Source organism: Tyto alba, unplaced genomic scaffold (genome assembly GCF_018691265.1).
Source record: "Tyto alba isolate M040663 unplaced genomic scaffold, T.alba_DEE_v4.0 Super-Scaffold_32, whole genome shotgun sequence".
Classification (NCBI taxonomy): domain Eukaryota; kingdom Metazoa; phylum Chordata; class Aves; order Strigiformes; family Tytonidae; genus Tyto; species Tyto alba.
The window spans coordinates 7046475-7159793 of record NW_024881307.1 but is presented as its reverse complement, the minus strand read 5'-3'; the positions used below and the strand labels follow the sequence as shown (position 1 = coordinate 7159793).

The 113319-nt window shown below is 51.7% G+C and overlaps 8 protein-coding genes across 18 annotated transcripts; 2 read left to right on the top strand and 6 right to left on the bottom strand.

The window, feature by feature from the left end:
• The first annotated feature begins 7452 nt into the window (after positions 1-7452).
• MCAM (melanoma cell adhesion molecule) lies at positions 7453-18941 on the top strand. 5 transcript variants are annotated; one of them, XM_042800659.1, is made up of 16 exons: positions 7453-7571; positions 12286-12410; positions 12521-12731; positions 12840-12910; positions 13022-13109; positions 13296-13475; positions 13573-13700; positions 13864-14026; positions 14116-14237; positions 14558-14696; positions 14811-14932; positions 15032-15167; positions 15301-15318; positions 15911-16052; positions 16498-16615; positions 17480-18941. In XM_042800659.1, the coding sequence occupies exons 1-16, from the start codon at positions 7502-7504 to the stop codon at positions 17507-17509; spliced, it is 1863 nt and encodes a 620-aa protein (XP_042656593.1). In that variant the 5' UTR covers positions 7453-7501; the 3' UTR covers positions 17510-18941. The 5 variants fall into 5 exon arrangements, with proteins under 5 accessions (XP_042656593.1, XP_042656595.1, XP_032854099.2 ...); XM_032998208.2 differs by having other exon boundaries at positions 7476-7571; positions 12283-12410; XM_042800661.1 differs by lacking the exon at positions 16498-16615 and having other exon boundaries at positions 7474-7571; positions 12283-12410.
• A 4414-nt stretch (positions 18942-23355) lies between these two features.
• On the bottom strand, positions 23356-67852 carry CBL (Cbl proto-oncogene). Its single transcript, XM_042800529.1, has 16 exons — positions 67466-67852; positions 59436-59683; positions 43214-43360; positions 41716-41872; positions 40089-40210; positions 38921-39058; positions 38014-38101; positions 37347-37478; positions 36713-36916; positions 35047-35178; positions 33538-33915; positions 32495-32589; positions 31816-31971; positions 31243-31346; positions 30589-30771; positions 23356-27999 (listed from the first exon to the last, which is right to left on the bottom strand). Exons 1-16 carry the CDS (start codon positions 67610-67612, stop codon positions 27719-27721), a joined length of 2712 nt encoding a protein of 903 aa, XP_042656463.1. The 5' UTR covers positions 67613-67852; the 3' UTR covers positions 23356-27718.
• Positions 67853-70572: 2720 nt separating this feature from the next.
• CCDC153 (coiled-coil domain containing 153) lies at positions 70573-74109 on the top strand. Its single transcript, XM_042800392.1, has 6 exons — positions 70573-70633; positions 71747-71803; positions 72426-72545; positions 73186-73278; positions 73641-73771; positions 73848-74109. The coding sequence occupies exons 1-6, from the start codon at positions 70573-70575 to the stop codon at positions 73974-73976; spliced, it is 591 nt and encodes a 196-aa protein (XP_042656326.1). The 3' UTR covers positions 73977-74109.
• A 57-nt stretch (positions 74110-74166) lies between these two features.
• On the bottom strand, positions 74167-78936 carry PDZD3 (PDZ domain containing 3; the record flags this gene model as incomplete). Its single annotated transcript, XM_032998222.2, has 10 exons — positions 74167-74875; positions 75131-75301; positions 75476-75672; positions 75861-76065; positions 76142-76278; positions 76368-76554; positions 76712-76923; positions 77137-77201; positions 77541-77568; positions 78837-78936. Coding segments are annotated over 10 exons (1347 nt in total), but the record flags the coding sequence as incomplete, so codon positions are not given.
• NLRX1 (NLR family member X1) lies at positions 78677-86495 on the bottom strand. 6 transcript variants are annotated; one of them, XM_032998245.2, is made up of 9 exons: positions 86477-86495; positions 84314-84441; positions 84040-84100; positions 83516-83613; positions 82692-83308; positions 80812-82226; positions 79881-79967; positions 79519-79770; positions 78677-79366 (listed from the first exon to the last, which is right to left on the bottom strand). In XM_032998245.2, the coding sequence occupies exons 2-9, from the start codon at positions 84432-84434 to the stop codon at positions 79048-79050; spliced, it is 2970 nt and encodes a 989-aa protein (XP_032854136.1). In that variant the 5' UTR covers positions 84435-84441; positions 86477-86495; the 3' UTR covers positions 78677-79047. The 6 variants fall into 6 exon arrangements, with proteins under 6 accessions (XP_032854136.1, XP_032854137.1, XP_032854138.1 ...); XM_032998246.2 differs by lacking the exon at positions 86477-86495 and adding an exon at positions 85947-86213; XM_032998247.2 differs by lacking the exon at positions 86477-86495 and adding an exon at positions 85960-86104.
• A 676-nt stretch (positions 86496-87171) lies between these two features.
• Positions 87172-101340, bottom strand: ABCG4 (ATP binding cassette subfamily G member 4). 2 transcript variants are annotated; one of them, XM_032998223.2, is made up of 15 exons: positions 101170-101340; positions 99268-99505; positions 96653-96770; positions 96437-96569; positions 96128-96178; positions 95798-95943; positions 95343-95466; positions 94979-95093; positions 94535-94674; positions 94100-94198; positions 93738-93906; positions 93073-93173; positions 92718-92876; positions 92429-92547; positions 87172-92317 (listed from the first exon to the last, which is right to left on the bottom strand). In XM_032998223.2, the coding sequence occupies exons 2-15, from the start codon at positions 99494-99496 to the stop codon at positions 92092-92094; spliced, it is 1929 nt and encodes a 642-aa protein (XP_032854114.1). In that variant the 5' UTR covers positions 99497-99505; positions 101170-101340; the 3' UTR covers positions 87172-92091. The 2 variants fall into 2 exon arrangements, with proteins under 2 accessions (XP_032854114.1, XP_032854115.1); XM_032998224.2 differs by lacking the exon at positions 101170-101340 and adding an exon at positions 100923-101063.
• A 3085-nt stretch (positions 101341-104425) lies between these two features.
• Positions 104426-105573, bottom strand: LOC122154119 (complement receptor type 1-like). The gene is made up of 4 exons (XM_042800391.1): positions 105403-105573; positions 104939-105106; positions 104566-104769; positions 104426-104439 (listed from the first exon to the last, which is right to left on the bottom strand). Exons 1-4 carry the CDS (start codon positions 105545-105547, stop codon positions 104426-104428), a joined length of 531 nt encoding a protein of 176 aa, XP_042656325.1. The 5' UTR covers positions 105548-105573.
• A 1880-nt stretch (positions 105574-107453) lies between these two features.
• Positions 107454-112798, bottom strand: LOC104365139 (histone H4 transcription factor). Its single transcript, XM_032998252.2, has 9 exons — positions 112469-112798; positions 112018-112244; positions 111695-111806; positions 111051-111203; positions 110372-110449; positions 110161-110281; positions 109908-110046; positions 109484-109608; positions 107454-108774 (listed from the first exon to the last, which is right to left on the bottom strand). The coding sequence occupies exons 1-9, from the start codon at positions 112629-112631 to the stop codon at positions 108252-108254; spliced, it is 1641 nt and encodes a 546-aa protein (XP_032854143.1). The 5' UTR covers positions 112632-112798; the 3' UTR covers positions 107454-108251.
• Between the last annotated feature and the right edge of the window lie 521 nt (positions 112799-113319).

Sequence of the window (113319 nt, the reverse complement as noted above, 5' to 3'; positions counted from 1 at the left end):
CTCCCCCAGCTGTCCCTGCACTTGCTGCAGGTCTGGGCACAACGCCACTGTGCTCCCAGCTGTGCCTGTGGCAGCTGCCAGCAGCAGGACAGGATGGGCCCCACTTGTGAGCTCCCTCCCCCCATCAGCCTCTCAGTGATCATTTGGCACAGGGCAGACAAGGCTCTGCCATAAACCGGGCTGTGCTGGTGCTAACTGGGGCAACCATAGCCCACCCTGAGGGTGCAGGAGCCAGGGATGTGTGTGCACCACTGCCTGCCTGCCCTGCAGGCAGCCCTGCCTGGACACCCGCTGCCGGCCAGGGGCTGTCCAGTGCACCGGCTGCTCTGGCACCCAGCCTGGCCACTGGGTTGTTGCTGCATCATGCCTCTGAGCTGTCTTCCCGGTGCTGAGCTCACCGCAGCTGGGCAGCTGCCCCACATTTCAGGGAAATTGAGCAGCTAGAAGAAGCCAGCTGTAGGGCTGCCTCAGCCGTCATAGCTGCTGTGTCCTTGCAGCTTTTAGCTGGAAGCAGAGGGAAGGAGGGAGCAAGCCTGGGGCCAGGTGTCATGTTGCTTGAGGAGCTCTCTGGAGCTCAACGTGCTTGGGGGGGATCAGGACCCTGTGCTCTGGGGCCCAGGCTATGCAGAGCCTGGAGCCACGCTAGCAGTGCTGGGACTGCCTTGCATTGCACCCTGGGCAGGTCCCAGCAGGCTGGCTGGGAACAGGCTGTGGGTGTCAGAGGAATGGGAAAAATGAGGCAGATAAAGGACTGGCAGCACAGCCTGCAGCAGCGGAACTGGGAGACAGTGCTGGGGACCACCACAGCTCCCTCCAGGCCTGCCTCTACAGAGGGACATAGAGCTTCCCCAGCCCTAGCATCTTCCCCTGCCTCCCTAGGCCCTTGCTGCACGGGCACATCCTACCCTGCCACTGCCCTGAGGCAGGAAGGGTGTTTCTGGATGTGGGTCCTGCTGGCATCATGCCAGTTCTTCCAGCACATTCAGGGCTGGCAGGGCAACTGGGACTATCCCCAGGGTACCCTCTCCTGCAGACCCCCGTCCATGCAGCAGCCCTAACACCTGGGAAAAGCCAGCCAGCACAGTACTCCTGAGTGCTGCCAGCAGCCTTACCTCAGGTCCCCTCAAGATGCCCTTACCAGGGGCTGGGCAGATGCCTCAGCGTGGCGGCGGGCGCCTGCAGCCCCGTGCTCACAGGCCAGGCTGGAACAATAGCTCATTCCGGTGCATCTGCTCCAGGAAAGTTTCCCGTCCTCACGCAGGCTCAGCTCCAGGATGGCGTGGCTCCCTCTTCCTCTGGCCTTCGCCTAGCCTTGGAGGTAAAGGTGATGGTTTCCCCCACCGTATGCGTCCCTGCCAGCAGGGAATGACAGCCAGCATCCGCCCCGCATGCCTCACAGCTGAGGCTGCTGGGGAGAGCTCGGCAGCTGGAGGGTGCCCATCTCCCCTGGTGTCCCCGGCAGCAGGCACCTTCCCAACCTTCATTTGCCCTGCAGACTGGTGGAAGAGCGGGAGCACAAGGGCTGCCTACTGTGTTTCTGCAGGGCTGTGTGGCTCCCCACGAAGGGAGCTGGGATATCTCTCTCCCCCTGGAGCCCAGCCAGATGTCCCTGGGAAAAACAAGTCCTCTTCCATGGGAAAGTCTTGCAAGGAGAAATCCCTGTTCAACCTGGCCAGCCCCACAGTTCCCCTGAGCCCTGGTGCTCCATCGTGTCCCTGATGCTGTGGGGCTGAGCAGGGCGCAGGGCCAGTGGTGCGGGGAGGTGGCATAGGGACTGCACCCTGCTCGCTGCTTTCTCCCAGGCAGCCCTCATCTGTCCTCATCCCTACTCCATGTGCCCTCACAGCAGCAGAGAGCCTTCTCCAAAGCCCTCCAAAGGGATCCTCCACAGCCCATGGGTGTGAGAGGGGCTCCCCCAAAGCTAGGGCTGGCCTCACCACCTGCCTGGGACTAATCTCTCATTATACTCTCTTGCAGTTGCACCTAATGAGCTGTCCTGGAGGACTCCCAAGCCCTGCAGACAAAACCAGGATGAAGACTTCACTGCCTGGGGCAGCAGGCAAGTACAAGGGGTGAATCCGGGCCCTCTTGCTGGCTTCTCCTCTCTTCCTTGGTAGTGGGGAGCATGCAGCTCAGCAACACCGCAGCAAGCTGATAAAGCTGGGTGACACAAAGCGCAGGGCAGAGGCGTTCCCTCTCCCCGTTCCTCTGGGAAGCTGTGGTGCAAGACCTGTGGCATTAGCAGGGGTGAGTAATGAGTGTGGCCGGGACCCCCGCCCGCCTCCCTCTCAGCCCTGCAGCCAATGCCGCGGGGTTGCTGCGTGGGCGCTGATGGCAGCTGCTCCTCCTGGGCGTCCCGCTGCCGGACCCCCGCCGGCTGGGCACATAATCCACCCCATTGTGTGGGTGAGCGCCCGGCCCCGGTCCATCTGGTGCCAAGACAATGGGGCCTTTTTCCGGCTGGTTGCTGGGGGGAGATGAACTCGGAAGTCTTCCGAAGGAAAAGGGCGGTTTATAAATAGCCATCCCGGGGCTCCCAGCTTTCCCCTGCTGCCATCAGCCCCCATTCCACCCAGCTCCAGCCCCAGAGCCTGCTGTTCGCACCAGGAAGGCAGCACGCCGCGGCTGGGAGAGGAGCTTGGGGCACATACGTGACCAGCCAGCCTGGCTGTGCATGTGCGAGCGAGAGGGCAGTATGTGGCTGTCCCAGGGCTGCACCTGCTCTGGGCCGTGGGGAGCCTGTACCCCCGGGATGTCAAGTGACAGGCCTGCCCCGGGCAGAGGGCTCCTTCCCCCTGTGCCTAGGCAGTGGCTGCCAGCTGGCTAAGGTTTCCCCAGGACCACTCCCTCCCCCAGCTGTCCTTGTCCCTCCGTCCCGCACACAGCACAGGTCAGGCCCCTGGGGGAGGGTGTGCAGGGAGGGCTGCACGGCTCCACAGCCTTCCTTGCCACCCCTCCACTGCTCCCTGTGGATTGTGGCCAAGCCCATGTCACTTGCATGCCACAAGCCAGCCCTTGCAGGGGAGCTGGAGCCCTGGGGCTCCTCTGACAGCAGCACCATCACCGGTGCAGATGCTGTGGGCTGCGCTTTGGATGTTGTGGGGCTGGGTGACACTCTCCAGCTTGGCTCCTCTTTGGGACTTTGCCGCCGCTCTGCATCCGCCAAGCCCCTGGCCGTCTCCACACAGCTGCCCTGGGAGAGTGTGCTCCTCCGGCGCAGAAATCCAGATGTCACCTTCCTTCCCCCCTTCTGCTCACATCCTTCCTTCCTCCACCCGCCCAGCCCCTCACCCTGCTCCTGCTCCCAGCCCCTCCTAAACAAAGGCCCTGTAGCCATGGTTAATAATCCCCACATAAAGGCCCTGCAGAAGGGGAGAGGAAGGAGAGGGGAGACACAAAGAAGTCGCTGGGAACCTAGCCGAGGAAGGGGGAGGGGGGGGTGGAAGAAGGCGTTTTCCTGAGCTGTAGGACAGGGGCATCAAAGAGGGCTCCAGGAGGTGGACGGAGATGGGGTGGAGGTACCCCAAGGCAGCTTTGCCCTCATGGCACATCTGATAGCCCATCCCTCATGGTTTTCCACCCAGAGAATGGGGAGCCAGAGGTCAGACAGCCCAGGCAGGTCCCTGTACTTACCCCAGACCGCAGTGCATTGCATGAGCCCTAAAGCAGCCCCAAATGCAGCACCAGAGGCTGGCGGGGAGGTACCCCTGGGGTTTCTGCCTGGAGGTAGTGAGCCTTAGCACTGCCGTGCCTCAGCGGCAGGGAAGTGGTGGTCTGTTCCTGGGCGGTGTGGGAAAGCACATCGCTGGCCTGCGTCCCATCCCTTCCCAAGGGAGCGGGGCCCCTCTCGGCCCTGACAGTGTTGTGTGAAGAGGTGCAGGCCCGGGCGGATGCGGCAGCTGCCTTCCGCCCTGCACGTCTGCCTTTCATCGACCCTGGAGCCACACAGGAAGCCAGCGCCAGCCGACAGCTCATCACTCACCGGCACTGGCAGGGGGCTCGCTGGGAGGCAGGCGGCACACAGAGCACCCCAGGCACCTCACAGACCCCTGCTGAGCCAGCTGGGATGTTCTGGGCCCCATCAACATGGTCAGGGGCTGCAGGGGCTGGGGAAGGCATGGGGCCCCCGTCCGCACCTGGGGCATGCCAAGCAGCATGTCAGAGCACGCATAGCGGGAGAACAGTGCTGCTTGCCTGCACAGCCTGCACCAGGGCCAGCTTCCTCTGGCAGCATTGGCAGGACCCAGATAAGCCCCAGGGGTCTTGCTGGGAAGGCTGGGAAAGGTGAAAGGAGCTGACGTGCATGCTAGGATGCAGCTTGTGCTCAGCCCCAGGCCCGATGCCTGGCTCTGCACACTGGCCATCGCTCCTCTCCCGCTGCAGAGAGCCAGGCTCAGCAGGAGCCAGAGAAGAAAGGCAAATGCAATTACACGCTTCCAAATTGTGCCTGCAACCTTCAGTGCTCAGATAATGCCAGGATAATCAGCCCTGCTCAGGCAGGCTGTGCCCACGAGCTGTCCTGTGGTCCCCAGGTTTCCCAGCAGAGAGGAGCGGCTGTCCAACTGCGCTGCCAGGGGCCAGCAAGTCCCACAGCTTCAGGGCCAGAGACACCTGCCCAGGCGCAGCCTCTCACCCAAGAGGTGTCAACAGGGTGGGAGAAGCACAGCGCTGAGGGCCATGGGGGTCCGGACACCCATATTCCCTTGGCTGCTGGAGAGTGAAAGCTGCTCCGTGCCTCAGCTGGGGCCAGACCCGTGGGCCCTGACCTTCCCACCCCAGGCTGCGCGCGTGGGACTGCGACACGGGAGCTTAATCCACACTGTTTGTTTGCACAACGGTGAATGGGAGGCTGAAGCCAAATGCATTAGGGATGCAAATAAATAAAAAGGCGTGAGATAAGGCGGCAGAGAGGGAAGATGAAGGTGGCCAGCCTGCTGCGGTCCCCACACAGAGACCCCGAGCCCACCGGGTGCCACACACAGTGTGGTGGGGCGATTTCATGCCAGCTGTGAGGGCAGCAGAGCCTTGCTTTCAAATCCTGCCCATCTTCCCCAGAACCATTAGTTCATTAGGGAAAAAAAAATGTTTTCTTCAAAGTTAAATGGTCCGAAAAGCAGAAGCCTGACCAACTGGAGGCATGGCTGTGGCAGTAACAGTGGAAGGCTGTTTCAGGGTGGCATAGTCCCTGCTGCAGTGGTTGGCCAGCCTCTTTTCTCCAGGGAGCGGCATTGCCCTTTCCAACTGCTGGGAATTTTATGCAGAGGTTTTATTAGCAACATTTCGCTTTATTTTTAACACAGAATGAATGTTAGCACCAGCAGTGTGTCATCTGTGGTGTCACGCTTGTTTGTTTGACTTGGTGGATGCTTTCCCGCGGGAAAGCAGGACCCCTTGGGCCCTCTTCCCTTGTAGGGTGGCATTTGCGAGGCTTAAATAGTGATATTTTGTGCAAAATGGAACATACCTTTCCCTCCTCCAAGGGGAGCAGAGCCTGAGGCTCCTCTGGTGCTGCCAGAGGAGGGAGAGGAAAGTGCCTTTTGTAGGGAGAGGAAAGTGTGAGCACATTGTTAGGGGGCCCCCAAGGCCTGTGCACCGGCTTGGGGGGTGGCTGTTCCCAGGGAGCTCCTGCCACTGTCGGCTGTGAGAGCATCCTCACATTGCAGCCATGGGGCCGGAGAGCAGCTCGTGAGCAGCCCGTGCATGATGGCACAGCTCCCTTGCACTTGTTCCTCCCGGTGAACACGCTAGCTGGGAGGAGGCCTCTCCTCTGCACCAGCAATGCAAGGGCTATAAGCCTTATCACTGCCCAGCATTGCCATTTTAAGCAACTAATCTCGTGGGGAAAAAATTTAATCATTTCCGATGAATCATCAAGCCTATTTGGCTGGGAAAGTGTTGGGGGGGGCTGGCCTGGCACGCAGACAAGGCAGGAGGAGGGCATGGGAAGGGCCGCTGCATGGCACCGGTGGGGGAGCAGGGCTGGGGCTGGGGGCCAGTACAGGGTTGCTGGAGGGGCTGGCAGTATGAGAGGCACTTGAGGATTCCCAAGAGGAATGCTGTGGCCCAGGGGAACCTGCAGCCTGGCCCCAGAGTGGCTCAGGGTGGTTAGAGAGATGCAGCCCATGCTGCCCAGGGCCTGGAGCACAGCTTACGCTGCCGGAAAAGCAAGTGGAGGAGAGAAGAGGATATGCAAAGGTTCAGAGCTCCTGGGTCGATAGCTGGAGGAGAGCGCTCTCGATGCTTCTGGGAGATGCTGGGGCTGCCCTGGGCCTCTCCTCAGGTGGGGTGAATGTGAGTCAGTGAGCTTTGGGACTCCTGTGTGAATAGGGAGCAAGAGTGTGGCAGGCAGAAGGGGTTTGAAGAAGAAAACCCAGTGCTTTGTCCTCCAACAAAGCCACTCTGGCTCTGATTGACATGAGAGGAAACTGAGGCATAAAGACAGGCTGCCATGGAGCAGGGGCACTGGAACCGAGCGTCCTGCATGTTTGGCTGTGGGCAACTCGCAGCACTTGAGGAGGTTTGTTGAGGAGGTTTCTCCAACCTGGGGAGTTGTTTGAGCTGCAGGAGGGGCAGGGCTGTGTTTGGACAGGGTGCTTAGCCCTGGATAATAGCAGCCTTGTGCAACCCTGAGAGCCCCCCCCTGGGCCGGCCCCTTGCCAGGCGTGCTGCCCCGTCCACCGCAGCTACCAGCTTTCCCACGGCTGTGCCCAACAGCTGTATGGGGACTCAGGCCGCGTCTCGCTGCGCCCCACGGAGCAGGGCCGTGCCTCGGGGTCAGGGATGGGGCTTTGCCGAGGGGCTGGGGGCACCGTGTGTATGGAGACTGAGGCAGAGGAGGGCCTGGGGTGCCGACCCTGCAGACCTCAGTGACCTGCCTGGGACGGCACCACCCTCGTGTCCCTGCTGCTCCCCCAGGTCCCTGCTGTCCCCAGGTGTCCAGATGTCTCTCAGAGCCCAGGCAATGAGGAAGAGCGGTTTGATCCCCCTATTTTTGAGTCCGCATGCGTGGGTTCAAAGGCAACCCAGAAGCTGTGGCTGGGCTTCGGGGCAGTGCAGGGCTGAGCTATGGAGCAGGTCAACCCAGCCCCGAAGCACTGCTAGCCGGATCCACGGACGCCTGGACGTGGGACTCTCGGGCACTGGCCCCCTCTCGGGCATTGTCCCTGTGGAAACCGGCCCGACCCCCCACCTCTGCCCGCGATTCCCACCTCCAGCGCCCGCCAGTCTGCTCCGATCAGCCCGCGCAAGCCTGGGCAGGCAGGAGGGGCCGGGCTGCGGGTCTGCAAGCGAGCGGGAGCCAGCCCCCCCCCCCGCAGGGCTAGAAACGCCTGAAAACAGCCCGTGCCGAGACGGGAGGGGCGTGGAGGGTGGGGATCGGCTCGGGGGGGCGCTGCCGCGGGCGGTGGGCAGGCACCGCGCCTTCCTCCTCCTCCTGCCCCCCTCCTCCTCCTCCTGACGTCAGCCCGCAGCCCCGCTCAGTCGAGGGCGGCCGGCGGCGGGCATGGCTGGGGGGCGGCGGGCGGCGGGGCTCGCCCTGGGCTGGGGGTGCTGCTGCCTCTTGCTCTGCTGCGGTGAGTGGGGCCGGGGGGCGGGAGGGGGCACCTGCGGGGTGGGCGGCGGCCGCGGTTGCCCCTTGGCCCCGCACTGCCGCCGGCCCCGCTCTCGCCGCTGCCCGGGGGGGGCGCCGGGCTGCAGCCGCCGCTCCGGTGCGGGGGTCTGCCGGCCCCTGCCCGGCGCGAAGAGGGGGCGAGGGGCGGCAGCCGATGGGGCGGGGGTCTTCCCCGCAGAGCCGCACCGGGGCCAGCCCCGGCAGCCGGCAGAGCTGACGCCCTTCGGGCGCTGCCTGACTTGGGGCCAGGAATGCCAAAATCGTGGTAGCCTAGGTGGGAGCAGCCCCCGCGGGGCTACGACCTCGCCTGCCCGTCCCCGGGCTCCGCGGCGGCGGCGGGGGTGGGTCTGGGCGTGGGGCGAGCCGGGAGTGCCCGGTTCCGTTCTCGGGACCCCTCTGCAGCCTCCCGCAAGGCAGGGCAGAGCGAGGGGTGGTCTCTGCGTCCCGGGGGGCAGCGGCCAGGGAAAGGTGGCCGGTGCAAGGCAGCCTCCCGGGGCCGTGCTCTGTGGGGCAGGGTGCCGGGGTGTGCCCCACGTGTGTTCAGTGTGCAGCAGGGTGAATTGGTCGAGTTATTAGGAAGCATCCACCCCTTTCCTTCTAAGGAGTTTTTTCCCTGAGCACTGTGTTTCTCTTGGCTTTTTTCACACTTTCTTTTTTTAACCTCTTTCCAGTCCATTTTCACCCTCGGGGGGGCGGCAGGGAAGGGCTGCATTTCCTGCCCTGCCCTGCTCCCCGCTTCGTGCTCTCCCCTCGCCGGGGGCCAGGGAGCGGTGCCGGTGCGCTGGCTGCTCCCTGCCGCCTTCTCGCCTTGTCCCTGCCCAGCCACGCTGCGGAGGTGGCCCCAGGCGCCGGGGAAGCTGCTCTGGCCAAGGCGTTGGCTCCGCGGGAGAGCCCGAGCCAAAGGCAGGCTGCTGCCACCCCCGGCCCGTGCTGGGATCCCCTTCCTCACAACACATGTGCCGAGCGGGGCGTTTACTGGTTGGCGGCATCGGTGTGTTTGCAAGCCCAGCCACGGCAAAAGGCTCGATGCATCCCAGAAGCATGAGGGGCTACCGCCAAGCCATTCACAGGCGGGCCGGGGGGGCCTCACCTCACTGCCAGCGCGGGGGGCTGAGCCCACCCGGGGGCTGCCAGTACCACCCTGGCCCCTTCTGCACTGCAATCTCCGGCTGTTAGGTCTCTGTGAGTGCTGTCACCTGGCTGCAGGGCTGGGGTTGTGAGCCTTCCCGTTCCTGGGGCACATGCCTGGGTCCTCACAGGGTGGTGTGGTTTTTGTCTGGGGGTGCAAGGTGCTGGTCCCTGCTGCAGCAGAGCCTTGGTTCCAGCCCTGGCACAGTGAGGGCTGGGCTGGGGCAGAGGCTGTTGAGCGCTGGTGCTGCTTGCTGCAGGGCTGGAGCTCTGCACCCTGTTTTTTCTCTCTAGGAGGAAGAAGGGGTGCAGGTGATCCTGCTCCGCAGGAGCTGGGGCACCCAGGTGCAGGGGTCTGTGCGGGAAGGACAGCCTTGCCAGGGCAGAGGAGGGCAGCACGTGTGCATGTGCTGGGAGCAGAAGGGATCTGGCCACAGCTGGTTTCCCCAAGAGGGGAGCAGAAATCCGTGGAAACCTCAGGCATCTCGTGTGCGGCTCCAGACCCCGGTAGTGCCCCTCCTCTCGCTGCTCTGTGGCGGGGGCTCAGCGCGGGGGCTCTGGCGCCGCCAACGCAGCCGCGCTGTTCCCCCCACACACACCTCGGCTCCGCAGGAGGTTGGCGGAGGCGTTGTGCTACTCCCCACCCCCTTCCCCGTCTCTAAAAGCAAATCTTTGTTCTTGCGGAGCCCTGGCTGCCGGCCGGCTGTCCGCCAGCCAGATGGAAAGGCACGGGGGTTCTCCTCCCTTCTCTGCTTTGCTGCAGACATCCTTTCCAGATCTCTAGGTCTCCTTCTGGAGCTGTGCCAGGTGCTTGGGGTGGACGGTGCAGGCTGGAGCTCAGCTCTGCTGCTGGGCTGCTCCCTGCGTGGCCAGTGGGTCTCCAGCCCTGCCCAGGTTGCCTCACCAAAGCGGTGTTTGCAGCCGTGCAGGGCGCAAGGGAGGATCTGGCCATGTACCCAGACCCTGCTATGCCCGGATGCCTGTGCCCAGTGCCTCTCCAGCCTGCCCACGCGCCTGGCAGAGCTGCAGGAGGAAGCCTTGTGTCCCCGGGGTTGTGGGGGGCCTTGTGTCCCCCAGCTGGCTCCACTTGCAGTGTTGCTGGGTGCTCCTTCCAGCCCGAGGGAGGTCTGGTATCCAGCCTGCCCTGGAGGAGGTGGGGAGCAGTGAAACCTTGTTCCAGGCAGAGTGGGGGCTGCAGCGTCCATGTCCACCTCCTCAAGGGCAGTGGATGGGTGGGAGGGACGTGTGCCTCATGCCAGCCCCAGATGCCAGCCATTCTCCAGCTCTGAGCTCATGGTTTCTGCTGTTTCGCTGCTTGCATGAGGGCTCTCATGCCGAGCAGGTCATCGGAGCGGGCCAGCAGCCCTCCCTCTCCAGGGGCTGGCTCTGCCCAGGGACCATGCTGAAAGTCTAAAAATGTTGGGGGGGTTTGGCAAAGCCTGGCTTGGCTGCCTGCAGACCGAAGTGTCGGGGCTCAAGGGGGGGTGCAGCAGGGCAGCTGGGGTGCACCCCAGCCCCAGGCTTGCCCAAGTCTGCAGGTGCCTGGCAGCACCAGACAGCCAAGTCATGGCCGTGCAGGTGGGCAGGTGCCTCCGGTTCAAAGTTATCTTTTCCTGTGTGTTCTCGGTCCAGTTTCCTGACCCCAGTGCATGCTTATCTCTGGGGCTTTTACCTGTTTTTCTAGCACCTCCTTTCCTGTGCAGTGCTTTGCTCGCCCCTCTTTGCTTAGTGCCAACTGTGCTGTGCAGATGGGATGAGTGAGGACCAAGAGTTGGCTGTTGGGGTGTCCTGAGGTGGCTAGTCCTGTGAGCCAGGGCCTTTGCTGTGGCAGGAGGGCTCCTGGCTGCATTCTGAGGCTCTGCCACCACATGCCCACTCCAGACAAAGAGTATTTTGTGGGCACAGCATTGCCCTTTGAAGTTGCCTTGCTTGTGAGGCTCTGTGGCTGTTACTGAGCGGCACTATCAAGGGAGCTGTTGACACAGCTGGCTTCCTCCAGCCTCTTGTCCCCATCTCCCATACCTGGACTGGGCCGTGGGTGTCAATCCGGCTGGCCCTGTTGCTGCAGGGCAGTGTGCCAGCCCCGGGGCATGCAGACTCCCCCATGCTTTGGCACCCGCATAGCCGGTGGCGATCGCAGTCCCACCCTTGCTGTGACGCAGCCCTCATATCTGCTGTGCCCAGCTGGGACCGCTCTACTCCCAGCCCCTCGGGAAGCTGCTCTGTTCCCTGTCCTGGATCGATAGCCATTACCTTCCCCTGCCGCTCTGGAGTGTGGCCAAGAACTCCATTACTGCTGCAGGCAAGCAGGCAGCTGGGCTGGGCAGGAAGGTGGGATGCCAGGGTAGGCAGGCTCTGTTCACTGGGGGTGGGGTTCCCTGGTGCCACCCGTGCTGTGGGCAGGCAGTGCAGGGTTTGCTTTATGGGCAGGGAGCAGAGGAGCAGTGAGGAGCTCACCCTGGGTGTGCTGCAAGATTGGATGCTCCGACTGCTGGGTTCTGGGTTCTTGCCTGGGTGGCAGGATCAGAGCTTGGGGAGGGACCTGCGAGTCCTGGCTGTGCCACAGCCGTGTTGGTTGGGGGCGTGCTGCCTCCCTGACGGTCCCTGTTGCCTTGGAGGGGGAAAGGGAGCAGCAGGCAGCCGCAGCTGGCTGGGGCACCCTTCCTGAGCTGCTTCTCTGTGTGCCCTATCCCACTGACGAGGAACACAGCGCCTCATTCATGCCCTAGCTCACGGGGCTGCTGCGGGGGCCATGCAGGTTGACGTCAGGGTTCTGGTCCTGGGCTGCAGGAAGGTGCAGCCTTTGTGCTGCCAGACTCACTCACCAGTACCTGGCCTTTTCCCCTGCTTTTGCTAACCTCCACTAACTTCCTGACACCTCCTTGCCTGGCCCTTGGGGCCAGTAAGGCATGGTGGGTGCTGGTCTGGGATGCTGGCTCATGCTGGGAGGGGTAGTTGCATTCTCTGGGATGTGAGGGGGATCGACGCTGCCCCAGACTCAGATTAAGGCAGCTGGCAAGGCGATCCACTTGCTTGCGGACTGTGGAGATGCAGCCCCTTCCCATACCCATTCCTGGATAGGGTGCAGATGCTCCCTGCCTTGGTGGTATATATGGGGGGGGCAGGGGGTTGAGGGTTCAGAGGTCCTGCTGCCCACTTCAGCAAGGCTGGGATGCTGTGGGGAGGGCAGGTCTGGCAGGGTCTGCAACAGCAGTGGGGTGTGTGATTATCTCCGTGTGTCTTGGGGTGACTGGTGGTGTGAGCACAGCATGCCTCGTCCCCTCTCTGGGACCGGGGTTGGTGGTCTGAGCTCGTGGGCTCTGTGGACGCAGAAGGCAGCGTGGTGGTGGGAGTGGGGCCATGCTCCTGACTGGCACTCCCCCTGGGCTGGGACACTCTGCCTGGGGGATGCTAGCACAGGTCATGGCTCTGCCCCACGCCCTCTGAGGGATGGAAATGGGGACAGGCCTGGGCTCAGCTCCCTCGCTGGCTCAGAGTTGGGGACTTCCCTGTGCTTCCCACCCCTGACGGGCTCTGTCCTGCAGCAGCAGCTAGCAAGCTGGAGGTCTCCATGCCAGCAGTGGTTGAAGTGGAGAGCGGGGGCACGGCCAGGATCGAGTGCAACTTCTACGTCCCTGGAAATGGTTCCTATGCCTACATCAACTGGTTCTATGTGAGTGCTGGCCTGGGTGAGGAGCAGTGGGCGGTGGGCTGGGGTGGCAGCTAGTCTGGGGCTTTTTCCCAGGCTCCCCATCAGCTCAGCCTCGACTCCTCACCTTGCAGATCGAACGCAACAACCGGGTGAGGCTGTGCCATATCATGGGCAGCGAGATCGTGGAGGAGAACATGGACTACAAGGGGCGTCTGTCAGTGGGGGAGGACAAGGCCCTCTCCATCAGCAGGGTGACGGTGCAGGACACCAGGACCTTCGTTTGCCAGGTCGGGGCAGGCAGCCATGGCGTGGGCGAGAACCAGACAGAGCTCCGCGTCTACAGTGAGTGGTGGAGCAGGAGGGCAGCACAGCTGTGCATCTGCACTGCGGGGCTGGCAGGGGATCCTGTCCCGTTCCTCCTAATACGCATGGGGTGGCTTCTCTTTCCAGAGGTCCCTGAGGCCCCTGAGATCACAGCTAATTCAGGAGGAGTCTCTGTGCAGAGCATTGAGATCCCACAGGTGAGGAGAGGCCCCCCCATGGAGGACGGGGAGGGTCCCAGCCATGCCAGACTCCTCGCTCCCCTCTCCCCATGGGGCACCCTGTGCTCAAGGCTCTCTCTGCTGCTGCAGATTGCCCAGTGTGTGAGCAGGAACAGCTTCCCGCTCCCCAACATCACGTGGCACAAGGATGGGGAGCAGCTGCAGCCAAAGGAGAAGAGTGAGTAGGATGGGAATGGGGAACGGCGCCTGCCTGCTCAGGAGAGGGGCCAGGGCACTTGTGTTATCCAGGACCTCACTGGCTGGGGTTTAGTAGCCACCCAAAGGAGCCCTGTGCTCCCAAGGGAGCCCTCCTCTCTCTCGTGGCCTCCCTGCGGGCTGGGTACAGTGGCTGTGTCCCCTGTAGAGGTGAAGATCCTGGCCACGCTGACCCGTGAGTCGAGTGGGCTGTACACAGTGGTCAGCACCCTCTTTGCCCGCGTCACCCGGGCGGACCGCAACTCCCTCTACCACTGCACCGTGCTCTACTGGCTGCGGGGACAGAGCCATGCCGTGGAGTCACGGCAAGTCAAGGTCAACGTTTTCTGTGAGTCGGGGGCTGGGGCTGGGGGTCATGCCTGCTGCCTGGTGCCACATGGCAGGGCTCCACACTGACCTTCTCTGCTCCCTCCTCCCTCCCCCAGATCCTGCGCAGCATGTGAAGCTGCAGGTCATGCCATCCTCTGCCCTGGTGAAGGAAGGGGATGATGTGAAGCTGGTCTGTGAGGCTGATGGGAACCCAGCGCCTGTCTTCAGCTTCTATAAGATAGAGGTGGGGCCAGAGGGGACCTGGGCACCTCTCCCTTGACAGACATCTCATGTCCTGGCTGCTTTTTGTCCTCTGCCCAAAGGGCCCTGGGGAGTGGGATGCAGCAGCTGGGGTGGAAGGTGCCTGTGTGGTGCTAAGGGCTCTGTTCTCTCCTCACTGCCTGCAGCTGGATGACAGCTGGCAGGACTTGTCTTCGCTGGCAGACTCCAACAGTGGGGTGCTGAACTTGCACAATGTCACTAAGAGCAGCAGCGGCCTATACAGATGCCAGACCCTAGACTTGGATGATATGAAGCAGCTAGAGAAGGATGTGGAGCTTGTTGTGAACTGTAAGGCAGGGGGATGGGACCCTGCGGACCTCGTGGTGGGTGCCTCATCCCTCCTGCTCACCTTGCCCTGGTCTTCATCCCTCTCCTAGATATTGAAGGGGTCAATGTGAAGATGGAGCCGTCCTCACCCCTTCAGGAAGGGGATAGTGTGAGGCTGAGCTGTGATGCCCACAGCCCTGTGGCCCTGGACTACCAGTGGAGGGATGAGAAGGTGAGCAGGTATTCGGGTACTGTCATGCTCAAGCTCGATGAGCCTGGGCTTTGCAGCAAACTGGGCAGGGCCAGGAGCTTGCTCCATCTCTCCTGAGAGAGGCCAGGGGTAGAATTCCCCCTTCCATGGACCTGCATTGCCCATCTCTACCTCTTCACCTACTGACCAGTACTGCAGCTAGGTCCTGTGCTTGTAGGCTCCCTCGCTGTGCATGAGAGAGGTGGCTGATGCCCTTTGGGACAGCTGCAGAGCCTGGGGAGCTGGGTGCAGAAGGGCCTGGTACTTGGGGCTCATTGCCTGGGGGCATCCCTTCCCAACAGGGCAGGAAGGTTGCTGATGGGAACCAGCTCTTCCTGAGCAACCTCACCTTTGAAACCTCCAGCAACTTCAGCTGCAAGGTGATTGCACCAAGTGTGCCGGGGCTGGAGCAGAGCAAGCAGGTGGCCGTGGCTGTTCATGGTAAGAACCAGCGTGTGTGAGGGCATGCCACCCTGTCAGAGTGAGCCCCGTCCCGCCCAGCATTGGCCCTGTTCCTCCCGAGAACCACGGGTGCCTGATGTGCCCTCCCCACAGGGAAGCCGCGAATCGTCGCCATCAGCTCCCCACTGTACGTGCGGCAGGACGAGGTGGTGAACTTGACCTGCAAGGCCATCGCTTTCCCCAGGCCTTCTCTCCGCTGGAATGTCAACGGGACAGTGAGTGCTGGGGAGGGTGCTGGGTCCAGGCCGTGGTCTATCAGAGGGGCCGCGCATTGCCTTGGGCACTGAATCCTTTGCTGCCTTTCCTCCTCACAGGCTCATGAGTATTTTGAAAATCAGCACATCGCCAGCAACCTAACAGTGCGTGTGAACCACGACCTGCTGCAGGCAGGAGCCATGTGCAGGGTCTTCAACGCACTGGGTGCCAGCGAGAAGCACATCCAGCTGCTGGGTGAGTCTCAGGCACTGCCCTCTGTCCCAGGACCCAAGAGAAGTTTTGGTCCCCCTCGCACAGGCGCCATGTGTGCCGTGCTGGTGCGGTGTGGCTGAGCACTGTCTCTTTCCCTCCCTTCCTGCTCTACCAGTGGAATCCGTGAGAAAAGGTCAGTCTCCGCACTGCACTGAGTGCACGCATCTGTCAGCTTGGGCTCTGGCCGGAGCATGCCACAGATGGGAGTCATGCTCACCTCTGGCCTGGGAAGGGAGCCTTGGCTGCTGGCTCTTGCACTGTATCTCTTGCTACTCCTCTCTCCCTGCCAAGCTGTGAGGGAAACAGAGGCTCCGTCTCTGCCTGTTTCTCAGCGGTGTGAAAACTGCCTGCTTGTCCTCAGCCTGTAGCCCAGTAAGGCCATCAAGTGCAGCTTCCTGCAGCCCATGGCTGCTGGGCGAGGAAGCAGAGGGATGGCCTGATGTCTTGCAGGAAACCCTGTAAGCCATCCTCCTTCAGCACCTGGGGGTGTGGCAGCCGGGAGCAGAATGCGAGGTGTATTCATACAGAAATTGCCTTAATGGAGCATTTTTCTACCGACATCTGCATCCTGCAGGGAGCTAGAGAAGCACCAGGAACTGGAGTCTCCATGGTGCTTTCTTGGGGAAGGGGTCCTTTCCTTGCCCCCAGTGGATTGCAGTAATGCAGAAGCTGGAGAGCATCAGGGTGGGACAGTCATTAACTTCTTCCTCTCTCACTGTGTTTAGCTGAAAAGACACCAGAGAGCAAAGGGGTGATCATTGTGGCGATCATCGTCTGCATCCTCGTGGTGGCTGTGCTGGGGTCTGTCATCTACTTCCTGCACAAGAAAGGCAAGATCCCATGTGGCCGTGCTGGAAAACAGGACATGTAAGCACTGCTGCCTGCCCTCCCAGGGAGCCCTTGGGGCCAGAGGTGCTTGCCATCACTCATGCTTCCCATCTTATTGCACCAGCCGCTCCCTGCCCATCACGGGGGGAGGCAATAGTGCAGCCTTGGGGGCACCACGCTGGGGTCTCAGCAGCGCTTCCAGCTTCCCACAGCCTGGGCTCCGCACTGCTTGCCCCGTCTGCACAGGGAGGCAATGAGGACAGCAGAGTGGTAGAGCAGCCAAGGGAACCCTCCCCAGGGAGGGGCTGGGTAGCCCAAATTTTTCTGTGAGCCGGAGTCTCTTTCAGCCCTGGCTTTCTTCTGCCCCAGCTCTGCTCCAGAGCATCCCCTGAGATGGAGCCCCAGGGCTTGGCTTTGCTCAGTCGGCCACGTACCCTCTTTGGTATCGCAAACATGTCTCAAAATTGTCACCTCCCTCCCCTAGCACAAAGCCAGAGGCTCGTAAAGACAAGATTGTAGTTGAAGTTAAGTCAGATAAACTTTCCGAAGAGGCGGGGCTCCTGCAGGGTGCCAACGGCGAGAAGAGACCTGCCGCTGACCAGGTAGGACAGAGCGTCGTGCACTGCCCTTCCCCAGGGCCAGGGCTGCTCCCAGGGCTGGTAACAGAGGTGAGGAGTCTATGGGGGTGCATTGAGGTAATGCTTTTCTCCTCTCTGCAAGCTCATCTCCCAGCACTCTGCACCCTGCATGGGCCTCCATCATCCATCATCAGCGCTCGAGAGGGGCTGTGGGAGGGAGGGGAGGTGACAAAGCCCTGGTTCTCTGCTCCAGGGATGTGGGAGCAGCCCTCCCCTGCGCACGCGCTCCGTGCCAGCCCCTGCTACCTCCTGGGAGCACACTGCCCACTGCCCAGCCTGCTTGGCTCTGCCTCCTTCTGTGCTCCCGGGAGCAGGAGCTGGGCTTCCCCGGGGTATCTGGGAGAAGGAACTGCATAAACATCTCTGGCTAGGGGGGGAAACTGCAGAACTGGGCCCTGCTCTGGCATCTCTGAGCCAGAGCTCCCAGTGCGGGGTGAGATGAATCTCCTGGGCCACATGCTCTCAGCTGGGTTCGAGCTGGGCTTGAGCAGCTATTCATGGTACTGGTGCCTGACTATCACCATGCTAAGGCTTGCATGTCCTGAGGAGTCTTAGGATGCAGCACCTGAGCTTGCTGTGGTTTTATTTGCCTTAGGCCAGGATAACCCCACCCTGGTCCTGCTGCTCACTCAGCTCCTGTTCACTGCCCCTTGCCCTGGGGCTGATGCTCCGCCACCATGGGGTGGCCGGGGCTGGTGGCTCTCCCCCATTGCATTGCTGTCTGTCACACAGACACGTACAGTAGAGGACCTGGTTTTGTGTTCATCCCTAACTGATTGATTTTTTTTTTTTTTTTTTTATACCTCTTTCTGTTTTGGTGGACTGAAGAGCGAGAAATACATCGATCTGAGAAACTAGAGACGGAATCTACTAAGTGCTTTCTTCTTTCAAACTTTTCCTGCTCTTGGATTGCCTTGTCCCACCCCTGCTCCAGTACCTGGGGAGCATGGCCAGAGACAATTACTGCATTGCAGTGCTGAGCCCCAACACACGGGGGCTCACGCCCCCTTGATTCGCCTGTCCATTACCTCAACCGTGGGCTTGCAGGTTGTCGACTTAGCAGCAGCAAAGCTGGACTTGCTTACTACTACAGAGAAGCCAACAACAATATTATAAAGAAATATCCCATTAAGCTACCTGGTGGAAGGATTTGAGGCTTTTTCAGGAAATCTGTCCTGCATGTGTGTGGGAAGGTTTTGATATGTTTTACTCCAAGCTTGCTGAGAAAAGCTGGTGAAATTTTACTTTTACTTTTGGGATGTCCCAGGTACCTTAGATGTAGCAGTGTGCAGGTTAGATGAGCGAAGAATGGAAGTGGTGTGTTAGAGCAGTGTTTGCCAGCTGCTGGGGAGGTGTTAGTGCTTTGCTTTTCCTTTGAACTCTTCTTGTCTTGTTGGTTTAGCCCAGCATGTCCAGGCGGTGCTGCACAGGTCGGGATCTGCACGACAGGTAGCTGTGATCCTAAGGGAGGGAAGTACCTGGCAGAGCAAGGACAGGGGGTGCCCATCTCTCCAGCACATGCCAGACCAAGGGCTTGGGTTCTCTGGTTTGTAGCGTAGCCTTGCTGACACGAGGTGAGAGGGCTTCCCTCTCCCCAGTCCCCAGGGAATTGGATTGCTTTTAGGGGGGCTGCACGGCTGCTAGCTACAGCAGGTCCCAGAGCCCCACCTCCCCCAAAGTTAAAATTAGGCCAGGGCCAGTTGGCTATGTCTCAGGGGATTTTTTTTTTTTTTTTTTTTTTTTTGTGCTGAATGATTACCAGCCCCAGGTGGAACCAGTTTATTTCCGTGCTTTGGTGGCACCCCTGGCCCCACAGCCAGGCTGGTGCTACAGCAGCCCAGCAGTGGAGAGGGCAATGGGCGAGCGGTCTGCCTTTAGCTTCCGCTGCTGGGGCCTGTCCCAGCTCTCCGCCTGCAAACATGGCTCACTCTCCTGCCTCCTCCTAGAGAGATCAGCCCTTCCAAGTCATACTCGCAGCGCTGTGCTGTCCACAAGCCTATCTCCCCCCCAGCTCTTTGGCAAGGGGCTGAGGCTAACCCTGGGTAGCAGGAGAGGTGTCCCCTTGCGCACCCCCAGCATCCTCTGCCGGTAGCAGGGAGCCGTGCAGCAGCCCGGTGGCCAGCGCCCTAACAAGTGGTGAGCTGTACTCGTGAGCTACAAGTGTTGTTGAAGCAAAAGCTTTGGTTTATATATATTTTTGTTGGATTGTGTGTAAATTTCCAGAAGTTTTGTCTGATACTTGCAAGGTTTTTTTTAAATATGTGAAAATAAAGTACAAAGTTCAAAGCCAGATTTTGAGTTTGTTCTTGCTAGCAGTAGCTCCACCAGGGCAGCACATCTCTCCCATCCTCATTTTCAAGGTGCCCTTCCCCGGGAGCAGGTTGCCAAGGGCAGGTGGCACCATGCGTACTCCCAGCTTTAGGTTTACTTCCACAGCAGCAGGACTTTCACCTAGGAAACAGGCTTAAACCAGCAGATGAGTGTTGGCTCAAACCCCTCCTCCTGCTGACCCCTGGCACAGGGGACACCGCTGAAGGTCACAGTGGTCTGGTGGCTGCTGCCCTGGGGTCTCAGCTTGGCTGCTCTCAGCAAGGCATCTGCAGTGGTACACGCTGCTGTGGCGTGGCTTTTGCCAAAACCAGCCCTTTGCTTCACGGATGAAGCTAGCAGAATAGTGTTGGCTTAAGCTGCCTTTGCACCAGGGCCAGGGCAGGAAAATGTGTTCTGTTTGCTGGTGACAGGTGCTGTTACTGAGAGGTGGTGAACAAGGCTGGTACCAAATAGAAAGGGCTGGTAGCTGGTAATGACTAACAAGGTACAGGCTGCTCTTTGATGATAATCCTGTTGAGGTTCTAACAGAGGACACGTTTATACCCCTCGTAGCTGGTAACTGATAATTTTATAGATTCCAATAGGTAGGTACATTAACAGCCACTGCAGACACTAAGAACAACCAGTACTAACAAATCTACTAATGTATTCTAATAGATATTAGCAGTATGAGATTGTAATATATAATTATATAACGTGATGGTAGATACTAAAAGATAATACTGTCAGTAGAATTTAATAGATCCCAACAGTAGAGTCTACTAGATAGGTGTATTAGCTACTAATACAGATACCAATGACTAATCATAGATAAGTCTATCACTAGATTCTAATAGATAATGAGACATTATAGTAGGTAATTGTAATGATAGCTGCTATAGATACTAATAGTTATTAATGGAATTTTCCCTTAATTCTAATAGATTACAACTGTTACATACTAGGCAATAGATAATTCTTATTGATACATTCTAATACATTTTAATGGGTAGCTGTATTAAGAGCTACTGTAGATACTAAATACAATTAGGTAATTAATGTATTAGATGCCAATAGTAAAAATTTTTAATAAATAATTGCAGTAATACAAATACAGATATGAATAGATAATTCTGTTAAGATTCTCATAGATTATGAGACAAAATTGTATGGCTAGCTACAAAGTGTACTACTAATTTCATTCATGAATTCTAATAACTACGATTAATAATTCTATATTAGATTTATTAATGCAATTATCTAGGTAGATTCTGTGTTAGATTCTACTAGGATAGATTCTATAGTATTACTAGCTAATCTAGATAGTAATAACTACTTAATGAATAACAGCATTATTAGATACCAGTAGATTACATGAGAAAATATTACCAGCTATTGTAGATACTAATATTTCTATATATACATTCTGATAAATTATGATAGCTAATTTTAGGGCCAGCTACTGTAACTACTACTCATAGATAACTATTGTTAGATTCTAATAGATACTGTATAGGTTGGAATAGCTATTTGTATTACTCCCTACTATAGGCACCACCTAGTTCTATTGTTAGAATCTATAAGAAAACTTTGTTACTTGCTGCTGTAGATTCCAATAATTATTAGTAGACCATTGTTTTAACAGAATCAAGTCTAAAAATTGCATTACTTTAGTAACTAGTGTCTACAGTGGATGTTATATGTGATAATCATAACATTCTAATCTAATACAGTCAATAAACAGAATTATCTGTTAACAATAGCTGCTGTAAGCACTAATAATGCTAAAACCAGCTCTGACAGTGGATTCCAGTAACCTTAACCAATAACTCTTATATATTAGTAGATTCTGTAGATACTAATAATTACTCATCAATAATTGCAGCATTAGAATCTATCACATTCTAACAGAATTCCTTTACTGGCTTTGACAGGTACTAACCCTCTACTAATAAATAAAGCCCATGCTGTTGTCGCACTGTTACCTGATCCTGTAACGTAGCTATGCTAACACCAAGGGTAGATGGTAATAAACACTAGCTGACAACTCTGTCGCTACACAGACTTGTTAGAATGCTTAACTGTACTCGTGCCTTCATTAGGTGCCAATAACCACGGGTCTGGGACCAAGGCCTTGTTCCAATTACAGATGACACCTCAGGCCCCTGTGTGACCCATCTGATGTTTCTGACTCCATTTAACTAGGCCAAGAGGGCTGGACACCAGTAAACCCGCCATGCCCCCTCATTTGTGCCCAGTTCATATTATTTAGCACATCTTATCTGCCATTGCTGCCTGTGTCTTCAGTTGATCCTACAGCGACTTCTTGAGGGGCTCACTTGACCTCAGTTGACCCCTGTGTTCTCTGTTGAACCAAGATAACCTCATTTGACCCCATGGTGATATCCTTGAGGGGTTTGTTTGACCTCAAGTAACCCCATGTCCTCATTTGACCCCTGGAGGACATCTTTAAGGTGTTTGACCTCAAGTAACCCCGTATCCTCAGTTGACCCCCAGAGGACGTCTTTGAGGGCTTTGTTTGACCTCAAGTAACCCCTGTGACCTCAAGTAACCCCGTATCCTCATTTGACCCCCTGAAAACAACTTTGAGGAGTTTGACCTCAAGTAACCTCTGTGACCTCAAGTAACCCCATGTCCTCATTTGACCCCTGGAGGACATCTTTAAGGTGTTTGACCTCAAGTAACCCCCGTGTCCTCATTTGACCCCTGGAGGACGTCTTTGAGGGCTTCGTTTGACCCCAAGTAACCCCTGTGACCTCAAGTAACCCCGTATCCTCATTTGACCCCCTGAAAACAACTTTGAGGAGTTTGACCTCAAGTAACCTCTGTGACCTCAAGTAACCCCATGTCCTCATTTGACCCCTGGAGGACCTCTTTAAGGTGTTTGACCTCAAGTAACCCCGGTGTCCTCATTTGACCTCTGAAGGGCAACTTTGAGGGGTTGTTTGACCTCAAGTAACCCCTGTGACCTCGAGTAACCCCATGTCCTCATTTGACCCCTGGAGGACATCGTTGAGGGGTTCATTTGACCTCAAGTAACCCCCTTGTCCTCAGGTAACCCTGTGTCCTCAGTTGACCCCTTGAGGAGGAATTTGAGGGGCTTGTTTGACCTCAGGTAACCCACGTGTCCTCAGTTGACCCCAATTAACCTCATTTGACCCAATGGGGTGATATCTTTGACTGGTTAATTCAACCTCAGTTAACCCCATGTCCTCATTTGACCCCAAATAACCTCATTAACCCCACAGTGTTTGAGGGGTTCACTCAATCTCATTTGACCTGTGTCCTTATTTGACCCTAATCATCCTCATCTGACCCCACAGTGAAGTTTTGAGGGGTTCACGTGAGCTGAGTTGACACCCATGTCTCATTTGACCCCCACAGTGAAGGTCTGCACGGTTCTAGACTTCATCTGACCCCCAGGCGACGTTTCTTTGGGGGGGCTTCCCTCGACCCCATGCGACCTGTGTCCTTATTTGTCCCAACACGCTGGCGGTTGGCCCCCGCCTGGCCTGGGGCTCAGCTGGGCCGCTCCTCCCCATGAGTCCATCTCAGTTACCAGCTGGCATGCTGGAGGGCGAGGGAGCCGTGCCCCCGGCAGGCTCTCCCCGGGGCTCGGCCTCTGTCATGCACAGGCCCCCCCAGTCTCACAAACTCCAGCAGGGCGTGTTGGACTCCAACAGCCTCCAACAGATTGCGTAGCATCCATCAGACCACACAATATTAGAAGCGTGTAATACTATCTATGTCCATATAATTTTGGCTTTATTATATATCCTTTGTATTCCATAGTTGTGTAACACAATTCTAGAAGTGCCATGCAATGATTACCAAGGCCTGTCAGAGTCTATAGTGATGTACTAACAGAGTCTGTGAGAGGTGAATGGAGCCTAACAGACTCCAGCAGAGCGGGAGTGATGCTTCAGGATCTACCAGGCCCCAACAGACACTGCAGAACCCATCAGGCTCTATGGAGTCCGTAGGAGATTCCTCTGGACTCTGGAACAGACTCTGTTCACGCGTGGTAACAAACCCGTTAATGTCATTCTCAGACCCCACTAGGTCCTGATGGATTATAGACTCTATTAATCAATTCTATTAGCATACGTTAACTCTATCAGTAAACTCAGTAGTATGAAGTCCGTATGAATCTTTCCTGCCCTCTGTTAGTTAGTATCCATGACATGAGTTTGAGTTTAACAGGTAATCCTGGTAATAGTTACAGTAGCTACAAAGTCAGCCTCAGTCTGCAAGAGATCCAGGAGACTAATTGAACATCTCAGACTTGGGCAGCCTGAACAAGATGGCTGAGATGGGCTCGAGTAGGATATTCTTTTTCCAGGACTCACAGAACCAACACAACACAGACGATATGCTACAACAAAGGAAATTTTATTTAAAAATAAAACTTTGTTTTGTTTTCTTTTTACTGACACAGGTGAATGAAATCCCAAACAAAGAAGCTCTTAGTGGGCAGCATACAAGAATGGAAACCATTAATAAATAACATTAGTATAACCTCTAAACATTAACAATGCATTTGCAAACAAAATGAGGACTTTAAACCAAGTGAACCTTAAAGCTCAGCTACTCTCTGTAAGAATATTTACCTTCTGTTTCTCCTTATTCTTTACAGATCTGAAAGGATTAAATACTGCTATTATATTTTTATATTAATGACACTATTATACTTTTTTAAAATATTTTGTGAAAATCTCAACATTTTTAACACTGATATTATACAAATTGGTATTTGTCATTCAAGAGAAAGAACAACTGTTCCTCCCCCACTGGGAATTTCAAAAAAGATTTCTATCAGGAACTTGAAAAATAAGTGTCCTTATTCCCCACTAATTTTTAAAGTGGCACCTTTAAGAAAGTGCCCTGGGAGTTGCATTTTTTCTTGCTCAACTGAAAAACACATTTACAGTAACGACCCTGCCTCAGGATTAGCTACAGTAATGCAATCAGTCTAGTGCAGGAAGCAACATGCTGTACTCCGAGCCTGTCTGGCTCCCCCCAGGGTGAGGGCTCAGTGAAGGGCATGCAGAAAAGCTGTTCAGAGCGAAAGCGAGTCCACTGGTTCCCAGCAGAGACACCCCACGCCTCAAGATGCAGCACTTGCAGACACACAAGGGCAGTGCAGCAGACAAGTCCTACCACACCCCCGGCAGGAAATGTCTCATTTCAGTCTCCCCTTCAGCTACAGTGGCACTGAATACACGAAGTCAGCCAGAAACCCTGTTCAGAACAGATGGCACTTGCCTGCTTTCCACAGCCACCTGCTGCTCACTGCGCAAGACGCATACTGGTCCCACACGTTTTGTGCCCGACTCTAACTGTACAAAGTGTTTTCTGCTTGCTTTGTGTCCAGGGTTGACAGGTAGGGGGAAACCCAGCAGTTTTGCTGAGCAGAACTCGTATTTTGTTACAAGCAAAACCAATCCTGTCCTACAATTCTACTGTCTTCACATCAAGCTTAGTACAGCACCAGTCCAGACAAGTCACTGTTAGTAAGAGGTAAAGTAGGAAACCTCCACAGCTGAAATGCTACAGAACACAGTGTCGTAGCTGAAGTGACAATTGCCCATTATTCTTGCCCTTTCTTTTTACCCCTTTCAAAGCAGCCTCATGCTCAAAGGCATCTTTACAGCTTGTCTAGTTCTGGCTCTTTACTTTCACAGAGGGATGGACACTCAGATCCCGCCTAGCGATGCAGCATTCCCTTAAGAAAGGCACTAGACATTTGGGTTGCTTTTTTTTTCTTTCTAAAGTAGCGTCATACAGTTAACTTCTTAAGAAAAAAGACCAAGGAAGTGAAGGGAAAAAATAGAAATCAATCTTAAGCTTACCTTTCTGAAAGAACAACAAGAAAAATACACTGTACAGTGCCTGGATTGACTTCACAGAGCACCGCCATAAGACATGGTCAGGACTCTGCTGCACTTCAGTGGTACTAGCAAACACGTGTCTAAGGAAGAAAAGCCAAGACTTAAGTTTCTTAAATCAGTTTGAGACACAAACAGTGCACAGAAAGGACACATGCAGAAAAATTAGTGATACATGCCACAAAGATTGCTCTCTCTAGTCTCTACTACCTGGAATAATATCCAGAGGAACGTCTCTCGGCACATAAACCCAAGACAGGCCTGCAGTAGCTCTGCTAGGCATGATTTCATTTAACATTACAACAAGCCTGGACTAACGGGCTTGTACGGGACAGAGCATCACTACTCTGATCACACACACTGTGCAAGACAAGAGTTAAGGCTTTCTAGCTGGCTGGACTTGGCTCTTACACAGCCTTGGGCAGTGGCAAGAGTCACACGCCACACTTGAACACACTTGCACTGAGTTTACACAGCAAGTCAGAAACAAAGTGGCTCCAAACCCAACATGGAGCTAGTGGCAGGGAATGTGAAAAAGAGAGAAATAAAACCATAGTGCTCCCTCACAAAAGGGTTTTCACCTGGTTCTCCAGGACAAAGCCAGGAAATAACTCTCATAGGCTTGGACTGGTTTCTCAGGCTCACAAGTGCCTAACATGCAGATCTACTGAGAGAACCACCAGAGCTGCCCCACATTCCTGCCTCAGCAGCACCAGCACTGGGCTTGCTTCTCTAGAAGCTCCCACAGACACACTGACCAAAGCTGCCACGCATAACTGGCAGAGCACTTCACACAGAAAAACCAGGACTGGTTCACAATAGTGCTGATGGTTGCACGTGTGGGCAGAAGAAAAATAACAGCTCTTCTTTGCCGAGAGCAATATGCACTGGTATCTCCTTCTCTGCAGCTCAGCACCTTCACCAAGGCCAGACCCTGCTCTTGGCTGGGCTTGACCTCTCTCTGCACCCCTGCAGAGCACCACGCCCACTGACATAAACCTCATCAGTGTGCTGCATTTGCAAGTTTCGGCCCTGGCCCCAAAAGAGCAAGGGTGGTGTGATGGCCTGCAAGTGTTGCAGGAGATCTCCTCATGGTTTCAGAGAACATCTTCTTTACTACAGAAAGGAGGGGAGTAAAGAAAGAGTTCACGCTTCTAAACTGCCTGGAATCCACAGCATCGACTTATAAAGCAGTAGACCTAGAGAGAAACCCATACTCTACAGAAAACAAACTTTTTATGCTTAGTTCCCTTTGTTAGTACTTGTTAAGTCCTCTCTGCCAATTGCAAGCCTTTTCTCTGAGGTCTGGGCCCAGCTACTAGATTCTTTAAAAGGCTAAACTGCATCCAACTGCCACAATTGCTCCAACAATATTTCAAGTTGCAACCCCTTGCCCAGTGACTACTGCCCTTCGAGAGATGCAAATAATGCTGGACGTGCTTCAAAAGGCTAATAGCCTCTCAGCGTACACAGAGCACTTGTTCGTCTGTCACGCTGTGATCTGTGGATCCCTACCTGGTTCAAAGCGTCTCGAAAGGAACCCTACACTTCTCGCACATCAAGCATGTATGAACAGAGTTAAGTAACTGAGTATGCAAGTCAGTTTTTTTCAACGTAACAGCTGAGTACCAGATCTGTTTTACCACAAGCTCTGGCAACACCTTAGAGGAATGGAAATGGAAAGAAGAGCCCCCATGTTGTTTTGATAGCCATGCAGAGAACTGCTGCATTTCTTTTACTGCAAAGCAGGTAACATACCCACGAATACATCAGCTGCATCTACCAATTCCACAAAACAGCCTGGCACAAAGACAGCTGGCTCCTGCAAAAGCTCTCTGAAGGAGATGATGGAATGTGTGTGAAGGCCACTAGTCTGCAACAGCCACCATGCAATTAAGATAAATAAAACATTGTATTTACCAGGTGCAACATTCCTAGAGAAAGAGCGCATGGGAGTGTCCAGTGACTGCTGCTCAAGCCCAGCAGGGCCACAATCAAGTTGGAGCACTGAAGCACAAAATGCTCAAGGCTAAAAAAGCAGAAGCAGCAGCCAGTTCTTTGCCCTCTCACTCAAATTCTTCCCACCCTCTCCCACCCCTCAAAAACACGCAAAACTTTCAGCACATCTAGCTGCCTGGAATCTGGTGCTGCCAGCGCTGCCGGCAAGAGGACACATAGGAGAGAAATCCAACTCCCAGGACTGTCAAGATCAAAATGCCTGACAGAAGCTAGTCACGCTATCCTCAGGCAAAAAAGGGAGGGCTTGAATCATAAGCAGTAAATGCTATTATTACAGGCAAGAGGGAAACGCCATGGCAAGCAGGAAGCAATCAAAAGATTCTTCCAAGGTCTCCTATTTATTCCCAGCAGAAAGTGACCTCCCAGCTGCTCTAAAAAGCCTGAGCCAGACACATAGCAGCGAACAGATCCAAACCTAGTACCATGAACCACAGGACACACCACACTGACCTCGAGACTTTGTTTCTCAGAGCATTCACTTCAAATTCACAGCACGAAACACTCCCCCCAGCCTCCAGGGCATCAGCTCGGGGATCCCTTGTTGCGATACCTTTCTCTACCAACACCCTGGAAAGAAATCTGTTCTCTCAAACAAGAGGTAGGGGTAAAGGACTCCAAGACATACACTGTATAAAAGACCATTCTGCTCCATTTCATTCCACTGCTTTGAAATCTGGAACCACAAAAACCTGATAACTGATTCTCGTAAGAGGCAGGACTGACCTCAGCACGAAGTCTCTAAAGGAACCCCCTTCCCCTTTGGTGCGTAGCTGGGCTACGGCCGCCCAGGCGGTTGGTCCACAGAAGCTGTAGGTGTGGAGGTAATGTGCTATGTGGCTACATGCGCAGGGGAGGAAATGGAAACAAACTCCCGGAGAATATTCTTGGCCATTTCAATATTGTTATGTGCAATGACCAGTGCTTTCTGAATGTCCTGATATGAGTAGCCTTGGCTCATTAGATTCTCGATCTCACTGGAAAGTTGCAGTGACGCACTGGTCCCACTGCTGGCTCCGCCTGTTTGGCAGCTCCCTGCTTTCCGCTCAGAATTTATTCTCCGTGGTAGCGGCTTCGGCGGCCTTTCTGGAACTTGAGAGCCGTCTGAAAAACCTGGAAGGAGAAACGGACGCATCACTTCAAAAAAGGACATGTGATTCTTGCTCGCAACAAAGCAGGAATGACATTAGACTGGTAAATGGCACTTCAAAAACATGCCACTGAAAGCTACGCCACTTTCTCTAACCAGCCCTATCCTCTCACACAACACTATGGATTAGTTCAGCTTCCCCTCCTGTATGCAAAAATGGCTATGGGGATCTTTTTAATGAGGAGGCCACATCAGGCTCCTTTATTAAGATAAGACCATGTATACAGAAAAAAATGACCAGGGATTTATTTATGTGTGTGTGTGTAAGCAGAGCTCAGATATCAGCCTTAGAATAAGAAGCAGAGACCTGATGGGAAAAAATGACATAGAGAACGTGCAACTTGACAAAATATGCCATTTCCTTCCAGAATCAGACAGCAACCCCCAGTTTAACTGTCCAGATCTCTCCTCACAGAACTGTTGTCTGCATTGCAGCATGCTGACGGAGTGCATGCACAAAACCAGATCTATCAGTTACAACTCATTCACGACAATTGCTCCAGCAACTGAATTATGTTCTCTGCAGGGCCTGCTCCTCTTCCTCTGCCAGCCCACCAGCAGGCCAAGGCCATCTACAAGAGCCCCTGTTGAAGCTCACCCTATCTAACGGCTGGCAGCTATAGCAGGTCGGTAAGCTCAGTCTGTTCTGCCTCAGTCATTCAAATGTGTTACTTGTCAGTAGCCACATCGTGTACTACTCCTGGCAAGGAGAAGGAATAGTCAATAAACCAAACGAGATGCCAAATACTCCAAGGATTTAGCTAATGCCTCGCAGAGAAAACACATTGCTTAATGTGTTAATCCCACATCTGATAACTTTTGAGTTCTAACCTCCTGCTTCACTGCAGAAAGCATTTTTTCCTACTTTGAAAATCACAGGAAATTTTTCTGTGTGAATATTTGACATCAGCTTAAAAGAAAGTTTTATTTGTCTTCTGGAGAAATCCCTCAAGGTGCTCAAGATAGAGTTTTCTAGCACTAGAACTGATGTACAACACACAAAGCCGTAAGACTAAGAATGTCCAAACAATCCCTTTTTAAGAGTGGGCACTGCAGCACTGGTCAGAAAAGAAGCAGTCATTGTGGAGTCCTTCTGAAAAACTTGTCCTAAAAGCACTAAGATAGAGAAGGCTCTTCAGGAAACAAATTCATTGAAGCTTCCTCACCAACCACAATGCAGTTCGACTCCCTAAACTTCAAAGTACAGGCTTCTAACACATAAAAAGCTTTTTGTACGTTTGAGAAAAAGGACTACCCACTTCTCTCCCCCAAACTGCCTATTGAAATAGCTGTTTCAGTTTGAACTGGATCAAATTTCAGAGACCATGGGTCAATTTGAAAGGACAAGCACTAGAACAGTATTTTTGGTAAATGATTAAGAAACTAAACTGTAGGGCACAACACATGAGAACATAAATCTGCCAAAATGTACCCCATACTAGTCAGGATTAACACCAGGCTTCAGCAGTAGTCATTACCCAGTGTTTCAGAAAACTGCATATGCTTCCCAGGGCAGTAATAATCAGCATTTCTACCGCGTTTTCATTAGCAGATCTCCTAACACCACAAAGCAGGATGATAGCATTGTTATTTCAGGGCTGTAAAAACAGAGAAGTGTCAATGATTAAGCTCAGTACTTCATCTGGGAGGAGGATGTGAGCTCTCTCTGCCCCTTCTTATCCCTGTCAGCCACATTCTGCAGACATCGTGACAGACTTAAAAAGTGAGGCAGGGAGCAGGGAGGAGTGGCAAAAGTTAATAAACTTCTCTGCACTAGTAAACTCTTCTCTGCACTGAAGAAGGGTAAGCTCAGGGAAGATGAAGTGGTGAAGCAGGTGAACAGAAGACTCACTGGGGCAAGCGGTCCTAGAGGCCCCCACCCAACAAGAAGAGCTTCAGAGCTTTCCTTAGAGCTGCTGGGCAGTCATAGGGAGTAAGTCTAGGATTATTCAGAAAGGCTCTCGGAGCAGTGAGGCTTTAGCTTTTCCCTCGGAGAACGTGCCTTGCAGCCAGAGGACAAGATGTCCTTTACTCCCCAGAGACAAAAAAAGCTGACCTTCCTGAGCCACCAGGTCCCTGCTCAAAGGAACTGACAGCATCCAGCATTACACTTGGGCCATCTGCTGGCAGCGACGGCAGCCAAGACTGAGCCAGACAGAAGCTGTGCAAGGCCAGCCATCTCATCCTTCACTTGGAACAGTGATCAGCACTAGCATTCTGAAGTTGTGTTCCATGCTCTGGTATGCCCTGGTACAAAAGGTATGCCATGCCCTGTAGGAAACAGTGGCTTAAGGAACATCATTTCAGCTGAGGAGAGGTTTTCCTAACTGTGATTTAAATAGGATTTGCTAGCTCAGTGATTAAATGATCAATGTGGTGCATTTAAAGATGCAAACTAAACTGAACACCTAAGAACCAGTGTAATTCTGCCTTGAAACCGGATTTTACAGCTTACATACAAAATTTTGAGTGAGCGACAGAAGTTTCAAACATACACAGCAAGCCATCAGTACCCACTAAAACATGAAGAGTAAGAGTGTTCTCTATCTAACCTGTTACAGGGTCATTTTCCAAAGACATTCGGCTGAAGGCAGGCGTGGCATTGGAGATATCAGACAGTGTGCGACGAGCAATAGCAACTGGTAGCGGTGGTTTGGGGATATCATAGCCATCTTCTTCATTTTCTGACTCTTCAGGGCCATTGCTGGCAGTGGCTGCTGCCAGATCCCCTTCATCTAGAATAAGAGGCACGTTCTGAGCTCTGGGACTGAACAGAGCCTCTGGCTCTCAAGGCGGACTCTGCTCCCCTGTAGTCCCTGAACATTGACAGGACACACAACTAAGGTTTTGCTGCCAAACCCCCCACATTCTATGGAAGCCCTTTCCAGAAGGTAGTATTAGATTAAAAATACTTATGATAGATGTGGGCTCACAACTTCTGCCCCAAAAACCCCCATAATCTTCAAACCAGCAATTTTTTAAATTACTGTTGAGTAATTTTACAGTACATTCCAACTAGGCTTCTCAACAACAACCCCACATGCAGTCTGCCGTACACAGACCCAGATGTTTCCACATACATCCTAGCTATTTTAACAGCGAAAGCAAGTAACTTTCAATTTAGCCGAAAATGCTGTTCCAGCTGGGACTGGGACCAATTCATTGTACCCCAGTTTCTCAGTTGTTTTTTTAGCACATCCACTCACCAGAAGCGTTGACAGTCTCGAAAGTAGAGGATGCTGCTTGGGAATTAATGTTGTACATTGCTTCATACATACAGCCATCCGTCTGCTGGTCGCAGTCTACAACTCTGAGGGACAGAACATGTATTTCCCCTCAGACAAGTGGCAGTGGTCAACCACGGCCACCACCTAGTCTGTGTAACTAAGACTCTGCACAGATGCCTGCTTCAAAGTATTTGTTCTAGAAAATGCTCTAGCAATGTATATTGCAATACAGCGTATCAGCTTAAAAGAGTTTAATTGATACCATCAGAATACAAACTGTTAATAGAATTTTGAATTTCAGTTGCTGCTGCTCCCAAAAGGTTACCAGCAGAAACAGGGGCGAGTGGTTCTCTACCTCCTTTAACACTGTATACAGAATCTGCAAAAGAGCAGTAGTTGCATTTCATTTACAATTAGCTATGTTAGTCTAGATTTTGGTGAATATCCCTGGGGGTACACAGCAAATCAAACAAGCAAAACCTCTACCCTAGTAAACAAATATACTTTCCCAGAGCTGAGGAGGAAACACGGTACATACAAACAGAATCTTACCGTAAACTCTGAGTCATTTCCAAAGGCATTTTGATTTCTGTTTTTTGTACAGCAGGACCTGGAGGCACCACAGGCAGAGAGGATGGTGACATGTATTCAGTGTCTTCATCGCTTTCAGACTGTTCCCCAGGAGGCAGTTTTGGTACAGGCAGTGGTCTGCAGGCAGAATAAACAAGACAAAAACATCAGAAAAACGTTTACACCAAATCTAATTAATAGCAAAGTGGCCTTTAACATCCACAGCGGAAGTAACGAGCAGCCACCTTATAGTGATCCTGTCCAAAGAAATAACCTGGCTTTAAGGATTCTCAGCAGCCCAGCTCCAAAGTAACACTGGCGCAAAGTCATCGGGCAAAAAGAAGTTGACAATATCATACACATTATACATCACCCACTTCACATAAGGACCAACTCAGAAGTGAATTCATGAAAGAGCTGATGGCAACTGTAGCCTGTTTCCTACTGCCACAGTCAAAGGTAGCTACCAGCACTAACCACAGATCTTTGGGATGATGATTTCATCTACTTTCTCTGGACTGTGTATTTTGAATCTGTCAGAGATTAAAACTAAGGCTGACAGAGTTGTGTCAAATTCTGTCCCTGACACCAGCATGGAAAGCATCCTACGATTACCATTCTGTAAGTTATAAAAGAGCCCTTTTTCTAGAAAACAACAGACCTGGCAGCTAAGGAGTAGATCGCATTGGCAGACGAGGAGGGTTTAATCTTGGGGTGTTCACACTCTGAGGTTGTTGTTGGACCACTGTTCAAGATCTGTAAGAAAAAATTCCAAACCAGGAATCAGAAACACCACATATACCAGTGTAGTTGCAAGCTGTCAGCCAGTAATTCAACACATCCTATGGCGAAATGAAGCACCTTCATTTATTCCAAAGCATTTATGGACACCTTAGAAATTCAGTAGTGCTGTGACAGTTTTCCCTCAGTGAGGGCAGAAGCAGGGTTTTTCTCCTGTACCCAACTGCCTGTTTACACAAAAACGCCAGGAATTTTGTATCTTTTGAGACTCTAATGACTTTGGCAAATTCAGCTGAAAATAGGCAAAAAGGCCAAAATGGGGGAAAAGAGGAAAAGAATATAGACAAGCTCACACATATGGAGACAGAATGACAATTGTGCAAGTGTCATTTTCTTAAACAATTTGGCTAAAAATGTACTTGCTTTCAATTTTGGAAAGCTGGAGGTTTTAAAAAGAAAAATTAGGGGAATGGAATCAAAGAAAGCAAAACTGCCTGGGGTTTCATCTAGAGAACAATATGTTGACTATGAAATTGCACATCATGACATTGGTAATAGCTACAGATCCAAATTTAACTCAGATTTTACTGTGTTGAACTAATCATAGCTACTGTGTGTAGGTTTTACAGGACTGAAAACTGAGGAGAGTAAATTATGCTTTTTCAGCATACCAGCTCCCAATACAAAACATTCTCGGTTTTTCAAAATTTAAAAGTGAACAGTGATCATGAAATTGCGGCTCCCAACTGCTCAAACTGGGATTCCAGCCTCGCTCCCAAGAGACATAAAAGTACTTCCCTAAAGAAGTTCTCCCATTATTCTCCCTTGCCAGGCACTCACCGGTTCCTTTCCATCTCTCTCTTGGCACAAGATTACCCTAGTCAGATGTAAACTATGAGAAGAGGGCACCTTGGAAGACTTAGTTCCTCACAGATTCCATCCACCTCCAACAGGCCTACTCACCGCTGGGCTGTCCAGGCTGAGTGTGCTTCCAAGCCGATGGCTGTCAGCCCTGGAGTCAATCTGAGAGGGCAAGGAAAAGGGAAGCGAGTGCCTGTTTGACAGTTCTCTCCCAGCCCAAGGGTCACCAGGGCTAAGGGCTACAGATGGGGCTTTTGGAATCGGCCTGGACGGCCACAGATCTGCCTGACGGTTGGAGGGCACAGGGGGTGGTTTGTCTCTTGAAGGACAGTCTCCTGGCGTGCAGGGCAGGGGACGTCTCTGAGGTCGACCTTCAGTCCCAATGGAATGTGGCCTGTCCGGAGGCGGTGGTGGTGGGAGATCTCTGAGCGTGGGTGGGATCGGCAAAGGTTTATCCTTGTGAAGAGTACCAGGTGCAGCCTGGAAGGCAGAAGAATGTAAAACATTGCTTAACAAAGGTAGTCTAGTCACAAAACACAAAAAAAAGGGAGGCGGGTGGCAGAAGGGTGAGTTCTGGGTTACGTTTTATCTATTTTTACAAGAAATTATCTCAAAGGATGTGGAGATAACTCTCCACATCTCCACAAGTTAACCTTCCAGAGGCACCTTCTCTATAAGCTTGAAGAGATAGCACAGTAACTACGTGCAGCTACAGCTAGTTACTAAACACCCCAGATTCTTCTTGAAGAAAAAACCCAAAGTCTTAACGGCAGCATTAGATTAGACTCCAAACAAAGGATATGCATCATTAAAGAAAAAGATGAAATTGTGGGTTACTTATACAAGCTAACATCCATCAGTCAGCAATGAATAGGCATAGAAATGGATACTTTCTTCCGCCTGCATTTTCGAGCATAATTTCATGACTTCATCCAAACCAGCTGAAGAACCACTGCCATATCTCAACAGACAATGACCAAATGGCACCAAGATCACACTACTGCTTTCTGCTAGTCAATCATAAAACCAGTTAATCTCTCCCAGTCACACACACTTCATTCCTTCCTTAGTTTTTTAACCCAAAAAATGTTTGATGGAAAAATTTGTGAAGGAAAGTTGGGACAGGAATATGACACCTTCCCATATCCAGCCTGCTCGCTAGAACAAAACACAAGCCCATAAATGCTGCTCCAAAGGGCAGAGGCAGCAGTGGCTGAGGCTGGAAACCAGTGAAGATATTGGTAATAACAGTAACTTGGCAGTTCAGCAGGAGGACACCAGTCACCCTAAGTGAGCAAGTACTTCTGCTTAGGACCAGCTTCTTTCTAGCTATTGCATGGATGAACATGAAGAAAAGACAGGCCCTTTAAACAGCTAAAAGGCCCTCTCCTAGCACAGATTCTAGAAGGAAGCATCTGCTTTCAGGACAGGCCAGGGTCTCATGGGGAATGAAGAAATGTGGCCTGACAGGACTACAGAAAAGGAAGACGAAAAAGTCTTCTGTGAAAGTAATTAGGGATATCATAAGGAACATGTAGGGTTCACCAGATTGCTCTTCTTCCTGCCTGCCCCACCAAAATCATAGCTGAAAGAGCAAATAGTGTGTTTGACCTTTGAAGTGGTCCCCGGACTGGAAGCCCCAGGCGGATTGGACACTCGCTGCTGCAAAAGATCCAGTCGTGGTGGCACAGGAGGAAGGGTGGCCTGTGGAGCTACTGAGAACGGAGAAGGAGGACGCTCGACCTGACAAAGAAAAGAATGGGAAAATCAACAAATGACAAAATCCAGCAGAACTCCTTTTCTCTAGAGAGGCTTTTACGCTCCCTGACTTGTACTGGCTTCAGTATCACTCTTGGTAACAAATCACTATTTTTGTAATAATCACACACCAGTAAATAAAGGCAATTTCACAGCTCAACAGCATTTGACTTACAGCAAGCCTCGAATATCACCAATGGGCTTAACTGTGGCACACAACCGAAAATGCACACTTAGCAATGGCACTGTAAAAGACAAACTGCTTTCCACGACTAACTAACCTGCCTTACTGGGCCCTCAGCAAAAGCAAGCTTCTTTTTTTTTGACACTAGAGGGCATGATGTGCTGCAAAACCTACTCATCACTCCAGGCACCACTGTGCAAACTACCTTGACTACAGTGTTATGGCTGCTGAAGCAGTCACTAGTGTGCGCGAAAACCTCCATTTTTGTCCCTGGAAAGCTGTTTTTCAACCGAACAAATCAGAACACTGCCCGTTCTTCTCTTTTTCATAAAGTTTATTTTACAAGCGAGGCTAGTGCTTTGTAACTTGGAAAAGCTCTACCCAGGTTTGAACTCACAAACGCCAACCAATACAGAGTACTAGCCTACTGCAAATCACAACAGGATGTCACACTGAGGAAATTGCTTTGTTTCCCCAAGCTATGTATACAAAAACTACCTCCAGGAATATGGTTTACTGTTTAGTATGCTATTTCACAGGGTGGAAGCTAAAGAGACATATGACCATAGGTAAACCAGTGTAGATTCTTTCTGACCAGGAAAGGCAGCTTGAGTCAATTCAACTACTGAAAATTAGCCAAATTCAAACCACTTCCCTATGCAGTAGAACAATGCTTAGTGCAGATGTGCAAGAGCAGCAATGAACTTTTAGAAAAAAATATGCAGGGATCCATAAAGAATGCCTGTCTTGTACACATCTCCTGGAAGGAAGTAGCACTAATGGCAGAGAGCTATCACACCTTTATTATACAAACTTATCAGATGCCATATAAAAGGATGACAGTCAAATTGACCTCCTCAGCGAAACAGCCTGTCCTCTACCCAGTTAGTCATCAGGACCTTGGGAAGACTGTATCTGATTGGCTGTATTCATCACTGGGGAAAATGGATGAATTTTTGCTGATCTGGGTGAACTATGGCTAATAGATCAAAAGCAGCATTGCTAAGCATGCAGAGAAGTATTATAAACCTAGATCTTACATTCCAGTAGGTCAAGCCAGTCTTTTTACCTTTCTAAGGACTCTTTCAAGACAACACACAAAAGATCAAAGATTTCAAAGCGTGATCACTGTTGCTTAATAGAACTGACAGTGTGAACTGAACTGGCAGAACTAAACCTAAATCCCTGGTTTCCATCCTGAGCAAAGTCTTTTCTGTTGTAAGGTCTGACAACCCTCACATGCACAAATCACACAAGAGCACAGAAAACTGATGGAGAACATCCAGTCTTTGTACATACTGCCACATCTACTAGCACACACTCTGGTGACCTTACTTTGCTACCAGCGAGTTCCTTCATCATGAAGAGGGAATCATCAGTTCTGTCATCGTCATCATCATCATAATTGGGTGAGGGAGTTCCTTCTGCCCCTTGTCGTGATAACCCTCCTCCTCCTCTGGGGTCGAATGGGTCTACTACAATTGGCTCCGTGCCTTTGATTTCACAGCGGCAAAATGGACATCCCTGGCCTTCTGATTCCTTCAGGGAAGAGATGAGATCTGTTATAACAGCTGCTATGATGCAGAAATTAAATACACAGTTAATATATAAAGAGCCTTCAGCCTGCTTTTCGGCAGGTACCTTTCAACTGAGAGGAAGACACAAAGGCAAACTGTGCTACAAATATGGAGTATTTTCTCTCTGAAGTAGAAACACAGCTTTTTAGCAAGTCTTCCCACTTCTTGCCTATTCCTAGATTAAGAGATCAGGCATCTAACCAGCTTCTCCCTGTGCTGGTGAAGCCAGCACCCATGCATTGCTATTACTGAACTATGAGCTTATGTCCTCAGTTATGCTATCTTACCTCTACACCTGAAGGAAACTGAACAGTTCTGAGAAAAGAATATACCACTTCTGTGAAAAAGCAACCGGCTTCACTCAGAGAGATTAACAAGAGGCAATGCCTCACCTGCCATGCAGTGAGACAGGATGTGCACATCAGATGGCCACATGGTTCAATCTTTACATCCTTGTCATTTTCAGCACATATTTTACACAGCTGAAACGTGGAGCCCATCTCACAGTACAATTCATATTGTTCCTTGGGAAAAGACAGACATGGTTAATACTGGAAAATAACGAGCATAATTAGTCATAGCTACAAGAAACACAACACAAGATTTGCAGGGGAAAAAAAATTCTGAACACAGTGCAAAGGAGAATAGAAGTCTGAAAAGATTTCACTATAATTTTATATACTGGATACATCCGTCAGGCTCTGAAATAAGTGGACTTCAAGTTATCCCAGATTTTCCCTTAGGTGTCCCAAGAGCAGCCTAGCACAGCAAGGCTCAAGACACGTTGAATGGCACAGAAGCGTGAATATTTGGCAGAAGATTCTAAGAAAAAAAAAAAAATCTTAAAATCTGCCATGCCTGCATAAAATTTTACCCAACCTTTGCAATCTCCTCTGCCCATCCCTACCATTTAAAGATTTCTGCAACTCCTGTAAAATACATCACCCTTAAAAACGAGTCTTGAGGATACCAAGTATGACAGAATCGCATAAACCGCTAAGGAGGCTAGAAATTAATAAGAAAGCTACCAAGTTCAATGGGATAGAATACTTTGCTCACCTGTGTAACTTTAATGTGGTCCTGAGGTGTGGGCTCACACAAGCCAGTCAAATCAGGATTCTGATTCCGGCCATCGGGAAATAAATAACTGTAAGCAGTTGGGGAAAAAAGAGATATCCCTCTATATATGTGCATATACACACATGCATACGCATACACACACATACACACAATGTTTCTTTGGAGATGGCAGAGGAAAGAAAGAATGAGGGTGAGAAGTGAGGGGTGGGAATTCAAGGTATTCTGAACTCAAAAGAAGTTCTGGAAGAATTTTATTATTGGACAAAAAACAAACACATCATTCTTAAAAATAAAAAGAAGTTTGTTTTCCCTCCTGACAGCAATTTTTATTTTAAACGGGATGGTATGGTCCCAGACTAGTCTTTGAAAATCATCCTATAGTGAAACTGTAATAACCAGAGTAAGAAAACTGATGTCATAATATCAGTTACAGTGGCTCAAGTTAAGGACTTGACTGGAAAAGAATCTATGACACGGGAAACACTGACGCACACTTATCATCTGCTATTGCAAAGGACAGTACAGCTCTCCGGTGCAAAAGATAGCTGTCTGAATATTCTTGAGTGTCAAAACAGTTAAGGAGATTAATTATTCCACTGACATCAATGGGACTATTCACATGATTGAGCTGTTTTGATGAACCAAGTTCTAAATGAAAAGGAAGAGCTGAGAGGTGTCCAAAATGAGGAACAGTGATGTCAACAGTGACTGCTTGATCTCTGCAACACGCTACCTCTCCTGTGAAGTAGATAGTGTGTGATGTACCCAGAGGGTATTTTTTACCACTCAACTGACTGTAAGACTTCATCACAGGATTAAGATTTATAAAACAAAGAGTCAAGAAGGGAAAAAGGGCAAAAAATTTTATTTTGATAAAGTTACTTACAAGCCTTCCCTGAAGCCGTCAATCAGTGCTTGAAAAAGAGGTTTGTTGTGGGGGATTGTCTGAAGAATGTTCCCATCTGCAGTGACATAACCAATGGCCCACTGACCGAGTCGAGTACAACTCAATCGGAAAATATAACTAAAAACACACAAAGAAAAAGAAACTTTAGTTTGGACTGGAACAGACTGAAAAGGTTACATGTCAAGTGGGCAGCCTTTATCTGGCTATCTCAAGATAGCAAATAAAAACTAGTAGGAATAATCTGATGATTTATACCAGCTTTTCTCAATTTACCCCCAGACTGATCAAGGGAAAACCCTGCAATCTGATATGAAGTGAGAAACACATCGAAGCAGTGGCCTCCAGGTGAAAGCAAACCCAGAATCCAGAACAAGAAAAGTTAGCATCCTTAAAATCATTTGTTTCAAGTTAACTTTAAAAAACCCCAACAAACAACAAAAACAACAAACAGACTACACAAAGTTTCTGTTTCTAAAACCAGCACAGGACTAATTGCATAGTAACAACCTCCAGAAATGAAGACTTGGCCCTTCTTATATAAAGAGAAATCTGTCAGCCCTGTTGCACTGGGCCAAGTTCCACCCAGAACATTAGGTAGCCCAAAACTGCTCAGGTCCACAGCCCTCCCAGAAACATGTATTGCCTCCCACAGCCTCTGAAGTGTGCCCAGCCTGTAGCATTACCTTGCAGCCTACTCTGCCTACCATGCTGCTTTCTGCTAGAGCAAATACTGGTCAGCTGCTTGATCTGTCTGAAGTTGGCTTCAAACGTGCACACTGCTTCTGGGGGCTGCAATCCATTCAGCTCTTCTGGGTTTGTGCATATACATCAGAAATTTATGGGACCTATAGATACATTCTCTTATTCATGGTCCTAAAAAGCCTGCTGTTTAGGCTCACCCTTGCAGTGTCTGCCTCTGCATTCTGCTCATGCCTGAGGGAGCTGTTCTGACAACTGGAGGGCTGGGCAGGAGGTAAATCACCACATGGAGCATTATCTCCAAATACAGGGCAAGCTAGGGTTTTTCACAGTTTAAATTTCTGAAGAAGGAGGAGAAAGACAAAATAAAACCAATCTCCTCAGTCAGCAGAGTAATCAGAGATGCTAGCAAGAACAATCAAAAAAGCCACTGTTGCCAAGCACTAACCTGCCAGGTTTGTGAATGAATTTCTGAAGCCGGGCTTTCACCTCATCATACGTTAGGAATGCCATATAACCAGGATGAGTCACGGCGAGGCTATTCCAGTTCCTGAGCAAAGAGGACCATGGCTATAGAAAGAACAAAGAAATATATAAATCATGCACTTCTAAAAGGTATCAACACATACAATATTCCTTAATCAAATGGATCGGTTCTTCAGTTAAAGAAGCAGGTTTCTTATCCCAACATAAAACCAGCAGAGGAACTAAAACCTACATTCTCACGCAGCAGCCTTAGCATTTGAATTTCTCTCGTCAGTGATAAAAACAGACCTTAATCCAAACTCCTTTAATAAATACTAAGGGAGAAGTCACCGAGGTCACAAAAAGACAGCTCAAGAATAGTTGCCAATTTGTGCTGCTTCTGCAGAGAGAATGACTCATTCCTGAGACAGGAATAAAGGCAGGAGTTTAATAAGATTAGGTCCATGACTGGTCTGATTTCTAATACTGACTTCCTATACAGCCTCAGGAAAGTGACCTCCCCTCTCTGCCTCTGTTTCACTGTATGCAAGATGCTTGTGACTATTCCTTAACCACCTAACCTCACTTGGGTGTGGCAAGGATTAATGGCTAGTCTAAAATTTTAATAAATAAATCAGCACATACATGTTAAATATTCCTTAACACAATGCACAAAATGTCATAACAACTGTTCAAAAGCTCTCAATCCTGAGAAGGGCTCTGGGTGTCTAAATCTCTTCCAATTTTTCCAAATTTCTCAACATATCTGAAAGACGATATTAGCTTTCCACAAGAACTTTGCATCTTTTTGAAATTGCAGCAACTCTTAACTTGCTCTTTATGTACTATAGTTGGAAAAAGTATTGAATGAGATCAGCTACATTGCAACACTGAACATGGGAATTTTTCATCTAGACGTATCTTAATTACTACCCACCCTACCACATGGGAAAAGGCAAGTCAGAGCCAAAGAGGTAAGTGTTTATTCTTGTAAATACCCAATTGCACCATCAGAAGCTGTGTTTTTGAGTTTAGCACTATTAAAGACTGTGGGTTAGAATTTTACCTACTATTAATATCACTTCAGTAATATAGATATTTCTTGTGCACAGAACACAGACTTGTCCACAACATCCTGGCTATGTCAGTTCAAAAGCTAGGAAGCCCAAATTTCCATGCTTCTGCTCCATCCTGAACAACCATTCCCCCATGGAAAATAAATATGACAAGAAAGAGAAGGACAAGGAAAGATAGAGTGATAAACTCAGCTGCACATTTCCTGGCTTACAGAAGTTGTGTCAGAACCTCAGTGTAAAAGTGACCTTTGAAAGGGGAAAACTGATTCATGGGAGGATACTGAATGTGCCTTAGAGTTGCAGTATATATTTAGACAATTTTTACTTCTACAACCAGAAGTATCACACGCTTTTACTACAATATAAGGTCCTAAATATTACTAAAGCTTTTTTTAGGGGATGAAGGGCAAGATAACCAAATCCCTCACGGCATAAATAATGTAATTTTAGTGTGTAAACCAGAGTTTGTTCTGGGAAGAGTCTAACCTGAAACACGGAAACACAGTTCAAGTATTCACATTCCTCAATTCTTACCTGAAAAAGTCGTGTGAAAATATCAAATTCAAATACTGAAATGTAGTCATTGCACGTCAAGTCAATCGTTGATTTCAGAGCCATGGCTTCCAGCCCTGAACTGATTGGATGCACTTCATGCAAGGCCTGACGGAAGCTCTTCCAAGGAACAATAGTCCTGGGGAAAACCAAGCCATCTGTAAATGTGACATGTCTGAAGACCACCACCATGTACATACCTTACACATTTTGTTCGTGAGTATGAACCTTGTGATAATGGAAGAGAGGAAAATCAAAACTAGCCACAAGAGATTTATTCATGTTATGCAAGGACAGGATTTCTTGGTATTACAGGAAATTAGCAGCCAAATGAACTTGAGACAATTTTCTCTGAATATGCAAAATTTTGTGAGTCTGAAGTCCAGCTCTGCTTTCTCCTTTTTTACTGCAGTCTTATCATGTCAAAGCTTGTATGTACCCTGGGTTGTATACAACACCATCACTTGATAAGAATTTCATAATGTTGCAGCTGGTAGAGAAGGAGTTAACAGTAAGTCTTTTAGTAGAGGTCTAGATAGTTAAAAAAAGCTGCAAATAATTCTGGAAAGAAGGATTAACTGGAGAAGTAAGATAATCAGAAGCCAAAACAGAGGCTCCTGTTTAAAAGAATATTTTCCTTCTTTTAAAATATCAAGTTGAATAGAAACATAGAAGGAACATGCCTAGCTTCAGACAGCTGCGTTATTCATGAGTAAATATATTATTGCTTTCTGTTCCGACAGCTACTAATTAAATTTTTTATGTGAAGTACCTTAGTTACCTTAGTTAGAAAGCAGTACCCAATTCCATTAACTTTAATCCCCAAATGTTGCTGTGGACACCTCTATAGTTCATTTAGTTAGAATTTTATTAGATACAAAAATTAAAACTGACATTTCAACAGTTTGCACGCAAATACACATTGCACTTCACTTTCTCCTTCATTCTATCTTAACAAAGACATTATGCAAACTGACAAAAGTTCAGAGAAACCAGAAGAAAGGTGACTAAGTGATTGGAAAGACTAATTGGAGGGAAGAATAAAAGAATTTAATATAGCTTAGCTAAAGCACAACTAATATTGGGATCATGCTAACTTTTGAAAGAAGAAAGCAGATTATTTTGCATAGTTCATGGAGCTTACTTACAAGTTAGGGAATTAAATTAAGGAGAGGAAAATTTAAGCTAAATAATCAAGGGAAACTCTGTGACAGTGCAAGAGTCTCCTAGGGAAAGTGGGGAAGGACCCATCACTTGACATATTTAAAAGAAGACAGGACAAAGAACTGCGAAATACCATGTAGGAATGATCCTGTATCTCACCCCAGAGAGTGGACCAAAGTACTAGTAGGTCTCTCCCATTGTTCATTTCAGCCTAACAAATACCCTTCTGAACCTCAAACCAGAATTTTAAAAAATTCACAGTGCTGTGTGCAATTTGTTTCCACATCTCTGGTTTTAAGCAAAGTTAGAAACCTACTTTTCACCAAAAGCCTTTCTCCAAAATTCTGCAGCATCTGCCTTGGTGATCCGGAACGTGTCTCCCTGGAAAAGGCCACTTGGGAAAATACCTTTGAGTTCTGCCAGCATATGGCTGAATATCAGGGATAATTTTGTCAGGTTACGCCTACAAAAGACCACAAAACGAAAAGTTTCTTTTAGAAAAGACAGACATAGTTTAGCACTCTGAACAAAACAGAAGTAGTATTTATTGCAATTCAAAAAGTATCCCAGCCTAGAAAACTCCTCTTATTTGGGACCACCTCACCTATTAAGCAACAGCATAACTAGAGCCAAAACCTCATCAAAATCCTTTGTTCTTGGGTCTGAAAATTTCTTATGAGAGCACATAAAACTACTCCTTTGGACCATGTAAACTGAATGTCTTTCCAAGTCTCCAGAGGGTCCCAACACGGTGGATTTGCTCAGAGAACATCTGACCAGTAATATCAGGCCCAGCTCCCAAAGTAAGGTCAAAACACCTGCAGGTTTTTTCTAAAATGGTAATAACTTACATACAAAAGCTTGATGGTCAGGGCACTCGACCATATTGTATTGAGTAATTATCCAACTTGCATTACAAATTGGTACCCCGTGTCCCTTCTCTGACTGATGACATTCATATATCAGACATGCTCTAGTCCATCAGGGTATGTCACTTTCTAGACTGGAAAGTTGGAGAAGAGGAGAAAAATATATTCTCTGCTTTGGATTTAGCCAATGTGCAAAAGATTTCCAGAAATAGAAGACAAGAGGACTACTGCCTAGCAGAGAGAACACGGCAGCGTTGGCAACATTTTTGGTTACAGGCTTCACAAGAAACTAGCATTGGATTGGCACCAAATTCCAGCAGTACAAACTGCAGCCCAGGACTGCTTTTTCCTTCCTTGTAGTCTTAGTGGCTATGTTAAGGAGGTAAGATCTGTATTGTAACCGTGCTACACAGAAATAGACCTAGCTTAGGTACCTCAAAGCATCAGTGCCTGTAGCAGTACAGGAATACCAAAGTAACAGTCTTCCTACTTAGGAGTCAAACAGTAGCACTATTACACACTAGCGAGGTTGTGTTCTACTCATAGATGGGGGGAAAAAAATCTATTCACTAGTGGCACCTGCTTGTCTCATTCCTTTATCCAAATAAAGGATGACTCTCTTCTCCACTCCATTACATTCCTCAGATGCAAGGAAAATGTAGTTCCTGAAAAGAGACGGGGATATTTCTAAACCCCTTTTTTTCATTCCCATGTCACCTGCTTCAAGGTGAAAGAAGGAACTAGCATCATGGGGGAAAAGACAACTTCTAAATTACATCCAACAGACTGGAGCTTGTCAGAAGACTGCATCAACCACCAAGTCACTGCATAGACTCAGTTATGACACGGAACAGGTTATTTTTCAGACTGCAAAATACTGAACCATTTGGAGAGTGGCCAGAAGCATTCCCAGTCACATAGTATTTTCTTAATGCTTTGTTTTCCAGGTTCTCTCACTAACTATGCTACCATTGTAGTGTGCCACCTCCCTGAAGACAGCCGTGTTTGGCAGCAAACTATGCTTCTCCTCAGCTATCAGCCTTTCACCAATTCCTAGTATTCTGATTGGATCGCTTCCAATTTACCTAATCTTGGACATTTTTCAGATACCACATTCTACAGACATGCTAATCCTAGCTGAAGTACTTATCCTGTTAATCTGCCTGATTGCAGAACTGATCTCCAGCTAAAGGAGATAGGTAACTGCCTTCAAGCTTTCTGCAAAAATTCCCTGGACATTTGGGCATGGGTCTCCTAGCTTCCCATCATAATTTCATAGACTCTAATAAACTCAATTGCAAGTGACCTACCTTGCTTGACATATATTCTATCATTTACTCAGCTCCACACAAGCCCTTTCTCCATGACGTGATACAGTGTGGGTAGACTAGAAGGTATACAAGACTCAAAACTATAAATCTTCTTTGACAACAGTTCTCATCTCTTACAACTATTTATTTATTCAACTACATTTTAATTTGTGCCTCAGCAACTAAAGCTGTTCACAGTGTTTATAGAAGGTGTCAGCTACACAGCAAGGGAGTTTGGGTTTTGTCATTTAGTACATGTCTGATAACAACAGGTGCTCAAGATTTACATAAGTAAAACCACCCAGATGCTCTTCTGTAGGCCACTTCATTCAGCAACTCTCTACTGGATGCATTACACATTTAAACAGTGTATTTTTTAAAGCAGCTATAGGATTTGGTTGTTTGATTCTATAAACACAGACTGAAAAGGTTTGTTGTTCAACACTCTTTGTCAGGTGACTGGCCTCCACAAAGGCAGGCTGTCAGAAAGTCCCCTTGCCTTACTAGTGTATCACAATTTCCAGTCAGCTTGCTTTTGCAGTTGTGTTATACCTTTGGAGTGCTACTGTAATTCCTCACCTTCTGCTATTGGGAAGGTTTATACAGCATGTCTTAAAAAAAAAAACTATAGAGGATACTGTGTGTAGGAAAAACTAAGATGTATCCGAACAGTAAAGTAACGGCTTCGCCTGTGATCACAATCACATTTATGAAGATCAGTGACTCAGGACTTAGATGTACGGATACACAAAGAAGCAGCAGCAGTTCAAAACCAGGCCGTTACCTTATCAGCACTGTCTGCGGGCACCTCCCCTCGCCAGTGTAATGTTAGGTAATTCAGAGCTGTATACTCCTCTTTCCAGTAGCAGATTAACAATTTTACCAGGGAAAGGCTCAGATTCTGAGGCACAGCCACTGGCTAATCTTACAGAGATGATTATTTAACTGTAAACTCACAACTCAGCTCTGAATAACTTCCCTGAAGGGTTAGTGTGCAATATTTGTGTGCAATCTCATGGCAATGCAGTAAGCCCAGTGACTACAAAGTTAGTGTCAGCTGTTTGGGTATACGGCACAAACTAGCATTCTGAACACTTGCAAAATCATGTCCTATTTGTGAAAAAATTCTAAGCATATTTGAAATTAATGTCTGCAAGAAGGAAAGTCATTTCAGGCATATACTCTCCTATTGCTACCCAGAACAGTGTGAAAATTTGGGTATGATCAGGCAAGCACACTATCGCATTTCTGACCCTCAAATAAGAAGCTAAGCAAACAAGTGCATGGTTCAAACAAAGCAACAGTTAACTGTGTCCAGTTGCTTATCACTTCTGCCCAAAAGACTGCTCCCTTAGCCGAGTTTCAGGAAGTGCTTGCACTCAGCTGAAAACATTATTTTAGTGAGAGAAGTAAGAACTTCCGTAGGCTTGAGAATGGATAAACAAATCATTTTACACACACACACACACACACACACACACACACACACATTGAGGGATTCTGTTTCCAAAAAAGTTTCTAATTGATGAACATGTGCAATTTTTAATGTTATCATTATTTTTTCACAAATATTCAGCTGTATCTCAGGTAAATAACAGGAAAAGCACAGGAAGTGAACATAAAGAGCAGCAAAGTGCAGAATATTTTATGTCAGTAACTAGCTTTTACATACAGCAACTAATTACCAATCCTATGCGATAAAGACAAACATTTTTTTCCAAGTGTGCACTCCATTATTTTAACAAGCCAAGTTACACATTTGTAAATTAATACAGACCAAATAAATGTTTGCAATTACAGTGAACATTTTTAATGGCACATCGAAGTTTAAGTGATTAAGACTATTTTATTTTTAGTAACATCAGCAACTGTCTTCATTTCCATTGCTTCAGCAAAACAGAAGCAAGTGTTCTCCCAGAAAAAGGGTAACACTTTCTGAGAATGCTGAAGTGGCTTAGACCAGAGATTCCCAAATGTTTTTGTCCACAGACCTCCAGCAATCTTCCATGCTTTTTCTAGACCATGATGGCCCTCTTTTAAAAACTTTCAGCTAAGCACAGTAACAAACACAAATACTGTTACCAAGAGCTGCACCAGAGGTAAGCCAGCTGCAGTTTGGGAGTCACTAACATAGGCACCTAAATCCCATTGACAGTCAGTGGAATTTAAACACCTGTCGTCATATAAGCACTTTTGAAAACGTTACCCACGGACCGCAGGCCACATCAGTTGGCTCTCCTCAATGTTTGCAACTGAGATGGGGGCAACACCTGTACCAGCTTCAAACAAAGAACTATAGGACGTTTCTGGTCAGTGGTTATGTTCAGAGATGGAGCAACAGCTACAGTTTAGGTAGGATTTTTGTTTCTGTGAGTGCTTTCACACATGCATGCGAAGTATTCAGCTTAGTATTGTTAGATAATGAATCAACAATAGTAAAAAGTGAAAACTTAGAAAGCCAAATATTTTTCCACTCTACAGAATAACCAAATCCTTTACTAAGAAACATCTGCAGTTTTAGCATGGAGGCATTATTCCTTCCGTACACATAATGTTAACGTAGAACAGTGTATTTAACAACCCAGAAACATCACCAGACCCTGTTTAGCTGTAATTACACTTGCCTGTAAAATTGCACTACCTTGACTCTTCATAGGGCTCTTAAGATGCACGTCTCAAGCAACCATTCTAGAGAACAAAAATCAGCATGAAGCCAGACTGTTTCTTCAATTACCCAGTGCTCATTAATCAGCTGGCTCCCCAAGGCTGGGCCTGACCTGCTGGCAGCTCTGCAAGCTGAACAGGCATATTCCTTCGTCCTCCCTCCTCCGTGCCCCCTCTGCTGTGGTTGCACTACTTCCTTCCTGCTTCATGACTGTTTTTGCTCCACACATCTTAGCGGAAGTCAAAAGGTCGAGCAGGCACTTCCATTTGCAGCACAGTTCCTCACTGCAGCCCCTCCATGGGTTGGCCCCCAGCTGGGTTTTCTGGTTCTGTTGCCTCCCGCAGACCTATTGCAGATTTTTATTTTCCAGTTTCCTGTTTGCTGGACAAAAGTAGTTTTCCACTGCGTAGAGTCAGTCTTGCAAAACCATTAACAGCAGAAGATGGTTTTAATGAATGTGTTGCCTCTTTCAGCTACACCAACACGATTAGTTAAATTAATTCATGTTACAAAGTCATACAGCACCTAATGCGCTTCATGACTAAAATGCCTTCTTACCTCAAGGCAATGTTAATGTAGTACCACCATTTCTGCCACTGCCAGATAGAATTTTTAATTTTTTTCCCAGTATTTCTCAATTACCTCACAGCTAACCAACTGACACGATGTAATTTTGTTCCTCACATATAGCAAGGAGACTGCTCCACTGGATGATTTAGTCACAATGTTGTGCTCACATGCCATAATTTGACATGCACATACTGTCAGGTCCGTAAAGCTTGTTCTGTTGAAAGCATGCTACAAACACCTCTGTGTAGAACAATTAAGAGCTGTAACACAAGACAATCAATTACAAAATGCTTCATTTCTCTGAAGTTACTGTGGATATTTCTTAACTATGACCAAATTTTCAACAGGACTTTTGTATTTGCAGTCCCACTGACTTCAGTGACACTTGTGAACACTGGGTTTTCACAAATAACATTCTGCTTCTCTAATAATAGGCTGCATTTATCAATGGGAAGCCAAGATGAACAGCCACACCTCCACCTTGGCCCAAAAACACAATTAAGCTGAATGTGACTCAGCTGACTTCACTTCAACACAATTTTGAGGAAATGCTTTATTTTATAAAATCAGCGCCAAACCAGCTAAAATTACACATCAACAATGAAGATTCGAGAGGGTAAAAAAATCAGAGGACCTAAGTTACTGTAAACCCATCCTATTAAAAACTCAAGAGAAGGCTTTCTCTACATGTCAACTTGGCTGTTTACAGGGGCATAACCCAAAAAAATGCATCTCAACAAGAATGCAATCTCGGTACACTGGAGGAATGACTACAAAGCCTTTTTTAAAAAGTACACCTCTTTATTCTAATGGAAGATTAAGGGAAAAAGCATTACAGAGGATGTGGGGAGTGTCTGACACCATAGCACTAAACTCATTAACTGAAAGCTCCTAGAAGAGATGACCAGTTTCCAATTGCTTCTGTCCTCACAGAGTTGCAGAACTAACAGGTTCAGCCAGGACAACTCAGATGTACCACTTCCTTTCCTCAGAAGTTCTGCATTTATTTGGTGAAAGAATTACAAATTGGTGGCTTGGAAATGAGACCTTTGCTCAGTTAACGTGAGGGAAAACACATGACTGTATGTAATGGCTGTACTACTATTCACTACTACTGCTGAAAACTTGTATTTTTTTTAAACAACCAACAGTTCAAAATGGCTTCTGTGGTATTGCAGTTTTATGTCTCCAGTAGCTCTCCATCTAAGCTTGACATGCAGAGCTGCAAGCACAGTATAATTATTTTACTAGTTGAGCAATTAATACTTGCTTTTCTGTAAATCACACCTCAACAACACTGTTGATGGATAAGACTTCCTTCCGGACTTTGACATTCTTCTGAATATGAGATCATATTAAATTTTCTGAAGCAAAAAAAAAAGTTTTTTACTTAATTTTACAGCTGAGACACTCACAGGGTGGAAAGAAAAAGAGCTGGAATCTAGAATTACACCTGGGGAATTTCTAATTCCTTATCACATGCTCATTATTGAAGAATACTAAGTACTACTGCAAGAAATTATAACTAAGGAAATAGAAGTTCTTGGATCCTTCAAACAGCCAAATGTTATTTTTTTCCTGCAAGTGCTTTACATCTTGTAATTTGGTATTTTGAAGATTTAAGAGCTAAAAAAAAAAAAAAAAACAAACCACCAACCACCAGCTCTTAAGAAGTCTTCAACAACTAAAATGTACCTTTCTGAAATCACAAAGGTGTGAGGTTATCATATAGCACGCACTTTTCAGATGTCACAAACCATGCACCAGACATGAGCAGTTAGACCCAATATCAACAGATAGGTGGATGTACCTGGTTCCAGAAAGAACAACTGTTTCCTACTACCACACCAGCAAGAAGTTTTCTGCATGCTCTTCACATTAACATAAAACTCCAGCCTATGCATATAAGCAGTAAGTGGAAACACTTGAGGTGATCCCAAGATGTCTTTTATAACTCTGAGACAGTTTCAGAGTCCTCTACACACAGTAAGCAGTTTTAAAAATAGAAAGAGCGGAACTACTTTCAACAAAACTTGCAACACAGGAAGTAAATGAAATTCCATTTAACTATTACTGGCTCAACAGAAGTCACCTTACAAAGTTACGCTGGGCCACTGCTCCGTAACATTTACGGTATTTCCACATGACAACTAATACAGCAGACTAATAGCAAACCAGGCAGCAAACCATAACTATAGAATTTTACTAGCATTAGCTAACGCTACATTGATTTTGTAGACTAGCTCATCCTGGCACCCTTTGGAAAAAAGGAAATAAACACATTTATCCCTTCTTGTTAATAGGAGGTTCAGCTCCAAACACACTTTTCCATTTAAAGAACTACAGGTTTCACCGTTTCATTCTTTGCAGATCCATAAAACCAGCTGGTTAGTTCTACAACTTCAAGACTTCACTTACTAAAACAGGAGGAATGGCAACACATAAACCACAGGACTAGGTACTTCTGCCCATTCCAGGTCTAATCCCGGTTCCATCATATACCCTCAACAGCAGGCTTGAATAACCTGAATGCAGGGTGGCACCATCTGTTGCCTCTTCTGCAGAGGCACTGGTCTGCATCAGTGGATGCCATGGGTGCCACATGCCTGGCTAAGGATGTCAACTCATGCACAAAACACACATCTAACTGGATCTGGAACCTGAACTGACATGTTTGTAAGACATGGCACCTGAGCTGGCCCCCACAAAGCCAAATCAGAAATGGCTGCAACCACTACATTAGACTCTTACCCTGTTTAGTATCTGCAACAAATCTGTGTGCAACAGTTGCAACTGCTGTGAAGCTTCCACTCTGCTCTCTTCCTCCCCTTTTAACCAATTAATTGTCTACCACCAAAAATGCTGTAGTTAACTAGTGAAAGGCATTCTCTGCATGCAGTATTTCTTTCCATTGTAAATTTTCTATGGCACCAGTTGTAGCTTTAAATAAGCAAGAAATTCTATAGGCTAATTCTTTTATCAGTGCTTTAGATATTACAGAACAGAAATATTACATGAAACATACATGTTTCCTTACAGTCTTCTGAATCCTGGCTAACTAACATATATACATTTAAATATCTTGAGTTCTGAGAGTAGAGCATGTCAGTCAGTTTAAAGTGTCATGCAAAATATACCGCGGGTCAGAAAATGACCAGAAAGACATAGTCATGTTGTTCTACAGGTGAATGCAATGAATCTGAAGCAGACAGGATAACAGTCCAGTGTGACCAGAAGCACCAACCCACTGAACTTTAAAGGATCTGGACTTACTATTCTAGGCACAAATGCTAGTGTTATATTTCTAACAAGCTAGATTTCTTTCAATGTTAAGAGGCTAAAAATCCACTTATTTTTTCTGGAATTAAATATTATAGAAAGCACTTTAAAGACAATAAATCATTTGATATGATTCGTGGTCTTTAAAGAGCTCAGCATATACTCAGAGGATTGACAAGATAAAGGATGATCTCTCACCCAGATAACAGATTAATTCTTTTACCAGATTCAAGGGACTACACAGCAAAACTTAATGCTCAGACCAACACTACTCATTATACTTACATTAGGGCTCTCTGCACTGGAGCAAAAATTTGTATTTCAGGGGCTACACTTGCTACGGTTAAAGGGAAAAAAAAGGCACAAAATTGCTCTTTCCAAATCAAGGAAGACTCCCCGTATTTCACACTTGATCTTCAGGCACCTCAAAACTGTCTTATGTATCATGATGCCAGTAGAGGATTCCTTGGCAGAAGGATCTGTAAGATCCACCACTTCATTCCCAACGTGCATCCTGTCAAAATACTAAACCCAATATATTTTGCAACGTACATACGTACTCCAGTACAACATACAACTCTGGCATGTTTGCCTTTCAAGCTTTAGACTCTAGGATTGCAGCTAATAGCAGTACTTGCCCAGCTCATAGCTGACCTGCTGAATAGTTTGGCAACAGATCTCTATCCTTCCCCTCACACCACACTCACCACGAGCAATTTATCCTCTACAGTAATGTTGCAGTCCTTTCTACAAGTGGGTAGCAGTCAGTGAGTCACAGTACCTGAGCCAGCTGTGGGTGGCAGATAACTGAGTGCCATCTGATCCACCTTCCAGAGATGGAAACAGAGTAAAGCTAGCAAGTTCACAAAATAACACCACAGAAGGTATTGCTTCAAATTGTTGGGCAGCAGCTGGCCTAATCTGCTTCAGTACCTTCTAGCAAGATGAAGGGTTTTTTGACTACCTTATAGTTCAGAAAAGCTTTCACACACCAAACACAATCTCTTACCTGGCTCAAAGGGCCATGACTGCAGACTTTTTCAAATCAACAGAAATCCAAAAGGTGGCATCTCAGCCCTGAATCCACAAGCCAAGCACTCAAGAAACACAACAGGGTTGCCAAGTAGCAGTACCACATTTTCACCAGCATCGAGAAATTTATCCACATTTCAGATGATGATTACTACAAACTAAATAACACACTTGCAATTCTCTCCACGACATCAAGTCCACAGAGTTAGTCTTCCGTAAAATCCTACAATTTTATAAGCTCCAAGAGCAAAGAAGAATATTGCATAATAAGGAAGTAATATTTTTAATCTGAAATATTACATTTGTCCATTAATTGATTTTCAGGGCAGTGGTCCAATTTTTGATGGAAAGAAAACTAAAATAAATGCAAACTTATGCCAGTTATTCTAAATGTTACTTAAGTTCCACAACTATCACTTAAACTAGCAATTTAAAATCAAATTAAAAAGAAGTAATTCACATTCTTCTCTCCAACAACATTTAAATGATAATGAATTTCTTCTTGGGTAATAAGCAGCTAGCTAGTGTTCATATGCTTGAGGCTGGCAAGGAAACCTTTCTTGTGGGCAGCTTTGGAGTCTATTCTTTTGTTTAAGATGCTCTAATTTAAATGCAGATGTAGACTTCACACTAGAGGGTTTTGTTAAAAAAAAAAAAAGTCTTAGCTGTATTAGAAGGAAGTGACAGAAAGAGGACTCACACACACACCATGCACCATTTAAGCTCCATATTTTATACTATCACTTTTTCACTGGACAGAAGCGTGTGCAAGCACTCTAAAATATGAGATTAGAGCACTAATTCCACCCCCCCCCATTTTTCTGGTTCATGGCTTAGCACAAGTGTTTTCCAACTTTTTCCCCTTTAAAATTCAACTTCCTCCCCCCCCCCATGACATTCTTCATGCATTTCCTTCTCTTTTAGCGAAATGCATGGTCATTTCCAGTAGACATTAAATATTAGTAGCTTTCCTGTGCAAATTAGTAAATCTTCACGTTGGAGCTAAGGAAGAATATGAAATCCTGCTGAGCCAGCATCCCATAAAACTATTGTCAGAAACATGACAGTTAAAAATAGACTAGCTTCCCAAACCATTTTCGCAATTCCATGTTATATAGAGAGTGTTTATGATATATCCTGACTAACCCCATTTTCTCTTCTACAGGTATGTTAGTTTTGCTAACCCAGTTTGTTAACAGTTTGTTTTGCAAAGTATGCAAGCTGAACTAGTAAAATAACTTGTGCTATTTCTTAAACATCCAGTCCATATTCTAAGTAATTACTTCTCCTCAGTCTTTCACATAACCACCCATCCTCCAGCTTACATAACTGCAATCTAGTGTGGAAACATTTGCAGTGGTCAGATTGTTTAAAAAATAAATTTTCTGAGTTTTCCCTCATAATAGACTGTTTTAATCAGTAAATTTGATTCATTGGTGAAAAACAGACTCTTCAGCCTAATTCAGACCTTCCCAACTAACAGACAATTCCTATTCCTGTCTACTGGTCAGTAAGCTATTTTTCTGTCCTGCCATGTGAAGCATAATCTATTTACACAACTGCAAAAAAGCTGCTGCAATAAGGAATTTATGTAGTGGGTAAAGCTGACAAATGACGGCTCCTCTGTGCAAGTAAGAGGTCTGGAGATGTAAAAACTTCCTGCAATAGAAGCAAAAAAATATTCCTATATAACAACCAAGCCTCTAAATCAAACTGAAATCAAGAGTTTAAGCAAGTTCAGCATGTTCAGAGCAGTTGTGCAATCAGCATTAATGGCACTAGCAATCAATGGAACAATCACATTGCAGGAAAAAAATAAGTTTAACCAGTTTGTGTTATCATCAGTTAAAAAGTAAACTCAAGAAATTAATAATATTTACGGGGTTGAAGAAGTCACATATTTACCACTGTAGGCAGCACAGCAAACTATTAAGTGCTGAACAGGTATACCTGTCTTCTTTGCATATAGATCTGTTAAGTACCCTCTACAGAATTTCTTTTATTGTACTTTTTCAGCTATATTGGCTACAAAGTTCACCTCTGAGCGGTTTTTTGCTTTGTTTTTAAAACTTCAAGTGACAAGTCTTAAAATGCCTTTTGCACTAGAGAGCATCGTGGATCTATAACAGGAACCAACAGCTTTGGAAGTGTGTATAGCCTCAAGAATACCTGATAATTACTGCAGCACAGCCAACCAATTATTGAATGACTTACCTTTACCTTACTGCAAGCATATGACAAAATATCTGGAACAATTAACTCTTGAGATACTACTTGATTCCAATATCAAAGCCTGCAGATGTTACCATTTTATTTTACCAGATCCTCAAAGTTATGTTTTTAGAGACAAACCTACCTATTAGCAAGGACAACCCAAATAAGCTCCTAAACTGTCAAAACTCAGAGAAGTAATGCAGTATTCTCCATTAAGAAACCCCCTCACCTACTCAGAAGTCACCAAGTTGAATCTGACCTACTTGCTAAAACCTACTCTTTTAAAGAGTGACTAGAAGTTACCACATGTACTTATTAGTCAGGAAGCACATACATAGCTTTAAAAGCACTCTCAACAGCATTAATTTTTAAACAGATATGGAAGTGCTAAAGCAGATTTTTAATAGCCTCTTTAAAGCTTTCCTAATAAAATGAGTTCTCTTCACAAAAATCACAATATCAGTTTGTGCATGAGAGTAACATTTTAATCTGAACGAGTATATAGCAAAACCACAGTATTACAGAGACAAAACAGCCGTTACAGTCCTAAGAAAAAAAAGGAAGCCACTGAGTGTTCACAGCATTGGACGTCATGCTAACTAGCGTTAGCCACAACAGGAGGATGCTTTCAGCACACTGACGGTTAAGGTATGACACAGGAGAGCTGTGTTGACTTTTAACAGCTCTTTGACTGCAACTAGTTTAAAACTGAAGGAACACTCACCCACACCCTTGATCACAGCAAGTATTTGCACAAGCCTTTTCTAACCCTGCTGGCAACACCTCTGCTACTCTCCTGTAGTTTGGAAGTCAGAGAATACATCAAGGCTTGTGTTCGCTTCACAAATACACCTTTAAATGTTCAGTCAGCAACTGCAATCTTATTTAAACTGCCTGCCTTACAGCAAACAAAAATAGCATCCATATTATACTCCTACACAATCTATTCAGCACACAAACAGTGTACCAAACCACTCAACACTAAATGACACACATCTTGTGGCTCTTACAAATTCTCAAAGCAGCACAAGCAGCTACCAGACACAGTGCTCTCTCCAGCTGTGCTCCAATTCTGCCTCAGCCCACCTTGGATGAACACATTGGAGAATCTCTAAAAAGCTTGAGAGGAAATACGCAAAGAGCAATTTAGAAATCATAAAAATAGAAGGGTGATGCCCAAATGATCAAGACAATTCTGATCCTACAATCTAGAAGTGACTTACTGGTCTGTTTGCTAGTAGCAAGCACCTGCACAGCTTCCACACTAGTTATGCAAATGTCAAAATAATGCATTTGCTCTACATCAAGAGACATTTGGGGGAGGAAAATAAGAGCACACAGAACAGGAAACAAAATGAATGCTAAATCTGGAAGACAGGAAGAAAGAAGCTTCAAGGACATCAAGAAAAAAAAAAGGCAGAAAATTCAAAAGGATTATTCAGTACACCAGATTTGATTTTTAAAGGATGTTTTCAAAACACTGCAAACTAACAATAGCCACAAACTTGCATGAGATCAAGAGCAAACCAGATTTTTTTATATATACGTACATATAAACACACACTGCCATGAGTACATTTCCAGTGAATACCAGATTCAGGTTATATTTGTTTGCTTCATACATTGCTGACAATCTTCTAGAAAGCTTCTCCCACACTTTGAATATTTGAATTCATTAACTCTTAAAAAAGAAAAAAATTAGTATTTTTCTTCAACTCCTAGCAATGTGGGAAAATTTCTTATGTTTATTCATCTTAAATTATTATATACATTTTAAACCTAGAAGGTGCATTTATAACAAAATTCATTTAACTAAATTTCAGGTGAAACAAATAGCACAACCATTAAGTCTGATGCTGGAAGTGCAGCATTTAACAGAATACCTAGCTGAACCAAAAGTGCCATTCTTCATGCAGATATCTCTTGAACTGATATGCGAATCATATGCACTGACAACTCTAACCTCTTTCTTTTCTATGACAAATTAGAGAATTGAGAAAGTCACCATGCTCGTTACCAGCACCAGGAAAAGGGTGTCTGATATTTCCCCTTTATGACATAACTGTAACTGGGTTCCTGGGCTGAATGAAAAGCAAAGAAAGATGTAATGAGACTAGTCAGGATGTGACTCTGCTTTTATGCTTATGTTTACAAGTCTCACCACAGTTGCTTCTCTGGCAAGCTGTTTATTCATAAATGGTAGAATTAGCAATTCCCCAAAGACTCCCATCACTGCTGGGAGAAAGCAAGTCTCTACTGGAATCCTGTTTCTGAAGTTCACATCTATCAGCATGGGTTTCCCCAGCCCCCTTTTGTCGATTAGTCTGTCTACAAACTGCCCAGGATGATTAACTCTCTGGAATTATTTCTCTTTGCTTCTCTCTGAGAAAAAAAAGGGACTGGAGGTCTTATGATTGACATAGCTATTATTTACTCATCAGATGTTCCATAATTATGATCAACAGATCACAATACACACACAGTTAACCAGAAAAATATCTATCACAGATTAATTCTAGAGGGTTTCCTATAACCTTTTATCTTACTTTTGGTGGCAATAGTAAGTGTTCTAGAAAATAACATCAACTCTATTACATGGGAGCAACACACAAAACTATTTTCAAGATAAAGGATACTTAAAATATTTTAAGAGCAACCCACTGCAATGTAAAAATCACTCACAGTCTTGAACAATAAGCCATGTTGTTAATACCTCAAAGGATGGGACAAGAAAATGACCAGTTCCAGCAGAAGACTCAGAGATTAATTTTAATCAGTTTAATCAATTTATTCACAGTAAAATGTGCTTTTCATACTGTTAATCATTTTAATCTGAGTGAAGGCTAAAAAAAACAAATGCAGTTTTCCATTAAGTGCCACCTCATCTGCAAAACATATCAGGCTAAGGAACTCTTTTCTCCCCATACTTGTTACATCCGTTATCATCTATAACACTTTCTGAAAATTCCAGCTAGCAGCATCTCCCAAACACCACTTCTCACTTGCAATGAAACAACGGTGCCTCTAGTAACCACATTCTCCCAAGGCTGGCAGGGTGTGCAGATATAATATTACATATCTCTTTTGATTTCGCACATTACATTGAACCCAATTCCTGAAAGCCTCATACAGATAATTAAACATTTAAAAGCAGCAAGTGTACCACATGAAGATGCCAATATGTGCACTCCCCAAATCCTGTCTCAAACTCTAAGAGTAAATCTTATCTCACAAAGAAATGATGCTAAGCAACAATTCAGAAAAACTTCCATTCCTTAATTCATTTTTCAACAATGTAGGTGAAAAATAAACCAGCACTAACAATGCCTTCTGGAGCCGCTGTTATAGTCTTCTGTGGGAGTTCAATATTACAGAATATGCTACAGAGAGTTCAATATTATACCAGAAACATGTGCCAGCCAGCACTTTTCCACACCCCCCCCCCCCCACTCCCCTACACCCTAGCGCCCCGCCCCCCCCCCCCCCCCCCAAGTAATTAAAGCAAGTAGTTGCCAGGGTGTTAACCACAAACACTCCCAGAGCAATTATGTTCAGCTACTGGGTGATTATCACTTTTTTCCACTGTTTTTTTTTTTTTTTGGGGGGTGGTGGTGGTGGTGTTTTTTTGCTGTTGTTTTTTGTTGTTGTTGTTGTTTTTTTTTTTTTTTTTAATTCAGCACCTACTCCAAAATCCTGAAATGAATTTAAAGTTACAGATGTATGCTTTGTATATCTCTGTCCCTTAGACCTGCTGTTAACAAATATGTAAGATTAACCTTTTCCAGAGCTTTATTCTACTTAAATCAGCTTGGTTCTCCTTTCTTTAAAGCTGGATGAAAAAAAGAAGCACCTCTTCAGATACAGTACAGTGCTCATCTAATTCATGCTATTTTGTTCAAGAGAGCCTTATATCCAGATACAATTGCAGTTTCTACCTCCACCTCTTTTTTTTTTAGCGAGTGCTGTTCACCTTGAAGATGTCTCTTGATCTCAGCTATACCTTCTGAACAAAATGAAAGAAGAGTTCACAAGCATGGCACCCTGATCTACCTTAAATATGAAGTTTCCAATGTATAAAAGTTATGGAGTTTTAGCAGGATGTTTAATTTCCACAAAACAAGGTTACTTCCCCACCACCTCCAGAAATACTGGTCAGTTTCTCTTTCCAGAAAAAGTTCTCTAAAGCACAAAAATCAATTACAAGTTTTATTCTGGATGACTGTTTGGCTATGTGACATGAAATATTCTATTGTTTCCTAAAATTGGCAGAAATGTCATTCTGAACCTTATTATCTTCTCTCATAATGCATTCTCACATAGAGAATGCCAAGGACTGCAAAACCTTTACACAGCAGACTTTATTGTTTATATTAACCTAGCATACCTGAACTACACAACAACTAAGGCTATGTAGGCTCCGAACACTTACTCTGCTCTCAGATTTCAATATACCCAAGTATAGTTTTCTTAAAACTCTACCCTTTGACTTGAATCTCTTCAAAGTCTGTTTTCATGTACAGACAACCTATCAACCAGCAGATATTTGTTCACTAAAACAAAATCATATCATAAATATTTGAAAACATTTTTCCCCATTACCTAGGCTGAGAGTTCTCCTCATACATCCTCTCTTTCCCTTCCTTGAAAAGGCTGATGGTCTGCTTCGTTTTCTTCATCAAGTTCTCCATGAACACACGGAAATACTCATTTTCTCCTAGGGTCTCCATCTTCCCCTCATAGCGTGATAGGATAGTTCGTAGATGCTGGTAGGTATCAGGTAGCAGATCTAGGATATAGGGTGGGCTGTTCTTCAACGCCAGTTTTGGATTCTGACACAAACGCACCACCTACGGTTAATGAAGAAAATACCATTTTGAAAACCTAAAAATAGCACGTAGTGATCAGTTACTTAAACACAATTCAGTGTTACTTACAAACACAATACACTTAAAATGTTCACTCTCAAACAACGGCATTTGTTACTCAAATCCAGATAGGGAGCCCAGCAGCCGTAAAAGAAACGAGTTTATGGACCAAACTCCATGTGGACTGACAAAATCCCAACACATATATATCTCATGAGGCTGTGTTTCATCCCAAGTGCATTTTCAAAATGAAACTGAATATGGAGTTTCTAAATGGCAAGGATGTAACTTAGCCCATACATGTCTAGTACATCCTGCCATATTTCAGACTGAACATGCCCACAGGCAGAACTTTACCTGTCTAGCTGCCCTGATTTCAATTGCAAAAGTGACTTTTCACACCGATCCATATATTCAGGAAAAATGTGCCAGAGAGGAAGTTCCACTGCTACGGATATGACTGATGCCAGTAAGTGTTCCCAGGCTGAAAGTCTTTTGAAGGCAACAGTGCTGGAAGACTCTCTTTCTTCCTCCTTGAATGCATACAAGGACTAAGAGGAACAACAGCTCTTATGGATAATGACAACCATCAAGAAAAACGGAATGCAAAGGAATTTTTCTGTGCAAGAATGAGAAATAAGCTGTAGCATAATAGATATAGTAAGAGAAGTCTGGATAAAAGTTTAGTTCACAAGAACTTGTGTCCCCAGTTATGCATCAACTTCAATTCTAACATCTGTTAGATGAATCTTATAGCAAAACTAGATTATTCACAATCATTTCTGTGGGTTTGCTGTGTTTTGGGGATTCTTTCTTTTGAGGTGAGGTGTTTTTTTTTTTTGTTTGGTGTTTTTTTTTGGGGGGGGGGGGAGGGTTGTTTTTTTGTTTGTTTTTAATAATACCACATCCACAGTGATACTAGTAATTAGATTAAAAAGCTATTAGATGACCTCAACCTATCTTCTGCTTGGCATATAACTAAATGTCTAATTTTTATTCCTTCCAAGTCACATGTTCTCCATTTATATTTTTACTTTTGCACTACTATATTTTCTACTTTTACTTTTGCATTATGTAGTTAAGGCATAAGTAAAAAGTAGAATATTCCTGTTCAGAACTCACAAGCAATACAACTATTATACCTGTACACAAATAAATCAGAATGCAAGCTGAACTTAATATAGGTTTAACATACAGGAAACTAGAGCTTACGTGCCAAAAGCTCATGCTAATAAGTTTATGTGATAGGGGAGCCACTTCACCACCCATCACAGCCAAGATTTTCCATTATCTAGACTGAGAGAATGATAGGGAGAGATAACCGCAAAGTGACAATTTGAAAAATTAGTGGTATACTTTCAGTTACAAAAAGGGCTGAAACTAGAGTTGCCAGGCCAGTTTCAGATTAAGTTTAAAAGCTAAGAACCAGCAGCTGGTGTAGTCTTACTGCTGTCTTGCTTGCTAACAGCTTCTATCTTCTGCAATTTACATCAAACTTGAGAGGAAGGCTAGCACAAAACATATATACAGTTCCCTGCAGTTCTTCATTACAATGGATGTTATCCGACTGCTTAATACCAAGGACATGAATGAGATCTAAACTAATGATGCTGTCAGGTATAAGGGTATTACAGCTATCAAACAATGTAGTGCTGCAGAATGTAAAACTTAAGGGAAGTGGATAGGAAAAGGTAAAAGAACAACATTCTTTTGCAGTACATCATTTCCACAAAATCTTGTGAAACCTTCAAGAGGAATTGACTAGTTCCCCACAATGAATACTTAAATACCTACTTCCCTTAAACACTTAAAAATTTATGGTAAACAAAGTAATTTATTCTGAAACAGTGCTTTAGCATTTAACTTTGACATTCAGGGTATAGGCAAAAAGCAACCTTGTTAAGTTAAGTGACATCTCCAATTAGATCTGGCCTACAGTAGTGCCTCCAATAAGAGTGGACTGAGAAAGACCCAATTCCAGTGAAGAGAAAGGCACCCAGTGTATCAAAAATCAAACAGAAAAATCTAATTGCCAATAAAAGAATTACAAGCCTAAAAATGCCTCTGTAGGAATACATAGAAAAAAAATTTCCAAAATTTTTGCTCCATTTTGAAGAGGCTACCAAGGAATAGGAGGTCTAGATAAGGAGATGGATGGTCAGTCAACTGATTTATCCAATCGATTCTGATGCCTCAAGTGCTGCTACCTTGGAGCTTCTGAACACTGTATAACGAACCATATCAATGAAGTGAGGCAACACATTTGTCCCCTGAATAAAACTAGTTTCACTATGTAGCATTAATAGGTTCTAAATATGCTGCTCAGACACAGCTGAGTTGTGCTATGGACAGCACAATCTTTTCTTCAACAGAAATTGTTTATTACACAGTGGGTTTAAAACCTTAATAAAAACCACAGTCTCAGCTCTTAAGAGGAAGTCACGTTAAGCAAGCACACAAGTCAGAGTATGCACTTCTGTCATCTGTAATAGCAAACAGTTCGGTTGTTAGCCCTTGAAAATATTCAGGTATAGAAGCAGCAGACCCACTGTGTTTCAGCAGTGTAACAAACTTCAGTATCAATTACAAAAATTTCCCCCACAGCAGAAACAAGTTCTGCAAACCACTCATTCTCATAGCCTCTATAAAACATTTCCCAATAAGTGACTTGCAAAGATACCTCAAACAGTTAACAGAAAGGCCAAAACTGCTGTGATTATATTATCAAATTAGCTTCTTTATTTACCAAGTAGACCAAAATTAGCTAAGATAAGCATTTAAACAAATGCTATGTAACTAGGAACCGTTGCCTCTTAAGCAAACTTGGTTGTTTTATAACACAGCTGCAACAAAACCAGTTGCATTTTGCTTGTTTCTCTACGTGTGCACTTGCAGCATCATGACAACATCAAAAGGAATGTTCCCAGCCCTGGGAACAGCCGCCCCTCAGCCAGATACCCTGCCTTCCACTGGGATCAGCAACATGGAAGGAAACGGAGCAAAAAGCAGCAAGTATTTTTGATTAGGTGTGATGGCAACAAACACAAGCGATCCATATTTTTAAACTACCATCCAGACTCATATAAGCTTGACTGGCTTATGCTTTGTTCTCTCAGGAACAAGCCTTTTATGGAGACGTTTCAGCATTTTTAGAAATACTGATAAAGCATTTCAAGCTTAGCACAAAGATTCTAAGAGGTTGGTCTGTGAAGAACTCTAAAATTGACCTCACCAATTCTCATTTTCCAAACTCAAGAGGAAAAAAAAAAAAATATATATATATATATATATTTATCAAACAACAGTTTCCTCCCTCAGTTTTGAAGAAACTCTTATCTACTCATTCAAGGAAAAAAAAAAAATTTCATATAGCTTTTCTAGGCCTGGAACTGAGTCTTTACGCTCCAGATTCTGCAGCTTACCTTGACCAATCTCTAGATTTAAAACATCTCTCTTCAGCACTGCTTCATTAGACTTGCATAAATAAAGGAACTGGGTAACTCGCACAGGAAAGCAGTGACACTATATACAGAGTGCTGTCACAGGCACAACGTATACATAACCTGAGAGACACAGCAAGAACCCTGAGCTTTTTTAAATACTGCAGTCAGGTTACATAGCTGGATTAGGTACATGTTAGTGAAGCAAGGAAGAAGCATTCAGGTAAAACGAGATACCTAAGCAAATGCACTCGTGTAACAATACACAGTATTTGTTAGGAAGGGCAGAGAGCGCTGCATAACAGAGGACACAAACCTATACAAATTGTGGCCCCTCAAGGCAGACTCACCATGTGCCACATTAGCAGGCTGTGTCCTCCAACACACCCTAAATCCCCCCCTCCGCTTCCTGTCTACCCATCCCATCCTGTTGGTTCATTACTTTCCCCAGTTCGCTCATCCCCAGCCCTACTCACAAAAAAGCTAGCACCAGCCTGTTTGCAGCAGCCATCGATACGACACCCCATTTCTCTTTCTGGCAGAAAGTCCCCAGCACAGACACCACCTACCCGCTTGCCTCAGACAGGGACAGTGTCACAGAGTTCCAGGCCTGACAAGCCCCCAGGCGTTACTGTGCCAAGTAACAGTTTTTCCCTTCCAGCTCAGACCTCTTTAGCACAGTTCTGAAAAGCCATAGTTATCTCCACCCTTTAAGAGCTAAATAGCTAACTTCTTTACTGAAATCACATCTTGGTAATCTTAAGCTAACAGCAAAAGAAAACCTCCTCAAACTTCTCTTATCTCCTGCTGAATTTGTACTTGGCCTCTCTTCCACTTACAGTGAAGGTGACCTACAGTGGCATTTCTCTATATCGCTTTTAGAAATGGAATGGCATCAGTACACTGTTTAGAGAAGCTTATCTCAAAGCTCGTCTTCCTCCTGCGTGTCTTGCTACTTGTAGTCTACCATACTCCTGCTACATCCCTTATACCTCATTCTGAGCAGTTCATGACTACACCACCTATTCTTCAAATACCATCCACAGCAGTGAACTCAAGTGGTGTGCATTATCTGCTGCCCAGATTACATTTGCAAGAACTGATCCATATTCTCATCCTTTTGTGTAAAAATAGTTTTCACCAGCCAGTACATCATATTCTTTCTTACACTAAGCACTGCTTTATTTGCTAAAGACAGTGATAAGATGAGCAAGCGTGATAAAAACAAATTAATAGCAGTTCCTCCCACTTGAACCAATCTAATACACTTTACTAGGTTCAAGACACTGCAAGGAAATGGTTATGTTGCTTACTGTGCTATTTGACACTGCAAGCTCGCAGGCTCACAAGACATCTGACGACACATTCAGCTTCCAAAGACACATTTAACCCCTATTCCGTAGATAAATGCATAAACATCACCTAATTCAGCTGAAGGTGAACACCCTGCTGCATAGTGATGAAAAGGGCTATTTTATGTCCATACCATATGTGACCACATGCAACTGGAAGAGGAACAGCTAGTGCTGGCAAAAATTAGAACTTCAAGTGAAAGAATCTGAAAGACAGGAATACGTCAGGCAGCTTATGGAGAACATTGTGGGGAAAATATTTGGACAAGAATCAACTTGCATAGGAAATTCATCAGTCACATCCAAACCCAGGGATGCACGAATGCTTTGACAACACCAGCTAATTATGCAGACTAACGAATCAGGTCGGAAATGTACTGTACGCATGCAGATACAGCACATGTTTCTGAAAGACAAACACACCATCTATTAAACATGCACACAAGTATTTTTTTTTTTATTTGCACCTGTAATTTCATTTACTTGGCCCAGAAAATTAACCTATTTTCAACACCTTCCATTCATGTAGCCCTTCTCACCACTGGTTTCATGAGCACTGTGTTTGCCTGGCAATTTGCTACACTACTAAAAAGACTTGTAATTCAGATATGTTCTCATAAGTGTGCATAAGCACAACTAAAGTGTAACTGAAATCTGAAAGGCTTTTCACAGCCAAATCTTTCCTCCTGTACAATTCAGACTGAACAACTAACGCTTTAAGACTTTAAAAATAAAGCCTATACCTAAGAGCTTTCAGATGCTGCCTACAAGCAAAACTATGAAGTCAGTGCACGTTTAAAAGAGGTTACTTTAACAGTAGCCTTGGCTTTTCATCACAGTGGAGAGGGTATACAGCTAAAGCCTAGCTATGCATATCTGAAGCTGTGAAAGTACCTCTCCTGAAAAAAAAAAAAATCCCATCACAATTCAAAATGTCCAGGTAATCAAAGACTTTTTTCAGGCCAACCTTCTCCTTTGAACAGACCAGGTTATGAGGTCATACACAGGTTGACATTCTCATGTATATCCCATCCATGAGAATGAAGATAGGCATTCTTGCAAGTTTTTTCTGCAAGTTAAACTTTTTTCTAAGAGGATTGTGTTTCCATGCTCCAACTACCTTTCCCACATTAGCACTTATATGCTTGCCCTCAATATTTGTAAGAAAGCCACTGGCACTTCTCAAAAGACTTTTTTCTTTATCCCAATCTCTCTCTGTAGAAGGTGATCAAAGCTCATCACAAGTACAGCAAGGCACAGCTATAAACCATGTCTTTTGTTGAGCCAGCCAACACAAAGTGATTTCTTGGCATGAATATAATTTAATAAGTCTTTTAAAAAGTCATCTACTCTGCCTGATTTAGCATTTACTGAAAGAGTTTCAGACACTGCATGCATAAGCCTGCAGGGCAACTGGATGAGGTATGGCCATTCAGCCCTGCCTGCTCTGCTCCCAGAGGGGAAGAAGGTGAAGAGGTGACACTCCCCAAAGACTGCAGGCAACTTTGGAGATGCCCTTACTCTGTACTACTTTTAGGGCCCCGAACCCAGCATTATAAAACACACTGCACATTTTAGACTCCAGCATATCAAGCCCAGCCTCCATTCTCAGGTCTGAACAGTAATAAGATCAACAGATCAATCAAAACCCCTAGAAAAATTAGGTTTATTTTATGCCTGCTTCTGGATGTCTGTGCTCACCTACTGGGTCATTTAATAAGTAATGCTAGTATTCACAAACAACTCACCAAGATTTCTTAAAACAATGGATTTACCAACACACCTAGCCAGGCTAGTAAATCAATTGCCATACCCCATCACACCATCAGGCCAAAAGGTCTGGTGTTCTGCCCCCAGCAATAGCCATTTCCTGGAATTTTAAAAGGTGGAGGAGGGGAGAGTCTTAATGACCCCACAGTGCAGTGCCCAGCATAAAGGCGTGGGACTGGAACACTGTGTCTCTAATTCCCAAACCACAGGTTTTTATTGTTTAACATTAGATTTCATACTCCTTATCTTTCTATAACTACGGGCATTTAGAGTTTTTACCAGGCTCCCAGTTGTAAGGAAAAGGCTTTGTACTGAGCTCAGTAACATGTCCCTATTCATTCAGAAAAGGATGATCTGAACTGCCACAAAGCAGATGCTCAGCCTCACCATCCAGTACCCACACATCAGGCTCTATCACAGGCTGAAGCCCACCTTCAGACAAGCAAATCCTAGATTCCTCCCTCTTGCAGTTATACACAGGTAGGACCTACTGCTGACACCACTGGGATGCACCTGCAGCTCCCCACCAGGCCCTATCCATAACCAGCCTCTCACCCCACCAGTACTACACCAGTGCCCACCCCCAACATCTACAAGAATACAACGCCACAAATCCCAGATTCTCGTGAGCAGGTCTACATCCTCCACCTCAAATCTTCCCCTCTTTCTCCACACAGAGCCCTGCACACAGCTCATTCCCAGCTGCTCTAGCTCCACACCTTCCAATCTTTGCATCGCACTCCAATCCCGCCCCTGGCTTCTCCTCCACCGCACACCTCCCCACCAGCTCCCACATCCTCCCCCCACAAGCGCTGCACTCTATCCTGCGCCCACACAGCTCTCACCCCCCAAAAAGCTTCACCCCAGCCCCACCCCGAGCCATACAGCTCTCTCTCCCCCAGCCAACTCTGCAGTTCCAGGCTTATCCTACCCCACAGAGCCCCCTCTGCCCCCAGAGCTATGCCACTGAGCCAAATTCTCCAGCCCAGCCCTACCTGCCCTCTCCCTCACTGTGCTATCCCAAGCCCTACCCCACCTTCCCAAGTGCTTCAGTCCAGCTCCCTCCAGCCCTAGCCCGAAGCCCTTTGCCCCAGCCCTACCTCGACCCCCGGGGCCCGCTTCCACCCCAACCCGACCCGCCGGAGCCGCCCCGCAGCCCTCCCCGTCTGCCCGGGGCGGCCCGACGCCCCCGCCGGGCCCACCTTGTCCATGAGCTTCCAGCACTTCTCCACCATCTTCTTGTCCACAGCGCCGGGCTGGTGCGGGCCGAGGTGGTGGTGGTGCGGCTGGAAAGCGTCCTTCATGAGCCCGATCAGCCCCCCGGGGCCCTTCTTCAGCGGCGCCGACATGAGGGCGGCGCGGGGGCGGGAGGCGGCCGCTAGCGCGCCCACGCCCGGCCCGTCGCCCCCCGTCCAGCACCGGACCGCGGCCCTGCAGGGCAACCGGGCGTGGGGGGGCACTCCCGCGGGGCGGGGCCGGGCCGGGCCGGGCAGGCGACGGCAGCGGGAGCCGCGGGCGGTGACGGCGACAGCGGCGAGAGCGCCCGGCTCACCCGCCGGCTCCGCCCTCCGCCCCGGCCACGCCGCGCGCCGATTGGCGGGCCGCCCCCCCCCGCGCGCCCGGGACCGCCCCCTCCGCCGGGGAGGAGCCGGCACCGATTGGCCGGCGCCCGCGCCGGGATGGGGGGAAAGGAGAGGGGCGAGCGGCCGCCCGTCCGCGAGGCCCCGCCCCGCCGCCTTGGAGCAGGCGCAACGGCGGCGGCGAGGGCGGCGCGGCGGCCATGTTTGGTGCGGGCGGGCGGGGCGCGGCCCGGGGCGGCGCGGGGTCGCCATGGGAACCGCAAGGGCAGCGCCCGGCGCCCGGGCCGAGCGGCCGCGGCCCCACCGCCCCCGGGGAGCGGAGCGCGGCGGGACGGATCCGCGCCCGGCGGCGCTTCCCTCCCCCGGGCCCGCCGCGCGGCAGGCTGCGCCGGTTTCGGTGGTTGCGAAACAGGATCGTTTCCCCTTTCCAGCAGCCGAGTTCCCTTTTCTTCGAACGGCCCGTGTCCAGCCCTAAAAACGGGGAAGCGGCCCCGCGGGCCGCGCCTGCCCGGCGGCCTCCGCCTCCGTCTGGCCCCGGCCGCCCCCCTCCCTCTCTTCGCCCCGGCCCTGGGAATCCAGAAGCCGGCCCCTCGGCCTGCTCGGCGGGCGAGTGGGCTGAGCCCGAGCCGGCGCACCCCAAACGCGAGGCCTCGGCAGCGGGACTGCCAGCCACCCCTGCAGAGACACCGACCCCAGCCCCGTCCCGGTGCAACCGAGACCGCGCCCCCGAGGGTGCTGCGCGGGGTGCGGCAGCGTGGCACCGCTCCCCTGCGCTGCTGGGGCCACCACCCCCGTTGCCTGCAGCCCGACCCCGACAGGTCCCGGGGGCGGGACAGCGAACAGACCTAGGAGAGAAAAGAAGGCCAGGGAGTAGGTCAATCTTTTGCCACAGCTGACAACACCAAACCCTCAGAAATTACGACACGGGCTCAAAAGTAAGTTTAGTTCTGTTTCTTCACTGCCTTCAGATCCTCTTTTCAGCCTCCTTTCCCAGGCAGAAGAACACTTCCTTTGCAAAAAAAAAAAAAAAAAAAAAAAAAAAGCAGCTGAGGCTGGCACAGCACGACATCAGTCTCACAGCACAGGCTTCGAGGAGGAAAGGCAAAACAAAACAGCAAATGCTGCAGTTTGGCCAGCCTCACTTTGGGGCGCGTGAGCACCCAGAGGCTGGGCTCAAGCCTGGAGGGAGCTGGGATCCACACTGGAGAGGAACTACATGACAGAGCTCACCCCTTTGGGTCCCCTGCAGCACCTACACACCCACTCTGTCCTGGGAGCCAGGACCCCTGGGGTGTCAAATGTGCAAAGACACAGCAGCATGGAAAAGCCACTGCCCTGGTACACCACCTGCCACAGCAGCGATGTGCCATGCTCTGCCGCTGCTGCTCAGCCCCTGCCAGCCCAGGGCACCATCTCATTCCTGTGACAGAGGTGTGGATCAAACGTGCCCTGTGTCCAGCACAGTGCTGGGATGGTCTGAAGCTGGTCCTGTTCCCCAGCACTGAACAGGTCATGTTTGGCTGGAGTGAGGAACATGACCCTGATCAGGTAGGCTCCACCTTGTCCCACTCACATCCCAGAGAGGCAGTCCCAGAGCAGCCCCAGCATGGATCCAGCTGAGCTGTGGGGAAATGGGGACATGGTGGGGAAGGCAACTCTCTCAGATCACAGCCGGGAGCAAGCCTAGCCTTCCCTTCCTGCCCTGGCTCTCCTCTCCAGCACACCTTCCTGCTCAGCACTGCAAGCTTTGCCCTGGGGACTGTGGTTGGATTTAGATCTCCTCTATAAAATAGGAGAGGAAGGAAGAAAGAGGATTTTAAACTGCAGTTTCTGCTCACGATGCAATTAACCCCAAATACCTGGGAGCAAGCAGGTGCTTCCTGGGTGCACTGCAGTTCTTCAGCACCTCGTTGCGTGGTCAGGGCAGCAGGAGCGAGGTAGGCAGTGGGAGCAGGGAGCTGGTGCCTGCAGGACCATCTGCTTCCAGGGCAACCCAGGGAAGCACAGCAGGGACATGCAGTCCTGCCGGAGGAGCTGGCGCGGCAGGCTGGATGTGGAGAGCCAGGGGAGCTGGGCCTGGGCCAGGGACAACAGTGGGGGCCATTCCTCTGTGCAGACATACAGACATAGAAGCTGGCATGCACCTTGTGCACACCCATGCACATGCATCCGAAACCACTGCCCAGCCACGTAGAGCTCAGCAATCTGAGGGACATCAGTATGTGCACAGGCACTGTGCCTGGCAGCTGGCTGGCAGGCAGCGTGGGGCACACAGAAGGGAAGGGGAGCACAGACTTATGTCCAGTCTTTGGTGGCGTGACCAGCAAAGGACCTAGACACTGCTCACCCACAATCACATGAGATGTACACGGGTGGCCAGAGGCACCCAGGCACCTGGACACACTCTCGGCTGCCAACCACCAAAGTGGCAGATGGCTATTTCAAAACGACCAGTGTGACGTGGCTTTCCAGCACAGCAGTGGCAAATAACTGCTGTGCTGAGCATGGCCCCAGCCAGGGCCTGAGGGACAGAAGCAAACGGGAGCCCTGCAGAGAGGTGCTGGACTCCTCTTTCCCACAGGGAGGAAACAGTCCCAAGCAAAAGCAACCTTTGCTTGAAGTCTCACACATAAATACAGCCGCGACTTGGAGTGAATCATGCCCAGAGAAGCAGATAGTTAGGAATGCAATTGCTCAAGCATGTTCCCTGATCTCTTTGGATTCGGGCCATGGTGATTTTTATATTTGGCTCCACAAAGCTGGTAAAACCCTCCCCAGCCCTCTCCCCAGGTACTTGTGGTATCCCTGAGCTGGCCAGGGCACCCTCCGGTGGTCAATCCGGCTTGACTATTAGCCAGAATCCATTAGCATCTAATGGGAAAAGCCTCAGGAACACAGCCTCAATAAATGTTGACATATTTGAGGTCAATATAATCCTTAGGAAAATTTGCCCAGGTAATTAAAGCCAGACAAGGAGCTGCCGGTCCCAGAAATATTTACCACGCTTTACCAAAGGCAGTAAAATCAAGACAGAGTTTTATAACCAATCTATGCAGGGGTCCCTTGCTATATCTAGTGCTGCATGCTGCTTCCCGCTGTCCTGCTCATCTGACATCTCAGCACGCCATGTGCTATGTAGGAACTCATCATGAGCCGTCAACCAACAGACAGCACTGGTCCCAGATAATGGAAGAAAGCAGCACTGGAGCCGGGGTGGTGTGGGGAAGCACAGTGCTTTGCCATGACACAAGCAGGCTGATGTACGATGTGCACATGCGGCCAGGAGAGGGATGAGAGGACAGGGATGCCATGCATAGCCTTCCTGTTAGCAGCATCGAAGCCTGAGCACAGAGCCCTGTGGCCGTGCCCTGGGCTGGCAGGGGCTGAGCAGCAGCGGCAGAGCATGGCACACCGCTGCTGTGGCAGGTGGTGTACCAGGGCAGTGGCTTTTCCATGCTGCGGTGTCTTTGCCAGCAGGGTCTGGTTGGGAGGATAAAGAGAAAGGCTCTGCCAGGCTCCAGCCTCTCCTACATGCCTCTGAAAGTGCAAGCATGCACCAGGCTGGAAGAGTGTCTGGGGTGGGGTTTTGGAAGGGGTCCCCAAGCTTCTATGCACCATGGCTACTGCCCCATCTTCACTGCAAAATCCCAGCCCTCAGTCCCAAATGAGCACACCTCTCTCCAGGGGAGCCACTTCAAGTAAAACCGGCTACACCTTGACTCCATGTCTGACAGGTGTCTGCACAAATACTGCCCTGGTGCCAGTGTTTGAGTTGGAGGTGGGTGTCAACCAAAATTTCCTGGGGCAGACATCCCAAGGCAGGCTTCCCCTGGGCCAAGCCCCTTTAAAGAGCTGCTATTGACTCTGTCCCTTCCTTTTTCCCTCTGGCTGCAGAAAGCCAAGCTGAAGAAAAATACAGGAAAGCAGCACTGGAGGCTGACATACCAAAAGAGCACTTGGGTAAGGTTGGGAAGAGCCAGGGGCTGGAGCAAGCAAAGGATGCACACTGCCTTGCATGCACTTCCTAGGGACTAGTCCTTCCTGGAGGCAAGTCATGGCAGAAGAGAGCACACAGCCACTCTTGCATGTGGGCTCCAGTCCCAGGGGCTGTCTGTGCTGGCCCAAGAGTCCCTAGTGTGCAGTGCAGCAGCTGCTTACAGAGGCCAGCAATGTTGCAGAGATGGCAGTGAAAGAGAGGAGCAACGATGAAAGCAGATGGGAGGTGGTAGGGATGTTATGGTGGGACATCCCCCCCACACCCCGTAGAAATACTTCCCTAGCACAGCCCTGGGCTGAAATGATGGGGAGGTTTCTTGCTATGAGATTCACTCTGGTTCAGGCAGGGCTTGGGGCCAGTCAGGGGCTGAGGAGGTATCCACATCCCCCTGACTCTGGGAGCAAAGAAAGCCTGGGAATAAGTCACTGCTGGGCCAAGGTACCAAGGAGGTAGTGGACAGGGAACAGCCACCCAATATGGTTTGGATGGTGACCTTTGCCGGTGCTCAGGCCAGGGTTGTGTTGTGGGTCACCTGTCAGAAAGCATGTTGTCCCCATGGCAGTCCTGTCTGTCTCTGGTTCGCAGTTCCCTGGAGGGACATGACCTGGCAGGTAAAAGCTGCCAATGAAGGGCTCAAGCCGAGGCTGTGGGACCTGGAGAAGGCACTGGAGCAGGCACAGGAAGACAAGCAAGACATTCATGAAGGTAAGCACAGAGTTGGGAGGGGGCAGTGGGACAGATGCAGGGAGCCCACACCTTGGTGCTGCAGGGGCAAGCAAGCCAAGCTTACCTCACATCTCCCTTTGGCCTTGACTGCTCAGCACCAAACCACCCTGCTGTTGGATAACCCTGCTCCCTCCCACACTGTCAGCATGCAAAGGCTCTGGACATGGACTCGTTGCACCCCAGATGCCTGTACTCAGCACAGGCAGGGGAGACTACAGAGGCAGAGACTTCCTTGCCTGCAAAACTTATTACCTCCGTCAGTGCTCAAGAAGGGGCTGATTTTAGCAGAGGTAAAACCTCAGCCAGAGGTTTGCGGTCTTTGCCATATGCAAAACTCCGTGCTCATTTTTACTCCCCCACGCTCAACAGAGAGGTAAAACTTTCCCTCCGGGGTTCCCTCCTGCCCCCCACCCCCGGCACTGTCACAGCCCTGCCAAGCAGAGAGAGAGGGTGCATGCACGGTTGCTTCTGATGCGTCACTCTGCCAGGGGAGCCCTCAGGTCAGGCCTTGCTGAAGCCCCTGCCTGATCACAGGTGCTGGGATCTGAGCACAGGGACCACCTGCTAGTCCCTCCTAGAGTCACCACATTTGTACCCTTCTCTCCTCCCTGGATACCAGAAACGATGCGGCAATACCAGGAGCTGCAGACGAAGACAGCAGCCCACAGCCAGCACTTGGAGGTGAAGGTGAAGAGCCTGCAGGAGCAGCTCGGTATGGCTCCCTAGCATGACTGCCCCTCACAGGAGGATGGGGATGGGGTTCACTCCAGGACAGAAAAGTGCATTTGGAGGGGAGTGAGGGGAGATGGGAATTATTTGCTCTGTGCTGTCAGAAGCTGAAGGCAAAGCCTGGCCCTGATCCGAGTGCATCCCCGACCTTGGGAGCTGCTGACTGCAGAGGGGATGCTGTGATCCCACTCCTGTCCCAGAGCCCTCTGCCACCCCAGGGGTGAGGGGAATTGGGCAGGGGCTGTGCCACACACTGTCCACACCCTCCCATGCACTGGTCACACAGTGCCAGGCTCCTGTGCCCACATGCCCCGTGTCTCCTGCCTCTGTTCCCACACCCCACAGCCACCAGGCTCCAGGAGAGCCAGCAGATCCAGGAGACTGCCACCCAGGCACCTGCAGAGAGGGACAGGAACATCACCCAGCTGCAGGACAGGCTCTACACCCTGGAGAGGGAGTATGAGAAGATCCTCCATGTGAGTGGGGACGTGGCTGTGGGTGGCTCCCCCTGGCAGGGCAGTTCCCCCTTCTCACCATCCTCTTTCCCACCAGGGTAGCCTGGACCTTGTGCTGGCCAAGATGACAAAGGCCAGCCAGGAGTGGGAAGAGCTAGGTATGAGCATTGCCATGGAGAACAAGGAGCACCTACAGGAGTTTGGCCTCAACCCCCTGGAGATATAGCACCCTGGGGTTCCTGAGACAGGACAGGCTCTCAGTCCCTACCTCCCTATCAGCACACTTGAAGATCTTCCCACATCCTTTGCTCAACAGCCCAGCTGCCCCAGGCTAGGTAAGAGAAGATGAGTCCTGTCTGGCCTTGGGACGCATTGCTGAGTCACAGTCTTCTCCGTAACATTACCCACACAAGCAGCAGTGTGGATGTGTTGTTTAATCACACCCCAAATGAGTGATGCAGGAACAGTGCTGTCATGACTGGCAGATGCTCACTGCCCACAGGTTCACAGGGAGGATGAGAGGAGGAGCACAGAAGAGATATCCATGCAGGGGCATACCTGAGCCCACAGGCTCAGGTGGAGGGTTCCTCCAGCACCCCATCGGCCTCTGCTGCTCACTTTCCCCTTCACACAGTAGCCCATAGTCCAGTCTTGGGCTGAGCCAGGCCTCAGGCTTCCCAGTCCCCTGGATTGCAGCCTGGAGTGCAGTGCCTTGGCTCTCCTGGGTGCTCCCAGAGCCTGGAGCTGGGCAAGAGCTTCAGTGCAATGTCCCTAGATACCCCTGGAGGCAGCTGGGCAGGCAAAGACATCGGTCTGTCTTTAGGTTACAAGAAGCCACTGACTGCCATGGTTAATAACATCTTGGAGTCATCCTTGGTCAGTGGAGTTGAGTCTCTGGGAGGTGTGATGCTGTGAGCCCCACCACAGGCACAGAGACACAGCAGCTATGCGTGCAACGGCCATGACGAGCAGCGTTGTGCTCTGCAGGGAGCCAGTTGAGGGGCACTGATGAGCTGGAGGTGGCTTGGGTCGAGGCGCTGTGTGCAGGAGCCTGGCTGGAGACAGGGTGCTCCTGGGCCTCTAGAACGCCTGGCGCAGCTTCCTCTGCTCCTCCTGGTGCCGGCTCTGAGGCGACACAGCGGGGACATTGTGGGCAGCACACATCCACCCACCCCACCACACTCCACCCTTGCCCCACGGGCAAGTTGGAGGGGTCTTTCTGCCTGGCCTCTGTGGTCAGGGGACCACACAGCCCCGCCTCCTGCCAGCATCACAGGTGCCAGGGAAATATTAGGACAGGCAGGGCAGGCGAGTACAAGGACTCAGAGCAGTGCCAGGCTGTTAGAAGCACTGACGCAAGGGCCCAGCAAGAGGAGTTACCTGTGTGATGCCGATACTGTTGGCAGCAGCCACCAGCCAGAAGCCAGGTCCCTTTGGTCCCACCTCAATGTGACAGAGTCCAGGGGAGCCACTGGGGTATGACAGGGAGGGTGTGCAGGAGCCTGAGGCAGGGTCACTGTCCTCAAAGAATAGCAGAGGGGACAGCCCAATCTGGAAGAGCAGAAGAGGGATAGCCATACAGCAGGCACTCCACGGCAAGCCAGGTCCCTTGGGGAGGACCTCACTGTGCAGTCCTGGGGACAAGACACCCATCCCATCATCCAGCTTGCAGCACCCCAGGGCTCCCCAGCCAGGGTGAGACCGCGCTGGGTCCCCAAAACCTACCGACTGGTAAAACTCATCGCCAGCAGGGTCAATGACCAGCAGCGTGACCTGGTCATCATGGGCACGGATCCTGAGCACTGTCTGCTGGTGGTCCAGCCCCTCGATGCTCTCACCATTCACAGCCAGGAGACGGTCCCCTTCCTTCATCCCTGCCTGGTCGGCCGGCAGTCCCGCATCTATGTCCCACAAGAACTGGCCTGCCAGAGCAGGACAGAGGGAAGGTGGGGAGATGCTCACAGAGGCATTCAGCCAGAGGGGAACTGGCACTGCTGATCCCCTCATGCAGGTGGGGACAGGGTCCCGCTGTGGGCACAGGGCTTGCAGCTGTTACCAACCCTCAGACACGCCTTGCTCAGGTACAGACTGCCCACCTCATCCCCCTCACCTGTGGCCCCTGAGCTGCAATCATCCTCCTTGAGCAGAAACCCATAGCCAGCCGGACCCTTCACCATGTGCAGCTCCCGGACCTTGAAGGGGAGCCAGGAAGTGTCTGCCACGGCAGCCGTGACCCGCAGGCCCCGCAGGCGGTAAAACTCCTCCACAGAACTGGACGCCACCAGCAGCGTCACCTTGCTGCCACTCTGCTTAAGCTGGATGGAAAAATGCAGGGTGCTGAGTGACGTTGCTGACCCCAGTCCCCCACCCACCCACACTGGGAGCACGCACCTTTCTGGCAAGCTGCGCATGTGAGTAGCTCCTCACGCTGGCCCCATTCAGCTCCAGGAGCCAGGAGCCTGGTGGCACCCCTGCTCTCTCCGCTGGCCCATCCTGCCGCACTGACAGCTGGAAGGTGCCCTTCGTGCCTGCAGGGAGGAGAAGAGGCAGTCTGGGGCAAGCGGGGCACTGCATCAGGGAGGCTGGTGGGGCACTGGCATCCTGCTGCCCGTTTTACCTTCTGGACCTGACACACCGAAGCCAAAACCGCTTTTGTCTCGTGTGATGTGGCAGAGGCGTGGGCGGATGTCAGCCGGCAGCATCTGGGACAGGTCCCTGCCCAGGGCTTTGGCTGCTTCATAGGAGTCGCCATCCAGCACTGCCAGTAGGACCTGGTTCCCGCTGGCCTTGATCTTCTGCACCACCTGGAAGGACCCAGGCTGTGAACCCTGGGCAGGGCACTCATCCACCCACAGCCTGTGGAATCAGGGCCTCAGAGGGGCAGCAGGTTCCTGCACCATCTGTGCCCTTGGCCAGGGAGGACCTGGGCATTCCCACAGCTCCGGGGTGCTGCCAGCTTACCCTGCGGTGGTCCATGTGGTCCACGAAGTGGCCATTAACCTGGAGGAGCCGGTCCCCGTCCCGCAGCCCCCTGCGCTGGGCCAGACCCCCCGGCTCGATCTGCCGGATGACATGGCCCCGGCAGCCCAGTTCCTCGTGGAGGCAGAAGCCGAAGGTCTCCGTGCTGCCCTTGCTCAGGAGATAGAAGCGGGGCTCCCCCAGGCCCTCACCCTCTGTGTAGGAGCACAACCTGTGAGCAGGGCCCTGCAGGGATCCTAACACGAGTTCTCTACCCCATCCTGGGCTGGGGTCTCCCCATCCCTGCTGCCTTATGTGTTCACCTCCTCACAGCTACCCAGAGTGAGCGAGCCCAGGACCCCAGCAAAGCCCAGCTGCCAGAACCCCGTGCTGACACAGGGATGCCCTGTGGAGATAAGGGTATTTACCCGTGTCCTCAGTCAGCGACAAGGCAGGGTTGTCGATCCCATCTTTGGGGTTAAATTCAAATTTTCTGAAATGATAACAGGCAGGAGAGGCCACATTAGTGCACCAGCATGGCCCTCCCCCTGCCTTCCCCAGAGGATCCCCGTTCCTCCCAGAAAGGGCCAGCCAAGGCCACAGCTTCAGTGCCTCTTCTTCCTTGGGGAAAGCCCAGGAAGGGGATCTCCCTCTTGAACTATCCCTCACATCTCTCCTGAGCTAACAACTCAGGGAAGACCTTCCTGGGACAGGCAGCTAGGACTGGCAGGTGTTGCCCACAAAACCTGAGCTGAGGATGTGCCCCAGCACAGCCCACTTATGGGGCCATGAACCCCAGGAAGCCCTCGGCCAGCGGGGGCTCAGCACTTACATGATGGACTTCTTGTCACCCTCGAGCCCTGCAGAGGGAGAGGAGAGGTCAGTGCAGGAGGTGGCAGTCTGGGAGCAGACCTCACCACACTCTCAAGCATGCAGGGCTTTTCCAGTTGCAGGCTGAGCATGCCATGCGAGGTGGGTTTGCCAAGTCGATGCAGCCCCCCAGCTACAGCTTGCGCCCGGGCAGAGGTGGGCCCTTGGGCCCGCCACCAGTGTCCTCCTGCATTTCAAAGCAACAGGAGAGCTGCTGCTTGGGTCCAGCGGGCACCTGCTGCTGCCCAGCCCAGTGGGGTCCTGCAGCACTGGGGGCAAAGTAGGGCCAGGTGGCGGTATGCAGATGGAGGTTAGTCCCGGGGGTTTACAGGGCTTTTCAGAGTGGGATAAGAAGAGTCACCAGGGCCCCAGAGAACTGGTTGGAGCCCCGAGATGGACACAAAGGCCTTCCACTGAGCACCTCTCCATAAAACCCCTCCCCACCTCTTCCAGCACAACGACACCCAAACCCAAGGAGAGGGGATTCCTGCCAAGTTCCCCCACAATGTCCATCTGCATTTTCCTGAATGCATTTAGCTCCTTCCCACAGCCTGCCTGGGCTCTGACATTGCCTTGCTCCATGCGGAAGCAGGGCCTGGAGAGCCGCATGTGGGAAGGGTCTCTGCAGGACAAAGCCCCACTGTCCCGGCACATACCTTTTGTTTGCTTCATGGCTTCAGGGAATGCAAGAGGGAGCAAGGTACAGGGTGAAGTGGCAGGGAAGGCAGTGTCCCCGCCTCTTCCAAGACGCCCCAGGTTTAATGGTTAAACGGCCAACATCTCCCCTGCCCTCCCAGCCCCGGGGCCACTGCCAGCCCTCACCCAGCTGGGAGCAGGGACCAGCACCCCAGGACACCCAGCTTGGGAACAGATCCTGGTGTCCCAGCTTCCAGCTGCCCCCAACAGCAGCCCACAGTGGGAAAGACCTACTGGTTCAGCATTTGCTGGAGCAGAAGTGGGCTGCCCCATCCCCTCTCCGTGAGACGGGGAAGAGCCAGAGCTCTCCATTCCAACTGCAGGAGGGACAGCTGCACCAGCACCTTCCGCATTCCTCCCCCAGGAAGGGCCCAGAGAGATCAAGTCTTGGCACTAGTGTGCTCCAGTGGAAACAAAGCAGTGCACTTTAATGCTACCAAAGGCTTCATGAGCAAGCCTGAGTCCCGCCCCTCTGCCATGGCTGTGGCCAGGGCAGCAGCGGCCACGGTGCAGCAGCTGGGACTCTACAAGCCCAGAAGAACAAGTCCCATTTTCTCCTGACCTGGTCTCTGTACAGTTCTCCCATGCTTCAGACTTCCCCGCAGATGCGGGCTGAGCCCCACGTACCCAGCACCTTTGACAGTCTTGGTAGCACCCAACCGCTAGGCATCTCCATGTGGATAATGGTGCAGGGGATGTGCTGCTGGGGCACACTCCAGTGTTTCCTCCCCAGAAGCACCGCTGCCTCCCTGACCAGGTGGATGGAGAGCAGGTTAGAGGGTCCCGTGCTGCAGTTTCCCCAGCATCTTCTTGACCTCACTCTCAACTCGTAGGAACTTCGCTTTCCTCCAGGGGTTGGCAGTCTGTCTCCGGCTGCTCTCCAGGTCCTGCAGGATGAGGGCAAGGTGCTGCCGAACCCGCTCACGGTCCCAGAAAGGCAGGTTCCTCTGCACCACGTTCAGGATATTGGACCAGTAGTCGGAGACATCAGTGCCTGCTGTAAGGAAGACCAGTGCCCTGACGCCATCCCGGTCCATGCGCAGGCTGTGAAGTGCCCGCTTGCCATCCTCACTGATGTCGTTGAAGTACAGACTGCAGATTGAGAGAAAAGGAGCGGGGGACACTGTGAGGGCTGAGGGGCAGAATGCAGAGGCAGAGAGGGGCTCCCCGCTCACTGTCACAGGGAGGGACACCGGGTCAGAAGCATCGCCTGAAAGAGGGATGATAGGACAGAGCGAACTCACTGCACTTTGTCCAGCGTCGTGTGCTTTTTGGCCACCTCCACCACATGCAGGGCAGCGGTGTCCGTCAGGGAGTTGTAGCCCAGGTTCAGCTCCTGGAGGTGCTGGTTCTCAGCCAGGTGCTGAGCAATGATCTCAGTGCCCCGGTCCCCCAGTGCGGTGTGCAGCAGGGACAAATAAGTCAGAGAGCGGTTGCCTGCTAGTGCCTCAGCCAGGTATTGTGCCCCCTCCTCACCCACAGGGTTATTCGCCAGCCTGTGAACACAGGAGCTCGTGGCAATGACAAGGCTGGGTGGGGGGCCCAGGGCCAGGGCACATGGTGGGCAGCAGAGACAGTTTCATGCAAGGACAGAGGCAGTACTCACCGCAGGTTGCTCACCACACACTTGTCATGCAGGAGCAGGTCACGGATTTCCTTGCAGGCATCAGTGCCCAGGCTGTTGAGCTGCAGACTGATGCAGAGCAGGACATCGGAGTGGCAGGACCGAAATGGCTGTTATCTGTGGGCCTGGCAGCCCTGCTCTCTCCATTATCCCTGGCCCTCCCCATCACCATCCTACCCGGGCTCCCCAGACAAGGTCACGCAAGGTTTCCTCTCCAAAAAGGAAGCACACTGGAACTGCACCAGAGCTTGGGTAGCATAAGCCAGCAGAGCCAGTGCCAGCAGGAGCAAGGGAGGGGAAGGGGGTGGAGGGTCCGCAGAGTGAGGGTGAAGGGCTGAGGAGGGAACAGGACCCCACCAAGCCCTCCTGAGCATCTGGAGGAAGGTGATGCTGCACAGTCCCGCTGCACAGCCGAGTCCATCTCTGCTGAGCACGGCTCGCCACCCCCTGGGCGACAGGAAGACTGCAGTGCTACAGGCGGACTGGAACGGAACCCAACCCTGTGCGCAGCCCAGACTCCCACCCTTGGACTGCCTATCTCCTGCCCGGAGTTAGCAGTAGCAGAGCTAGACAGGAATGCGGGGTGGCTCTGGGGGAGCAAGCAATGGGAGAGACTTGGGTCTGCCAGGGGAGCTGGCAGCCCAGGCTGTGGTACCGGTTGCGGAGAGCTGCCTAGGGGAGGGTGTGTTGGGACTGCAAATCCCAGCATGCAGTGCCCTAGAAAAGCTGCTCAAGGGCTGTTGCATGTTGGAGGCTGTAGTCCCCTAGGCCTGCACTGAGAATAAACAAGGGCATGTATGTCTTTCTCTACCTTTGCCATGCTCCGTCTCCTAGTGTACCCCTGTGATGGGCAGAGGTGAGGGACAGCCCAATTTCTAAGCACTGCCCAAAGGCAGAAGAAGGTGGCACTTACTGGAGAGTTTTGCATCGCAGCAGGACAGGGAACAGGATCCTCAAGCTGCTCGTGTCAAGGTTGCAGGAGGTCAGGTTCAGCTCCTCCACCTCATGGCACGTGGTGCCCATGACAGATGCCAGGACAGAGCACTTGAGAGGGGTCATCTTGACAGATGAGAGGTTGACAGTCCGGAGGGAGCGGATGGCCTCAGCTGTGAAGCGCTCATTCTGGAACTCGTGCAGGAAGAAGAGGTAGTCCATCAGCTCAGAGGGGGGTAACCCCTTGCGGCTGTTCCTGATGACTGTCTTCTTCATGGCCTTGGCAATCTCAAAGGCTGCCAGGTTCTTAATGGAGCAGCCCAGCTGCTCAAGGATGGCGCGGTTACGGCGGGATAGTATCCCACCCATGAAGATGGGGAAGAGCTCAAAGACCTCATCATCAGGGGCCTCATCAGGGTGGCGCATGGGGCCCTCCACACCCAGGATACTGAAATTGATCTGGTCCAAGACATCATCATTGTAGTAGTCCTCCTCTTTGAACAGCTCTTCTGCCATGGTGTGGGCAATAGCACCCCGGTCCTTACCACTCAATCGGGAGAAGTAGCGAGGGAAGATTTTGAGCAGGTTGAAGAGCACTGGCAGGAAGCGCAAGGGCAGCACTTTGGAGATGATATTCAGAACAACAGCAACATCTTCACTCACCTTCCCAATGACCTCTGACAGCTCCTTCCCCACTCTCTGTGCCAGGGTCTTCTTCTCACCCAGCACCACATACAAGGCTGCCAGGTATTCCTGCATAGCAGGGATGGTGAAGACAAAGGTGTGCTCTTTGCCTGGCTGCACACAAGGAGTGAGGAAGAAGCGGAAGACGTCACTACGGAAGACCTCCAGGAGGTTAAGCTCACTTTCAGTCTTCATCTCCACCTCAAAGCACTGCTGCAGGTCATCCTCTGAGAAGCAGGTCTTGCGGGACATCACCCCTTCGTAAGCTAGCTTGCCCACCGTCTTGGCCACATATTTCATCATAGAGACATTGGTGGGGTCGGTGCTGTCCAGCACCTCCCCAATGAAGTTGAGCCTCAGGAAGCTGGTGTAGATGCCAGTCAGGGTTTGGCTGGGAGGCACTGTCCTGGTGAAGTAGAGGAAGTGCAGCGTGGTGCACACCAGCCAGCAGTAAGAAGGCAAGAAGCAGGCAGCAGCTATTTGGTCGTGTCGCTCCAAGTTCCTCACCAACATCTCCAACAAGTTTTCCTTCTCGCCAGAGCTGTTACCTGCACTGTTCTCTCCACTGCAGCCAGGCTGGCTGAGGCGCATCTGGAAGTAAAGCTTCTGCAGGTTGGTGTCAGAGAAGCCACAGATCTCGGCATAGCGGCCCACGTACTTGCCAGGGATCCGGCGCACTGCTGATGGGCGTGTGGTGACAATGATGCTGGCCTGGAAGCAGAGGGCTGGGTGAGTTTGGAGGTGCTCCCTCTGTGACTTTGATCTAGGCTCAGCAGGGTCCCAAGTGCGTAAACTGCATCTAGGTGCACAAGGATCATACCACCCAGGGACTGGGGTTCAGGAAGCTGCTGCCTAAAGGGCACTGGTCCAAATCTGGCCCAGGCAGAGGGGACAGAAGAGCTTTCCCCATCCCCTGCTAGACATATATCGAATCTGGAAGACCACAGTCCAGCACACTGCCTTCTTTGCCTTACCAGGCCTCCCCAAAGATCCCAGAGACAAACCAGTAACAGTGACATGAGGCCACCTTGGTGAGTCCCTGCAGCAATGGAGGCTGCCTGTTCACCCACAGTCAAGCTGGATGATAAGCAGTTAGCACAATGGCCATGCCTGCAATGCCCCAGGGCTCACCCCCAGCTTTTCTCCAGCATGAAGGAGCTGAAAGGAGACACTGACCTCTGGCAGGAGGTATTTTCGCAGCAGGTTGACCACGATGGCAGAGGGAGGCACAGGCTCATTGGGGTCACAGCACAGCTCTGTGCCAGCCAGACGGAAATCCAAGTTGAGGCGCTCCAGGCCATTGAGGATAAAAAGCACCTTGAGATTGGAAGTGCCCAGTATCGGCACCACATCCCGGAGGTGCTGGTACTTCTTGGTTATGAGGCGCCGCAGGGAGATGGGGGCATGACTATGGGACAGGTCCTCGCAGGAGAAGGGGATGACCAGCTCAAAGCGGGGTAGGCAACCATGGCACCAGTCCACCACCATCTTCTTGATGAGGGTGCTCTTCCCTGTGCCCACAGTGCCATACAGCACCACGTTCTTTACCTGACGCCCACAGGCATCCACATCAAAAAGGTTCTGGAGGCTGATAACTTTACTGCAGGGCTGCTGGAGCTGGTTCTGGATGGTTAGGTCAGGCGAGGGCTTCAGGATCTCCTCCAGGGAGCTCTCCCGGATCACTGGGTCCACGTGGACTGCATCCAGTGAGAAAGAAGGGCCAAACTGCCTCTCTTCATTGGGCTGGTGGCTGAACCATGCAGACAGGCTCTTCTGGTGTTTCTTGATGGCATCTGGGAACAGGAAAATGCTTGACAAGACAAGGGCTTCTCACTGGCAGGGGATTGGGGAAGTTGCCTGCCCCGAGCCACTGCAGTGAGGTGGCTGCAGAGAAGACAGAACCCAATTCTTACTAACCCTCACACTGCCCAGGACAACAGCTGCCCCCAGCCCACTGTGTAGGACCCTCCATCCTCTTCAGCACAGAGCTGCAAACTTACCAGAAGAGGCCACATTCCTCAGCTGGGATAGGCCGTGGCGAGAGGATCTGGGCTGGACAGAGTACTCCTGGGACCCTCCCTGGTAGTGAACACAGCCCCTGCAAGAGGAGGGAGAGTCTCAGAAGGAGAGCAGGGGCCAGCAGCTCCAAGTACTGCCTGAGGCAGGGTGGTCAGACCACAAGTGAGTGCTGTGGGAAGTGCTGAGTAGAGTTGGCAGACCCCTTCCTTCCCTTACACCAAGGGAGAGCACAGGGCTGGGGCCAGGACAGGGCTGGGAATTGAAGGCAGGTCAGCAAGCCATGTCTTGTGCATCCCCAGCAAACCTATGGTGAGGCAGAGAATTTGGGCTGAATTCAGAGCGGGCAGGGATTTGGGTCTGGGTCGTCTTCTAGGTGTCTAGGCAAAGCAGTGTCTCTGCTTGCAAACCCCCAAATGGTCCCAAGACAGCCAGGTCAGCCACCCAGGTCCTGTGGCAAACAGTCACAGGGCAAAATGGGTCAGGTCGCAGCTGAGTGGCGCTGTACCTGCGGAGGGAGATGCCTCTTGCACAAAGGATCTTCCTGAGGAAGTAGCTGCCTGAAGTGCCTGGCAGGGAAGAACACACACGGTCAGGGATGGCCTTCTCCAGAACAGCAGAGATAACACCACCAAACTCACTGGATTCATGTGTTTCTAGGGTGACCCACAGACCACACACTGTACAGCTTAGAGAGGGATGTCCATCCACCAGGGACACAGCTTCCCTGGGGTCAGGACAGATTCAGGGTCACAGTCCCACAGGCCCACAGCCCAGCTCACCTGGCACTGAAGCAGCACACAGATACACACTTTGGTTCCCCCTGCTCCCTGGCAGGGATCGACACAAATGCATCCACCTGCCCCAGGGCAGGCAGCTCTGGCATTGCATGGCCCACAACATCCTCTGCCTGAAAGAGAGGGGAGAGCCCATGAGGCAAGGCTGGGTACCTGGACCTGCCAGTTCCTTGCCCCAGTGCAATTTTGCAGCCTGAGGCTCTTCTTATCCCCACCCCAGACCAGAGATGCCTGGGTCAGGAATGACCCATTCCCACATCTGACCCTTCAAACCCACTGACCATGGGGAGTAGTGGTGGGCCAGCTGGGAGGGTGGCTGGAGCAGAGTTGAGCTGGCAGAAACACGTCCCGCCTCAGACTCCCTATCCAGCACCATTCACAGGCATTGCATCAGCTGGATTGAAGCCAAGAGGGCAGCAAAGCAGGGCCCCAAGGAGGTACTCACCCTGCCAGGCAAGCCTGCAGTAACAGTACTGCTACCATAACCGCGAGAAAAAAAGTGCTGGGGGGAGGGCAGGCTTCTTCCTCCCAGGCTTGAGGGCTTGACATTTTAGAGATTTATATTAGAACAAACCAACCACCCTCCCCAAACTGCCATGAAATCCTGTAACACCAGGAGCTGGGGCTGGGACAGAGGAGACAGCAGGGAAGGGCTTAGGAAAAGCAGAAAATAAAGGTGATCCCATATCCTCACGCATGGTGACTTCCCCCAGTCCGCACTGGCATACCCCGGAGCTGCCCTGTTGTGGCTGGCCCTGCCGAATGGTGCTGTCCGCCGGCAGGCAGCCCTTGCCACGTCCTTGGCAGCCGCTGAGCCCGCTCGCCAAGCCTGCCAGGCCCAGGCGGCTGCAGCATGCCGCGATGCCAAGCACAGCCTCTTCCGACTCAAAGCAGCCAGGGAGGCTGCAGCCAGCAGTAGCCAGGGCACAAGGCTGGCAGGGGACTGCAGGGCTCGGCTGGTCCGTCAGGGCTGCACTGGGTCCAGCCCAGCACAGGGTGATTTTTCCCAGGCAAAGCTCCTACCTCCAGAGGCAGACGAGGGGCTCAGCCGCTCTGTGGTGCTTGGGCAGCTATCCCACATGGGCCCAGCTCTGCTCCCCAGGGATGTGACACAGCAGTCTGGCAGAACCGGCCGCGCTGGTGCTGATTCAGGCTCCCACCCCACCTCAGCAGGATGATCCTTACAGTCCCCAACACCCTGAGAAACTGAGGCACAGGGGTGTCGGGGGGAGGGTGTAAGCAAACCCCAGCAGGTAGGAAGGGACAGCATGCAAATCTCTCTGCACTTGTCCTCCTCCAGGAGAGGATGAGCAGGGCAACAGCTTGCTCACACCTCCCACAGCCCAGACTTTTTGCAGACCCTCATCTTGTTGTCCAGGAGAAACTGTGGCATGGGGTGAGGTTGGGGCGGGGCAGAAAAGGGGTGGAGGCAGTGGAGCTGACCTTGAATCTGGGTGTCCTGGCCTGGAGAGCTTTGCAGCAAGAGAACCCTGGCGTGTCCCATGCCCGGCTCCCAGCCCCTTCCCAGCCCCCTCAGCCACCCAGAGCACGCTGCCGAGCGGAGGGCACCGTGCCGCCCGCCTGCTGCAGCCCCCCTTCAGGGACCCCTGGTGCACGCCTGGCCCACATGCCTTTGCTCTCCGGTTGCCGCTGTCTCCCACCTCCCTGCTTCCGTGTTCGGTGGCCAAAGCCCTGGTGACGCTGGGACCCGGAGCCCACGGCAACGGTGAGGCTGGCGCTGAGCAAGGCGAGATCGATGGCTGCGCTGAAAACAGCAGCGTTACCTCCAGCGGGACTCCTTGCCAAGGAGGCTGAGCCCAGGGCTCCCTGTGCTTGTGTTGCCAGGCACTGAGCCTGTGGAGCCCGTGGAGGAGAGTCTGGTGCTGCTCAGCCGCCTCCTTCCATTCCAGTTCTGGGAAAAGGCTCCTCTCTGGAGGCGGCTGTTTTGCAGCTGTAACTTCCTGTAACGCCGTCCGGTCCCATCCTGCCCCGCGCACAGCGGCTCCGCCAAGCAGCACCGGGAGAGCAGCCACGGCCCCGCTTTGGGGACACGACAGAGGGGCTGGCAGGCACAACACAAGGAAAAACATCTGTACCCCCAAACACAGAGACACCCACAGCATGGGGAGGGGAGTTCTGGGGTCTTACCAGCGGTGCTGCAAGGAGGGGTTTCCTCTGGACACAGAGTCTGCATCCCCAGCTGGTGGCCGGCTAGGCAACAGGAGCCCACAAGGACAAGTCCTGCTCTGGAGTGAAATCCCCCTGTGGTCAGCTGCCGCTGCCTCACAGAGCACGGGGCAGGGAGTGGGACAACAGCAGTCCCACAGAGAAAAAAGCCTGGAGGAAGCTGTGCTGACAGGGCAGCCCAGCACCGCCTGGCTTTACCTGGCTGTGTAACACATGTGCATAGACACTCACACACACAGACAGACATACAGACTTACCCTCTCAGTGCTGAGACCAGATCCAGCAGTGCCTGTGGGGCTGCATGCACCCTGCTCGGCTCCTGCGTGCTGTCCCAGGAAGCACTGGCCCACCCCAGCCAGGCACTGCTGACCCAGGGGTGCTGGGGCAGAGGGTTCATGCCCAGGTAACCCCAGAGGCCACGCTCGCACCCCAAAGGCCTGCACATAGCCCACACAGACACACATGTCCTTGCACACCTTTGCACACACTCCGCACCAGTCCCCAGCAATGTGTGCAGCCACCTGCCTGCAATGCTGCCCCCTCAGCACCCACCTCCACACCCCAACACAGGGATGTCAGTCAGTTTACCCAGGCACATACATCTCCCCTCGCATGCATGCTCTCTGGCCACTCAGGGAGGGAAGGTAACCAGGCAGTACACTATAAATATAAGTTTTATTGATGTGTGAAATCCAACAAGTACAGCTGGCATCTCAGAAAGACTGAAATAAGCCACATCATCTCCACCTGCTCAACAGTTCCTGGGGCCCTCTGGCTACTGGCAAGCACCAGCAGCAAGCTGGGACCTGGGCACCCTGTCCCTGTGGGGCACTTACCTGTGTGCATGGCAGCACCTGAAGAGCCAGCAGGGCCCTGCCAGCAGCCCTGTGCTCCCCCCCAGGGACAGGGGGGCTTTACCTTTGCCCTGCCTGGTTCCTGCCAGGCTACAGCTGTGGGTGGTGGTGCCCTGGCCCTGCTTTGCAGCCACCTCTCACCAAGGGAGAAGGACCCAGGCAAATCCCACCCACACATGGCTACCACAGCAGAGCTACGACTGTATGAACAGACTCTCTTGGCCTTTGAGCTGTTATCTGCATCTTATTTTGGTAAACGGTCCCAGGAAAAAAAAGCAGCTCACCTCTGGTCACGTGGAAACATGGGTTTCAACAGCTGCACCTCTCTGCATGGTCCACGCCTGCCCTGTATCACACATGCACCCCACCGTGCAACCTCCTCTGCACATGTGGACATGGCAGTCTGGAAAACCACAGAGTCCAGCATAGCAGGGATGCATGCAGGGGTCCCAGGCAGCCACAGGCTGCCCGTGGCATCAGAAGCTCCCATGGCAGAGGGACAGGACAAAGAATGTCCACACACAGTGAGAAGGAAACACTGTTTTATTGCCTGATTTGAGAGAGGGGTGAAATCCTAGGAGAAGCCCCATCCCCTTCGTGTTCCAGCCCGCTCTCCTCTCCAGCAAACCCTAGCACCCGCCGAGTGACGATGCATTTGCTCTTGTGCGTGTGACAAAGATGGCCTGGACATGCATGGAGGTGAGAGGCCATACCCCCACTTGCTTGCCTGTCTGCATTCACAGCACGCATGAGGGACAGGCAGTACCTGATACAACCATGCCTGTGGGCTGAAGGAGCCAGGCTAAGGGGCTGAAGCATTTTTAGGTGGGTTGAGGTTCAACCAGTGCTCCCAGGGAGCTGGAGCCAGAGCCTGAACCACATCCTCATCCATTCAAAGTGCATTGCAACGGGAGGCAAAGGGCAGGAGGGGAGAGGAGGTGTGGGGGAAGAATCCTGCTCTCCTCCATCACACTCCTCATGATTATCCAGACGCATTCCCTGGTGGGATTCCTGCAGCCAGAAGTACCCCCTGCTCCCCTGCTCTGATAAAGTGCATCCTTGCTGCTGCGTGTCATGGCATGCTCCCCACCCACTCAGGACAAGGCAAGACCCAGACTGGGCATCCTTGGCCCCACACCACAAAACAACCAGTGTTATTGCCAAGGGGTCCCGCCCCAGCCCGTCTCCGTGCCTAGCTTGCCCTGAAGAGATGTCCACTAGCCAGGGGGCTGGAGCATCCAAGCCTTGCTTCACTAAGGGCCCCTAGAGTGGCTGAACCCCATTCCTCTGCCCTGCCAAGGTACAGACAACCCCTCTTGTCCTGCTCCTGCAGGGCAGGGGGCCATCTGGGCAGCAAGGGGGCAATAAATCCTGAGTGCTTGGCCCAGCCATATCAGCTTGCAGGGTTTAGTGCAAACGTGCTCAGTCCCTTTGCATTTCTCTGTGCCTTCTACCACCTCTGGGATTGTCCTTGCTGAGAGGAAAGGGGCAATGGATAGCCCTGTTTTGGCACCTTGGCTTAGTTCACTCATCAGGCACCATCTGCCTGGGGCAGGGTCTGCCAGACCCAAGCCCTCTGTGCCATGGGGTGCCCAGGTCCCTCACTCATACCAACACATTCACTTGCTGGCTTCTCCGGGGCGCTTCAGGCCTCCTGCTGCCCTGGCCTTGGGGTTGAGGGGCACGTGCCCCATAACGCACCCTCCCCAGTGCCCTTGCCCAGCTTGGGGCCACAGCCATCCTCCGTCTCCAGGGCTTGCCCTGGCCCTCTGCCCTGCAGTGGCCGCATACCTGGTCAGCTGGGACCCTGCAGCTCGTGCACTCACCGGCACAGAAGGCTCAGGCTGTGCTGAACTGTCCTGGAGATCCTGAGGGTGCTGCCAAGGGCCCCAATCCCAGATAGGCTGGTCTGAGCAGCCACCTGTGGAGCTACCTGCCTCTGCAGTCTCACTCCAGCCATGCTGAGCTTGGGCAGTCTGTCCTGCGGAGTTTCTCTGCAAGCAGCAGAGGCTGGCCAGCAAAGGCTTCTGTTGCAGCATCCCTGTGCATGGAGGACACCGGCAGTGGCAGTCACAGGTGCCTGCTGGTAACCCCCTCTGCTCCACACATGGGCCATTGCTTGTCCATCTCGTCCTGGTCCTTCTGGGAGGGGCGGTGGTGCTGGCTGCGATGGCACAGGGCTGTCCCAGGAAGCACCATGTTCTGGGTGCAGGCAGCAGCAGGACACAGCGCTGGGGATGGCAGTGCCTCCAGTGTGCAGGAAGCAGGACACACCACGAGAGCCCCCTCTGCCAGGGAGTGGGCAGGAGGCAGGAGCTGTGCAAAGCTGCACCACTGGCACCTCCTTCCATCTTGGTATACATCCAGGGGGAAACCTTCAGCCCAGCAGTGCACGCTCTGCCCTAGGCAAGGCTTAACTAGCCACAGCCCAAGAGCAAGACAGAAGTGAGGCATCGGTCCTGTCAGCCCCACAGACAGTGAGATGGAGATGGGTGACAGCCAACAGCTCCACTATCCTCCTGCCTCTCTGCCCATCCATCCACCTCATGACAGAGCAGATGTGGGGACCGTTCCCCACTAGACCATGCCCCTGCAGCTGCCGTTGGCAACTTTGTGCCCACGAGGCTGCAGCCCCCCAGGCTGGCACAGCTCCCTTGCAGAGCATGGCACAGGGCTGGGAGTGAAGGAAGATCCAGGAGCAGAGGGGAAATTTGTGAGAGATGGCAGTAAGTCAGACAAGAGTCCCTAGGGAAAACCCCAATGCTCATCACAGAAAGGGCACAAGGGCATATCCTGCTTCCAGACCTTCTGTGCAGAACCCCATGGCTACAAGCTCCTTGGAGCAATGCTGTCCAAGCAGGAGAAACCCAGCCTTGCTGAGTACCCAGCACTAGTGCTGTCACACATTTGCCATCCACCTGCAGGCCAGCCAGACCCTGCTGTATGGAGCAGTCCCAACACAAGCCAGTAAAAGCAAAGAACAGTCTCAAGGATTTTGCTGAAATCTGGCATTTACCCTGCAATCCCCTGCTGCTCAGAGAGTGTAGCATCTCACAGACTTCACTTGAGCCAGGGCCCAGCATGCCAGGATGGGGTAGAGCTGTCTTCCCCATGTCCATGCTCACTAAAAAGCAGTGGGTTCCCACGTGTGTGGGTGACCAGTGCAGCCCCATGACTCCAGTGTCAGCACACGCACAGAGACAGGCCTGTGCTACGCAGCTAGGCAGCATGCTGTGTTCCCGGCACAGCAGCATGTGCAGATGCCCCACCAGCTCTAGTTTCAGCTCTGTTCCTTTGGAGAACCAGCAAGGTGCAAAATGCATTCCCTCTGTGGGAGGTGCAGACAGGCAGGTGACTTTGGAGGAGCCACTAGAGACACTTGCGAAAAGGGACCTTTTCCCGATACCAGTCACAAAGTGCAAAGCCCTTCCCAGTGTCAGGGTCACCCAAAGCAAACAAACTGCTCCAAGATCTCACCTGCTTTCCAGTTCTGGCACTGCTGGGACCCCCTTCTGCACAGTGTTACCCTGAGAGGTTTGCACTGTGACGAGGCCAGGGGCTGGCATCCCCTCCTTGCAGAGCCAGTGCTGAGCAAGGCTCATCTTCCCTGTTCTGCTGAGACAGCCACAGTTGTGCTGAGGGAAGAGGGGTGAGGAGCGAGACGGTACAAGGGAAGGACTCAGGGCCAGCTCTTCTCCTGCAGTAGAGGTTCCAGCGATGGCATGGCTGAGCTCAGCCTTGCTTTTCAGCTGATTGGTCCTGGCAGGGTGTGGGAACATAAATCCTCCCAGCTCCATGCAGCACTTGAAGGGACCAGTCACTTCTCTCCATGTTGGCCGATTTTATCCTCTTGGCTCAGATGCCAAAGACAACAGGGACTGAACGTGAGACGCCCTAAGGTCTGAGAATACTGTCCCATTCCCACAGAGCCTTCCACATCCCCAAGTTTGATCCCATCTCTGAGGATGGCATCTGAGCAGAAGTCTGAGACAGATCCCCAAGTCCTCTTTTGTCTGATGGCTCCCTTTTTCTTCCATATAGACTGAGAAGCAGTGGGGTTTAAACAAAAAAAAAAAAAAAAAAAAAAGAAAAGGAAAAAAAAAAAAAAAGGAGGATTTGTGCAGAAATAAAAAGGGGATGCAGTAATTTCTGTGGCTACAGTGACAGGAAACACTAAAGCCTTGTGCAACTTGTCTACTGCATGTTTGGGCTCTTCCTATCACTGACACACATGCTGCTGGCCAGGACGAGCAACAGGGTGATGTGCTGTGTTACCAATCCGCGCTCAGCAGTTGCCTCCTCCCAGCTTCAGCTCAGCCAGCCCCAGGGCACTGCTCCCCTCCTGCCCAGAGCAGCCGGCTCCTCTCGGCCTTGCTCAGCAGACAGCCGCTTCCCTGGGACTGTCCCCGGTGTCCCAATGTGTTTGGTGGAGAAGTGCTGGGCAGGGGTGGCAAGAGGGGACCCAAGCTCCACGGGGTTTGGCAGTCCTGGGGGAGAGTGGCACATACCAGGGCTGTACAAAACTTTTTAAATGAAGAGTGTGTGGAAACGTTAAAACAGTTCCGAGATGTCTCAAAACCCTTCTCGACTGAGCCAGGCCTGGCTGGCACCTACCAACACCTCCGCCATGGTCCATGACCTGCTAGGAGCACTGTGTCCATCTGTAGAACGTCTCTCACAGCAGGCCAGGCCCAAGAACGGCACCGGGGCCCCATGGCCCCTTTATCTCTCTGATTTGACTTTGTACCTGAGGACCAGGTAAGCCAGGAGCCGCAGGATGATAAAGAAGATGCCCAAGATGAGGAAGTCCAGGTAGAGCTTGGCCTCCTCCACGTCCAGCTCCTGCAGGATCTTGATGGGTTTTTGGAAAGGGCAGAAGTCCTCGAGGCACTCCAGGTCCTCACGCTCCATGGCATAGATGGTGAGAATGACGCCCTCAAAGCCATACCTAGGGCAGAGCACACCACGAGAGTCACCGCATGCCCCAGTCAGCCCCATTCTCTCCCCAGCCCATGGGATCCCAGGGCAGGAAGCTTCTGGCCAGAGTGCAGGGTCCCACCTGACATAGGAGACATAGGAGCTCCACTGAAGGTAGGTGGGGATGGTCTTGAAGCTGACAAAGAAGCCCGAGAAGAGCAGGACGGGGATGGCAGTGACGGGTCCCACAAAGGTGGCCACCTGGAGAACAGAGGCCACTGGGTGTCATGTCTCTGTCCACAGGCACACCGCCTGTGGCACTCACATGCCTGCCTATGGGCAAGGATTCCCTCCATCCCTCCTTGTCGTGGGATCCCCTGCAACTCTCCTCCCATTTCCACATAACGGGCAAATCTGGGGCCCCGTCTGACCTGGAGGGAAGTGGAAGCAGCTCCAATGAGAAGCCCGAGGGACTGGGCCACCAGGGCTGTGGCTGTGGCCAGGGCAGAGAAGAGGAGGAAGCGCATGGCTTCGGGTGGCTGGCCCGTCATCCAGTATACAATGCTGCAGTACGCGATGGGGCAAATCACCTGGAGTGGGGGAAAGCAAAAAGACTGCTCTGATGGACCCATGGATATCCTCACCCCACAGATCCTCCCTGGGAGATGGAGGGCTGCAGGGACCCCTCAAAGTCCAGCCTGGGGTATTGGAGTAACTGGGCAATTTGCTGTGCCAAGGAAGGCGTGTCAGCATCGGAGCCACGCTTTAGTCCAGCCAAAAGCTCACCTGGAAGGGCACATCTGCCATGGTCTTTGCCAGATAATAGGCTTTCAGGCTGTACCAGTAGTTCAAGTGCTCTCGCAGGAACACAGACATCTCCTGGGGAACTGCATGGAAATGAGGAGTCAGCAGCCAGCCAGTACCCTGGCCCGTGCTGCTCCAGCCCCTACTCCCACCTCCTCTGGTGCAGGCAGGTGTGATGCTGCCCTAGCACAGCACACCAGGCAGCCTCCTGCTTGCACCACAAGTGAGCGCTCAAGTCTTCACCAGGGAAAAAACTCAGTGGCTGATGTGGGAACTTTCTGCATAGAAAAGTCAGCTTGGTTGGGGGTTTTTAGGCAAACTCTTGGAGGAACTGAGAGACAGATGAAGCAGCTGAAAATGCAGCTTTACAGACATTTTCTCAACCAAAAAAAATTCCAGCATTCTGCTTTGAGCCAGCAAGTGCATTACAGCCAAACACAATAAAGGGCAAAACTGCAATACACTTAAGCTAAAGATTTCCCCCTCTTTGAATCATTATCCTCTTCTTTCTTATTTCCCCCTTTTTGCCCAATTCACCTGGCTCCACCATACACCACCCAGCAGACACACTCCCACACAGCTAGAGCAACCCCTCTGCCCCAAGGGTTAGGAGCAGTGAGTGGATGTCGGGGGAAGGAGATCCTTACAGGTGAGGATGGTGGGCATCAGAGCAGCAAACATAAGGAAGAGCATGGAGAAGAAGAGAAAGCCGGTGTTGTTGAAGACTTTGCCTGCATCGTTGCCAATGTGCAGGTAGAGCAGCCCGATCAGCACCCCAATGCAGATGTGGGACATGAACCGTAGGTGGGTCAGCACCTGTGGGCAGAGGATACAGGGGCTCAGAAAGGCGGGGCTGCATCCCCTGAGCAGCCCAGGGGAGCAGAGGACAGCCTGCCAGCTCCTCAAGGGCAACCAGCACTCCAGCCCCGATTCAGCTCCTGTCTTTACCTCCCCCAGTGACTGACAGGCCCCATCCCCTCAGCCCTGGCCCAGCCTCCCCTGCCCTCACCGTGTCCCTTAGGATGCAGATAAAGGTTCTCTTGAAGAGGATGCAGAACTGAGTTGAAGTGCTGGTAGCAAACGTGTGGCTCTCGATGTGGTCCACGTCCTGCAAGACCACAGGCAAGTCAGGGACACAGGACAAGTTCACACCACAGGCTCCCTAGCGGGTTGGTACCCAAACGCTCCCCGGCTGCCCCCTGTGAGCACCTCTGATAAGAACAGGCACTGCCAGCTGCAAGCACAGAGCTGTTGCTCAAGACAAGCAGAGGCTGGCTGAACATCTCCATGCTCCCCACCATGTCCAAGGAGCTCTAGGGATCTCACAACACTCTAGGATACCCATGCACTGTGGGTCAGGGGGGACTGAGGGGTCCCTGGGTGGGCACCCCATTACCTGCCACTCCCCATCACCACAGGAAGCTCCTCTCTCATCCCCACTTACTGTCACACAGTGTGCCGGGCACGATGGATCTGCCTTGTCAGGGCTGCTCTTCTTTTCAGCCATGGTACACATGCCATTCTGGACAGCGCGGAATAGGACGGGGTTGAGGTCCCCGTACTCTCCTGAGGCCACCTCGATAACTGTGGAGGAAGACAGGAGCCCTGAGAGGTGCTGAGACAGCCTTTGCCATCTCTTTTCTTAGCCTGCCCAGACCATGACCCCGTGGGGCAGGGGGGTGGGAGCGCCGCACAGCTCCCACCCTGTGATGCTGCACCACAAGGCAGTACTGCCCAGCCAGCAGCACCTGATGGGAAGAGCATGGGCATCCCTGCTCCCTGGGCAACCCAGGGGAACATTGGGCAGCCCCTAGAGCTTTGGCAGTGCATTTGGACCTTGCCACCCTCTGCTCCCCACCACAGCCCCAGCTTGGGCAGGGGCACTCACTGAAGTCAGCAGGGTTGTGGTATGTGGGGCAGTGGAGGCCAAGACCCTTCAGATAGGGGATGAGGTTTGTCACGATGCCTTTGAAGATGCACTGGCCCTGGCTCAGGATGTACAGCTGCAAAAAAAAAGCCAGGATTATGGCAGGTGCAGAGCAGCCAGGGGCACTGTTGCCTGCTCCTACCCACCTCCCTGTCCTAGGGTGTCACAGGGCACCCTTGCCAGACCCTGGCCATCAGGGCTGTGTGCCACACAAGCCCCAGGTCAAATGCCTGCAGCCCATCCCCCCCACGGCCTCTCTCCTGGGTCTTGGGGCCAGAGGAACCCTGCACCCCTGAAGAAACGTGTGTCCTAGCCCAGCCCAAACCTTGTCGAACATCTCAAAGAGCTTGGCGCTGGGCTGGTGGATGGTGCAGATGATGGTGCGCCCACCCTGAGCCAGGGACCGCATCAGGGAAACCACCTGGAAGCAGGAGGCACTGTCCAGACCGCTGTGACCACACAGGATGGGGTGGAGGAGAAAGAGACAGCAGAGAGAGAAGGGGAGAGTTGAGAGGGTGAAGAAGTACATCCTAAAGATGCCCCCGCTTGCCTCCCCTTGTGCACATCCTCCTCTCAGATCAATGAAGAAGAGCATCCCTTTGCAGTCCGCGCCCTGCCATGCCCCAGCCCTCCTGGAGCCCTGGTGGGCACAGTCACATCCCACCCTCGGGTCTTGCAGCCCTGCTGTGTTCCAGAGGGTGCTGGCCACCCCAGTGTCCCCCAGCGGGGGAAGCCCAGCTGGGCAGGCAGTGCTGGGGAGCCCCAGCCCTGCAGCCTCACCTCGTGGGCTCATCGAAGAACATGACTGGAGGGTTGTTCACCAGCTCCAGGGCGATGGCCAGGCGCTTGCGCTGGCCCCCAGACAGCGAGATGGTGCGTGTGTAGGAGCACTCCAACAGTCCCAGGGCTGTCAGGATCTCGTTCACCTGTGAGACAGCCTCATTCACCATGGGCTCCCATGGACCCTCACCCCATCCCTGCCACCTCCCTTCAGACCTCCATCACTGGGAGCCCCTCAGCATTCCTAGTCCAACCAGGGCCCTCCCTTCCCTACTGTCTCTGTCTTAGGGAGAGTTCAGGGGGCCTGAGCACACCTTCCTCCACACTTACCAGCTCCTTCTTCACCTCCTGCTTCTCACTCAGCTTCAGGTTAGCAGAGACCTGCAGGGAGAGGATGGGCAGGGAGATACGACTGTCAGATGTTGGGAACAGAATCGGCTGCACCACGGCCCCATCTTTACCCAGCCAAGGGCTGGGAGCAGTGGCTCAGGATGAAGGGAGCAAGACCATCAGGATTCTGTTCCTGTGTCCCAGAGGCCTTCGAAATGCCTGATGTCAGTGCGGGCTCAGTGCCCGAGGACACAGTCCACAAGATGACCCGCAGAGCCCAGCAGGTTGCCTGGCTCCCGCATCGCTCACCATCATAGCCTCCAGCACGGTGAGGTGCGGCAGGAGCATGTCGTCCTGCATGATGTAGCAGGACATCTTGCGGAAGGTACGCAGGTCCCGTGGCCGGCCATTCACCAGGATCTGGCCCTTCATGCCGGTCTCCCTGAAGGAAAGATGCATGGGGAAATGTAGCACTGAGCCCCCAGCCCTGCATCCCAACACCCACTGGCTTCCCCCTAGTCTCACCTGTAGCCAGCCAGGATGTTCATGAGTGTGGACTTCCCAGCACCTGAGGGCCCCATGATCCCAATGAGCTCCCGCTGGCAGAACTTCCCTGACAGGCATTTGAGGAGAGTCTTGTACCCTGGAGGGAGAATGCAGAATGGGTTCAGCTTTCCAGATCAGCAGTGCTACAGGGACTGCGATACCATCCCAGCACCTGAGGGACCTCAGGACCTCCACGTGTTGTTCCAGGGGCTGCATGTGCCTGTAGACTGTCTCCATCAGCATCCCCAGGGCTATAGCCCCAGCCATTTTCAGCATGATTCCTGACCCTGCTCCTTGGCTGACCCCACTGATTTCCAACACCAAAGAGGCACATGCCCTGGATCGTGGCAAAGACCAGAGAAATGCCTGGGTCAGGGCACATAACTGCTGAGGAAGTTTACCAGGCTGTGACATTGGCCCTAGGCATGTTGTCAGATCCCAGCCCCTTAGGGCCAGTGGAGAGGTGCAGCAAGAAGCAGGGTAGCATGGGGCAGGCAGGGTCCCCAAGCCCACTGGATGCCCGGCTGTTGCCTTCATTGGCATTCATGCTGTGACACCCGGCAGCAGCCACTGCTAATCAGACCTGGAATTATCTCTGCTTTAAACGCAGCTGATTAGCATTTTCTGGCAGAAGGAACATGATGTGTTGGGAGTAAGGAACAGGCACAGCCTCAGGCTCTCAGGAGCTGCTCCCACAACACAGCCCTGGCAGGAGAGCAATTGTATGCAGCATGCTAGGACCATGCTGAACCACAGACCAAGTCTGAGCACCTGCTAGAAATATGCCCCCCTGCACCCTGTGCTGGTAGCTGGCGTTGGGCAAGGGCAACACACCCAGCTCCTGCTCACAGGCTGGGGCAAGACTCAGGACAAGACCAGCTCACAGTCCTTGTACCACACTAGGACATCAGCCCCTCTGGCTTGTCAATTCCCAGGACGGGTGGTCTGGCACCACAAGCTCCTGCTTCCTCCTTTGCACCCCTCAGAGTCAGGTGCCTTGCATCCGGACACGGGCCCCACTCTCAGAGGGGCAGCAAGGTCTGGGAGGGGAGGGCAAGGGGGTATGCATGACGACAGCAGAGCGAGCACGCCCAGCAGCCCCCCCCCGGCGCATCCCAGCACCACGCACACGGCTCCGGCACCGCGCATGCTGCTCACGTCGGCGCCACTGCAGCTTGCGCAGCGGTTACTTGCGTTCATTGACTGCCAGTAACCTCCTGCTTCAGCAGAACGGGGCAGCCTGGCTGGGTCCGGGGGGGGGGATATAGCCAAAGTCCTCACCAGCTCCTCCACCTGTGCCTGGCCTGGGAGAGAGGAGACTCTCTCCCACTGCCACTCGAGGATCCCAGCACCCCTCAGCATGCTCCTATCCGGTCCAGCTGCCGGAGCCTTTCCCCCTCCCCCTCCCTCCCTGCAGGGCACTGACCCACTGGCAAGCAGCTGGTCCCCAGAACTTCTGGTGCTACTGCACATTTTGCCCCGGGGAACCCATGGCTGTGCCATGGTTCTTCCTGGGATGGTTTCTCAGCATCCCAAACAGGCAGACCTCATCCTGAAGGATGTCAGGTTGTCCCATCTTTCAGTGCCTCAGTTTTCCTAGCTAGAGAGCCCTGGGGACAGGGTCAGATGCCTCATATGGTGCTCCCGGCTGGCAGGGCACCCCACTGAGTAGCCCTGTGCACTCAGTCTGTTCACCTCAGGCCCCCCGCTCATCCCTGCCTTCTTCCAGCTTCTGCAGATCAGCTCCCCTTCCATCTCATGGGGCTGCCTGATTGGCATCCCATTAACTGAGAGAGATAATTAAAGCAGACTACCACCCACCAGTCTCCATCTGCCTCCCCTCTCCCCTCTCTGAGCTCTCGGCCAGTCACACACAGAAAAGGGGACCACGGCCTCAGCTGCACCGGGAGCCGCTGGAGAGGAAATCCCCTGCAAACCACACGCATTGTCCTTGCCAGGCTCTGAGATGGGGCACCCCTTGGGATCTCCTGCTGTCAGCATGTCACACACAGCCATCATACCCCAAACAACAGTGCTGGGGAAACTCACTCATCCTTGTCACCCCAAACCAGGAAATCTGCCCCATCTTCCCCATGCAGCCCTGGCCAGTGGTGTACCTGTGATGCGATCTGCTTTCCTCCAGCACTGCACAGCAGAGGTACGAAGCAACTGCTGCAGGACACAAGCCTGCCCTCCACCCATGGGTGCCCAGCGAGGACAGCCAGCCACAGCATAGCTACAAACAGCAGCTGGCACTCAGACAGGCCGCGGGGCCAAACAGCCTGACCACCCAGACAGCCCTCACTGCTGCAGAGGACAGCAGGGCAGGCGGCTCCAGCAGCTCCTGGTGTGGCTCCCTGTGTGCAACCCTGCTGCCATGCACTGAGGCAAGCTCCCCCAGGCAGGCAGAGCTGAGGCACGCCATGCTTGCAGGGGCTGGGGCTGCTTGGAGAAGGAATTGGCAGGGAAGCGATAAATCCAGCACAGAGGCAGATGCTGGGGACCTGGGTGAGATCAAGGCATACAGAACAGGAGAGCGGTGCCACAGCCCTGCAGGGCCCCTCCCCTGCCCTTCCCCAGCCGGCAGCTCCTACCTCTCTTCCTCCACCACGAGCCTTCACGCACAGAGTAGGACAGGTCAATGAACTCAATGTTGACGGCTGAGCGCTTCGGGAGGTGGGAAAACCTCTGGGCCTCTGTGATATGGTTCTCCACCTTCTTCAAGTGAGTGGTGAGGAGCGGGGCATCTGGGGGGCTGGCGTGGCACACCGTGTCCTCCAGGGCAATGGAGACACACGCAGGATCGATACCTTTCTCTGCCATCCTGCTGCTCTGTAGGAAATGCAGAGGGACCAATTCACAGTGGGCCCCCCTCTCAGGGCCAGGGACCAGCCCACAGCAAGTCGTCTCATACCCTTTCCTGCTGGCTCCAGACCTCACTACCCCCCCTCCACCCTGTGATACATTGCCCAGCAGTGATCTGGTACCCTCAGCTGGACGGAAGGATGGACCTGGCCAGGGCAGCCAAGCCTGCACCAAGGGGCTCATGGCAAGGAGCAGCTGATCAGTTCTACAGTCAATAATTCATGCACCTCTTGCGGCTGGGTCCAGTTCTGGCAGCAGAGCTGGCAGATTGTTCGTCTCCCCTGGCCCTGCTGCTGCTGGGCTCCCTGCCCCGCTCCTGTCTGCCGTGGTGGGTGCAGGATGGGAGGTAGGAGAGCTGAGGTTCTGCCCTCAATGGGGGACACCCAGCTGTGCCTGGATGCCTCTAACTGCTGGCCGAGCTGCGTGGCTTGGCTGGGGCCTGGGGGACACAGGTATGGGGACCCAAGCAAGCAGACTATTCCAGCCAGTTTCTCAGACAAAGCATGCCATGCCTCACCCAGGCTCCTGGGGCAGAGTGGTCCTGGCTAGCTTAGACCCTCAGCTGGTGCTCAGGATCCCCATGGGCTTGCTGGGACAGACTTAATAGAACAGGGAAGGGGCCTTGCTAATACCAGTCCTCTGCCTCCCTCAGCTCATTTCACCTTCTGGGCTCTTACTAGTACAGCCTCAGCTCAGGCCAGTACTTCACTTAACATTGCATGATGCGAACACCCACACCTTCCCAAACGCTCTCCTGCTAGGCAGGGTCGTCTGCCTGCAGTCCTCCCTACAGCCGGCTGCAGCACAGCCAAGCTCTTCATGTCTCCGCTTGGCTTGAGGACTCTCTGCCGTGCTGGGTGGATATTAAACCAAGCAGGGTGGGAAACAGACTAACCCCAGGTCCCACTGCAGCACCAAAGACTGGGAGGGGATTGGGCATCCCCACAGCACCAGCAAAAGGAGCCTGAGCTGTGCCTGAGCAGGCTGGGCCCAGCACCCATCTCGCCTCCAAGGCTAGGGTCCTGACGATTCGCTAACCTACATTTTGCTGAGGCGCAGGCTGCAGACAGCTCCTTGCTACAGCTGCAATGCACACACACACAACCCCTGAAAGAGGAAGCCTGCCTCGCAAGGAGCTGCACCGAGATCTTCCCAGCCCTCTTCCCATTGCAGACAGATCCCTTTCAGGGCTGGAAGAAGGCCAGCCCCAGCCCCGGGGAAGAAGAGGTGGGAAGGAGGGCTGCGGGATCCCCACTCTCAGCAGCCGGGAGGTCTGGGACACGCTTAGCACAACGGCCCCGCCGTGGCACACAGCCCCAGGGTGCAGGAACGAGGGTTCGGGGGGGAGGGGGGGGCACCAGGCACAAAGCGCCCTCGGGCTCACCTTGACTCCTTCGGCTGGGCGTTACAAGGAGCGCTAAATCCGCAAGCCGCTCTCCGCGGCTTAGTCCATCCCCAAGGCGAGGGGTGGGGAAGGCAGCTTTGCCGAGGATGTTCTTCCTTCATCCCGGCTCCGCGCCGGCCCCCCCTCCATCCCCGGCCCCCCCCCCCCCCCCCCCCCCAGCCTCCCGGGCAGGGCAGGGGGCTCCCTGGGGAAGGGGCGCCCAGAGGCTCTTCCCCCACAGGCTCACCTGGCAGGCTGCGGGCGCGGCGGCTCCTCTCCCCGCCGGCAGCGGCTGTGCCCCTGCCCCTGCCGCCGCCGCAGCGCCCTCCGCCTCTCCCTCCTCCGCAAACAAAGGGGCGATGCCCGCGGCGGGGGCTGGGGATGCCCGGCCGGGCAGGGAGAAGGCGCGGCGGCCGCCGGCCGGTCCTCAGCGCCGGGACCCAGGCTGGGCGCTGCCCCTGCGGGTCCCTACCCGGGGTCTGCTCCTCATCCCTCCGCAGGGCTGGGCTGGGCTGGGCGGAGGGCGGGCAGCGCAGGAGCGGGACTCTCCGACCCCAGCCCAGCAGAAGATAACAGCCTCCCGGGCCCGGCTGCTCGGCGGTGCCCCTCTCCACCAGCTTTGTCCCCGCTGCTGCTGCCTGTCGGGCGGCAGGATGGGCTGCTCAGGCAGGCTGCACTGCCAGGCAGCGAAAAATCCTCTTAAAGGGACCGGCCTTATTTCCTCTACCCGCAAGCCAGAAGGCCCTGAGCATCCCCAGCGCACAAGCCTGGGGTTTACCAGCCCTATCTCCCCAACCCCCCCAGCACCCCTCCCCACTGCCTGCTCCTGTTCACACACGGGGCAGAGCCCACAGCAGGTCCCTCTATCGCCACTTCAGCCCATAACCCTGCGAGCAGGCAGAGCTCGTCCCCTAAATCCCCCAACAACCTCTAAGTCCACTCCTGCCCAGGGATGCTTCTGCCCCCACTCAGCTCTGCACTGACCTGGGACAGGAGTCACACCACCGTGCTGCCACCCCAACAGGGGCACAAGCTGGGTGAAACCGGGGCTGCAACGCAGAGCACTGTCTGGGAAGCCCACACCAGGCATCAAGAGTTGGGGCTAGTGTGGTTACAGCTGGCTGCAGAGGGATTTGATAGGAGAGTGCCCCCACCCAGGGAACCAGGTGTGCTGGCTTTACCCCCAGCACACACTTCCCTCCCCAGCTCATCAGGTGGGACCCGCCCTCCCCCTGCACCTCCACCCTCTGCAGCACCGTGCCTGGCTCCATCCTCACTGTTACTCACACCTCTCACCCACCACAGCACTTAAACATGAAAGACATATGGAAATGAGTGGCACTAACAGAAGTATTAATTAAAAAACCATCTGTTGAGCCAAGGAAAGCTTTCCCCTCCCACAGTCAACCTTGGGCTGGGCAATGATTTGTCTCCTTGGGGATGCAGGATCCAGTCATAGGAGAGACTGTGGGGCAAGACAGCCCACAAGCTCGGCAGAGGGAGGGCACAAGGAGATAATCATGGAGCCAAGCTCCACATGGAAGTCTTAAGTCATGTCCTCATGGAGCAAAAGGCACACTGGACCCATCAATTTTGTTCCGCATTCATCATGCCAACTCCCATCCCCATGAGACTCACCATTAGCAGGTCTCAGCCCAGGTGCCCTCAAGGCAGTGCAAAACAGCTCTGCTTCCCTGCAGGTGGGCACAAGCAGGGCCTGGGAGTGAACTCCATTGATGCTAAAGCCCCTTCCTTCTCAACTGCCTGAGGATAGGTCAGGAGCTCTTGAGACCAAGCTGGTGGTCATACAGCAACCAGCAGCTGATGCAGCATCCTGTTGTGGAGTAGTTTCAAGGTAGAAGGCCAGCAAGGATGGGAGTCTAGTGCCCAGAAAGGCTTGGTGGTCAGTGCCATGGACACATTAAGTATCCGTCTGGTCTCTGGCTAGGACCTTCCTACAGTGGCCTTGACCACAGCTGTGTCCCCATAGTGGCTCACATGTTCAGGACAGTACCAGTGGCAGAGGGAGCCTGTCTTGGCTCTGTCATGTATGTCCAGTGCTCCAGGGAGAGAGCAGGAAGCAGAATCTCTTTGTGTGACTGGAAAACCTGTGTGATTAGCTGCAAACATGTTTTTAATTACCCATTGCAGCGCTTCTGGTCCTCTAGCTCCCCTGGCAATTCCATCACATACGCTCAAGACTACCTTCTCCTTTCCTCAGGGAATAAAAATTCTGGCTTTTCCATTGCTGCTTCAGAGGAAGACAACAGGGCAGTCCCCAGGAGCACAAGTCTGTTCCCAGATGAAGCTGGATACCAGCATCAGCATGAATGCACTCTACTGAGTATCGCCCTGGTGATAAGTGAAGGGCCAGTGGGGAGAACAAAGAGTTTAGGGAAGGGAGCCTGGCCAGAAACCCACTCCTGAGAATAGAGATGGCATAGCACAGGGTTACAGCAGTGCCCACGATGACTGCTCCTGCCAAGGGTCAGATTGATGGCAGCTGTGCACAGGCTAACAGGTCCTATGGTAGGCAGTGAGAGCCCACAGCCCCAGCGACCTTCTCAAGTGCCTGGAAGGAGCCATTGGGGGCCCAGAGTCCAGGTCTTTTTCTCCAACTACAGGACCAGAGAGCCCTGTTGTGCTCAAGACACTCCCGTTATATTTCCTTACCCATCTTGGCTGTAGGGTATTGGCTACCTCTTTGTGGCTCCAAGCTGCTGGGAGAGAAGTCCCTGGGGAAAGGGGCTCTCAGGACAAGACTGTAGACCCCTGGAAGGATCATGCTCTGCAGCCAGTGTGTAGATCAGACCATGGTAAAGGCTTTGCACCTGGGAGCTGAGACCTTCCCCCACACCCCCCCACCCACACCCCCACATTAACTGTTCTGGTCCCAGCACTCCTAGGAAGGCTGTAGGGCAGTTTGTGCCACTGTAACACTTGATTCCCCAGCAATGGGTGGTGCAGCCCTGGCCAGGCTTCTCTGCCCTGAGAGCTCTGCCCATGGCATGGGGTTAGCAGGCAGATCCTATACTCCAGCTCTGCCTGAAGGCTGCAGCAAGTACAGAGGGTACATCTACCTCTCAGCCCAGGGCCTGGCTCGTGTGCAGGAAATACCTGGCAGGGAGAAATCACAACCTGCAGCACAGATGGGATAGATACTTCTGCAGCAGGCACAGGCACACATGCTATCTCCCCGAGGAAGCAGCCAGGCAAATGGAGGCCAAGACACCAACATCCCCAGGAAACACATGCAGCTCCCCAGTGCTTGCTGCTCACAAAGCATCCCCTGCCACTGAAGAGTCATGGGATGAGGCGAGGCAGGAAGGTAGCCCTGCAAGAGAGCAAGTCCAGAACATCTCCTCTCAGATGACAGCCTTGGGACAGATGGAGCTTGTGGAAGAAGGACAGCAATGGAGACACGTGGCAAAGGGAAGCAGACATCCAGGGTGGAAGCCTCCCTCGGCGTGAGGCCGGTGACCACAGCCCTGGATGGCCCAGCTCTACCCAGAGGAAGCTGTAAGGAGAGCAAGAGCAGCAGATTTTGAGCTGTTTGGCAGCCCTCAGCTCACAGTGTCAATCCCTCCCACAAAACAGTGAGAGAGATCCTTATCAAAGGTGGGCAGCTGCTACCAGGACTCACTGCATGGGACGTGGCAGTCACACTCGCAGATGTCATAGCACAGGAACCAGTGGGCCCAGCCCAAGTGCTTAGTAACACAGGCTGAGATCTTAATGCAGCCATGGTTGAGGAAAGCTCCCAGGTGGGCCTGGGTGCTGTAAGATGAAGAGCACCTCCTGGTAATGTCCCACTCGCTGATCTCGATCCGACCTCGCAGGCAGATCCCTGCAAGAGCAGGGCCAGAGTACATCATAGGATGCCCACCAGCCTGACAGCCCTCCCACAGTTGACTGGGGGAAAAGAGGGAGTGGAAACATCCCCGAAGCCCTCCCGCCAGCTCCCCATGCAGGCAGGGTGTCCCCTTGGGCTCAGCATGACATCCAGTGGTACTCACGAAGGCACGTGGGCTTGGGGGTCCAGCGGCCATTGGACTGACAGGCACTGGCCGGGTTCCCCAGGAGTAGGAATCCAGGCCGACAGCTGTACCGCACCACCGAGCCGACCCACCAGTCATTGCTGTACACCACCAAGTTGAAGTCCGCTTCGGGTCGCCCGCAGTTCACTGGGGACAGGGAGGTTCCTGAGGGCAGTGCAGGGCTAGCACCCTGTGCAGGCTGCTTGGCAGAAGGGCAGCCCAAGGGGATGCACCCAGACAAGGCTGAGGCTTCTGGGAGAGGACCAGGGTGCTGTGCGGGATGTGTGGATGCCCCAGGCTGCATCCCCGTGTGGCCTGAGGATGGGGCTGCTGGAGAGACTCCACGCACATGTGTGTGGCGCAAAAGCTGCCCTCCCCAGGCTGGCTGTGCCAAGCCCTGCAGGCATTCCCAGGGTCCCCCTAGTTTCCCTGATATGCTGTACCTCTGCATAAGGACTTGTAGCCCAGCCAGCAGCAGCTGCCATTCCCACACCGGCTCCTCTTCAGTTTCTTGTGCTTCCCCGTGCAGCCCTCCAAGCAGATAGGCTCTGTGCCAGACCAGTAAGTATCCAGGTCTTCTGGTGCCATGGGAAGCAAGGCAGAGCAGGGCTCGGCTGGGGCCGAGGACCACCCTTCCCATCAGCTCCCCAGCCCTGAGACCCGCAGGGGGGTGGTACAAGCCCAGCAAAGGCTTCTCCCAGCCCACCCCTGACCCCTGCTGTGGTCAGGAACGCATTCGCTAGCACCCCCAAGCTCTTCTGCAAGCCAGCTCCCACTTTCCCTGTGCCACACCTTGGCACAGGGACACAACAAAGGTCTTGCTCCCACCTGGGGAGGACCAGTCCAGCCAGGTGCCAGCAGCAGCTCTGGGGCACCCTTAAAGCCCCTCTTCCCCCAAACACCCTGTTACCTTATGGGTCCTTGCAGAAGACCAACATGGCCAGCACAGCAAGGAAGAAGATGCCCACTCCCATAGTGCACACTCTGCCCTCCCCCCCTAGCCCCTCAAATCAAAGGCTCCCCCTCTGCTTGCACAGGAGAAAGTGAACTTGATTTCCATACACAGAGGACAAGGGCTGCTGTAGGACATGGGGGAAGGGAGGAGACATTCCCTTTAATGCCAATCCTCTCCCCAGCAGGTAATCTCTGGCAGATTACTCTCCCTGGACCCTGTGTTTAAAGTGACACCTCCTCCCAGCCACCATAGCCTTGCCTCTGCTCCCAACACCTAGCACTCACCTCATGCAGGAGCACCGTAGTCCAAGGTAATGCAGGCGCAGCCACAGCAGAGCCTTGAGGCCCACACATCGGAAAGAGGGCCAAACTGGAAGTGCTGCAAATGCAAATCTGGCAGGAGGCCCTTCTCTCGAAGGTATCCTTGGCCTAGGTCTGCCAACTACCAGGGAGCAAGGGCCAGGCAGGGGCTGGGAAAGCTGGGCAAGGCCCAGCCCCATTGCATGCCAACAGCCCTCCCAGGGGCTAGCTCTCCCCAGAGCTAGCAGCATCCTCCTTCAGTGCATGCTGTCAGGACTGCTGGGACAGCCAGCTGCCTCCTGCTCTGCCTCACCCTGAGCACAAGGTGCCCAGTGCATGGTCCTAAGCTGTGTTTCACTAGCCCACGGGATGCATTCCGCATGCACATCCCAGGAGAAAGCGGCATTGGGGTGCACACTGTCCTTCACGCACAGATCCAGCACCAGGAAAACTTCCCACACAGCCTGCAGGAGGAAGCTCTGCCCACTTCATCCACCTGCCTTACCCAGCCTGTGCATGGCAACTGCAAAGCATGATGCTCCTCACCCGGGGTGCAGGCCTAAGGGGCTGCTCTCATCACCCCATCCCAAGGGCACAGTCACAAATCATACCCACGCTGTTTGTAATTAGAAAGTGAGCAGATGGCCAAGGGTTTAGCATACAGTGATTTACTCCATTAACCCGGAATTCCAACAGCTTTTGCTGAACTGCTTGAGAAAGGAAGCAAGGGGAAAAAGTCAGCGTCCAGCTCAGATCAGCAGGGCACCTCCCTGGCTCCATCTGGGCACGTCACCTCCACACACCAGGCAGTGCGGGCCCGAGTGTCACTCCAGGGACACCAGCTTCACACTGTCTTCATCCAATTTCTTTAGCAAAGGGCAAACTGGCTCTGCACACAAGCCCAAGCTACTCACTATAGTCAAAAAAATGACATTGCAGGCAGCTGACATTCACACCCTGAAGGAGGCAGCAAAAATCAAACCCACATTAGGACAGCAGGGAACAAGAGTGCCAGAGCTAAAGCTGGCCTTCCAGTGCCACCTCTGGGGATGTGGAACAACGCACTCTCCAAGACAGTCACCAGCTGCACCAAGTGGCAGTACACAGGACCTGTCAGGAGATCCTGGCAGCTCTTCAGTGCCCACCTCCCACACTGCAGGCTCTAGGCAACTCCGTCTCACCCTCATCACAACATTCCACAGCTGGCAGGCATGGGGCTGAAACAGACACCAGACACCGGTTGCCCTGGCAGTCTGACTTTTATTTGTCTTGCCAAAGTACACTTTGCCCAACCAGGAGCCCAAACCCCAATGTGGGGAGGAAACCTAGGGAAGGACAAAAGTAATAAGAAGCTTCCAATCCCCCAGGGCTGCAGGGCAGCAGTAGCCTGCAAGGGACAGCACCTCCAGCCCTCTCCTCCCAGAGATTGGTGCAGGACGATGGGATCAGTGGTGCAACCACCAACAGCACCAGCTGAATGACCTAGGAAAGATGATGTGCAGAGACGTGCTGACGAAGGCAGAAGTAGAGCATGTCATGCCTTGGAGAACAAAGTATGGATGTGGCCCCTTCTGAGGGCCACACGTCTCCCCAGGGAAGAGGCTTCAGACGCAACACCTGCTCAGCACACCATCCTGTCTGGAGAGATCATAGCAGAGGACGAGGCTCTGCAAGGGTTGACAACTTAGCTGCACAGCAGCAGAGACCACGTCACCAGTGAGTGACCAGGAGGGGAAGGCCTGTGTCAGGCTAGGGTCAAACTTCTTCGAAGGCTGGGAGAGGCTTGCTAGTCCCTAATCTCTGAAAGAAGCACACAGATCTTTCCCGCTCAGATCACTCGATCCACAACTGAGAGACCTGTCCCTCCCCCCTTCCCACGCTGACCAGAACTGGCAGTCAGTGAGGCTGGGGCAGCAGAGGGGAAAGCTAGCCAGCTGCGGGTAGGTGAAGACAAGCTCTCTACCCCAAGCACTTCCCACCCTCCCCCACATCTCATGGAGGCCTAAGTTTTCCTCGTGCAGAGAGGCAGGTGAGCACCTCACACAATCTGGATGCCCAGCTCCTCAGCCGTCTTCTGCAGACGGTCCATGACATTCTCCTCCATCTCCATAGCCAGCCCACCAGGTGCTGCCACCTGCTCCTCAGAGGATGTGCTGGCCATGACATAATACACAGTCTCGCTCTCCCCATGCTCGTTGGTCCGGTTCACGACACGGATGATGGGGTTGGCTGGAGTGCTGGATTCTTGCTCCGATGACAGTGCTGCTCCTGGGAGGGCACTCAGCCGAGCTGGCTCAGGGCTGTCAGCAGAGCAAGGGGTCGGGCGCAGCGGAGCCACTTGCAGCTCAGCAATACTGTTCTCCACCAGTGGGGCCTCTGCCGAGGCCTCCAGAATGATGCCCTGAAGGTTGCCCTCACCCTCAGACAGCACCACACACTCAGTTGAGCCATCCAGTGCCTCCCCCTGCTTCTCTCGGTCCTTCAGTAGTTGCTCTGTCAGCTCCACGCTCTCGTAACGCACCAGCTGCAGCCTCATGTAGCCATCCTCATGTTCCTTGTACCTGAGCAGAGATAAGCAGGGGTGATGGAGCCAGTCACACTGTGGCCCCTTCCCAACAGACAGGTAGCAGCCTGAAGCAGCAGCCAAGAAAGGGGCACTACATTCTAGGTTCCAATGCCCAGTGCTACATAGACGATACCGGGCAAAACAAAAACCCTTCAACCCCCACCCCTAAAAGCACATCCCTGTTGCAGCTTCTGAGCTTTCTGTCAGGCCCTTATGATCTCCCAAGCCTGTCTCCTTCCACCACTCTGTTTCACTGGGAGCATCTGAAGTCCATCCTCTTTCCCTCTCGGCTTTTAGGCTCTGGAAACTCCTTGGAACTTCCTAGACAGGATGCAGCTGAAGCATCTGTCAAGAGACTGATCTGCAGCAGCTCCTTCTAGAGTCGGGCACATGGACCTGGCCCCTGCCAAGCTCAGAGGCATCCTACCAGATGCAGCTGTGAGGTACCACTGCTGCCCTTGCCCCTGAATCTCTGACCTACTGCTGGAGCTGTCAACCAGCACTGCTCTGTCACTGTGCCAGATCTCACCAAATGCTTGCTGCCCAGTGCCTTCCAGCCACTGGGAAATGGGTCTTGAGCACATTACACGCAAACATCAGAGCCCCTGCACTGCCAGCTCTCTGTTCCAACACAACATAGGATGCAGCTCCAGATGTCTCTTGCACTAGAGAGGAAAAAGCGAGGAGCTAAAGATGGGCAGTACCTGAAGCGAGGATGCCCTGAGGGCCATTTGAACTGGTGTTTCTTCCTGAGGTGGACAGTGAGGTTGTTTCCACGTGTGAAGCACTTGTCACAGACATGGCACTTGTACCGGGGCTGTGAGTCACCCTGAAGGGCAAAGAGATGGATGTGAATACCCCATGAGCCTGATTAGAGGGCCTGGTACCCACGCACATGCATAGAAGGAGGAATCAGGTTCTCCAAGAAGACTGACATGACACGTATTATTGCAGCAGTAAGAGAGGAATGCAACCCAACCTCACATTCCTACAGCCCTGGTCAGCCTGGGGCACTTCACAGGACTTCAGCTTTTTTCCTCTTGCTTCTATACAGCATGTTGTACTTAGAGGTTCTCAGCCTTATTGAGAGAGAGTACACAGCAGAACAGCCCTCTGCTCCCTTCCTACCTCATGAACTTTCCGGTAGTGCAGTTTGATGGAGCAGAGGGAACGAGCAGTGAAGCTGCAAGCCTCAAACTCACAGCGATAAGCTGGCTCTTTGCTGTGCGTGTCCAGATGTTTCCTCAAGTCAATGAGATTCTTGCAGCTAAAAGGAAATGATAAGGGAACGAAGTTGAACACTGATCACTTGTGCACACACACGTGCCTCTGGGTGCTTCCCTGTCACCAGTCTGGAAAGACAGAAAGCCCTGGTCTTCACCTGTAGTCACAGTAGTCACACTTGAATGGCCGCTCCTCACTGTGCCGAAAACGAATGTGATTGCGCAGGGAGGAGGGCAGCGGGCAGGTCATGTCACACAGAGGGCACTTGTAATGGTTCACTGTGAAAAAGAATGGGTGGAAAACGTTACCACAAACCAGGGGAGAGCACACACTCTTCAGAGCCTCAGTTGGGAGAAGCCTTTACTCACCATGGTTCCTCATATGGTCACGGAGCAGCCTCTCTGTGGCAAACCTCTTGGAGCAGTGAGAACATTGAAACCTCTGCTCTGCAGCATCAGGGCCAGGGAGAAAGGGGTGGGGGTGATGAGAAAAGAGATCGAAGCAGAGAGAACAGCACAAAGAGCAGCAAGTGAGAAAAAGAGGTAGTTACAGTGGAGCTGGAAACCCTTCTCTCCAAGCAGTTAGCAGACACTGACTACAAAGCCAAACGAGCAACTAACCACTTGCAAAGACCAATCTGCCTTCCCTTCACACAACCTCCTTAAGCTGCCACTGCAGGAACTGGGGAGCAACCACCACACACATCACCAGCACAGCAGAAGTGAACTCAACAAGCAAATCCCAGTGCTGCAGCAAGCGCCCAGCTGCTGCATTTGACTTCAGTCCTGGGTCCCTACAGGACAAACAGCTCTGGCTGCAGCAGTGTGAGCCCTGTGTGGCCCTGTCAGCCTCCAACTCTCCTGCCTCTGCAAGAAGACACTTCTCAGAGATTCATCAGTGTCTGAGTTCCCAGTCACCAGAGATGCCAGGCTGTTCCTAAGCACACCCGTGCCCTTTGCTCACAGAGAACAGCCAGCTCTAGCAAACCAAATGGCTCGGCCAGAGGACTGCTCACAGCCCACTCCTCTCCAGCCCGCAGGAGCTTACGGTCCAGTGCAGTCTGACGGCGGATGTGGTCAAAGAACTTGGTGTTGTTGGCAAACATCCCCCCACAGGTAGGACAGGCCACCACCTTCTCCTGTGTGTGGCTGCGCAAGTGCTCCCGCAGTTTGCAGCGCCCCTTAAAGGTGCAATCGCAGTCTAAACACAAACAACAAAATGCCATTAAGAACCTTCACAGATGGGCCGTGATCCACAATGTGACTGAAAGGCAGGCTCCTTGCTTCTGCTTTGACAAGCAAGGATCAACTCCCTGCTCCAAAAAGCCCACAGAGCAGGGTCGCAGCAGGATGAGGTCATTAATGTACTACTGCCCTGAGCGCCCCACCACTGCAAGAGGCTAAGGCAACTGCAGAAGCACAGGAGAGAGAATTTATTGAAAAAAATAAAGCGGAGCCTTTCCTTCCAGATACTAATTAAATATAAATGAGAAGTCCAACATTAAGCACTCAACTGGATCCCTTGAAAGAAATTCTACAGGAACATTTCAACGTTAGGACTGTGCACACGTATTTTTGAAGTTCAGGAGGCTTCCTGAAACCCTGCCAAGGAATGCAGAGTTCTGCTGTACAACGTTTGCAAACCAGCCCCGTGCAAAGCTCTCTACAGAGGCTTTGCATGTACTCACTAACCTTTCCAGCCACAGAGGACCACGTGATTCTCCTTCCCTGCTGCCTTGTACTCCGAACAGAAGCTGTGATCCTCCACGTGCCGATAGAACCACTCGGGATTATCAAATGATCTCTGTTGGGGAGCAAGGACAGACAGAACAGGGTGAAGAGGTCAGCACGAGCTGGCCTCAGCCAGAACACAACAGACGCTTTCACACAGGTACAAACACAGCCAACAGTCAGGCATGCAGGTGAGCTGCAGGACAAAAGCAGCTCTCCTTCCCTTGGATGTTACGGGTTACAGATAACACACAGGAAAGCAAAACTGGGTCCCTTGTTCTCACCTCACAGTACTCCCACAGACACAGGAAGTTCTCCTGGATCTCAGGGATGATATTGCGGCTCTGGAAGTCCAGCTGGCAATGGCTCACATCTGACTGGCTCTGCAGGGCCCGCAGCCCCCACTGCTTCAGCTTGGTGTGGTAGCAGTGGAAATAGACGTGGCGAATGAGGTCAGCTGAGCTCTCCGGGGAACAGAAACCGCATTCCTGCCACAAACACGTGTATTCCTCTGCAACACAAACAGGAGATATACAGCCCATAATGGTCTGATGGAAACTCTCCAAGTAAAGCTCAAGTTCCCACAGACAGAGAACCACCACGGCTTTTTTCATGAGATTCCAGTCCCGCAGCCGGCAGCGCCTCTCTCCTCAGGGAGGATTCTTTCACAACGAAACGTCTCAGAGAAGAGAGGGGGCTCACGAGCCGCCACGGATGAGGCTGCTAGCTCCTTACCGAGAGGGTCCACCTCGTCCCGGTGCTCCCCAGGAAGGTGCTGCTGCAGGTGCTGGGCCACATGCTCGCAAAACTCCTCCATCTTCGAGGCCACGTAGGTGCACGCTTCCCACTCGCACTGCAGCACCAAGGCCCCCTTATCGCCAGCCTTGGCGGGCGGCATGGCCGGGGCCACCGGCCCCTCCCGATGGCAGGGCGGAGACGCCGAGGGCTCCCCTCGCCGCCGCGGACACCCGCTGCCCGTGAGCGTCCCCACAGCAGCGGCCAGGGCCGGGGCCGGGGCCGGGGCCGGGGCCGAGCGACACCAAACCAGCGGGCGGGGCGGGGTGGGGGGGGAGCGGCGGAGACCGCCCGGCCCGGCCCTGCCCCTGCCCCGCCGGGGGGCGCCGCAACCCCGCGGACCGCGCCCGCTCCGCCCAATAGCAGCCGCCCCCGCCGGGCCGCCGGCCAATCCCCGCGCAGGGAACCGCGGCGCGCGTGCAGCGGCCGAACGGGCCCGCCGGGAAGCGGCGGCGGCTCACAAGGGTTCCGGGGCCGCTCGGGGCTGGCCCGCGAGCGGAATCCGTTCGGACACCGGCGGGAATAACCCGCGTTCGGCTGCGAGAAACCCACATCCCGGGAGCCGGGAGCGCTTTTGTTACTGCCGGATTTGGAACGGGACCTGGCGTTGTGGTGGTGGAGCGTGAAGATCAGCACAGGCCTTGCAGCTGTCCCATACATTCGTGTCTGGTGCCTCCAGAGTCATTCCTCCCCTGAACAAGAGAGACCTCGCAGGGCACACTGCAGGCAACAGCCACGCAACTGGGCGTCCCGACCGAGCGCCGAACACAAACCCACCAGTGCTGCAGTTC

What these genes read in the sequence shown, in the direction of transcription:
- ABCG4 (XM_032998223.2), bottom strand. Translation starts at nt 99,496, where the DNA reads ATGGCAGAGAAAGGTATCGATCCTGCGTGTGTCTCCATTGCCCTGGAG. An exon ending in CTCGTGGTGGAGGAAGAGAG is followed by an intron (nt 96,771 to 99,267) that starts GTAGGAGCTGCC and finishes TTCTCCCTCCAG; the next exon opens with GGTACAAGACTCTCCTCAAA. An exon ending in AACATCCTGGCTGGCTACAG is followed by an intron (nt 96,570 to 96,652) that starts GTGAGACTAGGG and finishes TCTTTCCTTCAG; the next exon opens with GGAGACCGGCATGAAGGGCC.
- LOC104365139 (XM_032998252.2), bottom strand. Translation starts at nt 112,631, where the DNA reads ATGCCGCCCGCCAAGGCTGGCGATAAGGGGGCCTTGGTGCTGCAGTGC. An exon ending in GTCTGTGGGAGTACTGTGAG is followed by an intron (nt 111,807 to 112,017) that starts GTGAGAACAAGG and finishes GCTCCCCAACAG; the next exon opens with AGATCATTTGATAATCCCGA. An exon ending in TGTGACTACTGTGACTACAG is followed by an intron (nt 110,047 to 110,160) that starts GTGAAGACCAGG and finishes ATTTCCTTTTAG; the next exon opens with CTGCAAGAATCTCATTGACT.
- MCAM (XM_032998208.2), top strand. Translation starts at nt 7,502, where the DNA reads ATGGCTGGGGGGCGGCGGGCGGCGGGGCTCGCCCTGGGCTGGGGGTGC. An exon ending in CCTACATCAACTGGTTCTAT is followed by an intron (nt 12,411 to 12,520) that starts GTGAGTGCTGGC and finishes CTCACCTTGCAG; the next exon opens with ATCGAACGCAACAACCGGGT. An exon ending in GGTGGCCGTGGCTGTTCATG is followed by an intron (nt 14,697 to 14,810) that starts GTAAGAACCAGC and finishes CCCTCCCCACAG; the next exon opens with GGAAGCCGCGAATCGTCGCC.
- CCDC153 (XM_042800392.1), top strand. Translation starts at nt 70,573, where the DNA reads ATGGTGATTTTTATATTTGGCTCCACAAAGCTGGTAAAACCCTCCCCA. An exon ending in CATACCAAAAGAGCACTTGG is followed by an intron (nt 71,804 to 72,425) that starts GTAAGGTTGGGA and finishes TCTGGTTCGCAG; the next exon opens with TTCCCTGGAGGGACATGACC. An exon ending in CAAGCAAGACATTCATGAAG is followed by an intron (nt 72,546 to 73,185) that starts GTAAGCACAGAG and finishes CCTGGATACCAG; the next exon opens with AAACGATGCGGCAATACCAG.
- NLRX1 (XM_032998246.2), bottom strand. An exon ending in AGAGGCATCTCCCTCCGCAG is followed by an intron (nt 83,614 to 84,039) that starts GTACAGCGCCAC and finishes CTCCTCTTGCAG; the next exon opens with GGGCTGTGTTCACTACCAGG. An exon ending in GAAAATACCTCCTGCCAGAG is followed by an intron (nt 82,227 to 82,691) that starts GTCAGTGTCTCC and finishes CTCTGCTTCCAG; the next exon opens with GCCAGCATCATTGTCACCAC.
- LOC122154119 (XM_042800391.1), bottom strand. Translation starts at nt 105,547, where the DNA reads ATGGCACCAGAAGACCTGGATACTTACTGGTCTGGCACAGAGCCTATC. An exon ending in CTACAAGTCCTTATGCAGAG is followed by an intron (nt 105,107 to 105,402) that starts GTACAGCATATC and finishes CCCTGTCCCCAG; the next exon opens with TGAACTGCGGGCGACCCGAA. An exon ending in CCCCAAGCCCACGTGCCTTC is followed by an intron (nt 104,770 to 104,938) that starts GTGAGTACCACT and finishes CTGCTCTTGCAG; the next exon opens with GGATCTGCCTGCGAGGTCGG.
- CBL (XM_042800529.1), bottom strand. Translation starts at nt 67,612, where the DNA reads ATGTCGGCGCCGCTGAAGAAGGGCCCCGGGGGGCTGATCGGGCTCATG. An exon ending in TTTTCACACGACTTTTTCAG is followed by an intron (nt 40,211 to 41,715) that starts GTAAGAATTGAG and finishes TTCTTTCTATAG; the next exon opens with CCATGGTCCTCTTTGCTCAG. An exon ending in AGGAACTCGCTGGTAGCAAA is followed by an intron (nt 35,179 to 36,712) that starts GTAAGGTCACCA and finishes TTTCTTTGTCAG; the next exon opens with GTCGAGCGTCCTCCTTCTCC.